The following is a 144,179-nucleotide window of genomic DNA, read 5'->3' on the forward strand; positions in this document are numbered from 1 at the left end:
AAGGAGACAACAGGTGGATGGTAGGAGATGAAAAACAATAGTTTTTACTAAATATAAGTAAAAATAGTTGTATTTACAAGTAAATCAAAATAATTATATTTATAATAATATAAGTAAATATAAATTTATAAACATAAACTGATAAATAATTGGTGCTCAATAAATGTTACATTTTCTTCTTAAAACTTTTTTTAATTCACATACCATTTTCTTAAAAATCTCTAAACATTAAAATAAAAATACTATATTATACTTTTGATATATTAACTGAACCCAATGTTTAAGGAATATCACTCGACAGAAAGAAACTAAGATAATTTAGAAAAAAAAAAACAAACTAGTTTTAAAGATAGAAATACTTGTTCACAAATGTGATTGAATCATTTTAACTTATAGTCAGAAAGTATTTTTCACATCTTATGCACTGGTTATGTCTGGTAGATTTTAATATGTTTATCTCAGATTTCTGGGGCAGGAAAAGGGAAATAAATCTAATAATCTAACAACTAAGTCCCTTTGAATGCAACTTTTTTTTGAAACAGTGTATCCTTCTGCAGCCCAGGCTAGAGTGCAGTGGCATGTTCACAGCTCAATGCGCTCGGCTTCCTGACTTCATGGGCTCAAGTAATCCTCCTCCTTCAGCCTCCTGAGTAGCTGAGACCACAGGCACACACCACCACAACTGGTAAATTTTAAAAAAAATTTTTGTAGAGACAGGGTCTTGCTACCTTGCCAGGCTGGTCACAAACTCCTGGGCTCAAGCAATTCACCCTTCTTGGTTTCCCAAAGTTCTAGAAGTACAGGCATGAGACACTGTGCCCAGCTTGTATACATATTTTTGAGAGCTAGGTAAGTCAATATGAGGTATCTTCAAACCCATTGACTTTTTTCTAAATTGTCAGTAAATGCATTTATGATTAGTTGTGTTGAATGGTGATTAATGACTTTCAGATACACATGCTTTATCCTATGTAATGAACCCTACTATTCTCACTATTTCATATACATGATTCAGACTTGCGCACACACACACGTATTTTTGTTTTCACTACTTAATATCATGTACAGAGCAATATTTTATTGCTGATAAAAAATTTCACTCTTCTGGCATTCAGGTATTGACAGGCTAATTCCCCACCACTTCTATAGACATCTGTGCTAATGAAACCAAAGTCAATTTCTACCCAGAGTAGTCCAATCATCTTATTTCATTCATGGGAACAGACTTGCTGCCAAGTGCTATCTCTCATCTATATACCTTTGTCCCAAAACTTTACCAATAAATCATATATTTGTGGAGCAAATTGATCACAACTTATTTCACGGAATGCAAATAAAACTGCATTTTGTAATTCTAAATTTTGGTGTGTGTGTGTGTGTGTACTTGTGTGTATATGTACATGTATGTGTGGGCCAAGAGGAGAGAGGAAATGAGGAAATTGGGATGGTAATATTGTTTTGTGTAAAAAAGGGCAAAAGGGTAGTGTTATAATGACCTTTGGTACACAGCACTATTAAACTTGACATGTATAACATATTTGTTTCTTTAAGTAGGCAATAAATGAATCAGTACTGACTTGAACAATTATTGAATGTAATTTGGTAAGAAATTCACCAGGGATAAAAAGACCCCAAGAGAATTCTCTGAACCTAGAGTAGGCAAAGTAGAAGGATTGAGCTGCCATTGCAGATTAAAAGGTTTTTTTGTGATTCCATTAGCAATATAATTGGAGCAGAGGGAAATGTGTAGAAGTATAAGTATGGATGGTTAACTTTTAGCTTTAGCCGACTTCAGGAAAAAAAAAAAGAAAAGCCATTATTGCTTGGTCATAACTTAAAAGATATCATTGCTGTTGAAAAATGCAAGTACTTTCTATCATACAAAGAAATTTCACAGAAAACATGCATATATTTTCAGTGTATTTTCTATCACTGTTATAGTCACAAAAAGTGCCACAGTTCTTCAAGAAGAGATCAGTTTTGTGATGAGATAGTTAAACTCTGTTCTAAAAGATTTTTTTTTGGTCTAATGCAAATGGAAAGAGAAGACCAAAAAAAAAAAAGTGCACTTAAGAATACTTACACTAGCCCATGTCTTATTTTCCGAAAGGGAAAAATAAAGCTTGCAAATATACACCTAAGCAAAAAGGAAAGGAGGACAACTTTGATTCCTGACATGATGGCAATTACTCTTTCTTCTAGCTACTCTGTCAAAACTTAGCCTAGAGAAAGGAGAGATGGAAGAATGGTATCCAGTGTATCAACAACATCAAAATGAATGAGATCAGTGAGATAGAAGGTGTTTTATTTTTTTTTTAAAGTATGCGTGTGTTGTGGATGTGTGTAGCCTGGATGGAGTCCTAATTAGGCTAGCCATAGTGGAGAGAGTGACAAATAAGGAACATTGTTTGGAGTTTGTTATTTCTGCCCATATTATACCCTTCCTACCACCGCTACCACATTAGAAGAGTCATTAGCTGCTCTCTTCCACTGAGGTCAGTAGTTGACATCAGTACACCACAAGAAACCTCTTGCATGAGGTCAAGAAAAACATAGGCGATAAATCATTGTTTTTCTATATTTTATATATTTTTCTATTGATTTTTCTGACGGATATTCTAAGAATATTGCCTTCTCCTAAAACAGTGCTTGTTCAGGACTTTTTTTTTTTTTTTTTTTTTTTTTTTTTAAGATGGAGTCTTGCTCTGTCGCCCAGGCTGAGTGCAGTGGCATGATCTCTGCTCACTGCAACCTCCGCCTCCCGGGTTCATGCCATTCTCCTGCCTCAGCCTCCCAAGTAGCTGGGACTACAGGTGCCCACCACCACGCCTGGTTAATTTTTTGTATTTTTAGTAGAGATAGGATTTCACCGTGTTAGCCAGGATGGTCTCGATCTCCTGACCTCGTGGTGATCCGCCCACTTCAGCCTTCCAAAGTGCTGGGATTACAGGCACGATTTTTAAGTTGAAGTTCTAAATCTGATTTTGTGGAAATGATAGCAAATACATGTAATTAACTATGGTTTGCTGGGATCTGAGGTTCTCTCCCCTAAGGCTTATCCTCTACAGCCTCCTTGGACTCACTTGAAATGCCACACGCCAGGTGCTAGCTTTCTATCCTTCTAATGCATATTATGAAACAGAGTAGCTGACGAGCCCAGGAATATCAGAGATCATCAACTAAAAAAAAAAAAAAAAAAAATCCACAGAACTATTACCTTCAGAGAAAAAAAGGCTGGGAAATATATACTCTCTGAAGCAGAAATATTTGAATAGTCAGCCAAAAATCTAAAGAAGAAAAATGAGTTATATTAGCAAATTAAAAAAGAATGAGAAACTCTTAAAAGGTCAGATGGAAATATTTTTTGTAAAAATATAATAAAGACAAGATAAAAGGAGTAGTAGTTGAAATTTAGCTGATAATCAAGTTTGTGTTTGGATGACTATATTAAAAAAACTCTTCTAGAACAAAATAAGATAATATAAAACAATACAAAATATACAATTTAAGATATATGGAGATTAAATAGAAGTTCAACATTCAAATAAAATAATTTTGGAGAAAAATAAACGTAGTGAAAAAATTGTTCAAAGAATAAAAATAATTTTAAAGAATTAAAAAGAAACAATCATCTAAATTATGTACAAAGGAGCAAAGTGCCAATAAGAGCAGCTTATTTAAAAAATAATAACAGAGTACTTTATAAGTTATTATAAAACATTATTATTAAGGTGCAGTGGTATTATCGGTGAAGAGATAGACTAATTTGATCAATGGAATACAATATGAGCCTTAATACAGACTCACATTTTTATGGAGACTAAAAGCAAGTAAAAATTAATTACAGATTGTCAAGACAGTAACTAAATAGATTTAAAATAAAAGAGGAAATGATAATTTAAAAATAGTAGTTCTGAAGGACAGGTTTGGGGATGAGATGGAGAGACTTGTATAAATAGATATTAGTAATATGTATAAACTAGATTTGAATCTGAGGCTGGATGGTATGTTCATGGTGATATTAGGTATATAAATGAAATAATATAAAATACATAAACACATATGGTTAGTAGATAGACCAATGATGGCAATGTGCCATGAACAAATAATTGCAATTAATTCAATATATCTGAGTTTTAATTAAGAGAAAGCAAACAAGGAAATTAAATAAAAATAATTTGTGTTTTTAAATTCTTAAAGGTTCTTACTGGGTTTAACATTAAAAAAATGTTTATTCGATCTGAAAATTTAACTATTTTCTCACTCATGAAAACTCATCTTGGGATTTATATACATAACACTTTAAAAACCTTAAGTGGCTTATAATGGCCTATTTGTCTAAACAGAGAACAGAAAATATTTCTAAATGCTATCAAAATCAGAATGAATGGAAAATATGACTAAGAATACAGGAGATATAATTATAATATTTTCAACTTATTAACACCATTGTAGTTGTATAGCTGTCTGCTTAAAATAGAACAAGTACCACAAATTTGATCATTGCAATATTTATATATCTTATAAAAATCTCTGCTAGTTTTCTTCAAATATGTCATCATTAGACAAATAACTGATTACAGTAGGTAAAATTTACTTTATTTTAATTCAGATATAATTCACATTATAGAAAATTTATTCTTAAAGTGTGTACTTCACTTGTTTTTAGTATATTCACATAGTTGTAAAATCAGCACTGCCGTCTAACTCTAGAACATTTTTATCATCTCAAAAATAAAGCAATACCCATTAGAAACACCTCATTCCCCTCTTTTCTGAGCTTCTGGCCACCATTAACTACTTTCTGTCTCTATGGATTTGCCTATTCTAGACATTTTACATAAATAAAATCATATACTACAGGGCCTTTTGTATGGCTTCTTTCTCTTAGTATAATATTTCCAAGTTTCATACATGTCCTTCCATGAATTGGTGAATAATATTCCATTTTATGGATATACCACTTTGTTTATCATCTACTGATGAATGTTTGGGTTTTTTCCACATTTTTGCTATTAGCAATAATGATGCTCTAAATATTTGGTTACAAATATGTGTGTGAGCGAAGATTGATTCTCTTGAATATATACTTAAGAGTGGAATGGCTAGATCATTTTGTAACTCTATGTTTTACTTTCAACTCTGTTTTACCTTCCATTGAAAACAAACTGTTTTCTAAAGCAGTTGTTCTATTTTACAATCCACCAGCAATGCATGAGTTGTTCAACTTCTCCACGATCTCTTCAATACCTGTTCATGTTTTTTCCTTATTATTATAACCACTCTAGTGTGTATGAAGTTTTCATCTGAGCGTGGTTTTGATTTACATTTCTCTATAGACAAAAAAGTTGAGCACATTTTTTTCACATGGTTATTGGCTGTTTGCATATCTTTTTTGAAGAAATGTTTATTCAACTCTCTTGTCTATTTTAAAAATTGGTTTGTCTTTTTATTGCTGAGGCTTAAGTAGTTATTTATGTGTTTTAGATATAAAACCATTCCTAATTATGTGATTTATGAATATTTCTTCTCATTCTTTGAGTTGTTTTTTCACTGTTTTTATAGTGTCCTCTGAAGCAAAATCATAATAATTTTGATGAAGTCCAATGTATCTATTTTTTTCTTTGGTTGATATGCTCTAAATATCATATCTAACAAACCATTGCTTAATCCGAGGCCTATAGTTTTTCGTATAGATTTTTCTTATCCTTGACACCTCTTCTGTGGATAAGAATGTCTTTCCTCTTGCTACAGAGAGAGCAGCTTTCACATAGAAGTTTCCTCTTCTGCTTTAAGTAGAAAAAGGAACCTATTAGTCCCATGCTTTCATCTGCTGTTTTTCCAGTGCTTTTACCTCAAAATAATCACTGTGCCAAAGAGGCATCTGTGGGGTAAGATGCTTTGGATCCTATCACTGTGAATGGCAATTACTGTTTTAACTAGGCAAAATTTCCAAACTCAGTGGACAAGGCCAACATTACCCTGATACCAAAGCCAGACAGGACACTGCAGGACAAGAAAATTACGGACCAATGTCTCTGATGAACATAGATGTCAAAATCCTCAACAATATACTAGCAAACTGAATTAAACAGCACATTAAAATGATCATTCACCATGACTGAGTGGGATTTATCCCTGGGATGAAAGGCTGATCCAACACATACAAATCAGTAAATATGATACACCATATTAACAGAATGAAGAACAAAGCCATACATTCCTATTGATAGATACATTTGATAACATTCAACATCATTTTATGATTAAAAACTCTTAAAAAATTAGGCATAGAAGAAATGTACCTCCACAAATGCCATATATGAAAAGCCCATGGGTAACATCATACTCATTGATGAAAAGTTGAAAGCCTTTTCTCTATGATCAGAAACAAGTCAAGGATATCTACTCTCACCACTTTGTACTGGAAGTTTTAGCCACAAGAAAAAGACACGAAAAGCATCCAAATAGGAAAGAAAGAAGTGAAATTGTCTCTGCTGTTTAAGCCACACTTTTTTTTTTTCTTTCTGTCTCATACTTTCTTTGTGTGTGAAAAACTGGACAATTTAAACAACTAAATACGGCAACTCTGGCAGCCTCTTTCACCTCCTTCATTGGTATGTTGTTATTTACTTGTTTAGTGACTTTCTGAATGAAGTCTGTTTGTATTATTTGTCTTTGCTGATGATCAGACAGATTTCTTTAGACATCTGAAACTAATATATCTCCTAGTGTCTGCCAAGAGGTTCTGTATACATGTTGAGGCATGCCTCCAACACTCAGCCAATTGACAACTACACGTTATCCTTTATACCCTGCTTGTGAAGAGCCTCAACATTAATAAAGGTCGAAAGTTTAAAGGCTTTTTATCTTTTCTGATACTATATACCATTTTGGGCATCTGCTTAGCCCTACACATGAAAATAGCCTTCTACATTTTTTGAGATGTTTTGGAATTCTTAAAGTCCTATATGAACATCTCATTCTCCAGCTTTTCCTTTTAAGCTTTTTGGTTAGCCTATTGTTTTCCCCAACTGTTATGTACTTTCTCAAGCAATTCAACAGTTGTTTAATAATTTAACAATTGCCTCTGATTTTTTTTAATTTTTAATTTTTGTTGGTACACACTAAGTGTGTATATCTATGAAATGTGTGAGATATTTTGATACAGGCATACAATGTGTAAAAATTACATCAGAGTAAATAATATATCCATCATCTCAAGCATTTATCCTTGTTTTGTGTTACAAACAATTCAATCATACTCTTTTAGTTACTTTAAAATAGCCCCTGATTATTTTTGACAAAGTCCCAGTGGGGATGATTGCTTGAACTGGGCGCAATTTCCGTTATGTATGTATGTATGTATGTATGTATGTATGTATGTATCTATCTATCTATCTATCTATCTATCTATCTATCTATCTTTGTGAATGGGGTCTTACTGGGAACCACCAAATAGGTGAAATAATAACATTTTTCAGGGCTTTGAAAGGTGCTCTAATCTCATTCTTTCCCTTTCAATTTCTGCCAAGTTGTGATTTTCACTGCAATTGTGGTTGTTGATTTTCAAGGCTAATGAGAAGTTAGGGAGGGGAGAATTGGAACAGGTCATGTTAAAATGACATTAATCTAAAACTCTTTTTCTTAATGTGATTGATCTCTTTTTTTCTCTTGAATAAACACTCTTGGGATTGGCTAAAGTCTTTGGTTAATTTCCAGAATTCTAAAACATTAATTCTGACATTTTTGCCACTGTTTTTATTGCTTTTATGATGATGATGTATCAAAATGATTTGTGGGCCTAACGTGTCAAAATGGAGTCATTCATGTCAACTAGCTTTGAGACCACAGTGAAGTTATTCTTCCTTTCCTCAAAGAGATAAATATGTAATGACCTGAGGGTATAACATCCACTGTTGCCTGTACCACCAGAGATCTAAAAAGAGCAAATGGAAAGTTAAAGGCAGCTGATTTAATGAGATGAGAACAGAATCATCTGGGAAGATTGTAAAAGCAGCTAGGACTTGACCTTCTTTAAGACACCTTCTCAGGCTCTGTCTGTGAGAACTTGGAGATGTTCTCTGGAATTTGTCAGCTCTGCTGGAGAGAAATCCCTTCACATCTTCCTCTCCACTGACATTGGAAGAACTTCCAGACCAACTGAACTTGGCTATTGGCATGTTGGTGTTCCCGAGCCATCACCATGGTTTTCTACTGCCCTTTTTTATTACTACATGTGTGTTAAGTATTAATGGCATGATTGGTGGCATATGAAGGTCTTGCAATAAACCATAACTTTTAGCATATATAATTGGCTATTGAGTCATTATGAAACCTTATGGCTTTGGTCAGAGTTAGTATATGTATGCAGTGTAGACCTAATTAACATATCAATTGGCATAACCATAGTGGTAACAAGTGGACAGAATTTCGAAGAGTCCTTTGTCCAACCTTTTTACTCATGCCACTCTGGATTTCTTACGGAACAATGCAATACATCTGAATTGGTCTCACTGTATTTTTTACATTTGTATTTGTGTAAAGCGAAATCATAATTTGATTTCTAAAACCATAAATTAAAGGACTATAAAAACAGCTATAACATTTTCAATGGTTAAACTCATTGATCAATCAATTCTCTTTTGTGGGACAGAAATGATAAGCCTTGCAGAAGATGCTTATCCCACAATTATTAAATTCCAATTCAATCTAATTACATACCAATAAAAAGTCTTTCCTGTCGTGTTTTCCTTCTGAACAAACTTAATTATGATTTTTGAGGATGCAGACATCAATTTCTTTTCAAAAGGCAGCTCTAAATATACTAATAAAACATCTTGAAGCTAATAATATACTATTGATTAATCTAGTGGCATTATCTAGTAAACTATATAAAAATCTGTGATGTTTTTCCTTAAATAATGTTAGAGGCACGGTTATTGGCTATATTTAAATTTAGATCTTTCATTGCTAAGTATGAGAGAAGTAAGAAGATAAACTCTGAATGCCTGGATATAATCAAAATAGGAAATAATATAGCTAAATAGTAATAAAATATATTAAATATGTTTATATTTATTTTTTCTAGAAATGTTATCTTTAGTTGTTAAACAAAACCAGGAATCCACTAACAAATAATTTCAAAATGGCAAATAATCCATGAGGATTTTTTTTAAAAAAGCTAAAGCAGACATTCCTTTTTGGTAGTGGACAACATAAATCTACAAGGCAAAATCAAAGACCCATTGAGGATGGGAATTGATGAAGTTTGAAGCTTTCTTATATTCTTTTTAGATCTATCTCTTTTTCATGCTTTGTCTTTCAGACTCACTTGAAGAATAACAAACCACTACTAACTTAACACTCCTTTATAAACAATGGGGACCTAGAGTCTAAAGAACTTTGAAGAAATGATCAAAATTAAGGATTTAAAAGACCCTATGTAATATTATCCAATTGTTGTTTGTTTGTTTGATGGTAGTTGACTTAAAAGTATAAAGACTGGGATACTACCTATTTTTGACCAATTATTCACTGTGTAAATCATTCTGGGTGATGATCAAACTCATAGAAAACATATTTTAAACTCCAAATAAGATAAATTTATCAAAGTCAACAGGCAACATGGCAGCATAGCAGCATAAGTGGATCCTTATTTGAGTTAAATTTGGCTGTGTGCATAGAGGCTACCAATGATTTTTAGGCGCTTTTTAGAGTTCTTTAATTCCACACCCACTTGCTATCTCTCACTGATAAACTTTTGGCTTCTTGATGCTTTATGATTATAATCAGCTGAGTATCATCATATGGAAATTGATGATTCTTGATAATGTGCAAAATACTTGCCTTATACAACAGGGGCCTAGATTAATTGGAGATAAATGGAAGGAAGCAGGTAAGAAGAAAACATAAAGATAACATTTCTCTGTGCTCTGTTTCCCAAACTGTGCTATCCTTACAGAAAATATATTTCCAGTTTCAAGAAAGAAATGCAACCTTTTGGCTAAAATATTGAAAATGTAGATGAGGAAATACTTATCCTGGTAATTCAGCTAAAGCCTATGAGATTTCATTTATTTTATATTCCACACAGAAACCTAAAATTATTGATCACTTTTTCAAAAATAGCTACCTCTTAAAAATCTTTGGTAGTGTTACTTCTGGTACAGCCAGAAAACATAATTACGCTGCCAATAACTGAGGTTCCCTAGTATTACTAGAACATTTCCTTTCCTCTATGATGCCAAAGGCACTCTAAACTTAGCCAGTGGGGAATTTCTGATTTAAAATTTAGGCCAGAATAGAAGAAAATATTTCATGTGTCTAGGTGCACTATGGATGAGTAGAGAAAGTTATAGAATCAAGACTGTGTAGGTTAGAGGAAATTTTTCATGGATCAGAAAACTCCAAAAGGGATTTAATATGGGGCTTAAAATTTTGAACAATATCATCACTGGGGAGATGAATGCAAATTTCTTTGGTCAGTCCCTTGACGCATATACTTATACACACATACATACAAATGCACACACCTCAAAACAGACAACAATAAATTTCCTACTTCTTGCAGTGCTCAATAGAGATTGGAGAGGAAGGAAGGAAGGGAGGGAGGGAGGCAGGGAAGAAGGAAGGAAGGAAGGAAGGAAAGAAGGAAGGAGTCAGCACATTGTATATTGAGCACAAGGCTCTATATAATTGGCAATATGAAGGAAGGCAGTGATCAACAAAAATGGATTCACAAATGTTTGTCATGTTCACTATAAAAGTAATAGGAATTAACTGAGTTGTAGTCACTGGCGAGGATCTTTGACAGAGGCTTCACTACTCCTCTCCCATAGCCATGGCCATCTTCAATACTGAAGATATATTATTTATCATTCAGTAATACTAAATTTTAATCCTTTCACCTTTTTAAATATATTCAAAAATGTTCTGTCTATATCTGCTTAATTTTATTATTGTTGCTATAATAGTATTTGTTTAGTTAGTGCACTAGCAATGTCATGCATAAAATTAACTGGAGGTACTAGGGACACACAGAGATTATACATTTTTGTAATGAAGGTGTTTCTTAATATAAAATTGTTTCTACCTAAACAATATATTTTCTAGAATCATTAGATTCTGGAGAACATTTTGTTTTTGCTTTTATCTAAAAGGTATTAAGTCAATTTGGTTAATTTAAATAGAAAATTAATGATATCTGTAAAATCCTAACATTTATTTTCCTATCTTATTTTGAATTCAACATCTTTTTAATTTTCAAATTACTTCCGGTAGTTTCATTACATCTAATGCTTCATCTACATGCTATGGCTTTAATGTGGGGTTAACTGTAGTGCAGGAATCTATTTATGGGCCATAGATTGTCTTCTATTGCCGGGTATTTTTATGTACACTATACATCTGAAATATAGTTTGGAAGAAAAGATGTGCTTTTTAAAAATATTTATTTAATAGAAAAAATAGGCATTCAGATTGAAATTCTACTTTTAATTTTATCCAGTCCAATTTTACCATCATGATGGAACATACTAACAGAGTTTAATAAATGCTACATAGTCTAAATTGAAGGAATGTCTATAGGAATATATGTGGACCAGTAAGCGAAGTTCTTGTGCTCAGAAATTCAACTGTGATTGGCATAAAAATGTCAAGGTCAGTGAAAATTAGTTCTTTTCATTCATAAACATTGATTACTTTTGATATTCCACACATATTCTTCAAATTTTCTTCTTACCATTTTGAAAAAAGGAAAATGCAGCCCACGAATAGAGTATTCTGCCTTAAAATGATAGCTCTATTCATAGGCTGCATTTTTCTGTTTTCAAAATGGCAGGGCCTGGTGTAGTGGCTCATACCTGGTGCGGTGGCTCACACCTATAATCCCAGCACTTTGGGAGGCTGAGGCAGGCAGATCACCTGAGGTTGGGAGTTCAAGACCACCCTGGCCAACATGGTAAAACCCTGTCTCCACAAAAAATACAAAAATTAGCTGGGCATGGTGACAGGTGCCTGTAATCTCAGCTACTCAGGAGACTGAGGCAGAAGAATTGCTTGAACCCAGGAGTCAGAGGTTGCAGTGAGCGAGATCGAGCCACTGCAATCCAGTCTGGATGACAGAGTGAGAATCTGCCTCAAAAAAAAAAATAAAAAAAAAAAGAGGAAGAAAATTTGAGTGGATGGGAATATGAAACAAAATCATTTGAAATTAATATTAGAAAAAAATTGAATGAAATAAAAACTTCTTTCCTTTTTTTATTGTTGTTTTGTTTTGCTTTTGTTTTTGTTTTTGTTTTGTTTTTCGTTTTTTTGTTTTGTTTTTGTCCTCCAGGCTCCTAGAGTAGGAGGATCCTGGTTTTGTACTTTTTCCTTCTTTTTTCTTCCTCAGCATATAGCACAGTACCTGGCACATCCTGAAGGCTCAATAAATATTTGGTCAGTGAATGAATGTGTGAGTGAAAAAAAATCACAGTTGCAATTAACTACACTCCAAGTCATATCTTGTATGTGCCATTACCCATTCTTGCTTCAATTTTTATGTAAAAAATGACTACTGGAAACATTTTTAGAAATTTCAACCAGAATGACTCACATCTGATTCAAATCAGAAGAACAATCATTTTGGCGCCATTATAAGAGCTCTCAGATGTTAAAGGTGACAAAATGGGCAGAGCTTCTCCTAACAGATTATGAATACCATGTGTGACAGAATTAAGTGAAAAAATGTTCATAAAAATGCTGAAGCGGAAGGCATGTCATGCCCATGTGGCTTGCTGCAGGATAGTATGCATTCACTGACATGATGGCAGAGTTGGGTAGCATATCACATATGGCATACGGCAGGCTTCTGCTTCAGCAAAAATGCATAGCACATGCCAAAAAGTGGTGTAGTTTCTACTGATTACTCTGTGTTTTAGTTTCTTTCAAAGGGTTCAAAATTAATATTAAAGACTTTTAGCAACTTCCCAAAAAACCAAAAATATCCAAACATACACTTTAACTCATTCAACAGCAAATTTCCATATTAATGATTTGCCCACCTAAAAAATGCATAATGCATGCATTATCTCTAGAAACATAAACTAAAAATGACACTAAAAGGAAAAATGTCTCATAATTTAGTAAAAACAGACTCACTTTCAAAATTTAAAGTATGCCTATGTATACTTAGTACATATGCTTTCATATTCTGCTTTATACTCACTTGTTCACTCATTCAAAAAAAACGTTATTGAGTGCATATGCTAACCACTGTGAATCCAAAGGTCAAGTATTGGTCCCTTCTATCAATAATCTTGTATTCTAGATAGTGAAATAAGAATGAAAAGAAAACTAAACTACAGTGGGATAAGTATAATAAAAATTAAGAAATGAAGGTGGGGCTGGTCATGAGGAAGGTAAAAAATATTAATAAATAAATTGGGAAGAATATCTGGGTGGATAACTATTGTGATTTGCCTCTTTTATGAAATTATGTGTTAACCATTTAAGAAGAAGAAAAAATATTACAAGCAAAAGTAAGAGCATTTGAAAAGCAAATAAATGTAAGTTAATAGGTTGATTTTTCAGATGCTGCAAATAATTTAATATTGATAGAGCATAGTGTACAGCTACTATGGCAATAATCTAGAAGATGGAGACCAGAACCCCACTCTATGTTATGTTGAGCTTAGATGATGTACTGAATGGGATGCAAAACCATAAAAGCGTTTTAAGTAGAGAGTAATGATCAGATACTTCTATTAAAGAAATCAATTTGCAGACTCCAAAGAATGGGAAAAATGGTAAGAAGATGACGATATTGAAGGCTGCTGCATTAGTTCAAATGGTAAGAAGAAGGGCCTATCTAGAGTATTATTAATGTAAATGGAAAGGAGAAGGTTGCTGTTACCGTGATATTGACAATGTGCCTGGCAGGACTCAGTTAACTGATTGGAAGGCTTGGGGTAAGCAATGGAAGTAATTTATGATGACTACAAGAGGTGATGCTTGGTAAACTGGCTGATGTGAGAAAAAGAGGATGTGAGAAAGATTTGTTAAAAAGAAAAAAAATCTCATTTTAAAAATTTTCAATTGGTGGGCTTATGAGATTATCTAAGTGGAACTCTGATATAGAGTTTAATGTGTAGACATTATAAAAAAAAAAAAAAGCTTACACCGGAAAAAAATTGTTCTTGAATAGAATGTGAAGTTTCCTATTGCTAGGTATGTTTTACATATGTCCATTAGATCACTACTATGAATTCTATATGAGGAAAAACATATTTGCTTTGCCAACACCTCATTTGGATTTGCACTTAGGTTCTTGAGTAAGATTGCCCCTTATTTTCTCCTTTTTCTGGTATTATCCTTGTCTAATATTATTAAAGTTATGTTTGCCTTATGAAGAGTAAAAGAGTTTTCTTTCTTTTTCTCTCTGCAAGGATTGTGTTGAAATTGGATTATTCTTTGAATGTTACCATTGTAGTCCAGTGTTACTTCATGGGAGAATATTTAATACATTTAATTACACTAATGATTGTAGGACTTCTACTATATCATGTTAAATCAACATTAATACATTGTTTTTAAATAAATGTATATATTTCATCTGAGTTCTCTAATATTTTAATATGCAATTAGTCACAATAATCCTTTATTATCTTTTTGATTTCTGAAACATCTGTAGCGAAGTCCGTCTTTCCATCCATCATATTGTTTGCTTTAATTAAGTAAATACTACAATTTATACGCCAAACTAATATACTTTTGAGAATGAAAGGGGATGCTGTTTCTCACACCATGGTGTAACTTCACAGTGTCATGGCAAGCTGTGACATATGGCCTTCATGTGAATATCTAGTTTGCTTTCTGTCCTTGTGATTCATCAGTGACATTTTTAAAAATGTAGCCATTCTTGCAGTTGTGTCACATAAAATATGTTTTAATAAAAAGAAATTAAATGTATCTTTTAAAATTAAGCAATCAATACAATTAATAAAAAGTCACATTTTATAGACCTCCAGGGCTCATACTAAGTACTTAATGAGATTACATGAAGCTATATGAGATCTTGAACAAGCGAAATCTATTTGTACTACAAATGAATATCTAGTATTCATTGAGGATTTAGTATGTGTAGATCTTGTGAAATCCTTATTAAAGCCTATGTGCCCAATAACAGCCCCACTTGGTAGATAGGAAATTTATTCAAAAATCACAAATAGCTGAGAAGTGGTGAAACCATGATAGAAGTAAGGTCTGAATTTGCCCATCTCTTAGTTACCATTTAGCATACTGAGAATTTCTCATAAGTAAATAATTATTCTCTACTCAAAAAACTTTTCAAAACATAATTATTAACTCTGAACTTTATTTTTTAATAAAAATACTGGCTTTTGTTATCTTATGAGGAATAACTGAATAGCTATTCATTGGAAATTTTAAGTATCTATTTCATACTAATATAACCAAGTGCCTAGAAATCGTTTCATTAATTCCTGAGAATTTTGAATCACTTTCTCAAGCTAAACCTCAGAATGAACTACATTCTGAGTTCAGCAAACTGATAGTTACAGGACTGTTAAGATTGCTAGCCTGAGTATATAGCCAAAGGAATGAAAATTATTCTGTCTTAAAGACGCATGCATATGTTCATTGCAGCACTATTCACAATAACAAACACATAGAATAAACCTAAATACCTATTAATGGCAAATTGGATGAAGAAAATGTGGTGCATATACACAATGAAATATTATGCAGCCATGTAAAAGAACAAGATCATGTCCTTTGTGGGAACACGGATGAAGGTGGAAACCATTATTCTTAGCAAACTAATGAGGGAAGAGAAAACCAAATACCTCATTTCTCACTTTTATAAATGAGAGCATTACATTTTATAAATGGAAACAAAGAGGAGAACAACAGACACTGAAGTCCACTTGTGGGTGGAAGTTGGGAGAAGGGAGAGGTTCAGAAAAAATAACTATTGGGCACTAGACTTAGTACCTGGGTGATGAAATAATCTGTACAGCCAACCCTGTGAATTGAGTGTACCTATATAACAAGCCTACGCAGGTACCCCTGAACCTAAAATAAAAGTTAAAAAAATAAAAAGAAAAGAAAAGCTGGAGGCCATAATTCTAGGCAAATTAATACAGGAACAAAAAAACAAACACTGCATATTCTCACTTATAACTGGAAGCTAAACACTGAGCACACAAGGACATAAACATGGGAATAATAGATCGTGTAGATTATTAGTGAGTCGGGGGTGGGTTCAAAAACTACCTATAGTACTATGCTCACTACTCGGGTGACAGGATCTGTACTCCAAACCTCAGCATCACACAATATCCCTATGTAACAAATTTGCACGTGTACTCCCTGTATCTAAAATAAAAGCTGAAGAGAGAAAGAAAGATTACTAGAAACATACTGTTTAAGAAGAGTCACAGTTTCTTCTTTCAAAAAGTTTTAATTCTAGTGCGAAAGCAGAAAATAAGTAAACAAACTTAAGGTAGTAATTAGTTCCAGGAATAAAAATGAGGTAGAATGAAGGCATGATGAGTGACCAACATGGATATGATAATTGATTGGACTCAACTGAAGCAATAGAGAAACTCCTGTAAAATTTTGCAGGCAGCATCCCAGGCCAGGGGATAAGAATGGGCAAAGCTCTCTCCACCATGTGGAAAACAGACCAGTAAGGCAACCAGAAGGACAACAAGGAAATGGAGTGGTAGATATAAATTTAGAAAGGTAGGATATTGGATTCCACTGGAAATGAAATATTAAATGTTTTCTATCTTGTTACTGTGAACAATGTGCAATATATTTCCCACTATTTACAACCACACATTTTCCTCAAGATTCATGACAACCTTGATATCTCTGCTACTCTGGAAATTGTCAGTAATGGGGTAGAGTAAGGGACAAAGTGAAGATGTGTATTTGCAAAACACAAGTGGTATTAAAAGACTATGAAATATCCTCCTGGATATAGACCTTAAAAGAAATTAAAAGCTGCAGGATAAAAGAGGCACCACCCCAAACTGAGGATCTCTCATGACTAGGTGGTGTGTCAGCTTCTCCAGGATAAACTACTCTAACAAGAATTTCCTTTCTAGGATGTATCAATATTGGGTCAGGGGGATTCAAAAGATATTCTCTTATAAGAGTCTGAAGAAGGAAAGAAAGCAGCAGTCATTGTATAGCACAAACATTTATGCACATACACACACACATGCACACACACCTTTTTCCCAGTTTTTCAGTCAAACAGAAATCTAGGTACTGATGTGAAGGGACTTTGCCAATGTAACTAAAATTCCTATTCAGTGGATTTTAATTTAGATTATCTTGGGTTGTCCTGACTTAATCAGTTGCTAGTCCTTTTAAAAGAGGGCATAGGCCTTGCTTGAGAAAGTGGGCTACAAACTTTGGCCCTTGCTCTTGGGTTTCAATCCACTTGTTCTCTTTCCTTCCTGGCTGTCTGCCTTGTGAATTTAAAACTCACTTAGCCAGTCCCCACAAGTGAATAAGCCAATTCATCAGAGTAATCCATGTATTTCCTACAGGTCCCTTTTCTCTGGGTGGACCTGAACAGACACAGGCGTACTCATTTCAAGTGCTTTGTAGTGGAGACTCTGAAGAACACATGGAAATATTTTTGAGTCAGATTTCAATATTTGCCAGATCCAGAGAACCTGAGGACAGATTTAGACATACCAATACCTATCTTTTTAATATCCTTTTTATTTCCTTAGTTCAAACTTGATGAGCTCAGAAATTTTAACAATAGGAGCTAAATGATGTTAAAACATGAAAACCAAGAGGAAAACCACAGGTATTGAGGTCTACTTGAGGGTGGAAGTTGGGAGGAGGGAGAGAAATTTTGAATGGAAAGCTAGTGGAGCTTTTTTAATGTTTGTAGTTTGTTTCATTTTAAAGGGCAAAGACAATATAAGACCACACCCAAAAGCAAGATACATCATGTATTACTTATGATGGCTCTTGTGATTAATACACAGTGACTTAAAACAATATGACTTTAGTATTTTGTAGTTCTCTAGATTATAATTACTACACAGCTCTTACTGAGCTAAAATTAAGGTATCAACAGAGCTGCATTCCCTTCAGGAGGCTGTAGAAGAGAATTCGTCTTCTGCCTCTAAAGGTTGCCATATTCCTCGACTCAGTCCCTCTTTCTTTATCTTCAAAGCCACAATGGTGAATGCAATCTTTCTCATGTGACATCATTCTTTCTCTTCTGTCTCCCTCTTCCACGTTTAAGGCTCCTGGTAATTATATTGATCCACCTAGCTAATCCAGGATTCCATATTTTAATAGCATCTAATTAGCAATCTTAATTACATCTGTAATGGTAATTTCCCTTTGTCATGAAACATAACATAGTTGCTGGTTTTATGGATTAGGAATTTGACAACTTAGGAGGTAGTGGTGGTATTTATTCTGAATGCTACATCTGAGCATTCCGCCTGTTTGGATCTGGAACAACTATATATTTCTGCACTTCCTTTCATAGTTTGATATAATAGAACTTCACTGAGACAAATGTATTACCATTGACAGGAAATCACTCCTGTAATTAAACTATAGAGGGAAAAACTTGAATGTGTCAACTAACTGGCAATTGGATCTATGTCCAAACATATACTTTTCTTTCCATTGCTATACATCTTGCATAAATAGTCCTTTTCATCTGGCAATTCACTGTTACACATGAAAGGCATTATCATTAAGGGTACAGTTTACTGTAAATATAATTTTTCAATAGATCTTAGTTGTATCCTATGAGTATTTCTTTACATGTGTTTTCCAATATATTGCTAAAAGGTAGCTTTTATTGTGAACAGAATAACAGGCAGTTGGTCTTATGTTCAAAGCCATTTCAAAAAAGCATTTGCTTAAAAATGTTAAAAATGGAGGTCATCATACAAAATTGACTCCAAATGACTTCTTAGTCAAAAAGAGATAATTAGTTGCTTCCCTGAATAAAGTGGTATATTAGGAAATTAATCCCCATGGAATCAGCAGCCTTTCTGAATTTCAGTGGTTTTGTGGTACTCATATTTGATTATGCAATATGGAAACCTCAAAATGTATCACCAAACCTGTAGGCCCTACTGACAGCTGCTTGAACAGCCAAGTGAAGGAAGAGAAAAATAAAGAAGAATTACAGGCCAGGCGTGCTGCCTCACTGCTGTAATCCCAGCATTTTGGGAGGCTGAGGCAAGCAGATCACCTGAGGTCAGGAGTTTGAAACAAGCCCGGCCAACATGGTGAAAGAGACAGGCGTCTCTACTAAAAATGCAAAAATTAGCCGGGCATGGTGGCAGGTGCCTGTAATCCCAGCTACTTAGCAGGGTGAGGCAGGAAAATAGCTTGAACCCAGGAGGCAGAGGTTGCAGTGAGCTGAGATTTTGCCACTGCACTTCAGCCTGAGCAACAGAGCAAGACTTTGTCTAAAAAAAAAAAAAGGAAGAAGAAGAAGAAGAATTACAGCAACAATGAAACTCATTCTTGATTTAGCATCATAATTTCAAGGTATTTTTAAAAGCTTGAGAACTTTCTTGCACATTTCAGCAGTACTAGTCAAAAACTGTGTAATTACAAAGGAAGTAAGTTGAAGTAGGACAAGGTAGAGATGAAGGAGATGTGAGGATGGGCAGTGCATTAGTACCACATGTGCAAAGTTAGTTCAGTAAAGAAAGGGATTAATTAGCTTAAAAGGTTTGAAACCATTTGGGCATAGTTTTAAAGACAAAAGAAAAATCATCCTGCAGGAATGCAGTTCATTATTGAGAGAAGATGAGCAATGAACAATGAATTCCATCAGTTTTATAGGCAACCCTCCGTCTCCTTCATACAGTACTATCCATTATTAATGAGCACTATTTCTGAGTGTGAAAGAACTGTTTGAAAAACATTAACATAGTCTATTGGATGTGATTGACATTGTCATTTCTTTTATTTTGCTGTTGGCAAGTGGCTTCCCTGTAGACGTATGTGCATCTGGACATTACTAATATTCTTCTTGTTATGCACTCTGGGCAGCTGTGATATGGAAATTTTCAGCATTGTATTTTATGGCTTATTTTTGAGCTTTTACATTGTGTTCTGTTGCAAGATGCATAAGTCAAGCCTTTTTGTATGCAATGATCAATCAGAAAACAATTATCTTTTTTCTAATCTGACTCTTCCCCAAAATGTAAAAGAAATTTATCCGAATTCTGGAGATATGCAATGACCGTCTGCTAGCGAAGCAGTTATTTAGATCCATGTCTATTCATGGTATTTCTTTTTTACCCTCCAGTTTTCAAAGTTGATTACATTTTTAATTGTCCTGCACCAAAAAAAAAAAAAAAAAGAACTGTAGCTCCTGTGTACCTGCTGTTCAGTAACATCAAGCACTGACTAACCCGCCCACATAATACCTTTTAATCAACAAAATTAAAAGTAACAGAGTCAAGGATTAGAGGAGTAATGAACCCAAGAAAAAAAGAAATTAAACACCACATCCTCTTGACTTTTAAATATGTATGTAACTAAGCTGCTTTTTTCCTCTCAGCTGCCCCGCTTCTCCCTCCTCACAGCCCATATGCGCACCCACACAGAGATGTGTGCTCCTAAGTGTTACTGACTCACTTCACATCAGCATACCACAAGTCAATCTGTTTCTCTGTACATTAATAGCCTATCAATAAAGTGAAGTAGGGACTAAAGGTGATAGTCATTAATAGATGGAGGTGCAACTTAACTGCTTCTATTCCCTTTGTTGGTATTTCACTGCCAGATTTGCCAAATTACTTGAGTACACTAACAATTCATCTTAACAGAGCTCCCCAAAGTGTGTGTTTGTCTCATGGGATGTCAATATATGTAATCCAAAAAAAAAAAAAAAGAGAGAGAGAGAAATTGTTCTGTGGTAAAAGTAACATGGCGGTGTTCTGTTTCAGTACTTTGGAGTGCTAGAGAGCCAGATGAACTCTCATAAGGCTGACATGAAACAGGTTTCCTAGGAAAGTGAGTATAATTATATGGTTTTCTTAAACTGATATTACTTTAGCATATTTTCACCTCATAGACTGTCTGGAGCTATTAGTGTTTTATGGAACACATTTTGGGAAATTCTGATTTAATTGCAGCTCCCTATTAAGCATATTATTATACTAATAGGAGTTATTCTAGGGAAAAAACGTTTTTACTTCCTACTCTTTCCATACACCACATAGTATGGTGATTAAAAGTGGGCTTCGGAGTTCTACTTCCTGAGGTCAAATACTAGCTCCACTAATTACTAGTTGCATGACCTTAGGCAAGTCTCTACCATTTATTTGACTCAATTTTCTCTACAGCCAAATGAGGAAAAATAATAGTACCTTAGACACAAAATAATGTGAATAAACTAGTAGCTATAATAATTGTTACTCACACTCCCAAAACCTATGCATATGAAGCACATCAGCCCTCTTATATCAGAAAGGCATGTTATGTTACAGATTTCTTTATCCAGTATTCTAGATATTGAAGAACTTTCTAGGAAAGATTCTAAGTCCCAAAATTGATCACAAAACTTCATACACTCTGTTTTTTCAGTTATCCAGTGGTTTGACTTATGAATTACAACTCTAATGAAATAGTGCAGCAAGGCTGCATGCTACACAAGCAAGTATATTTTCAGGTTGGTCTCCAGGATGTAATATTCTTCTTCCTTTACTGTTAGGAGGCCATGTGTTACTCTAATGTTATAAATTTCAAGCCTATCAGTAATTATATGCAGAAGTTCCTTTAAAACCTACCCAAATCATATTATGGTGGAATTCATTCATTTTTTTTTTTTTACCCAACACATTTGCATTGCATACCTATTGCCCTCATGCTATGGTTTTATGTGTCCTGTCCAAAATTCAGGTGTTACCAATGTGATAGTATTAAGATATGGAGACTTCAAGGGGTGACTAGGCCTATAGGGGCTTCTTCCTCATAAATAGGAATAAAGCTCTTATAAAAGAGGTTTCATGTAGCATTAGGCTCCCTTACCTTTCCACCTTCTACTATGTTAGGATGCAGCAATAAAGCCCTCACCAGAATAAATATTGGTGCCTTGATCTTAGATGTAGCCCCTAGAACTGTGAGAAATGCATCTGTCCTCTTTATACATCACCCAGTCTCAGTATTTTGTGACAAAACTACGAATGGACTAAGACATCTGTCATCCATCAGTCAGTTTTATAGCTAAAATTCAGAAAATCAGTATGTAAACACATAAATGACCAAGAACATTTTAGAGAGCAATGGGTGATTTAAAAAAAAAGATAATTAAAGGGAGTATCTAATAGGGAATTACAAAGGTAAGAAGAACTTTACCTTAGGAAGTCAGGTGAGGAAACTCTGTGAAAAGAAGTGTCACTTGAGCTGAAATATGGGTGAAAAGAAGGAGCCAAGCATGCAAAAAGTTATCGAGAATGAAGGTACAAAAACAGGAATGTACCCCTGGTGTCTGAGGAAAAAAAGTGAAAGCTACTGAGACTAGATCATGTTAAGATAAGGCAAGACATATGGAAAATGAGATCAGAAAGAAATTATTGGATTACCACTTAAAGCAATCTGTCAGACCAAGACATTGGTCTGAAAGATTTTGGCGGGTCAGACCTCAAAAATGCAGGCCGCAAAAGCAAAAATAAACAAATGGGATTATACTAGGGTAAAAAGTTTTGCAGAGCAAAAGAAACAATCAACAGAGTAGAGAGACAACCTACACAATAGCAATAAGAATTTGCAAACTATTCATCAGAGATTAATAACCAAAATATATAAGGAACTCAAATAACTTAACAGCAAAACAATAATAATAATCAGATTTAAAATGGGTAAAGGATTTGAGTAGACATTTCTGAAAAGTAGCCATACAAATGGTAAACAGGTATATTTTAAAATGCTCAACATCATGAATCATTAGGGAAACGCAAATCAAAGTCAAAATGAAATATCATATTATCCCACTTAAAACAACTGATATCAAAATGACCAAAAAAAAATGATGGTAAGTATGCCAGAGAGGAGAACACTCATACTGCTGATAGAAATGTAAATTAGCATAGCCACCACTGAAAATCCTATGAAACTTTCTCAAATAAATAAATAAATAAATAAACCTAGAAATAGAGCTACTATATGATTCAACAATCCCACTGCTGGGCATATATCCAGAGGATTGAAATCAGTATGTTGAAGAGATATCTGTACTCCTGTGATCATTGAATTTTTCCCAATAGCCAAGATATGGAACCAATTTAAGCGTCTAGCAATAGATGAGTAGATAAAGAAAATGTTGTATATATACACAATGGCATATTAATCAACAATGAAAAGGAAAGCAATTCTGTCACTTGCAGCAATATGAATGAAACCAGAGGAAATTATGTAAAGTGAAACAAGCCAGGCACAGAAAGACAAATATTACATATTCTCACTCAGAGAATGTGTTAGCCAAAAATGTTCATCTCAAGGAGGTAGAGAGAGATTAGTAATTACTAGAGACCAGGAGGGGCAGAAGATTAGGAGGAATAAAGATAGGTTGGTTAATGGGTACAAAAATACAGTCAGATTGAAGAAATAATTTCTAGTGTTCAATCACATGGTAGGGTGACTAAATTAATAATAATTTATTGTATATTTCAAAGTAGCTAGAAGAAAGATCTGTAATATTCTCAACACAAAGAAATGATAAATGTTTGAAGTGGTGAATATCTCAATTACCCTGATTTGATCACTACATATTTTATGTATCTGTTAAAATATCACATGTACCACAGAAGCATATATAATCATCATATGTCCATTAAAAATAACATAAATAAATAAAAAACAATTTTCCCAGATAACAGATTGAAAGAAGGTGTCAGGGCAGATCCTGGAAACAGGGAAACCACTTTACCAGTTGTAGCAGTTATACAGGCCAGAGACAAAGGGTGTTGGACTTGGATGAAAGCAAGGGAAAAATAAAGAGTTATCAGATTTAGCATGTATTTTGAAAGTAAGATTGACAAGATTTGTGGAGGGATTGACTATGGGATGAAAATGGAAAAGAGGAACCAGGGATGATGCCCAGATTTTGGCCTGAGAGGCAGTTGAATTGCAATACAATACAATTTCCCGGAATTGGTGAGACTTGAGGAGTGGTAGGCATAAATTCTGCATTCTGTTTTTGTCACTATAATTTTTGTTGGCTACTAGGAATCTAAATGGAGAAGTAAAGTTGGCAGATGGTCATACAAGCAGTAGCCCAGAAAACAGATATAAGATGAAATTAAGAAACTATCATAGAATATTGTATTAAGAACTTATTGTAGGCCAGGCACTGTCCTGATTACTGGAAATAAAATGGTGAAGAAAATATATATGTGATAGGCAGAATTCTAAAATGGCTACTAAGGTCCCTGCTCCCTGATGTTTAACATCCTTTTCTTGAGTATGGGTGGGACCTGTGTATATGGTGAATATAACTCCCATAATTAGGATATGCTATGGAGCAGTGGTCCCCAACCTTTTTGGCACCAGAGACTGGTTTCACGGAAGAAAATTTTTCCATGGATTGGGGGTGGGGGATGGTTTAGGGATGGAACCGTTCCACTTCAAATCATCATAAGGAGCATGCAACCTAGATCCCTCATCTGCGCAGTTCACAATAGGGTTCATGTGCTCCTATGAGACTCTAATGCCACCGCTGATTTGACAGGAAGTGAAGCTCAGGAGGTAGGTAATGTTCCCTCCACCACTGCTCAACTCTTGCTGCATGGCCGATTCCGGGTCTATGGCCAGGGGTTGGGGACCCCTGCTATATAGCACAGTTTGCTTTAAGAACAGAAGTTATCTTGGGTAAGCCTGATCTAATTAGAGTAGCCTTTAAAAAGGTCTGGACCGCTTCTGAAGATAAGTAACCTATGAGCTTATTAATGATTGAGTGATTGGAAATGTGATTGGAAGAGTGATTGGATTGGAAGAGTGATTGGAAATGTGAGAGGACCAAGTGTAGAAGGAGCCACATCTCTGGGACCTGCCGGTATCAGCAAGAAAACAGAGACTTCATTCACTCAGCCACAAATAAATAAATGTTGTCAATAACCTAATGGAGTCGCCAGATGAAGATGTGTCCAGCTAATACTCTGATTTCAACCTTGTAAGAACCCAGCCATGCTGCACTGAACTCCTGACCCAAGGAAACTCTGAGATAATATATTTGTGTTTTATTAACCCACTACAGTTGTGGTAATTTCTTACACAGTAATAGAAAACTAATTATATGTATTTCATCTGTTTTGTGGAGAATTCAGTTTGCTAAAAAAAAGGAAAAGGAAGTAGAGCAGAAAACTACCATCCATTTTCATTTCAAAAAAAGGCTGTGCATCATTTTGAAGATTGGAGTTGAATGGTATGCAGATTGAGGTCCTTTATGACAGAATAGATGGATGGACTTGGTGGTTGGCTACTGAGGTACAAGCAACAGACCTCATATTAGGATGGTGGTAGCAGATATTGTGTAGAAAGGACAGATGTTAGAGCCATTTTTAGGGAACGTTGAAGAACTGGAATAATGGACATGAATGGAGAAGATAGGCATCCATATTGGACCAGCCCCTGTCCACAGTATTGAAGATATCCTTATGTGTAAGTCACTTTGGGACATCAGATATTAGATATAACAGTAGAGAAATTGAGAAGGAGACCATTCAGTATATTTCCCACTTTTGTTTATGTAGTTGCATTATTTATGATGCAATCAAACCTCATATTGTCACCATTATTTTATATTTTTGTTTGATGTTTTATAGCCCATGTTAAGTCATTATAGATATAAGAGTAACAAAGCCCAGGCACTCCTGTCAGTAATTTAAATATACTGCTTTATTACTGCCAGAATATAATGATGCTCAACCAGCTAAATGATCTGCTCATTTTATGACACAATGGATGTCAATTTTTGAAATCAAATTTCTCAATATCCATACCATAGATTAGCAATTTTGAATGTATGTCTTGTTTAATACATTGAACTGCTAGATTATGTATTCCAGCAATTTAAAAAGATTACATAAATTATTTAAGATCTTGGTTGTTTTATATATGAGGTTATTTTTCTTGGGTTCTCAAATGTGAAAATAAAATCAGTTATCTAAAAATTGTGACATAATCTTTTCTCTCATAGATTTATAAATGTTATTTATTGTCTTCTGACATTAATTGTGGCAGAGAAACCTGTGGGCAGGAAAATTTTAGTTTCACTGGAGACCATTTGCTATTTTGCCTCTTTTTTTACTAAACGGAGAAAAATTTTCTCACTGTTTATATTTATTTCCTTGTTGTTTATAAATTGGTGTTGTTGCATTTACTACTTGTGTTGATTTTTCCCATGCTATGGTATTTATTTAATCTGTATATTTAAGGCTTATTCAGCTTTCATTTTTGTCTTTCTTGTTCTCATTTTGATCATTATGTCAGCTGATTTTTATTCTTTCCTCTATTTCCTTTTCATTCTTGAAATATTGCTTTCAGGATTTTTCATCAAAATAATATTTTTGTTGTTAATTCTGTTCTTCATTAACTTGAAAACACGTTTTAACTTATACTTTTTTTAGTTTACTTAAATTTTTGCTTGTTTCACACATTTACTTTTGTATTCTTTCTATTTCTTTCCATACAAACTTATGTTTCAATTTCTCATATGCAATTTTTCTATTATACATTGGACACCAAGGAATCTTTAAATTTTTTTCTTATTTTGCAATAAATTGTTTATGATATCTGTTTATTTTTTAGATATAAAAACAATATTGCCTTCCACTTGATCTATTTTATTTTTTAATTTGGCACTCATAAATAAGAAAATGATTGTACTAATGTTTTCATAGAAAAAGTGATGTTGGTTAAAAAAATACTTTAAATAAACTCTTAGAGCTAGCTTATGATACTGACGATGCAAAAGATACATGTTGGGAATTGCTGCAAATTTAGAAAAAAAATTTAATTTACCAAGGTGTAGAAAAGATTCTAATTCCATGTCATAATTTATAAGATGATGATGAAGATGAACTATATGAGAATAGTTTCTGTTCAGAAACTATAGGAGGAGAGAGTCAAGCTGGCAGACTAGAGGCAGCTAGTGTGCAACACTCCTACAGAGAGAAAACAAAGTGGCTGCTAAACAGCGCCTAGCGGCCCTGCAAGCCAATCATCTAATAAACCATGTGGAGATCCAGCAAGGCGGTGAGGGAACACAGAGAACAGAAAAGAGTGAAGCTAAGCAGAAGCCCATCTGGGATTAGTACACAGGCAGGAGAAGCGCCCCAAAATGGGGAAAGGGTGAATGAGTGAGTGAGAGCCACTGGGGGATCCACCGGGAGCTGTACAAGCCTTAGAAGGAGAAAATCCCCTTCACCCCCCAGGCTGCTAGACTGATACAGACAGCCACCTGCAGCTTTTGCAGAGGCAGCACTCAAGTCTATGGCGACCACCAAAAGCACTGGACTTCAGAGAAACATAGCACCAGCTGTCATAGCCCCAAATGAGAACACAATTGGAGTGTCCAAGAACAGTAAGATTGCTCCACTCCACCTCAGAAGACTAGGCTTGGTGCCAGCTTCCAGTGCAGTGGCCTTGCTTCTGCCTCAACTCTGCCAGGGGGAACAGCTCCAGGTTCCTCGGGAAGCACTTTGACGGCAGGATGGGCAACCCATCCATCACCACTGCTCATAGCCAGGTGGTCCATACCTCTTGTGGCTTTCAGCACAGTGGAAATGCTTCTGCCTAAACTCTGTGGGTGGGTGTAATCCCATGTTCCCACAAGAAGCACCCAGATAGTAGATTGGGTAAGCACCTCTGCTGCTTCTAGCTGAGTGGGACCCACTGGCTGAGTTAGTGACCAAAGAAGGGAGAGCGCTTACTCTCAGAACATGGAGAGGTGTTAGGTGCCTGGTTTTGTGAGTGAGTGGAAGAGTAAGCAGGGTGTGCCTCCCTCCGCAGGACCTGTCCAGCACGTCCTATAGGAGGAGGGACTCAAGATGACAGACTAGAGGCAGCTAGTGTGGTCTGCCAACCATGATCCCTGCCTGAGGGAGCCCTATGGACAAGAACACCTAACAAAGGCAACACAATCATGGAACCAGTGATTGGAGGAGGCTCCTCCAAAATGCAGGAACCGGCCAGGTGAGGCAGTCATTTCTCTCCCACATCTCCTCAAACACAGAGCACTGCTGCCAACTGTGCCAAAGTACCAAAGAGACATATGGCTAAGAGTCTATCTGCCAGCCAGTACTTGTAAATGCCACATACTAGATTACAGCCCAAAATGCAACACCAAAATATTTTGCTAGTATACAGCACCTGTGAAAACTAAGGCAAAAATCCAGCCACAAATATAGATTTAGTACAGAGTTCTGCCCCTCTGAAAATATCCAGAAATAAAGCCAACTGACTATACTTAACTCACATCACAGTTAAAGGAACATTAGCCCTCACACATAAGAAAGAGTCAATCCAAGAACTCAAAACTCAAAAAGCCAGTGTGTTCCCTTAACTGCAAAGGAACCCACTAGAACCCTAGAAATGGTGCTTGGTCAGACTGAGATGACTGAAATGATGGACATAAAATTCAGATCTGGGTGGCAAGAAAGCTCATCAGGATTAAGGAGAAAGTTGAAACCAAATCCAAGGAATGCAATAAATTTTTAAAAAATGATCTAGGAGCTAAAAGATGAAATAGCCGTTTTAAGAAAGAACCAAACTAAACTTCTATAACTGAAGAATTTACGCCAAGAATTTCACAATACAGTTAGAAGCATCGACATTAGACTAGATCAAGCTGAAGAAATAATTTCAGAGCTTGAAGGCTGGTTTTACAAATCAACTCAGTCAGACAAAAATAAACAAAAAAGGATTCAGAAACCTAAACAAAACCTCTGAGAAATATGCGATTAAATAAAGAGACCAAATCTATGACTCACTGGCATTTCTGAGAGAGAAGAAGAGAGAGTAGGCAACTTGGAAAACACATTTGAGGACACCGTTTATGAAAATTTTCTAATCTTGCTAGAAAGGAGGATGTACAAATTCATGAAACACAGAGAACCTCTGCAAGATACTACACAAGATAGCCATACTCAAGGCATAGAGTCATCAGATTCACCAGTGTAAACACAAACACAAAAAACTTAAAGGTAGCTAGAAAAAAGGTCAGGTCACCTAAAAAAAGAACCTCATCAGGCTAGCAGCAGACCTCTCAACAGAAACCTTACAAACGATAAGAGATTGGGAGCCTATTTTCAGCATTCTTAAAGAAAAGAAATTCCAGCCAAGAACATCACATCTTGCCAAACTAAACTTCATAAGCGAAGTAAAAATAAAATTCTCAAGCACTAAGGGTACTCATTACCAGCAAACCACCCTTAAAATATGTCCTTAATGGAGTGTTAAACATGGAAAGCAAAGAACAAAACCTACTACCACAAAAACACACTCAAGCACATAGCCCACATACGATATTACACAATTACACAATCAAGTCTATAAAATAAGCAGCAAGAGCACGATGACAGAATCAAAATCTCATATGTCAATACTAACCCTGAATGTAAATGGTCTCCATGCCTCAATAAACCCCTTTCCCATTTAGATAAAAAAAAGTACAGCTCTTTGGCAGCGTTCATTTAAACACACTCTTTGAAATTGAAAATTTGACTGATTTTAAATGTGAAAATAAAATATAAAAACTACTCTCTGAGTTATTTCTGGACAGAATTAACATCAGAATCATCAGAATTATCTATTTTGTAAAAATTAGATTCATCAAATGAATTTTTGGCCAACAACTATTAGAGAATGATGTTAACATTATGCATAGTAGTGCCACATTTTCTAGGATTTGATATTTTTAGCAATTGAGAATCACTGTAGTTTGTAAATGAGAATATCACTACTAAAATCAGAATACTATATATTGAACAGTGTCTTTTGTTTCCAAAGTTGATAAACTAGAGTGATGCAAAAATAATATTAAAAGCAGTATTTTGTGGCAAAGTCATTTTCAGGTAAACACTGCAGCCACAAGTGCCACTAGTGAGTATTCTCAGAGCAAACCGAAAAAGGATTAACAGTCATAGAGAAGCAAGCTGGATAAAAAAGACAAAATCCAACTGTCTGTTGTCTTCAAGAGACATATCTCACATATAATAATGCTCCAGGCTCAAAGTAAAGGTATAGAGAAAGACTTACCAGGCAAACAGAAACCAGAAAAGAGCAGAAGTTGCTATTCTTGTATCAGATATTACAGACTTTAAACCAATAACAATCAGGAAGGACAAATAAAGCATTACATGATGATAAAGGGTTTAATTAACAAAAAGACTTAACAATCCTAAATACATAGGTATCCAATATTGGAGCACCCACATTTACAAAACAAGCTCTTCTTGACCTACAAAAAGACTTTGAGAGTCACACAATAATAGTGAGGGACTTCAACACCCCACTGACAGTGTTAGACCATCAAGGCAGAAAGCTAACAAAAATATTCTGTATTTAAATTCTACCCTTGACCAACTGAACTTGATAGACATCTACAGAAGACTTCACTTGGCAACCACAGAATATACATTCTTCTCATCTACACATGGAATGTATTCTAATATCAACCACATGCTTGACCACGAAGCAAGTCTCAATAAATTTAAAATAATCAAAATTATATCAAGCATATTCTTAAAAAGTAATGCAATAAAAACAGAAACCAATATCAAGAGATCTTTCAAAACTACACAAAACAAAAAGATGTTACAATCTTAAAATTATATGCACCAAACACCAGAGCTCCCAGATTTCCAGATTTATAAGACAATTACTATTAGACCTAAGAAATGAGATAGATAGCAACCCAATAATAGCAGGGAACTTCAATACCCCACTGATAGCACTAGACAGATCATCAAGACAGAAAGCCAACAAAGAAATAATGGGCTTAAACTATACCCTGGAACAAATGGATTTAACATATATTTACAGAACATTCTCCCCAACAACTATAGAATACACATTCTTCTCATCAGCACATGGGACATTATCAAAGATAGACTATATGATAGGCCACAAAACAAGTCTCAATAAATTTAAGAAAATCAAAATTATATCAAATACTCTCTCAGACCACAGTGAAGTATAATTGAAAATCACTCCAAAAGGAACCCTAAAAACCATTCAAATATATGGAAATTAAATAACCTGCTCCTGAATGATCATTGCATCAACTATGAAATCAGAATGGAAATAAGAAAATTATTTGAAATTAATGATAATACTGACACAACTTATCAAAACCTCTGTGATACAGCAAAGGCAGCACTAAGACGAAAGTTCACCACATGTTCCTACTCATAAGTGGGAGTTGAACAATGAGAACACATGGACACAGGGAGGGGGGCAATACACACCGGGGCCTGTTGAGTGTTGGCAGTGATAGGAGTGAACTTAGAGGACGGGTCAATAGGTGCAGCAAACCACCATGGCATACATATACGTATACCCATGTAACAAACCTGCATGTTCTGCACATGTATCATGGAACTTAAAGTTTAAAAAAAAAAATCCAAGACTAGATGAATTCACAGCTGAATTCTACCAGACATTCAAAGACGTATTGGTGCCAATCCTACTGAAAAAATTCTGAAAGATAGAGAAAGAGAGTGTATTAGTCCATTTTAATACTGGTATAAAGAACTACCTGAGATTGGGTAATTTATAAAGGAAAGAGGTTTAATTGACTCACAGCTAAGCATGGCTGGGAAAGAGAAAACACAATTATGGCAGAAGGCAAAGGGGATGCAAGGCACCTTCTTCACAAGGAAGCAGGAAGGAAATGTGCTGAGGAAAGGGGGAAGAGCCCCTTATAAAACCATCAGATCTCATGAGAACTTTCTCACTATCACGAGACCAGCCTGGGGGAACCACCCCCATTATTCAATTACCTCCACCTGGTCTCTCCCTTGACACGTGGGGATTATAGGGATTAAAATTTAAGATGAGATTTGGGTGGGGACACAAAGCCTAACCATATCAGAGGGAATCCTCCCTAAATTATTCTATGAAGTAAGTATTACCCTAGTACCTAAACCAGGAAAAGACATTTAAAAAGATAACTACAGATGAATATCACTGATTAACATAGATGCAAAAATCCTGAACAAAATACTAGCCAACTGAATCCAACAGCACATCAAAAAGATAATAATACATCACGATCATGTGAATTTCATCTTGGGGATACAGGGATGGTTTAACATATGCAAGTCAATAACTGTGATCCAGTACACAAACAGAATTAAAAACAAAAACCATATGACCATCTCAATAGACACAGAAAAAACAATGGATAAAATCCAGCTTCCCTTTATGATAAAAGCCCTCAACAAAATAGGCCTAGAAGGAACATACTTCAAAGTAATAAAAGTCATGTATGACAAACCCACAGCTAATATCAGACTGAATGGGGAGAAGTTGAAAGTATTCCCCTTGAGAACTGGAACAAGACAAGTATGTCTACTTTTACTACTTATATTCAACATAATACTTGAAGACAGATCAGACAAGAGAAAGAAATAACGAGCAACCAAATTGAAAACAAAGAACTCAAACTGTTGCTGTTTGTTCATGATGTGATTGTATACCTTGGAAACCCTAAAGATTCATCTAAAAAGCTTCTAGATCTAATAAACAAATTCAGATCTCAGCATGCAAAATCAATGTACATAAATTAGTAGCACTTCAATACACTTACAACGACCATGTAGAGAATAAATTCAAGAACTCAATCCCTTTTACAACAGCTGCACAAAAAGGTGAAAGATCTCTACAGGAAAACTAAAAAACACTGCTGAAAAAAATTTTAGATGACATAAACAAATGGAATCACTTTCCATGCTTATGGATGGGAAGAAAATGACCATATGGCCCATATTAATCTATAGATTCAATGCAATTCTCATTAAAATACTATCATCATTCTTCACAGAACTAGAAAAACCATCCTAAAATTCATTATGGAATGAAAAAAGAGCCCACATAGTCAAAGCAATACTAAGAAAAAGGAAAAATCTGAAGGCATCACATTACCCAACTTTGAACCATACTATAAGGCTATAGGCACCAAAACAGCATGATACTCGTATAAAAATAGGGGCATAGACAAATAGAACAGAATAGAGAACCTAGAAAGTATTTACAGCCAACTGATCTTCAACAAAGCATACCAAAACATAAACTGGGGAAAGGGCACACTATTCAATAAATGGTGCCAGGAAAACTGGCAAACCACATGTATAAGAATGAAACTGGATTCCCATCTCTCACCACATACAAAAATCAACTCAAAATGGATAAGACTTAAATTTAAATGTGAAACCATAAAAATTCTAGAAGAGTACATCGGAAAAACTCTTCTGGACATTGGTTTAGGCAAAGAATTCATGATTAAGACCCCAAAAGCAATAAATAAATAAATAAATAAATAGGACCTAATTAAACTAAAAAGCCTCAGCACAGCAAAAGTAATAGTCAGCCAAGTAAACAGACAACACACAGAGTGGGAGAAGATATTTGCAAACTATGCATTCGACAAAAGACTAGTGTCTAGAATCTACACTAACTCAAACAAATCAGCAAGAAAAAAAATAATCCCATCAAAAATGGGCAAAGGATTTGAATAGATGTTTCTCAAAAGAAGATATACAAACAGCCAACAAACATATGAAAAAGTGCTCAACAGCACTAATCATTAGAGAGGGAAATGCAAATTAAAACCACAATGAGGAAATCGTCTACTGCTGCAAGAACAACCATAATTAAAAAATCAAAAACAATAGATGTTGGTATGGATGTGGTGAAAGGGAACATTTTCAAACTACTAGTGTGAATGCAAATTAGTACAACCACTATGGAAAACTGTATGGCGATTTCTTTTTGAGTCTCTGTCTGTTGTCCAGACTGGAGTGCAGTGGCACGATCTCTGCTCACTGCAACCTCCACCTCCCGGGTTCAAGCAGTTTTCCTGACTCAGCCTCCAGAGTAGCTGGGATTACAGGTGCCCACCACCATGTCTTACTAATTTTTGTAGTTTTTAGTAGAGACAGGGTTTCACCATGTTGGCCAGGCTGGTCTTGAACTCCTGACCTCAGGAGATCCACTCAACTCAGCCTCCCAAAATGCTGAGATTACAGGCATGAGTCACTGTGCCCAGCTGGAGATTTCTTAAAGAACTGAAAGTACAACTACCATTCGATCCAGTAATTCCATTACTGGGTATGTGCCCAAAGGAAATAATTCATTCTATCAATAAAACACATGCAGTCGTAGGTTCATTGCAGCACTATTCACAATAACAAAGACATAGATTCAACCTAGATGCCCACCAACAGTCAATTGGCTAAAGAAAATGCTGTGTTATAAACATACCATGTATCACTACAGCTGAGAGGTGAACCCAGGTGGACTTCTGGGTTGGGTGGGGACTTGGAGAACTTTTCTGTCTTATAAGAGGATTCTAAAATGCACCAATCAGCACTCTGTAGCTAGGATTGTAAAATGCACCAATCAGCGCTCTGTGGCTAGCTAGAGGTTTGTAAAATGCGCCAGTGCTCAGTAAAGATGCACCAATCGGTGCTCTGTGGCTAGCTAGAGGTTCGTAAAATGGACCAATCAGCGTTCTGCAAAATGGACTAATCAGCACTCTGTATAATGGACCAATCAGCAGGACATAGGTGGGGGGATAAATAAGGTAATAAAAGCTGGCCCCCTCAGCCCACAGCGGTAACCTGCTCAGTTGCCCTCACCCTGTGAAAGCTTTGTTCTTTCTCTCTTCACAATAAATCTTGCTGCTGCTCACTCTTTGGGTCCGTGCCATCTTTAAGAGCTGTAAAGCTCACCACAAAGGTCCGTGGCTCCCTTCTTGAAGTCAGCAAGACCAGGAACCCACTGAAAGGAACCAACTCTGGACACACAGCCAGAAAAAGGAATAAAATCATGACTTTTACAGCAACGTGAATGGAGCTGGAAGCCATTATTCTAAGCTAAGTAACATAAAAACAGAAAACCAAATACTGCATATTCTCACTCATAAATGAGAGCTAAACACAGCACACATGAACATAAATATAGGAACAGTAGACACTGAGGACTACTAGAAGGAGAGGAGTGGGTGCAGGCTGTAGAACCACCTGTTGGAAGCTATGCCTACTGCCTAGGTGATGGGATTGTTGGGACCCCAAACCTCAGCATAACATGTACCCATGTTTCAAACCTGCACGTGTACCTTTTAATCTATAACAAATGTTGAAATTATTTTCATAAAAATAAAATAATAATGCTTTTTACCAACAAATAGAGCACTTTAATTCTCAATGTCTCTAATGTTTTAATTACAGTACACTATGTAAATATTCATTTTTATAGTTCTTGAATTGCTTTATACATTTATAATTTACAGTGAAAATAATTTTTAATAACAAAAATTGCCAAAAATGTTTGGAGGTCACAGCAAAATCATTATTATTGATTGTTATGATTACTTTGAAGTTTCACCTTATATGGTCATTATTGCTATCCTGTATTTCCACACAAAGTGAAAGCTTCCTGTATTAGGTGTGTGTAATCATATTTATAAAAACATATATACTTTCATATATATTCACTTAGAACATAAATTCTTGAGAATGGGAAAAATATTGATGAGAAGCAGAGAACACTATTATTTTAAAACATAAAAAAATTCTTACTAAATTGGTGCTTGCCTACAATTTCTGTATTTTAAAAACATAAATAAAAATATGCTATTTACACTTTTATTTGTATGTATTGGAGGAGACAGGATGTTGTTCTTCACATAACACATCATTCTGTTTCTTTAGGCGTAAAAAACTAAAATCCAGGGTTGGGCGTGGTGGCTCACACCTGTAATCCCAGCACTTTGGGAGACGGAGGAGGGTGGATCGCGAGGTCAGGAGACCAAGAACATCTTGGCCAACATATTGAAACCCTGGCTCTACTAAAAATACAAAAATTAGCTGGGCATGGTGATATGCGCCTGTAGTCCCAGGTACTCAGGAGGCTGAGGCAGGAGAATTGCTTGAACCCAGGGGATGGAGGTTGCAGTGAGAGGAGATCATGCCACTGCAATCCAGCCCGGGCAGAGCGAGACTCTGTTAAAAAAAAAAAAAAATCCAAAAATCACAATGAAGTGACCTGTATTTATGACCTAGGTCATAAAATACTATTGTAATTTCACACCTTAAATTTGTTAGAGGTAGAAGTACCACAAAATTCCCATCTTTCCTGAGGGTAAAAAGGATAAAAATGATTTTTTTTCTTTTCTCTTAACTGATTAAAAGGAAATAGCAACTAGCCTAATCAAGTCTTAATCTTTTCTTCCTATTAATAAGTGGATATGCAGTTCTACTTGCTGCATTCAATGAGGATACGTTTGAAAAAAGAAAATTGAACTTTCCAAGTAGCTCACCTTCTGTTAAGAGCTGCTCTCACCTTTTTAAATTTTATTTATTTATTTTTTTAATTTATTTTTTGAGGTGGAGTCTTGCTCTGCCGCCCAGGTTGGAGTGCAGTGGCGCTTTCTTGGCTCACTGCAACCTCAGCCTCCCCGGTTTAAGTGATTCTCCTGCCTCAGCCTCCCAAGTAGCTGAGACTACAGGCACGCACCACCACGCTGGGCTAATTTTTGTATTTTTCGTAGAGACGGGGTTTCACCATGTTGGCCAGGCTGGTCTCGAACTCCTGACCTCAAGTGATCTGTCCGCCTAGGCCTCTCAAAGTGCTGGGATTACAGGTGTGAGCAACTGCGCCGGCCTGCTCTCACCCTTTAAACTCCATTCATTAGATTCCTATCTCCTCACCTTATAATATTGGGTGGGAGGGTTTTTTTAACTGGCAAAGAGGTGGCAGTTTTGAAAGAAATGTTTATTATGTCGACTTATCGACACCATGTTAAAAGAGATGTGGAATAAATATGGGCATTAGCTAGCATCATATCACCCAAAAAGGGATGCAATTATTTGCAATCACACAACTGAGGCTCATGGGGTGGGAAGGTTTTCTCAGAGCCTTTATGTGAAAGGATAAAATAATACTCTTGTTTCAATATGATGTCTTCCTTCAGGAGCAGTTGTCATCTAGGAAATTTACCTAAATCATAGCAACAACAAAGTCTGTCATTTCTTTCATTATTCTATTCCTGGCCTGGCTAGATAAGAGCAGAAAGATAATTAAGTCAGTGATGAGTTGCAGGCACGATGCCATTTCAGCTATTAAGAAATATACTGAGGAGCACATATATAGACACACGGTGGCAGACCTGTGAGGGGCATCATTTTAGCTTTTTTTAATGCCCTGTCTGTCCCACTGATAAACATCCATCTTTCAGTACTGCAGCTGAGGTAATTAAATGATAAATAGATGGTAGGTAGATAGATAGATTTTATAGATTTGTTTTAAAACCAAAATATTGTTTAAACATAACCTGCTTTTTATAGTAATTTTTTTTCTGAAAATAGTTCAGATGAACATGGTTATCTTTTAAGAATGAAAACATCATCATTGAAGATAAAATGTTATATCACTATTATTAAAAACACTTTTATTTTTTAACTTTTAAGTTCAGGGGTACTGGTGCAGGTTTGTTATATAGGTAAGTTTTCCTCATGAGAGTTTGCTGTACAGATTATTTCATCACTTAGGTATCAAGCTTAGTACCCATTGGTTACTTTTCCTGATCCCCTTTCTCCTCCCACCCTCCACCCTCCAATATGCACCAATGTGTGTTGTCCCCCTCTATGCATCGCTGTGTTCTCATTATTTAGCTCCCATTTATAAGTGAGAAAATGTGGAAAAACACATTTTATAATCGACCTTACTGATATCATAGAAATTATGACCATACACTGAATATTGCCAGTATTATAAGACATTAAACATGTTTGTATATTATATACAATATTATAAAAGTTAAACAGAAATGTAGCTAAATACCCCAAAAATGCAAATAAACTAACGACCCACATAAGATAAAAAATTCATATTAGGGTATTGTTATATGTAAAAATGTTTGCATAAATGGGCGTTTTCTCCAAAGGGCCGTAGTCCTGCCTTTCCCATCTTGATTAACATTATATGTAGAAAGGCTATAGTGTTCTAAAGTTTTTTAAAAAAGCAATAGATTAGGCCTTGCTTATTTTTTCTTTATATTTTTCTAACTTTACACAAAACGAAAATAATTTTTATCATTCTATTTTTCATGAATTTTTTTGAAGTGTATACTTTTATCATAAATGAGCTCAGCAATTCGTCTTTCCTTATCCGTTTCTTCCTTCCATGTCTCCTGTGTGCCCGGGACTATACTATAAAATTACATATGTGAGTCATGACATAAAGATTATGTTCATATATATGAACAAATTTTATGCATATAAATACACACTAATATTTTAACAACATTGGATTATACTACTTATTACCACTTTTAAATTTATATTTAAGTTAATATAATGTTGTTCATGTTGTAAAATAATTTAAAACAATCGAATTCTTATAGAGAAATCTATATCTCTATTTCTAAGTTATTAGGCCAAAATGATGATTCCTTTGATTAACTACTTCTATACAGTCACTTAAACTTATTAGTATTAAATCATTAATAGTGTGGAAAATATCAACATTATACTAACTCTGGTAAATAAAACTGAGTAGATAGCATCATGAAAATTTCTCACTATTTTCTGCAAATAATTTCCTAGAAGGTTACTTAGTAGAAAAGCATAAACGTTTTAAACATAAAAATTTCTGGTTTTTACTTCTAGTTAAGACAGAGTAATTCATGTCTGACTATAAGAATAGACAAGATCCTGAATAAGCACCAGTATCTTGCTGCTTTTTGCCTGATTTCATTTTAGTTTGGTTGACAACAGAAGCTTAAAAAAATCAAGCAAAAACCGTCAGAACCAACTTTGTCAAAAGTCTGGAAAACAGTCAAAGGTTGTCAACAAGAAAGCAAATGCTGAATCAAGGAAAAGGCAACTTAAAAACAGTAGGAAAGCTTTATGATGCTTTATTTGCTCTTACGCCACCCCCTCCCCAGCACTGCAGCTATTCTGAATCTGGTAGAGGTTCCCAGCCTGGGCCCCTGGGCCCTGGTTTTGGAGAGGAGAGAGAACACTTCATCGATATAGAATTGTTTGTCTCTTCTTATCTGTCTGGGGCATAAGCTGATGCATGGTCGGTCATTGTTTTCCCTAACTAGGAACCTACTTGGGGAGAAAAAGCTGCAGGCATTCCTCAAAAACATTACAAGGTGACGGACTAACTCACAGCAGCTTGAGTAGGTCCTCAGGGCATATAAAAGACTGGAAGTCTGTAAGGAAAAGCAGAGGAGAGAGTTTCTTTTGGAACTTAGGGCACTAAAAAGTGCCAGGGTTTATTGGAATGTTTAGAAAGCCACATTCATGCCCAGGACAGGAAGCTTACTCAGAGAAGAGCTGAGAAGACCCAGAATTTCACCTCTGAGTGATCTCTAAGAGCGGTCCAGGCAAAAAGTGAGGGTGAAGACAGAGTTGTGAATGGCCTGACTAAGTGCTGAAGGGAAGCCTCAGCACAGAGCCAATGTACAAAGAGTGGGAGATGAGTTTTGGGTTTTTTTCTTCTTTTTTTTTTCTTTTCCTCTTCTCCCCACCTCATCTTAAATACTTGGCAACCATAAAGACCTATGACTGAATACTGTTTAAGGATATTCTTCATCATATAGGCAAAGCTGCTGATGGATTAAAAATTAAACTGTCTTGAATAAGTACTACTTTTGAAAAATACAGAGTTTAAAACAACTGCTTAATTTGACTAAACTTAGAAATAATCACTATGGAGGAAATTTTTTAGAGAATAAATTTTTTCATATGAGGAGAGAAAAACAGGATACAATGGATGCCACAGGTTTGAACACACTGCCTTACTTACATCTGCCCTCTTCACTTTCAGGGAAATTTTTATGTTTGCAAGGGGACTTCAGGGGCATCTGTTCTAGGGAGATATTAATACTTTCAATTCATGATAGGGCTAATATCCAGAATCTACAATGAACTCCAACAAATTTACAAGAAAAAAACAAACAACCCCATCAAAAAGTGGGCGAAGGACATGAACAGACACTTCTCAAAAGAAGACATTTATGCAGCCAAAAAACACATGAAAAAATGCTCACCATCACTGGCCATCAGAGAAATGCAAATCAAAACCACAATGAGATACCATCTCACACCAGTTAGAATGGCAATCATTAAAAAGTCAGGAAACAACAGGTGCTGGAGAGGATGTGGAGAAACAGGAACACTTTTACACTGTTGGTGGGACTGTAAACTAGTTCAACCATTGTGGAAGTCAGTGTGGCGATTCCTCAGGGATCTAGAACTAGAAATTCCATTCGACCCAGCCATCCCATTACTGGGTATATACCCAAAGGACTATAAATCATGCTGCTATAAAGACACATGCACACGTATGTTTATTGCGGCATTATTCACAATAGCAAAGACTTGGAACCAACCCAAATGTCCAACAATGATAGACTGGATTAAGAAAATGTGGCACATATACACCATGGAATACTATGCAGCCATAAAAAATGATGAGTTCACGTCCTTTGTAGGGACATGGATGAAATTGGAAATCATCATTCTCAGTAAACTATCGCAAGAACAAAAAACCAAACACCGCATATTCTCACTCATAGGTGGGAATTGAACAATGAGAACACATGGACACAGGAAGGGGAACATCACACTCTGGGGACTGTTGTGGGGTGGGGGGAGGGGGGAGGGATAGCATTGGGAGATATACCTAATGCGAGATGACGAGTTGGTGGGTGCAGCGCACCAGCATGGCACATGTATACATATGTAACTTACCTGCACATTGGGCACATGTACCATAAAACCTAAAGTATAATAATAATAATAATAATAATAATAATAATAATAAAAGAAAAAAAAAAGAAAAGAAAAAGCAGAAAAAAAAAAAGAAATTTGGAAATGAGAAAGAAAAATAAACATATGTCAGGGGAAAATGTTGTGTTTTGTGAGTTGAAAGGGGTCGTTAACAATGTAGTCTAAAGAATGACTGTAAAGCTCTCATAACTATATCCACATTGCTACCATATAAAATATGTCTAAAAATGTTCCTTCCTCTTAAATTAAAAGTTAACTGCATACAGAATATCCAGTGAAAATGAAATGCAAGACAAAGCACTGACTTCATAAGAAATTAGGTCAAACTAAAAAAAATGGATGATTGAAATTTTCTGCTAATCATCTCTAGATATGATTAAACTACGCTGAATGTAAAACACCACATATATTTGAGTCTTCTGAGTTAAATGCAAAAGTATGAGGTCCAACTGAAAGCAACAGGAAAAAAGACACATGTTATTTAGTATATTAGATTTCCATAGCAGGTGTATGCAATGAAGACAATGAAAAAAATCAGCCCTTAGTTGAGTATATTAAGAGAAAGATAATTTTGTTAGAATTCACTTTCTGCAATATTGGAATTCACTTCGTGCAATAGTAAGAAATGTAAGGCTCTCTCATTGCAGTAAAGGAAGCATTGATTCCTCTGTTCACTGGGTTTGTCATAATTAGAGGATGGATTAGTCACATTTTCTGGCTCACTTAATAAAATTCACAATAATTCATTTCATTTTTGAACTACAGATAGCATGCTAATTTCAAATTGTTTTGAAGCTTTCTTTCTCTGTCAACTTAATAGTCAATTCCTTATCAAATAAGTATATAAACTGTCATTAAAAATTCATCAGTGAATAAACTAGAGATAAATCTGAACCATCTGTTAACTGCTTGACTGTAGTAACCCTAATGGGACATTTACAAATACATAGGCACACAAACAGCTTCTACTTTCCTTATACTATTTCTTTGTCTTCTGATCACCTTTCTTCCATTCAAATAAACATGGTCTTGCTGCTACTGGAAAAAGGCTTTGAGAAAATCTGTGAATTCCAAAATAAAAAGAAAGGACAAATTGTAAAATTGTGGAGAGCTATAAAAGCAGAGTGCAGGGCAAGACTCTTACGCTGTGCTAGACTGTTTACAGGTAGCTCCTTCTCCCAAAATAGTATTTCCTTTCATTACATGGAAAATTATCTCTCACATTGAAGACCTCTCATGTATTTTACAAACAGAGAAAATTTTGAATTAAAAAGTCATTTTTGAATAATCAAATTGATCTCCTAAAAACTGTAGGGGTCAAGGAACGATCATTGCATATTTGCACACATTAGGTTGATGAAATTTCTAAATTTCTAATGCCTAAATAGCTCAACTGAAATTATACTTGACTTAAAATTTAAATAATTGCAATTAAACAAATTTTTGAAATCTAGAATAGAAATGAATTTATGAAATTTCTGAATATATGAGTACTTTTTAACTTAATAGTAATTTTAGAAAAAGAAGTAAAATTTGATTGTATACTTCAAATGTAAAATAACCTGTATGCCAGTGCACATAATTAAATGCAAACAGCACACTGGAAAATAATAAAACAAATATGACAAAGTTTGATACCCTTACAATTAAAGACATCATTCAAACTTACTGCAAAGTTAAGCATTGCCACATAAAAGGACAAAGAATAACAGCTGGCCTGAAAAGTAAAACAAAAGTACTGGTGAATATAGAAACTATTGCAGTTTTAGAAGTAATTGCTGAAACACTGATTGAAAGATTATGAGATACTAATTTAACCATCAGATTAGTATTTATAGAATGAGTAGTATTTACAGAAACTCTCACAAAGCTGGTGAGAGTTTTATACATGACATTTTCATAAGGGGATTATGAGAATAGAAACAGCTATAAACATTGTGAAAGCAGTTCAATAATATGTTTCAAGATATTTTCCCCTCTGTGTCTTTTTACTCAGTGATTCTAAATCTTGCTGTCTGTGTTAAGAACATAACTAAAACATGAAGGATATGTCCATTATGATAAATAGTAAAACATTGAATGTAATTAAATATCTACCAATAAGGAAATATTGAATTATAATACATCCATAAATGAATTATAATGTAATCATTAAAATTATGTTCATCAAGCATTGCTAGGAAGAATGAATGTTTAGTCTATAATATTAAGTGATAATAAGATATTAAAATATATGCAGTAAATACAGAAATAATGAAATGAAAACCTAAAATATTAACCAAGATAATTTCTTTTTAAAAAAAGTTATTGGTACATAGTAGGTGTATATATTTATAGAGTGTATGAGATATTTTGACACAAACAAACAATGCATAATAATTACATCAGGGTAAATGGGATATCCATCATCTCAAGCATTTATCATATGTTTGTGTTACAAACATTCCATTATTTTTAAACATACAATAAATTATTGTTGACCGCAATCACCCTATTGTAATAGAATGTATATGCTTTTAAAAAATTACCCTTCATACTTTTCAGTATTTTCCAAATTTCATTTTTCAGTATGTGTTAGTTTTATACCATGTATTAGCATTCTTTGACAGAATATTAAATAAATATTGTTTAATTTTGCTTAAAACAGTCTTGGTAAAAAAAAAGAAAAAAGAAAAAAAAAACAGTCTTGGTGCATGCATGAACTCATGGATTCAATTGACAAATACTGCAAGTACTTACCGTGGGCTTGGCACCCTCCACACCTTGAATTTGAATTGTAAACAAGATATATATAAGTCCTGCCTTTACAGAGCTTATATTCAAGTGTGGCCAGAAAATATACAGAGTTTTATTGGAGTAAAAAATGGAAAATAAGAATGAAAAAATAAGTAAATGAGAAAATGGAGATACGGACTTTAGTCACTTTTTAAAAGAGGAGAGCAGAGAATATCAGTGTTCGTTTTAAGACCTTAATGGATTTAAGTATTTTTTGTTGTTTTTATATCAGCAATAGTGGAAGAATTTTAAAGGAGTGGGAGAACTGGACAATGTAGAAGAAAACATTCCAGAGTAGATTATACAGGATGAAATTTAGAGTGCAAATCAAGGGGCTTAACTCTGATGCAAGACCAGAAATTTGTTTTATTGAAATAGTTAGAAACACAGAAAATATAGGTGTAAACAGTATAGGATTTATAGAGGTAGTCTTGGGAAAATAAGAAAATTGGACCAATTACTTCTAATTTTTTCAATAAGGTATATGATTCAATCATATGAGCTGACCATGTCAAGTTTGGTGTTTGAGTTTAAACAAAATTAATACGGTGACATTTGGAGAGAGTAAAGAAGTTGTGAGTTGTCTGGAGAAGTAGAAAGTGAATTTATACCAGGAAATGTAATAACATTGCTGGAAACGATTTATGATGTAAAAGTACAGGTATATTCTTACTGTCTAATCAGGAGACTCTAGTCAAAGACAGTTTAGCTGCTCTTGTTCAGATGCGGATAATTGTGTTCAAGATCACTAGGATTCAGCCAATTAATGGGATGATTCATAAATAAGAGCATCACTTACTAAACAAATGCTTACCAAACGTGCTTACCAAAGAAGCACATGAGGACAGGAGAAAGACAGTAAATGATATAGTTGATAAACTAGAATACTTTCTTCAAAATTTATGCCCTTTCAACAATTTTTAAGATAATGTTGGTTGTTAAGGATATTTGAGAAAGATATGAGCAGAAGCTGTGGTAGGGCAAGACCAGGATAAAACCACTAGAGGTCTTCTGAAACTAGCATCTTTCTAAATGTCTGATCTTCCCCAATTCTCCCTTGACATAATTTCTCCCTAAGTCGTGCATGCTAGAATTTTTCTCTACCCATGCAAGTTTAGGGTAGAGTTTAGGGTAGTAAAATAGATGAGATATTATTTTATTTCTTACACAGTCCACAAAAGACAAAGAGAGGCATAAATCTAACTGATCACATTTGACACTGCAAGATAACTGTCCAAATTCATGTGAAAATAAAGTGTACAGAGCGGTAGAATAATTGAATCTGTCTCATAGCAGTATAGAAGATTAAATTAATTTTTATGCTTTTAAGTTTTCTTGATTTAAAAACCACATCATCTTATTAATGAAAAAACAAAACACAGTGGAAAGAAAATACCATATGAAATGTATCCTTGAATCGTGTCAAATAAGATTGGCACGAAGAATTTATCATTTTATCAGAGCAAGCAAACCTAGTCATGGAATTAAATGAATAAAAAACTTGTGTTAAATTATTTGATAAACGCTCAGGGTTTTGTACTTATAATTTGGGTTAGTGGACCTTTAACAGACACTCCTATCTCTCATTCAATCCCTATCCATCCCTAACTAATTTTATGAAACTCATTCACAAATCTCTCCCTTCTTTATCTGTGTCAGTTTTTCCTATGTTGCCCTAGTCCTGAAAGTAGAAGGAGGGCTGGAGCCTTCAGCGTCTATCCAACTTGAAAACAAGTAAACTTAAAATGTACTGAACTACTCAGCTATCCCATGAAACACAGATTCAAAATCAAAATATCTGTACTAAAAAGAGAAGTAAAGAACATTTCTCAACCGATTAGTCATGTAGAAACATATTAACATGTGACCTGTACAGATTTTTTTTTCTTCTGAAAATATACTGCTATTGATTACAACACTACTCACTGCAGTATGGCAACACCTGGCCATGTAAGATCCTCACCACCTGGGCACTGTTTGAAATACTTTCCTTTGGTTTTATCTCATCCATCTATTTGTTCATTCGATGTGTTAGAAACAAGTGTTGGTGATCCAAAGAATAGTAAGTATTCACTCACTGCAGAGTCTGCAGATTATAATATATTTGAATTGTTTCAATCCACACTGGCAAAGAGAGTTAGGAACAGGAAATTCCAAGCACGGAAAATAACAAAAAACAAACAAGTAATTAAATAAAAATAAACAACTAGAAAAAAAGATGAGATAAAATAACCTGTTGTATGTGCACTTCTAGTGTTTCCATAGAGCTGAGTTGTCAATGTAGGAGGAAAATAGGCCAGATTAAAAAAAAAATTTGAAGATGTAAGAAGCTAATGAATGAAATTTAAATAGAAGCAATTTGGTCATATTTGTACTTTAGAGATGCAACTATGGAAGAACTGTAGAAGACAGATTGGAGTAGAAGGCTAGAGGTAGAGATTGTGTGGATGGGTATTATAATAGTTTCATGAGATATTATGACCATATGAAATAAAGCACTGTTAGTGTGTGAAAAAGAGAAGGGGAAACACAAGACATCATTAGGATGGAGAATCAATGGGACTTGATAACAGCTGCATATGATCGTGAAGATGAAGTGTCAAAAAAGTCCAATTATGTTGTATTAGTTCATTCTCAAAGTGCTATAAAAAATAGGTGAGACTGGGTTATTTAAAAGAATAGGTTAATTGGCTCATGATTCTGCAGGCTATACAGGAAGCATGGTAGCATCTTTTTCTGGGGAGGCCTCAAGAAGATTCCAATCATGGCAGAAGGCAAAGGGGAACCAAGGTGTCTCACAAGGCAGCAACAGGGGCAAGAAAGAGAGCAAGGGGGAAAGTGCTGCACAATTTTTTTTTTTTTTTTGAGACAGAGTCTCACTCTGTCACCCAGGCTGGAGTGCAGTGGCGCAATCTTGGCTCACTGCAAGCTCCGCCTCCCAGGTTCATGCCATTCTCCTGCCTCAGCATCCTGAGTAGCTGGGACTACAGACACTGGCCACCACGCCTGGCTAATTTTTTTGTATTTTTGGTAGAGATGGGGTCTCACAAGCACCATATGTCACAAGAACTCACTCACCATCATGAGAACAGCTCCAAAGGAATGATGCTAAACCATTTATGAGAAATCTACCCCCATGATCCAACCACCTCCCATCAGGTCCCACTTCCAACATTGGGGACTACAGTTTGACATGAGCTTTGGTGTGAACACAGATCCAAATTATATTATTCTACCCTTGGCTCCCCCAAATCTCATGTCCTTCTTACATTTCAAAATAAAATAATGCTTTCCCACTTATTCCCAAAGTCTTAACTCATTGTAGCATTAACTCAAAAGTCTGAAGTTCAAAGTCTCATTAGAGACAAGGCAAGTCCCTTCCACCTACAAGCCTGTAAATTAAAAAAAAAAAATCAAGTTAGTTACTTCCAATATACAGTTGGGATACTGGCAATGGGTAAGTACTATTATTCTGAAAGGGGAAAATAAACTGGCCAAAAGAAAGCAGCCACAGGCCCAATGTAAATCCAAAATGCAGCAGGACAGTCATTAAATCCTAAAGCTCCAAAATAATCTCCTTTAACTCCATGCCCCACATCAACCAGGGCACACTGATATGGCAGGTGGGTTCCCTAGGGCTTGGGCAGCTCCACCCTGTGACTTTGGTGGGTTGGGCCACCATGGCTGCTCTCACAGGCTGGCATTGAGTGCCTGTGGCTTTTCCAGCTGTCAGTGCATCTACCATTCTGGGGTCTGGAGGATGGTGGCCCTCTTCTCATAGATCTACTAGGCAGTGCCCCAGTGGGTACTCTATATGGGGGCACCAACCCCACATGTCCACTCTGCACTGCCCTAATAGAATTTCTCCATGAGGGCAACACACCTGAAGCAGCCTTCTGAAATTTTGGCAGAGGCTTCCAAACCTCAGTTCTTGTACTCTGTGCACTAACAGGTTTAACACCACATGGAAGCTGCCAAGGCTTAAAGCTCACACCTTATAAAGCAGTGGTGTGAGCTGTACCTGGGCCCCTTTGACCCAGAGCTGGAGCTGGAGTGACTGGGATGAAAGGAGCAGTATCCTGGGGCTGTGCAGGGCTGCAGGGCTCTGGGCCTGGCTCATGAAACCATTTTTTCTCCTAGACCTCTGGGCCTGTGATGGGAGGGGCTGCCATGAAGGTCTTTGAATTGCCTCTTAGGCCTTTTCCCCCATTGTCTTGGCTGTCAGCACTTGGCTTATTTTTACTTAGGCAAATTTCTGCATGCTTTTTGAATTCCTCCTTTGAAAGTGGGCTTTTCTTTTCCACAACATTGCCAGGCTGCAAATTTTCCAAACTTTTGTGCTCTGGCTCCACTTTAAATATCAGTTACAACTTTAGGTCATTTCTTTGCTCATGCATATGAGATAGGTTGTTAGAAGCAGTCAAGCAACATCTTGAAAGCTTTGCTGCTTAGATATTTCTTCTGCCAGATACCCTAAATTATCACTCTTTAGTTTAATATTCCACAGATCCCTAGGGCAGGGCACAATGCACCCCAGTTCTTTGCTAAGGCATTAAAAAAATGTGACCTTCACTAAAGTTCCCAAAAATTTCCTCATTTCCATCTGAGACCTCATTAGCCTGGCCTTCACTATTCATATCACTACCAGCATTTTGTTCATAATTATTTAATTGTTCTCTAGGAAGTTCCAAATTTTCCTGATCTTTCTCTCTTCTTTTGAGCCCTCAAGACTCTTCCAACCACTGCCCAGTACCCAGTTCCAAAGGCACTTCCATATTTTCAGGTCTCCTTATAGCAATGCCCCACTCCTTGGTTCCAATATTCTGCATTAGTCCATTCTCACATTACTATAAATAAATACCTGATATTGGGTAATTTATAAGAAAATAGGTTTAATTGGCACATGGCTCTGCTGTCTGTACAGGGAGTATAAATACTGAATACCTGAGACAGGTCTCAGTCAATTTAGGAAGTTTATTTTGCCAAAGTTAAGGATGCACACCCATGACACAGCCTCACGAGGTCCTGAGGACATCTATCCAAGGTGCTCCAAACACAGTCTGGTTTTATACATTTTAGGGAGACATGAGACATCAATCAAAATATGTTAGTTGAACATTCATTTGGTCCAGAGAGGAGGGACAGCTCAAAGCAAAGGCAGAACAACTCAAATTTGGGACGGGGGCTTCCAGGTCATAGATAGATAAGACACAAATTGTTGCTCTTTTGAGTTTCTGATTAGTCTCTCCAAAGGGGGCAATTAGATATGCATTTATCTCTGTGAGCAGAGGGATGAGTTTGATTGGAATGGGAGGCAGGTTTGCCCTAAACAGTTCCCAGCCTGACTATTCCCTTTAGCTGAGTGATTTTGGAGTCCCCAGATTTATTTTCCTTTCACAGAAGCATGGCAGCATCTGCTTTTTAGGAGGTCTCAGGAAGATTCCAATCATGGCAGAAGGCAAAGAGGGAGCAAGACATCTCACATGGTGGGACTAGGAGGAAGAGCACAAGTGAGGAGGGAGGTGCTACACGCTTTCAAAAACCAGATCTCCTGAGAACTTACTACCATGAGGACAGCACCAAAGGAATGGTGCTAAACCATTCATGAGAAATCCACCCCCATGATCCAACCACCTCCCACCAGGCACCACCTACAACCTTGGGGACTACAGTTTGACATGAGATTTGGTGGGGACATAGATTCACATTATGTCACATATACTGGGCGATTGAGTGGGAAGTGATGCTATTTGCCAATACACACAAAAAATCATCAAATATTTTGCCTTGTTAGTTTTTTATAAAAGTACTGGGACTATTGGGTGAGATAGCATCTTAAGCCCTTATTATTTTGTACCTTACATATTGGTTCCACAGATATTAAGACTAGAATGCTGCACAGGATCCAGAACAAGTGCCAACTTCAGGATTTTGCCTATGGCCAGCCCTGGGTACAAAAGAACTTGTGTAATTTCCGTAATAGGATTTTAATTGGTAAAACTCCCTAGCTTTTTTTTCTTAAAAAAAATTCCATTATCTCATGTAATAGCAGTATACAAATATTAACAGCATGTATTAGGAGAAGAGCCTAAGGCTGTTTTTACACATGGAATACCAGGGGTGATTGCAGTATCATTTCTCTTACAACTTGGTCAGACATAGCTCCTCTATGCAGGGTTGGTTAGCAGGCTTGAAGGAAGCCACAGCTGACTGTATTTGAAGAAAATAGAAAAAAATCCTGTGACTATTTCTACCAGAGAGAATATTAATGGCAGTCTCAATATTTTTTAACCCAAAAACTGAAATACTTTAAAGCAATTCAGGTGAGAGATTGTTTGCAAAGCAAGGTGAAAGACATATTATTTGCGTTTTCTAAATGGAATTCTCTTAACAATGTTAACAAGTTAAATGTATACAAGTAACAAGAGGAGTGCTTATTTATTATTACATAGATTTTCTACAGATATTTATCACCAAAAATATTGATGTACACCCAAATAATATATATAATTGTAGATGACACAAAAAGAAAAAGAAAACAAAAAACAAAAAAAGAAAAATAATCAACTGATGAGTCTACTTCTCAATGTTCAATGTGTTCTCTTTCAATAATGGCACATTTAACAAATTCAGTTCTTGCCTATTGAGTTTTCATATATAATGAATTACATTTAAATGTAATCCTACTAACCTTGTTCTTATTTGATTATGGGAATGATTGCATAATTACTAATTATAATTACCCCATACATGTATAAAATACCATCTGATTTTAATAAATAATGTTAATAGTTTCATCTTTAGATACTGTAAGATAGGAATCCTTTTCAAACCACAGTGTGAAAGAGTCAAATCCCATCGGCTGACTTAGAGGATGAAGAAAAATTTATGCTCAATTATGATAAGGATTACAAACAAATTGAATTATAAAGTTATTTGATTCAAAATCCCATTTTACTTTGAAAATTTTCAAGCACCAATTATACTTAAATATTTATGTATTATAGCTGGAAATAACAATTTACATGAGCTATTATCACTCTATGATAAATATATACTTAGAGCTTACATTAAAAAGAAAAACACAGAAGAAAGCAAACCAAAAGTAACATTGACCAGACAGGAAAACATAAGCAGATATTAAATTGTAGAATTAATAAATATATTCAATATATTATATATTTTATATATTCAGTGTATAGTATTTAATATATTGAATACAATAAATAAATGGTTACATTTCATTTTACTAAAACATTTATCAGTTGATATTCCTAATAGAACTCTATAAATTTTGGGCCAATTATTGCTCATGTAGTTACACAGTGCCAAACACCTAGAAATCCACACTAAATTCTAACTAGAAGTCTCACCTACTACTGTATACTTTTGAAGCTTCTAGACCAAACATATTTAAATTGTTTTCTATATTTCCTTTGATATTCAACCTTGATCAATTTTTATTTGAAGAAGTAAGTGTAAAATCCCCAGAGTCCTCTAAACAATATGGTTAGATATTCAAGCACTAATTCAAACAAACTAAATTCCCATTTACCAAAGAAAATGATGTGAACATCTTCCTTTTGTGTAAATACATTGATCATTTTAGTTATAAATTATGAGAAAAGTGAAATGAATCATAGACGTTAGTATATAATGTGTGTATGGTGTGTGTATATTCACGATTTAAAATGACGCAGGTAACTATCAACAGAATTATAATAAAGTTGACTTTAAAATACTGACTATACATTTGAAAATGCATTTTTCATGTTAATATACTCTTTAAAACACTGGGCCAGACTCAGCAGCTCATGCCTGCAATACCAGCACTTTAGGAAATCAAAGCTGGAGGATTGCTTGAGGCCAGGAGTTTGAAATAAGGCTGGGCAATATGGCAAGATCTTATTTCTAATAATTTTTTTAAATTGTCCAAGTGGTGCATGCCTGTAGTCCCAACTATTAGGGAGGTTGAGGTAGGAGAGTCACTTAAGCCCAGGAGTTTGAGGTTATAATAAGCTATAACGGCACCACTGCACTCTAGACTGGATGACAGAGTAGGAACCTATCTCTTAAAAAAAAAAAAAAGTGCATGTGTATCAGGGAGACCGAGGTATACTGCAGGGAAATAACTGCTGTAGTTTTGATGATAAGAGTGGGACATAAATTAGTTGACTAATTGCCATGTGGTGGTTATAAGAGATGCTTGGAGCAGCAATCCACAGAAGTGATAATCCATGTGAGGAAGAAGAATTCTCTTGGGATTTTCAGCAATAGTCAATAGATGTTCCTGTGCAACAACATCGTGAAGAAGATGGAAGGAGAGGAGAAGGGAGGGGGAGGAGAGGGGAGGGGAGGAGAGGAAAAGACAAGGCACAGGAGGGGAGGGAAGAGGAGAGGAGAGGAAAAATGGGTGAAAAAAAGCATGGACTCCCTGCATACAGGTAGGAAGGAGACTTAGTGGGTGAACCTCTGCTGGACAAGTATTAGAGAGGGGAGTGGCACTCAGAAGTCTGGGAGCTTGAGGCTACTTGATGTACATATATTTCAACACCTACATTTTACTACAGTCAAGGAAACTTCCCTTTATTAAGCAAAAATAAAATAACTGTGCTTATGAGATTGCATTCAGATATTCTAATTTTGAATTCAATTTTTTTTTCAAAATTGGATTAAATAATGTGCAGGCATCATTTGCCATAATAATAAAAGAATGATCTATGGAATCATAGCATTCAGAAGAGTGCACAAATGAGAGAGGAAAGAAGAGGTGTGAGTGGGTGGACAAGAACAGATGGACAAAAATATCTTTGAATCTTCTTTAACAATAACCATCCTGTTATTGAGAAGGGTATTTCCTTTGACCTATGCATTTATCTAAGAGCATATAGACAGGATTCATCAATGTCTGACATTTTTGTTCTTCACACTGACACATATAAATGTCCTGTCTGTTATTGGATAATTTGAGGTAATGGATCATCCATGTTGATGATTTTGTGAAATTTGCTACATTCTTGAAAATAATTTTCACATTTCAAAACAAAGAAATTGAGCAAATTATTGATGGGTTGAAATGCAACTGTTTAATGTTACTGCTATATTTCATATGGGAGCTAGTAATGATCCTTTTTCTTATGTAAGAAATAAGAAACTATGTAACAACCTTCACTACTGTCAAATCCCTAAGCACTCTGATGTTTGGTTGACACAAACCTGATCAGAATAACCTTGAAAGACTGATTTTTTAATGTATTTGCTATAAAAGGAGAAATATTACACTTACCTCAAGATGACCACAAATCTGCAAACATAGTGGGAAGCCAGATGGCCGAGTCACTACACCTGGGATGCCATTGGTCTGTCTCAGCATGCTACAGCCTTCCAGCAGCTGCTCATCATACACACTGGAGGACACTGTTCACACATCTAAAATGCACACTGCAAAGAGTAAGGGAGGCTTTACAACCATCCTACCCAGGCCATGCAAAGTTAGACGTGGAAGTTGAGGCATTTACTCTCTCCCTGGCTTTTTCTAGTATATACTTATGTGATGGCCAATACTGAGTGTCAACTTGATAGGATTGAAGGATACAAAGTATTGATCCTGGGTGTGTCCCTGAGGGTGTTGCTAAAGGAGATTAACATTTGAATCAATGGGCTGGGAAAGGCAGACCCACCCTTAATCTGAGCGGACACAATCTAATCACCTGTCAGCAAGGCTAAACTACAAGCAGGCAGAAAAATGTGAGAGACTGGCCTAGCCTCCCAGCCTACATCTTTCTCCTGCACTGGATGCTTCCTGCCCTCAAACATCAGACTCAAAGTTCTTCACTTTTGGAACTCAGACTGGCTCTCCTTGCTCCTCAACCTGCAGATGGTCTATTGTGGGACCTTGTGATCTTGTTAGATAACACTAAATAAATTCCGCTTTATAGATGGATAGATATAGATAGATAGATAGATAGATAGATAGATAGATAGATAGATAAATGCATCTATTCCATTAGTTCTGTCCCTCTAGAGAACCCTGACTAATACAACCTGTAAGTATAGGATTTCATCTAATCTGTTATAGTTTGAATAGTTGCACCTTTAATAATTTTACTTGTATATATTTTAGATTAGAAGTTGAAATATGTAGTATTTCTGTACTACTTTTAGGGGTTTTTAATTTATTCTATGTTAGCAGAGAATTTTTAAATATTACATAAATTACCTTTTTAAAAATATCTCTTGTAGTATCAACTTGGAAATATTTGCATGCTGTTAGATAAACAAAAAATTTACATATTTAAAATATCAAATTGAACAATGTCTACCTCTCTTTATCTCCTCTATCCTGACGCTTTAGTTAATAGTTAGCTATCTCTTATAGATTGATTACTAGGGAAAATGCAGGAACTATAAATAGTTACCAAGAAATTGATATCTAGGCAATTTGATTTGCAGGAATTTGATCTAATATTGTGGGAAAAAGTCTTTTGAAATGTTTTGCCTTGATACATGTAACTTTTTCCCTTTATTTCATTAGAGTCCCTCCAAGTAAAAGACATTTTAAAAACATTGTTTGTGTTACCTAGGAAAGATAAAATACTAATCACATTGCTTGATTCATTCAAAATATTCATACTTCATTGAAAGAATAGAAATCCTGTGATGTGTTCTTAACTCCACTTGCAGTGGGAATGCAAATGTTAGTAAAATGCATGTGTCATCATGGTGCTCATAGGCTACTTGAAGTGTAGGGTATGTAGACACTATATTACAAGCTGTTAAAGGCACATGGTACTGGCTGGGCACAGTGGCTCATGCCTGTAATCTTAGCAATTTTGGAGGCCAAGGCAGGCGGATCACGAGGTCAGGAGATTGAGACCGTTCTGGCCAACATGGTGAAACCCCATCTCTACTAAAAATCAAAAATTAGCTGAGTGTGGTGGCACATGCCTGTAGTCCCAGCTACTCAGGAGGCTGAGGCAGGAGAATCGCTTGAGCCTGGGAGGCAGAGATTGCAGTGAGCTGAGATCATGCCACTGCACTCCAGCCTGGGTGACAGAGCGAGACTCTGCCTCCCGGAAAAAAAAAAAAAAAAAAAAGGCACATGGTACCAAGAGGTAATGGAGAGGGCTTTCTTACTTAAGAATGGAGTAGCTGACACAGTGCAGAAGTGTAGTAGGAGATGGTCCGAGAGCCAAGGAGAGGTAAGGAAAAAGAGGGATTGCACGAATTACCACTTTCTTTACCTTGTCATTATCTGTAAGAGGGAGAATCATTTCTAAATGAAATAAAAACATAAATATTGATGTAATATTTAAATATGTTACATTAAATTTTCTGTTTTGACTCTCAGGTCAATGGAGTAAAATTACTATATACAAAAATACCTTGATATAGCCTAGGTTAAATTTTTAGTTGACCCTTGAGGAGTAACGTATTTTCAGGTATTTGATTAAAAAAAAAAACAAAAACAACTTTGAAGTAAGTGCATTGTTGACAAAAGAATTTTTGAGAATGCAGAGCAGTTAGTTTATGTATATTATATATATATATGTTTTATTTTTGAGACAGGGTCTCACTCTGTCACTGAGGCTAGAGTGCAGTGGCTCAGTCTCGGCTCTCTGAAGCCTCTGCATCCTTGGCTCAAGCTATCCTCCCATGTTAGCCTCCTGAGTACCTGGCACACCATCATAACCAGCTAAGTTTTTGTATTTTTTGTAAAGGCAGGGTTTCACCATGTTGCCAAGACTGGTTTCAAACTCCTTGACTCAAGCAGTTTGTCTTGGCGTCCTGAAGTGCTGAGATTACAGGTGGGAACTACTGCACCAGGCCTAGTTTATTTGTAGAGATAAGGGAGAAAGTCAGTGAAAACTGAATGTCAGCTATATTTAAGTTAACTTATCTTATATCCTATCAGCTCCATGAAGACATATTTCTTTCTCCATTAATTTACTCAGAGGAGCAAAAGGCTTGCTATACAACACTGAGGTTTTCTTCTATGGTTATATAATGAAGTATGTTTCTGTGCAAAATTGAAGATACATACTGTTAGTAAAACTGTGCTTGTTAAAATATAGTTGTAGGTATTTTTGTTAAAGATGTAGCTACAATAGGTAAGTTTCTCTGCAAATTTGTGTTCATTTACTGCTGACTCTTACCTTATTGTGCTTCTTATAATTACTCAAGCTGGTATATAAAGATGTACATCCTCGGTCAGGCGTGCTGGCTCACGCCTGTAATCCCAGCACTTTGGGAGGCCGAGGCGGGCAGATCACGAGGTCAGGAGATTGAGACCATCCTGGCTAACACGGTGAAACCCCGTCTTTACTAAAAATACAAAAAAATAGCCAGACGTGGTAGTGGGCACCTGTAATCCTAGCTACTCGGGAGGCTGAGGAAGGAGAATGGTGAGACCCTAGGATGTGGAGCTTGCAGTGAGCCAAGATAGCGCCACTGCACTCCAGCCTGGGCGACAGAGCGAGACTCCATCTCAAACAAAAAACAAAAAACACACACAAAAAAGATGGCCATCCACTTGTTAATTTAGGATCAAATCTAAAAGCATTCCTTCATGCAAAAGTTATTTTCAAAAGTGAATCATGTATTATTCTAATATATTTACTTAAATTTGTATTGAAAAAGAGAGCATATCTAATTATGTTTCACATCTATAATAGTCAATATTTAGTCATCCTTCCATTTAAAAATATATTTACTTTATATGCACTAAACTTCTCTTGCTATTCAAAATTCAAGTCAATTTTCTTTCACTTTTTTTTCTCAAAGAAATAGATTTTGGTTAGCCACCTATTTAATAAAATAATTTTAGAAGTGCTTACAGAGTATAATTAAGCTTTTTTCCTTTTCAGATTAAGTAGTACAATCAGCAGCATGAGTTCAGATCCTGAGCCGCAAGCAAAAGTTTGAGAGAGAACTCTTTTATTAACTATAAAATAATTAGAGATTGAGGAAAATGGCAACCAGGGGTCATGAGGGCAAATGGTGTAAGGAGTTTTTCTTTTCATTTTGTTAATGCAAGACTGATCTTTGAACTAAGGAAACTACTATGGATCAATATAACACTAAATTATAAAATATTATTAAACTCTAATGACACTTTTTTTTAACCGAAGAAATTCTGCTCTGCTCTTTCAGGCATAGACCTTGCTGGTTCAGTGGCAGTGTCTAGATCATGAGTGAGCATCTCTTTTGGAGCAAGTCTACACAGAGGGAGTGGTTGGTATGTCAATAACTCTCCAGATTGTGTTGCAAACATCATCTTCAACTCTGCCATTTTTCTCTTGGTTTTGAAAAAACCAGAGAATAAACAAGAGGAGGACAAAGAAAATCACTTAGTGACACTGTCCAACAATCCTGAGAGCATTTCTGGGTAGGAGCAGCCTGCTTTTTTTTTTTTTTCTTAATTAACTATCTTCTTCAGTTAATTACGTTACTGATTACTTCAAGATTCAACCTATTTTATCAGGTTCCTGCCTCCTTCTCAATCTTCCTATATTGTCTGAAGTGCTCTATAACCTGATGCCTACAAAGGTGAACTGAATAGAACAACAAAGTCTTGCTGAAATTTTAAACATGAACAGTAACTCTTCTGTATTCAATGCACAACAATTCTAGAATAATATTTCTTGCACTATTGTGCCTTAAAAAACAAACAAAAAAAAACAACAAAGAAAAAACCTTATCTTTCTAGAGAAATAGTCTTTGGCCATTGTATATATATATATATATATATTCCAAGTGATTCATATATTACCAAGACAGCTTTACTTTTGTAACACCACAATTTATTGTTGTATTTCTCACTCAAAAATTCCAAATACCATAGTGTTCATAGAAATGATGTTTTTTTTTCATAATTTGTCATATATAAAAATGACAGAATGAAGTAGTCAAATGTCTGTCTATTGTCCTCTTTGTTGCCCACTTCACTGCATTAATATGCTTGATGATTATGGACCGTAATTTTGAACTTCAGTGATCATATTCCATTGCAATAGCCTGTAATTTATTTTTTATTCACTTTTTGCCTTTAATATTCCTGTCTCACAATGACTACTGTCATTTAAAAAAATATATTACCATTGCATCTCTACTTAATAATTCCCCAAACTCTGGCTCTTGTCTAAAAGCATCACATATTTTTTCTCTTATCTGTTTATAAAATCCAATATGATAGAACTGTGAAAAGGTCAATAATCTCTAAGTATGAACCTGATACTTTTTAATTCATTATATGCACTAACTACTTAATTAATTATTGTTGAGCTCTTTCTATGCAGTAGATAATTATTTTGGCAAATATAAATACTTTTTTTCTGACCATTAATGCTTGTACTTTAGTATAATTAAAAAGAAATACATATTGAAGATAAAAGGTATAATAGATGAGAAATGGCAAGGCAGAGGAGGGAGCAACTCAGTTTGCTTCTGTGAGTCAGAGAAGCACTTTTGTTGAGTTCTAAAAGGAGAAAAATTAATCTCCAAGCAGAGAGAATATTTTGGGGAGGAATGGGTGAGCACAAAGGTGAAAGTATTTGCAAAAGACTACACAATCTTTAGTGTGGAGACTTTATTATGGTCTCCACACATCATTACCAATAAACATTAGATTTTCAATATACTCATATAAGAAAAAAAGTATTTCTACAAAATAGATTATTTTTTTATATTTGCAAGTTGAATAATATTTTTGTTATGAGTAAATGACCTTCTAAATGTCAATATCCTTATGCCTGTCATAGTTTCTGCCAATTGCTCATGTGCTGATAAGGCAGTAGTATGGGTGCTGTGACATCAGCCTTGTTTTTGAGATATCTCTGTTCTCTGCATTGTTGAGCCTCTTTTTTATAGCTTACCTTTTATATTTCACAAGCTGCCCACATGTTGTAAGCAGTTTATCCACTGGTTGTGATGGAAATAAAAGCTAGCTAGTTTCAAAGGTTCCCTTGAATAATCATTCTATGCTCAAGTTTCTCTCAATTTTAGGGTGATAGAAATGTATACTTTTCTTATTTCCCCCATGTAAGTTTCTTGTCTCTAATCCTTAATGTAAGGATGTGCCAAACATTTGTGTTTTAAAGGAATAAAAGCTGGCATTGAATAAGATGCAATGGACAACACTGCCATAAAATAAAGTATTTAAATTTAAAAATAAAGCCCATCTGGTAACTGCCAGTATCAACAAAAAGGAACCACAACAAGGAGAACAGGAGACACTCCTCAAAAGAGGAAAAAAAAATGTGGCAATTGAATTTGGGGGCTTGTGTTTTCATCCTCATTATATTTCTCTTTGGAGTAGGGTAGCTCTAGGCAAGGATTTAAATGTTGGATTGAGCAGTATTTTTTTCCTGTGGAATATCTCCAGGGAATCTCTGAGTGTGTTCCAAATTCAAGCCATTGTAATCTCCTTGCACAACGCGACATATGGAGTGGCAGATTTGTGCAGGATGGTGTTGTGCAGATGTAGGATGGTGATGATGCTACATCGTGGAGCTGAAGATAGCATCTAGGGGTGTTCAAAACTATCAGTTTCACTCCTTGGTTAGAAAAAAGTAGAAAGAAATGCAACTTGAGAAAATGATGATGCCTAGAGGAAAATAGCATAACATTGAAACACTTAATGGTCAAATGGAAACTGAAACCAAGTTAGGCAAAAAAGACCTGGATTGATAACAGAAATCATACTTGGTATGTGTCTGAAATGAGGTGTGGCATTTGAAAATGTGATTCTTTGCAATATCTTATCTCACTGATATCTTACTCAGATTGCATACCTAAGTGGTGGTGGGGGGAAAATGTTGATGAGTTAGGGGACAGAGAGGGAGAAAAAACAAAACAAAAGAAAAATAACTAAACATGAAAGAAGAATGGATTTAAAAAATCTTTTTAAAAAACGAGGAGACATTTATTGACAAGTTCTGTAAGTGTAAGAGGAACTTATATGAAACTCTCTAATATTATGTTATTAAGGCTAATGAGAAGATTTTACATAAAAAATAGACATATATAGGCCATTAGGTCAACATGACACTAAGGAGACTGCATTAGAAGAGTCTCTGAAATTCTAAAGGGAAAGTTTAAAATTTGCTATTTAAGACAGTTTTTAGAACTCTGTCTAACTGCTCAAGTTACTTCAACAAAATTCAAGTTGGCAGGAAAGAAAGGGTCGGCAATTGGACCACTCACAAGGCAAAAGACTAAAAATCTTTACTTTCCAACTCATTTATTCATGCATCCTACAACTATTGTGTACAAACCATGGACCAGTTATCAATATAGTAATAATGCCTGTTTTAATACCCTAAAGATTAAGGTTAATATAAAGCAAACAGCTTTATTTTTCTTAAGCTTTAGATTTAAACATTCAAAATAGTATTGTTTTTCCTATTGAGAATGTCAAATTATAAGCTATAAATTCAAGGGATAATTTTGCGTTGTTAATGTCAGAGAAATGCTTTTTGATTTGAGTTTGTTTAGTCTCAGTATGAGTTACTTTTGGGATACTTTAATATAATAATTGTGGCACAGAATCTTCTACAGATTTCAGTGTTCTCTATTTTCATTTCACTAAATGTATTAAACACAGATTAATTGAGGCCAAATTGCATGTAGTCTAAGATGCCAAATACTTGCATAGAAAGAATTCATATTGAGAATGAAAAGTAATTCTGCTAAAAAAAGAATTGTTAAAACAACGAGGAGTAATTACATACATTTTTTACTTTAAAATACAGAAAAAAATATGTGCCAAAAAGTTCTGTAACCATATTTTTTCAATTATAAAACCAATATAAACAAAAATACATGTCTGAATAGTATTGTGGCTCTTTATCCTTATGAAAGTGTTTAAACCATCAAGTGATAAAATTTAGGTGAAAAGACATTATAAGTTAAAATTCTGTATAAATTAAGAATAGCTTTACTAGTAAATTTTAATATTGTACATATGTTGTCAGAAGTGATTAAGGTAATTACATACTCCAATTATGTGGCTTTTTTTGCAAATATATCCAGTATGTTTTTTGAATGAATCTATTTTTATTGTAATTATGTCATATGTAAATAGGCTATAATATTTAAATTTTCCTTTTAATCATTACTGCACATATATATTGAAATTTACTGCAATTGTATGCAAGTCTCATTTTTAGGCATAGATAATAAAGACAAGAATAAGGTAAAATTTTGCCCTGAGTATACTTACATTTTAATGGGGAAAAGAACAGACATAAATGCATCTAATTTCAGGTATTGATAAATATGTGAAACTAAGTGAAACAGGGTGAAGCATGAAGTATGATAATCCGAGGCAAAGAAAAGTATCCAATTTCAGATAAGGAGTTCTTGGGGAGGTTTGCTGAGAAAGTGAATTTTGAGCAGATATTGGAATGAAATATGATGGGAATTCAACAAATGAAGCTGAAAGAAATAGGAGATGGCGATGAAGGGTCAGAAAGGACTCAGATCATGTACACAGTTTGGAATTTACTATACTTGCGATGGAAAGACATTGGCATCTCTTGAGCATGGGAATGGCAAGATGTGATTTATATCTTGAAACTCTCATTTTGCAGCCTATTGTGGTTTGTTCAACAAGAATTGACAGTGACTGGAAGTAGGATGATAGCAGCTGAAATGGGGAAAATATCCGGTTTTAGGATGCATATTGCTGTTAAAGTGAAGAGAACATGCAAGTACAAAGGAAAGAGTAGAATTGGGATCACTCTCACCTTTAAAGGCTGAGCAATTTGGTGAGTGTTGGCATCATTTGAAGATAAGGAAAATGCTAGAAGACCAGCAGGTGGGAAAAATAAATAGTTTGTTGTTAATCAGGGTATGTTATGTCTGAGATAATTATTAGCCTATTAAAATTACAGGTGCAAATGTTGGCAGGGCTAAAAATATAGACTTGGAACTCTGGCAGACACATCTTCTCTGCCTGCCATGATTTCAGCTGCAGCTGCTGTGGACAGCACACTGCAAGCTCAGACACACCTGAATTTTTATAAAGTTTATACAGGAACTTCTCCAATGCCATAGAAAGGCATTGAGTCCAGTGTGAAAATACAGCTGGGAAGTACAGGTTGTCTAGTGCCCCTGAGGGTAAACTTCAACCAATGGGGTGAGGATGTGGCTAATGAGTGAATGCCCTAGCTTCCTATCCCTTCAGGTAGGTAATTCTGAAAGCCTTCTGAGGATATTTCTCTGGAGGCCCATCACAACTGAGCTTTGCTCTCTGTGATGCTTAATTTTACGTGTCAGCTTGGCTAGGTCACAGAACTCAGATATTTGGACAAACACTGGCTTAAAGTTGCTGTGAAGGTATTTGTTAAATGAAATTAACATTTAGATCGTAGCTTTGAAGTAAAGCCATTTATACTCCAGAATGTGGTGGGTGCCATCCAATAAGTTGAATGTTTTCAGAGAAAAAAAGACAGAGGTTCCTGATGAAAGTGGAATTATACCTCCAGATTGCCTTGGAAGTTGAGCTGCAACATCAACTCTTCCCTGAAGCTCCAGCCTGCTAGCCTACCAGCACATGCTGCAGATTTTGGACTTGCCAGCCCCCACAATTATGTGAGCCCATTCCTTAAAAACAAATTCAGTTCAATCTCTCTCTCTCTCTCTCTCTCTCTCTCTCTCTGTCTCTCCATACATACATCCTATTGGTTCTGTTTCTTTGGAGAACCCTGACTGATACAGATTTTGGTACCAAAAGCGGTTCTTAGGCTGCTCATTCATCCTGACAACCAAAAGTGGTTCTTAAAGAACAAAATCTTAAAAACCCATTTTCTAAATTGACTCTGGGGTTTCTGCAATTGGTTCCCTAGTCTAATTAGATGTAAAAGCATTAATGTTGCATTACCAAGAGTAAAAGGAACACTGATAATCCATGGCATGATATGATGATAATAGAGATACTCAGAATATTACCATTGGATTCTTCTAATCAAATACTTAAAAGAGACAAGGTTCTGGGTGACCTATGTAATACCTTCAAACATCTCTGTCAACCTAATCTTACAGCTTTCATTTCACACGTGAACTGGGAATAATTACTTTTACCCCAAAAAGAGTTGTATTGAAGAAAAAAATGAGCTAACCCTTTTGGAATATCTGGCACATAGTATGCACTTACTAAACTGTCATATTATCAAGGTTGTCACTATGGCTTTGTTATTGATTATAAATGTTTATTTATTGTTATCAATTAAGTAACATTTGTTGAATGTTATTTATTAAATTAAATAAATTAAATATTGAAGTGTTCCAAGAACTATTCTTGTTATGGCAGTTTAGTAGTGAGATGTACCTGTAATATTCACCTACTCTGTTCTCTTAGAGCTTACCTTCTGTGTTGGAAGAAAGATTGAACAAAACTTAAAAGCACTGTATATATATTAACGTAGAGCAATATCAAAGGTATTTCTGGTGAGAGAAAATAATAGACCTGTCCTAGTTGGAATGGAGGAAATCTATTAGGATGTGATGGATAGGAAAATAGTAGAGGAGTGGTTGAATATTCACTAAAGCCAGAAGAGTGAAATCCTGAGTTTATCAGAATGTTAGTTCTTGAGAGAGATTTAGGTAAGTGATTAACTTGTCACCTGTAAGACTTTACAGGATGCCAAGGTTTTGTGACCATCTCTCAGGATCTTCAAATCTGGAAATATTTTGACTAAGTCTATTCAGTTCTCAGAATACAGACTCATGTTTCTTTGTTTCTTAAAATAGAAACTCAGTGTAGTACATCTTGAAAACAGCAAAAAATATATATATATAACATATATCTATATACATAGCTATATATATTATATTATATATATTGTATATTATATATCTAAATATATATATTTATCTAAATATATATCTATATATATTTAGATGGAGTTTCACTCTGTTGCCTAGGCTGGAGTGTAGTCGCGCGATCTCGGCTCACTGCAACCTCCTCCGCTTCCCGGGTTCAAGCGATTCTGCTGCCTCAGCCTTCCGAGTAGCTGAGATTACAGGCATGCACCACCAAGCCTGGCTAACTTTTGTATTTTTAATAGAAACAAGGTTTCACCGTGTTGACCATGTTAGTCTCCAACTCTTGACCTCAGGTGATCCACCCGCTTCGGCCTCCCAAAGTGCTGGGATTACAGTTGTGAGCCACTGTGCCTAGCCAGCAGTGATTTTATTCATCTACAATTTGTCCTTCAAATTAAGGACATGCAACTATTATCCAAACCTCTTTATGAAAATTATATTTTTCCTTTATTCATTTATGTAATAATTTTTAATGTTTCTAGCATTTAATACTAGGTTTGAATAATTATGAGTTAGCACCATTTCAATAATTTTACATATTGTATAGTTCACTATGCTTAAATATGACATTACATCAATTCAGGTTAACACACAAAAAAATTCAATAATCTAATAGAAATGAACCAATAGCACCAAGTCTTTGCACGAGATTTTAGGTTTATTCGCTCAACCCCAATATTTTAATCTATTACTTTTATGACAAAATAAATAAAAAGAAAAGAACCATCATATAATCATTTAAATTAAAGAAAGAGAAAGAAATCTAAAATTAAAACATTTATTTTAACCATACGGCATTCTAAATAAAATGACATTGAATGAATTGAAAACCCTCTTCAAAAACGTGAGGAAAAGAAAGAAAAATAAAAGTAGGAGTGAGCGTTGGGTAATGGGACAGATCACTTTATTGAACTTGAAGCGAAAGGGTAACTGATTACTGTATCAAATAATTTTAATCTTTGTCACAAACTGTAACATGAGGAACCAAAGCAATCTCCAGCGTCAGCCGTCATATGCACTTGACTTTCCAGTCACTACATTAGCATATTTTACATTTACTTGATAGAAAATTTTGCATTTCTTTTATCAAGGGACCTTTGCATTTTTTCAATAAGGCAGAAATTACTATGAAAATTGAATTTCACTACTCTCTTGTGAACTGGACTTTTTATTTGCATCAGAGGAAAATTTTTGATTACCAGGCAATATTGGGATCCTTCTTTCTTCATTTAATATTTTGTCCTAGGAAGTGCATCAGCCTACTTTTTTTACTGCATTCTTATTTGAAATTTGTAACATCAAAGCAACAAACGTTCTCTTAGAGTTTAGTTTCTCTGTAATCCAGCAACTCTCCGTCACCTCGGGCATTCAGAGTATACAGAGCATGGGGCACCAGGAGCTGCACTGTGAAGCTATTAAATACACTGTCAAATCTTCACATTTGAGTCCACGTGAGCAGCCCCAGTTGTGGCCTTCTTAAGCAATAATGGGAAAAATTACTAGTATTGTTCCCAAATACTCAGCAATTTACTAAGCACTGCTTTCATTCATGTAAAATTGTCAAGTCTAGTGACTGACATTACTTTGCTACTAGAATTTTCATGTTATTACACATTCATTGACTATATGGATTACAAAATAAAAATAAATCAATAAAATTTTTAAATATAGTCAGCCTATTTCAAAAAATAAAAATCAATTCTTTGGTAGAGAGTGGCAATGAAGCAGGCTTGTTTTCAACAGTAAGCTAGATATTAATATTAGAGCAATTGATTTTTTAAAGTAAATACACTGTCAAAAATTTAGAATAAGCAATAATTATTTGTTATTTTGAAAATTCACAAAAAAATCACAGAAAATATTCATTTGTTCATAATGTAACTGAAGTAAATAATAAAGCACTAAAAAGACTGCCAACCTACTTTTAGTAGGAATTATATTTGAAAATAAATATCAAATAGTTCTCTGAATGAACACATTCGTAACTCTTTACAGTATTTCTAATAAACTCATGCCATTTAATTGTAAAACTTTCTATTTAAAAAAATCTGTTTACTAACGTGATAATGTGTTTCATAATTTAAAAAACACATAATCTTAAACATATTTCCATTTAAGAAGTGGAAAATTCATAAGTACATATACTATTATTTCTACAGAAATATATACTTTTATTTTTAAAATTAATTAATTAATTACCTTTTTTTTTTTTTGAGGTGAAGTTTCACTCTGTCTCCCAGGCTGAAGTGCAGTGGCGCCATCTTGGCTCACTGCAACCTTTGCCTCTGGGGTTCAAGTGATTCTCCTGCCTCAGCATCCCAAGTAGCTGGAATTATAGGTTCCCGCCACCACACCCGGCTAGCTTTTGTATTTTTAGTAGAGATGGGGTTTCACTGTGTTGGCCAGGCTGGTCTCGGACTCCTGACCTCAGGTGTTCCACTCACCTCAGCTTCCCAAAGTGCTGAGATTAGAGGCATCAGCCACTGTATCCGGCCGGAAAGATATATTTTTATAGGTGAGGGATATCACCATAATGCAAAAACTGCATTTTGCTTTCATACTAACAATGGTAAAAACTTATTTATAACTTAAAATATTCATGGCAACAAGTGCTAAAGCATTAAGTAGAAAAATAATTTACCATAAAAAAAAAATCCAATTTATAAAATATTGAGAATATAGTTAAAATAAGCAGAATATTAGAATAGTTTAAAGAAACATTCCAGCCAGGTGCAGTAGCTCACACCTGTAATCCCAGCACTTTGGGAGAGTGAGGTGGCTGGATAGCTTCAGCCTAGAAGTTTAAAACCAACCTGAGCAACATGGTAAAACCTCGTCTCTCAGTCTCTCAAAAAAAAAAAAAAAAAAAATTAACTGGGACTGTGCCTGTAGTCCCAGTTACTTGGGAGGCTGAGGTGAGAGGACTGCTTGAGTCTGGACTGGTTGAGGCTACAGTGAGCCATGATCACACAACTGCACTCCAGCCTGGGAGACAGAGTGAGATCCTGTCTTAAAAAAAAAATAAAATAAATAAAATAAAATAAAGAAAAAGAAACAGAAAAGAAAAAAAAAGAAAAATTCTAATTATTTGTAGCTCATGTTCCAGTATTCTCTCTTCTTCAAGACTAACACATTTGAAAAGAGCTCAACATTAAAAATAAAAGTATCATAAGAAAAGGCTCAGAAATTACCCCTATGATTTAGGAAAGATGTCAGAAACATTTTACATAATAAAGTATTCAAAAAATATTAATAAAAATAACTCAATGCTCCTATCATTGATCTCAGTATTAACTGAGCCAGGATATATGTGTCTAATGGAAGTCAATCAAATCACTACTTGTCATTACAAAATAGGTCAATTATTCAAAATTAGTAGTATATGAATTATGTTTTTATATAAATTCCCTTGAGTTGACATTTAGTCTCAATGATGTGCAAATATACACACAAATACACATGCACACATGAACATACATGCACAAATTTATTAACTTAACCAAAGACAGCATATATGTGTATGGGCATGTGTGTGTGTCTTTGTGTATACATAAATATATTGCACTTTCACTTTTTAATTAATTTTGGCACATCAAAGAAGCTCATGACCAAGAAAGACCCATAAATAAAATGAAGAAATTAGGGGTGATTTCCTCAAATCTCACTGAAGAGTGGCAGAATATGCCACTTTGGCATAAAGATTATTTTGAGCTAAAGGCACTTGAAAAACAGCAGGTATAAGAATGGCATTCTAATTACCCCTTTCTCTTGAAAAGAAGAGATACAAAATCCCACGTGAAAGATGCCTTACCTATACCAAGGAAAAGAGAAATATTCTTCAAGGAGGAGTCTTAGCCAAGATAATTCCATAAAAACAGGCTGTTAAAATAATTCCTATGCTCATTTAGCCTCCTCTATAGGTTATACTTTAGTAAGTGTACTTACTTTTCCATAGTTGCCTCTCTTTGTTTAAACTAATATAAAAGCATTTAGGTTTTACCACTTTTGGGGGGCATTTCCTTTTCAGAGCTCCATGTCATATAAAACTGTATTAAATACAGTTACTTGCGTGTTTTTCTCCTGTTAATCTACCTTGTGCCAAATTACTTCACAGGCCCAGTCAGAGATCCTAAGAGAGTTAGAAGTAAATTTTCACTTCCTCTAAACCATAATATATTGTTTTTGATGAAAACAGCAAGAGAAAGAGGATAGTAACACATGGAGATACTTTCATCTGCATGTAAAACTCTCTACCCTTCTCTTGTAACTCCCTCAAGAAATGTAACTTTTGCACCACTTTCTTGAAGCACAACTTTAATTGTAATGGTGTCTTTCAAGAGTGTATCTTTTGTTCCTGAAAAGATCTCCACACAAGTTAAACTTAACTCAATATTGCACACACTTACAAACACATACACATATGAATACGCATTTGTTGTGAGAAAGCTGAAAAATGTTATGCACGATATAATTTTCCCAACATCCTGTTTGTCATCCTCCAAATCTAACTTTGAATAGACTTGGTTGAACAAATGCATGTTTTACTACATAGGGAGCTAAACATAGAAAAAGAAATTTATGGTATCCAGGTATGGTGGAAATTGGATGATTAATGTTTTGAAGGTGTAAAGCTTATGCAATTAGGGGATATTTTCTTTACGAAAAATAATTCAAAATTACTAATTCAAACCCACATACAAGGCCTTGAAAAGAGCCTGTATAATCAGGGGCTGTAAAGCCAGATCTTCAGTAGATTCATAACCAAGCTACCTGGATGGTATCTTATACTATACTCAGTATCTGATACAGTATTATCATTTGCCATATCCTTATGTTGACTATCCATAGCTATTGCCTTCATGATGTATCACAATAATATTAATAATCAGAGATTAATCCTGATCTTCCTGTTTCAGTGCCTCAATTGAGCACATGCACCCATCCCTCCACAATGAAGGAATCTGGAGGTGTTTATAGTGATACAGAGTAGCCACTCAATATTTGGAACTCTTTAGACAAAACCTAGGTTCATTAAGAGATTTGGCACATTTTTACTACTATAAGATACTTCTGAACTGTGACCCAAAGAATATTTTATAAATATAATTAAGTTAGAACAGTAGGGTTTTGTTTTGCTTTTTCAATCTCCAAGTATATGTCCTAGTCTGTTCTCAGTACTCTTTAAATTGCTCTTGATTTTCACCATGCTTTATATTTACTGTTCTTAGAAATTTTACTAAAAATATAATCTCTTAATGTTCATTCTTATTGATTTTTGAGGTCAAAAATGGAAATAGTGGTTTTCAGTATTTTTAAGGTTGTCAAATCTTCACACAGCCATTCACCAAATGATTCTAAGTTTGAAATACACTGAAACAAATGCCTTCTACTATGTAAGAATAGGTCTATGGGATATATTTATTAAAGTTTGAATGCAGATTAAATTCTGCAAGGTTAAATGACAAGGTTAAGTGTCTAATTTTGCAGTCTTTTTATACCTGGCGAGTGCAAAGGCTTCCTAATGATAGGATTAAATATGGTTTGTAGCTACAAACAGTTGCTTGTCGTTCCCTATAGGTTAGCCTCTATATTCTGTGCTTATCACAAACAGAGAGGAAATAACTTTCTTGGTCTTTTGTGAGTCTTTTTAAAATGCACAGACTTTAGGGAAATCATATTTTCTTGAAGGAAATGAGGCATGACCAATCACACAAAACGTGAGAAAATCCCTTGATAGATGACCTTTGCCACATGTAAAAGAAACTGTTCAGTGGCTGAGGTTTCATGGATTTCATGCATGGAAATCAGATTTTCTGGCCACCAGTGCTGTTCAGTAAATAAATAATCCATCATTGTGTCAAACAGTTGAAACATGGAGATACTGCCCTTGCTATCTGAATAGACGTTTCGAGTTAGTAAGTTATGTAAACTGTTTGCATGTCAGCAGTTGTGTGAGCACTGTTCTACTTTTCACTATGTAAAATAAGACCACCTCACTTTGGTCATGTTAACCTAATGGTGAGAGCATTCATTTGATTCTGCCTCCACTGATGAACTTTCTGGTGCGTGAAGGAATTAAGATGAGAGTTCCCACATGGATTCTGTGGTATGTCAGGGCATTGTGCTAAATCATTAGTAGTCAGTTCCAATGATAATTTTAAATACACCTACATTTTATTTCCTTAAAACCAATAATAGCAGCTTTCTTAAAATATGTTGTCATGATTTTCTCTAAATTCTGTCTTAATATTTACATTTTAGTACATTTTTGGTGTTATTAGAATAAATCTGATTAAAATGATAGTCCTTGACATCTAGTGATTATTTTTATCTTCATTTAGCAAGTCACATGTACTTGAGGTTATATGTTCCATTTATTTTAAAAGATTTAACTAGCTTTCATCCTTATTATATTTTAATTCTATGTTATTTTAGAATTTATCCATCATTATCAGCAAAATGTCAGACATGCACACACACATGCACACACAACTGACTTAGTTTAGCTCTGCTTCCCACTAATGGGTCCATTTTAGGTTTCCATTTGGGCTCTGTTTCCCCTAAATAAGAAGGAATATTCAAGTATTTCAACTACGTTTCTGGCATTAAAAGCAGAAACATAGTTGAAACATGGTTATGTTGCTTTCCAGCTAACTCCTACATGCACTTTTGATATTTAAAATACTTTCTTGCTGAAATGTCAGGTTCCTCCTGCCACAACAAAGAGCTTCTCTTATCTCCTAGGTTTTGCAAATAGCACCTCACTTACAATAGACCTTTTTGCTCTTCCAGAATACAGTGGACACTATTTTGCTTTAGAGCACAAGAAGTATTCATTTCATTTCATTCTGCCTAGCATGTAGAGAAAACCCTTCTGAAATTAGTCTGCAAAGTGGGTATAAAATATATATAAAATTCTAAAAAAGGGGAAAATGGGAAAAAATTAGGAAGGCATGTTTTCATTTCAAGTGATTTAGTCAACAGTTACGATGTTTTACCAAAAATGGTTATACTATAATTATGCCATAATTTAATTTGATTTTTAAAGAAATTTATCTTTAGAAATATTTTCAGATTCATCTTTTAAATGTTAGTCAAAATAACACCTTAACTTTATTTTGTTATGACAGAGATTGTTTTGTTTTTATTAGATACCTACTGAAACCCTATAGTCCTTAGAGATTTTTGGTTTCAGGGCTGATTTACTAAAAAAAGCAAGGACCAAAGGAGTATGAGATTATTTAATTTATTAAGTAAATTAATAGAAAAACCAAAGTTGATTTTCAATAATTTATAAGCAAGGAAAAAGAAGGAAACTGAAAAAGTCTGTATCCATGTTCTTGCTTACATTTCAAAACAAATTAGTCATAAGATAATTGTTTCCAAATTTGTAAAGTAAAACAACAACCAAGGAAAAATCAAAATTTTCAAGAGTTTGTAAGAAAATTGGTAGTTCAGGACAGATAGTCATCTCTAACCTCAGTTTTGTTCAGCATTGAAAAGAAACATGTTTGTGAAATCACTTTATTGGAATTATGATTTACTTTTATTTATCATCAATTTGCCACAGAAAGAGTTTATGTCCACGAATCAGAAATAAATTGATAATACGCAAGGATTTGCTTCAATGAGCATCTATTACTACCAGGCTAATACAGGCTGAGTATTCCACTTTGGCACATTCCTCAATTTACTTCTCTAAATTAAAACAATATTGTTTATATTTATAGTAAACTAGATCTTAGAACTTTTAATGAATTTTTTTCTTTCATTTTTATTGAACAATTATTCCATGTTAAGTGTTCAAAAATGAAAAAAAATCTAAAAGGAAAAGAAAAATGTAACTACTGTTAACAACATTGTCAATGTGGCACATACGCTTTGATGTTTCAATGCTTATAATTAAAAATTTATAAAAAGAGAATAAGAAAGCAGTATCAGTTTATGCATACTATTCTATCTCATTTTTTTCCACTTAATAATATATTGTGAACATCTTACCATGTTTGCAGATATAAATGTATGATGTAACTATATGAAACATTCAGAATGCCATTAAGGAAATAGAAGTCTCACTAGGATATTGGAATAGAAAAGGATATATTATAGGGATTTATAAGCTTAAGGGCTGCTTAAAGCACTGGGAGAGTGAAGACTAGAAGGCCACTTTCAGGCAATCTGGAAGTGCAGCAATTGCAAAGAGGCTTCCATCAGTGATTACAGCCATACGGCAGCATCAGGGATGGAGAATCTGAAGGGAATGCCTAGAGCCACCTGCAAGCTGCCAAAGATCTTTGCTGCCTCAGTACGTAAGTGGGTGATCCTCAGGTGGAGCATTCAGTGCTACGGGATGCTTGTGTATATCTGCCTCTAGAAAATGAGGGCTCTCCTCTTTTGCCTTCAGAATCCAACCTGGAACTGTAGTGAAAAGAGATTATGAGATCTAAACTTTTGGCTTCCTCCCAGAGATGGTGGAAGGGGCAAAGATGAAGCTGAATTGACAAAGGACATAAAAATGGTCAATGCCTTTTTAATAGTTTCATACTATATTGTACTGTAAATTTTTAAAACTTCATATTTTTTCTTTCTTTTTTTCTTGCCTCCTCAACATCCCCACAGACAAGCTGTGAGTACCCTGCCCAAGTGATCAAGTTCACCAGTGAATAGAGTGGTCTGTGACACAAGTTCCTCTTCTTGCCCTCCCCTGACAGTGACCTAGAAACATCCAAAAGGACCAGTGAAATCCCTTCAAGCCTTTTCTGATGTACTCTATTCTGACGTATAAGAAAAACCTTGCCTGAAGGTTTCTTGGCGCTTTTCACTGGCTTGGTTGAACCTGCTCCTGTGGTGCTCCCCCTCTGGGGCCCCTCTCAGCATATAGTACTCTTTCTAGAACCTGTGAGCATAATAAACATTGTTTCCCTGAGTCTCTCCCGTGTCCCGTCTTGGGGACACATCTGACTGACCACTACCAAAAAAAAAAAAAAAATACACGCACACATAAAACATACATCATAATCCATATGAATTCATAAAGCTTTCTTAATTAATGCCATTTTTGGAAATATTTCTAATTTTTGCAAATTTTAAGTATTGAAATGAGTATTTATTCTTTAAGTGTTATATATAAATGGCAAATATATATATGTATTTATATGCCTGCTAAGGCTATTTCTTAACATTCAGAAAAGTAATATAAAGTGCTTGATTTTGGAAATTAAAAATCAAAAATTTAAAAAGAAATGCATAATGAACTTAATTTTCAATTTGGGTTTGAGGTCAACAATGTGAATCTCACAATAATTGTCAAAATTCAATAATTCATACATTATTTCGTATGCTGATTTATCCAAAACAGCCTTAAAATTAATCTATTTTGTGGGAAACATTGTGAAAGTTACCCAAAGAGAAGAAAATGTGTTTATGATGAAGTTGCTGTCATCCAGAAACTTATAATCAAGTTGGTAAGATATGACATAATTTGTTATTTAAAGCACATGTACACACACACACACACACACACACACACACAAATTCAAGGCTGGATATGTACCTAAGTATATCAATTTTTTAAGTTGCTATTTTGATTTTTTTCAAATATACAGATGTATCTGAATGCAGCGATTATAGCTGAGCACAATATCAGGCCACTGTATAGATCTGATTACATAGTAATTAAACATTTTGATGGGCGATTCTCACTATCTTAAGGAGAAAAGTACCCAGAGGGGGGAATAATTGATAAAGTAAGTCAAATTTCTTTTTTTAAAATATAAATAAAATTTTAAAATAGTTACGTATCATTTCTCGGCTATTCAGGGTCTTTTTTTTGTTCATACTCCTTAAATTGCCTAATATTAAAAATGCATATTGAAATAATTACATAGAAAAACAGCTTAGTCAATGATTAAAAAATGTTTACCTTGTGCATTCTGCTAACTTAGAAAACTAGATTATTTCTGAAGATGTTAAATGAGAGGGGAAGAATGTATATTTAGCATTTTAATTTCAAATGTCATATTGATACAGCCCTTATAATCACACATCAGTTTTATGCTATTGTTCACCTATATTTTTAGGAGTTTTGTGCCTTAAAATGCAGTTTTACTACTATTGTTACAGGCATTTATTTTTTAAGAAAACAGCCCATTTTTTGCTCTTTGGGTATAACAAAAAACACAGATATCTTCAGTCTTTGACTATATAATCCTCAGCATGAGGAGCAATCCTTTCATTAAAAATAAATAAATAAATAAGGAAGAGCCTGTATTCTGTACCCTGGAGAAATCCTGACTGCTGTTTGATACCCAAGAAGAAAAGCCTTTGAAATGAATCTAATGTCACATTATTGAAAATGTAGCCGCACAGATTAACTTTTTTCACTCTGCAATGGCTTACAAAGCTTCAAATGCCCAGAAATCTCCTAAACCAGACCATTTAAGGAATCTAAATAAGCTTGCACGGTTTTAAGCTTTCCGACTTTGAATGTTAGCTTTGAAGTTTTGCCAGAACCTGACTGTAGAAGAGTTGCTTTTAAACGGAATTCATGACACTAGAATTAGTGTTGGAGGTTCAATATGCTTAATAATGATCTTGACCATGCAAACCATAGACAGCCATCACATATGGTACCTCTGAGTTAATAATTCTCCAAAGATAAGATGTGTAACATCCTGGCTCCAGTATTTATTTATTTTCCATCTTTATACATTGGGGCTTTGGATAATGTCCAACTTAAAGAGCCAATTTTCTTAATGGCATATGGCATTTGTCCATGGGTAAGAGAGCATAGAAAGGAGAAAGGAAAGAAGTTTATAATGGTTGAATTATAAATGTCCCAATATCATATTTCTTCTCTTTTTTTTTTCCTTTTTCATTTAATTAGCTGAAAATACTATAGCAAATTTCTGGGCAAAACTCTACTGTCAAGTGTTTTTCTGCCAACTACCAACCAAGACCAATTCTACTTCCATAAACTTTTCTGGACCTTTATATAAATAAATTTATCCTCAAAGAATGGAGTTAATTACAAAACCTTTTTAGTATTGAGGTATGCACTTCATTTTAATTTGAAGACTTGTATTTTGCCACTTAAAAATATAAAAAATTATCATATGGGTCTTCCCTCCTATCCTAAATTGGACTTAAATTTCCACCCAAGAGGAAAAAAACATCCCCAAGTCTATACGATTGGATGGCAAAGAGAATCACGTATGGGGAGATTTATTATTGCCCTCAGTTCTCCATACTTTCCAAGAAATCCACAATGCCATTTTTAGTGTATAGGTCTGGCATCTGCCACAAAATTAAAGAGTAAGAATGTGGCCCGATAGGGTTTATGATTCTGCCAACTAAAATATTTAGTAATTTTAATAAAAAGAGGCAGTAGATATATTTGAAAAGTACATACAAATAAATTTTAATTTTACCTACCTATTATTTTATGAGATATTCTTCTAATATGTGGTTCTAGGTAACAAAAATGCTTTAGCATTTTAAATAATATTTCTAATTAATTATGAGTTTGTACAGCAGGTTAAAAATCTTTTATGAGTTTGATCTGAAAACATAGGTAACAAATAAAGAAGAAAACTTACATTAATTTTCTATACAGTTAGTATCTAAGTAATCACATTTATACAATCTGTCTATAATAGTAAAGCTTATTTTTTGTGATTAGCATATAAACATAAAACTGAAAGAAAATACGTAATTTTTACAATATTTGCTAATCCCATTTCTATATCCTTAATTGTTTCAGCAATTATAATGGAGATTAGAAAACAATTCTGGTATGTATACTGACTTGCTGTAATCACTTTCCTAAATTTTTTAAAAGCTAGAATTGATAAATAATAAATTGACAAGCTGTTAAAAATGTGTATCATGACTTCTTTTAAAAACACTTTCAATGTGTAAAATCAAATGAGTTAGTTTACAATGCTTGGGGCCAATGAAATTATGCTGTTCATAAGAAATGTAAAAATTATATTTAAAGGAATGGAACATCTAAAAGTTTACCAACTGATTTTGTTTAATAATCAGCCAATATGAATATTTTGCATCTGCCAATGCAGAAACTCACACGCAGACATATAAACACATGCAGACGTATAAACACATGCAGACATATAAACACATATTCATACAAGCATACACATTTTCTTTATATTTTTCTATACATTATTTGATTATGAGACTGACTTCCTTCCTTCCTACCTTCCTTCTTTTTCTCTTATGAAGAATGTAAGATAATTTCAAGCAATTATATTGCTTAATGGTATGCTTATACTTGCTTTTTAAGTAATTCAGCAATTACTGAGCACTTATGCTGTCTCAGCATTGGTTTTCAGTTTTGGTGATATTTACATGAAAAATGCCTCATCTTTGGGAATGACACAGGGCTATTTTTAGATAGATACAGTGACATAAAACAAGTGCCATAACTACAGCACAGTGTGTTTATGTTGTAGGTAAATTTGAATTATTCAAATGTGGAACAGTATGATGTAAATTATTAATAAACTATTACTTTATATAAAATATTTTAAGTAGAGTACATCAATCACAAATTAAGTTGATCAAATGTACATAATTTTAAAATGTATAGGTAGGATGAACAATGAACTTGGCTTAGTCTCTTGACTAATGGTTGTTTCAATTTGATTGTTAAAAATTTACCCACCATACTTTTCCAGATTTGGGTTTGAATTATTTGAGTTTTTCCAAATGAAACTTCCCAATAAAGCTCTCAAAACAAACAAAATGAGACCTTTATAATAAAAGGTATTGTTAAGGAAGTAAGAATCTAAGCCAACAGAAGGTTGCCATAGAATGCTTATGAGATGAAATAATTTTTTAATTAAACATTGGAGTTTTTGGTCCAGTTTTCCTATTCAATTAGGTAGAAGAGATTTTATCATGCTGAGAAATAAGCATATACAGACACAGCATGTTGAAAAATAAGTAGTCCAAATAACTACTCTCAAGAATGAGAAGAGTGATGGGCAATTAGACTACTCAGATAAGTGTTAATAAAAGACTCACACAAATGAATTTGAATATATGATATTGATGATGTTGATGTTATAATTGAGAGATTAAGTTCTTATCACTATTTCTCAACACAAAACCTTATAAACATTTTAAAATTCTTCACAGACTCAAAATGGTATATGAGATCTCTCCCTCTATAATTGAATTTTTTAGGAACAAAAGTAAAATGCATTCATGTGAAATGTAAGGGTAAAAATGACTCTATTCATATTAATAATAAATACTGGTAGAGACTGTGAATTAATCTGCATTCCCCTTACCAGTGTTTAGTAGAGTAATTTGCAAAAGTAAGCATTTAATGATTTTTGAACTGAATCACATTTTACTTTAACTAAATCAGTTGTAATTTTTTTAGTCCTTTTTTCCAGTTTGACTATTTCCTTTCTTGTTTCTATTTATAATTAATAATTCTGTAGCTCTGTAAAATAACTCAGTCTCAAGTTTCAAATCTATAAAATTCTAGCTTTACCTATTTCCAACTCTCTTTTGAATATAAAAGAAATTACGTGTAAACTTACCTTTGTAATTTTAAAATGTTTAATATAATTTTTCTGGCTAATAGTAAGTATTCGATGAGTATTTTAATACATCAACAGAAATAAATCCTTTATGATTTGCTTTCAAATTTTAAATCCTTTCTTACAGATTGCTATTAAATTATAACATATCTTAAGAATACATTAAGTACCAACAGAAGAAAATATTACTGAATTTAAATTGAATTTGTCATAGCAACAGACAATCTAACATGAAACACAGAGATAGAAAAGAACTTTAAAAAAGTGTAAAGAGCATCATTGACCTGTAGAACACTTCCAGTGGCCTAATATAGTGTAGTTGACATCCCTGAAGGAGAAGAATGTGGGCTGAAAAAATATTTTAAGAAATAATGCTTGAAACATTTTGGAATTCTATAAAACTACAACCCTAAGAAGTTCTAAGAATTTCAAGAAACCCCAAGCACAGGAAATGAAAACAAAACTATGCCAAGGAACATCATCATCAAATTGCTCAAAACCAGAAATGTAGAAGAAAAATCTTAAAAAACTAGAGAAAAATACATTATATCTATAGAAAACACAGATAGGATTGACAGCAGCTTTTTCATTGAAAAAATGCAACAAAAGCAGACAGTGGAGAAATACTCTTAAATTATTGAAAAAATGTCAACACAGAATTCTATACACAGTATAATTTTATAATTGATGGCAAAACAAATACCTTTTTAGACATATAAAATCTGCAATTATTTATATCTAGCAGATCCACACTATGACAAATATTAAAGGAAATCCTTCAGGCAGAAAAAAAGTGCACAGAGCTGTGTTTCTACAAGAAACAAAAGGCACTAGAAATGCTAACTACATAGACAAGTATGTATAATTTTTTTACTATATAATATTTTTTTATTATTATTTTTTTCTTTTATTATTATTATTATTATTATACTTTAGGTTTTATGGTACATGTGCGCAATGTGCAGGTAAGTTACATATGTATACATGTGCCATGCTGGTGCGCTGCACCCACCAACTCGTCATCTAGCATTAGGTATATCTCCCAATGCTATCCCTCCCCCCTCCCCCCACCCCACAACAGTCCCCAGAGTGTGATGTTCCCCTTCCTGTGTCCATGTGTTCTCATTGTTCAATTTACTATATAATATTTTTAAACAAAACAGTCTATTTAAATAATAATATAGATACAGTGTGGTATTCATAATATTAAATGCACAATGTATGGAAATGATAACATATAGGCTGGAGCTCTTATTCTATATATGAAATGTCATAATATCAACTGAAAGTAAGCTATGATAATATAAATCCCAAACCAACCTCTAAAATAACAAAATAAAAGTTAAAACTATTAAGCCAAGAAGGGGAAACTTTAGAAGACAACCAATTAAAATGGAAGCAACAAAAATAGAAAACAGAACAAAAACTGTATGAGGCAAATAGAAAATCAATGACATAATAAAAGACTTAAATATCACCATCTTAATAATTTAATGGAAAAGAAATGCTCTAAACAACCCCAGTACAAAGTCAAAGGTAAAACTGAGAAAAGAGAAAAATCCAATTATTTCTTGCCTACAAGAAAAACACTTTAAGAATAGAGACACAAATAAGTTACAGGTAAAAAGGTGAATTAAGAAATACTATGGTAATGCAAGTTTAAAAAATAAAGCTGAATAAGCTGTATTATTTTGAGAGAAAGTAGATTTTAGACCAAATAATTTTACGAAGAATACAAACCATTTTTTAAAATCTTTCCTTTTTTAAAACTTTTATTTTAGGTTCAAAGATACATGTGCAGGTTTGTTACATTGGTAAACTCATGTCACAAGGGTTTGTCGTACAGATTATTTAATCACCCAGGTACTAAGCCTAGTACCCAATAGTTACTTTTTCTGATCCTCTTCCTCCCCCAACACTTCACCCTCAAGCAGGCCCCAGTGACTGTTGTTCCCCTTTTTGTGTCCACGTTTTCTCAAAATTGAGTTGAGGACATGATCTCCTTCTTTTTATGGCTGCATAGTGTTCCATGTTATATAGATACCAAGTTTTCTTTATTCAATCTGCCATTGATGGGCATTTTGGTTGACTTCACGTCTTTGCTATTGTGAATACTGCTGCAATGAACATACATGTGCATGTGTCCTTATGGTAGAAGGATTTATATTCTTCTGGGTATATACCAGTAACGGTATGGCTGGGTATAATGGTAGCTCGGTTTTTAGCTCTTTGAGGAATTACCATCTTAATTACCACTTACCAGCCTTCCAAAATAGCTGAACTAATTTCCACTTCCACCAACAGTGTGTAAGTGTTCCTTTTCTCTACAACTTAGACAGCATTCTGTTATTTTCTGACTTTCAATAATAGGCATTCTGACTGTTATGAGATGGTATCGCATTATGGTTTTGATTTTCATTTTTCTATTGATCAGTGATGTTGAGATTTTTTTAATATGATTGTTGGCCACATATATGTCTTTTTTTCAAAAGTGTCTGTTCATGTTCTTTGCCCACTTTTTAATGGGGTTGTTTATTTTGTTCTTGTAAATTTGTTTAAGTTCCTTATAGATGCTGGATATTAGATCTTTATCATATGCATAGTTTGTAGATATTTTCTCCCATTCTGTAGGTTGTCTATTGACTCTGTTGGTAGTTTCTTTTGCTGTGCAGAAGCTCTTAAGTTTAATTAGATACCATTTGTCAATTTTTGTTTTTGTTGTGATTGCTTCTGGCATCTTTGTCATGAAATTTTTGCCCATTCATATGTCCAGAATGGTACTGCCTAGGTTGTCTTCCAGGGTTTTTATTGTTTTGGGTTTTACATTTCAGTTTTAATCCATCTTAAGTTGATTTTTGCCTATGGTGTAAGGAAGGAGTCCAGATTCAATTTTCTGCATGTGGCTGGCCAGTTATCCCAGCACCATTTTATTGAATAAGAAATCATTTCCTCATTGTTTGTTTTTGTCAGCTGTGTCAAAGATTAGATGGTTGTAGGTGTGTGTCCTTATTTCTAGGCTCTCTATTCTGTTCCATTGGTCTGTGTGTGTGTTTTTGTAGCAGTGCCATGCTGTTTTGTTTACTGTAGTCCTGTAGTGTAGTTTCAAGTTGGGTAACATAATGCCTCCCGCATTGTTCTTTTTGCTTAGAATTGCCTTGGCTATTCCAAAAAAAAATTGAGGAGGGACTCCTCCCCAACTCATTCTATGAGGCCAGCATCATTGTGATAGCAAAACCTGGCAGAAACACAACAATAATAATAAATAAATAAATAAATAAAAACCTTCAGGCCAATATCTTTGATGAACATTGATCTAAAAATTCTTAACAAAATACCTGCACACCAAATTCAGCAGCACATCAAAAAGGAAATCCACAATGATCGAGTAGGCTTTAACCCTGGGATACAAGGTTAGTTCAACATACATAAATAAATATATGTGATTCATCACATAAATAGGACTAAAGACAAAACCCAGATGATTATCTCAGTATATACAGAAAAGGCTTTTGATAAAATTCAACATCCCTTCATGTTAAAAACTCTTAATAAACTAGGTATTGAAATAGCATACCTCAAAATAATAAGAGCCATCTATGACAAACAAACAGCCAACATTTTACTAAATGGGTAAAAGCTGGAAACATTTTCCTTGAAAAACTGGCACAAGACAAGGATGCCCTCTCTCACAACTCCTATTCAACATAGTATTGAAAGTCTTGGCCAGAGCAATCAGGCAAGAGAAAGAAATGAAGGGCATTGCAATAGGAAGAGAGGAAGTCAAAGTATCCCTGCAGACATGATTCTATGTCTGAAAACCTCCATAGTCTGGACCCCAAAGCTCCTTCACCTGATAAACAACTTCAACAAAGTTTCAGGATACAAAATCAACGTACAAAACCATTAGCGTTCCTATACATTAATAACAGCCAGGCTGAGAGCCAAATAAGGAATGCAATCCCATTCACAATCGCCACAAAAAGAATAAAAGACCTAGGAATACAGCTAACCAGGGAGGTGAAAGATCTTTACAATGAGAATTTAAAAACACTGCTCAAAGAAATCAGAGATGACATAAACAAATGGGAAAACATTCCATGCTCATGAGGAAGGAAGAATCAATATCTTTAAAATGGCCATACTGCCCAAAGCAATTTACGCATTTCATGCTATTCCTATCAAACTACCAATGGCATTCTTCACAGAACTAGAAAAAATATTTTAAAATGTATATGGAACCAGACAATCCTTTCATGTGATTAAAAACGACTGACATTATTGAACACTCCAGATGAAAACATCAGAATGCATATTCTTTTCAAGTGTACATAACACATGTACCAAGATAAACAAAATTATTTGTAATGAAGCAAGCTTCAATATATTAAAAATGAAATTAAATTAGAAACCAATGAAAGGAAGAGCTCTGGAAAATTCTCAAATATTTGAAAATTTATTAGTATACTTCCGAATTATTCATGGGATCAAAAAAATAATCATTTATGGTAGCTGAGAAAACTACTCCAAATATAAGCATGGACATACAGATAATTATAAGGGTCCAAAGGAAAAACTGTTGATAAATACAAAAGTTACACTGCAAAACAACAATAATTATATGTTGTGGAATAAAAACATTTAAAAATTAAAGTATAAATGAATAACTTTAATTTTCTAATTACTGATTTAACCTAGTAAAATTAACTTTATGTTTCAAAGCTATGCTAGATGTGCTAATGAAATTAAGATGTTCTATGAAATTAAGAAATGGCAGTGAACAAGATGCAGACTCTTGTATTCAGGGAAATCACAATTTAATGAAAAAATTGAATACATAAAAATCCATTAAAATATTAGCCAATAGCACAGAGGATATACTATTTGCCCTTCACAGCATCTCCAGTAGAATATTTTTTATCTCACAAAATGTGTTATGTTGTCTCTTCACACTATCCCCAACATAATTTCATGAAAGTAGCATCTGCTGGTCTTCAGTGTGTACAAACAGGAACACACAAATCTGTAAGGTTTTAGAAAGCTGCATCAATAAATTTTCTGGAAGCCAATCCCTATTCTCAAACTCTTCCTTCTTTCCCAGAGCTTTTCAATTACATTCATACCCTGCCTCCACCCCACATTGAATCTATCCAGCCCTGTTATTTTCTAAAATCTTAATTTAGCACTTAGAAAAAAAAGAAACTATACCTTTTTTGAGGACCAGAACATATCCACCTTTCTGTGGCTAAGAGTACATATAAAAAGAAGAAAAACATAATATTTTCATTATATCAAGTAAACAATTGCTCTTTCATTGTCATTTCCAAGGAAATAAATGTCAAAGTATGGTATTATAGTGATACACTGCTATTCCCTATAAATTTACCAATGAAAGCAGCTCTATAGGGTGGATTTCTGATGATATGAAATGAAAAAAGCAGGATTAGGCAACAGTTAACTGATATTAAAATGTCAAGCACAAGGTGAAAATAATCCTTTGATTGAAGATAGTCGTTTGTGGAATTCACATATTTCATGAATTATACAATGATGAACAACTATTCTATTGAAGATATTTTCTTTCATTTATTTGACATGATACTATTCTGTTAAATGAGTTAAGGAAAGAAGGGAAGGAATAGCAATACCCAGTTCCTGTATAAATCAGAATAGATTAATTTATGCTATAATGACAGACTAACTCCAAACTCTAGCAGCTTAAAGGAACAAAAAGTTACTTCTTGCTTTTGCTGCAGGTTTAATGCAGGTCAATAATAGAATCTGCTCATCATAGCCTCTGAGGCTGATGGAAGCTCTATTTTAACACTTGCTTCCACATCAACAAGGCACACGAAGGGGACTCAGTAAATTATATACTGATATTAAAGCTTTTGCCTGAAAGTGACAGGCACACTTTCACTCATTCCTGAACATTCTGCTGAACAAAGAAAGTCGCACGGCAATTTCTAACGAAAGCAAGAAGATTCAACCCTACTAGCTACCTGGAAAGACAATTAGAATATTGGCTCTTCATGCCTACAATTTAATAAAGAGAATTAGACATTTACTCCAATGGCAATACAAGAAGAGATATGATAAGACCCTAGGAGTATAATGATGAAAATATAATGGTAATGCCAATGCAAAGATTAGTAATATCTAAATTGTATTGATTTATTATTTATTATTTTATTATTTTTACCAGGCATCATTCTAAGTGCTCTACACGGCATATGGCATTAATGCAATTAATTCTCAAAGCAGCTCTATGAGATAGGTAGTATTGTTATAACTTCATTCTATATATAAAACATGAGGCACAAAGAAGTTAAATTACTTGTTCATAGTTGTTTATGGACTGGATAGATAGGTAGAGGGGTGTGTGTGTGTGTGTGTGTGTGTGTGTATGTGTGTAGTGTTTTGATTGAGCCAATATTTGAACCTAAGGAATTTGGTTCCTGAGCCTGAGCCCTAAATTCTGTATGACATAATAGCCCATTTGCTTTAGTACATTTACTTTCAACTTTTGTTTTTAAAATATAGAACATTTACTTACATTAAAGCTTATTAAGAAGCTTATTATAAAAATGGATCTAATTGGAGCATCTTTGGTTAAAGCAGCAAGAAGAAGCCAAAGCTCTACCCATTTGGGACAGCATGTGTCTCCCAGCTACTGATTTAGAAGGCTGTCATTAACATCAAAAAAGGCTTGAAATTTGTTTATTTGCTAAAAATATAACCACTTAATATGACTCTTCAGGCTCTCATACCTTAGCTAAATTATCTAATTATAACAGTTGTTTCTCTCTCTCTCACAGAAAAAATAAAGTATCCTGAGACACAAAGTCAGGACAAGCTGAAATTGAAGATACGAAGCTTTTGATTTCTAGAGAGAGCTTAATTTTAGAAAAACTTTTCTCAACTACAAGTATGCAAACAAACCCAGGATTAAGAGAGCTGTAAAGAGCTGTTAGAAATGGACAACACCTCATAAAAATGATGAAAAGCAGTATCCTACCAGCTAGTTGTTAGACAACTGGGTAATTTTGTGTAAATCTATAAAGAGGCTGAAAAGCACAGCTCTCTGGCAGCCACCTACAGAGAGTCTGAATACTCTGTGTACTCCATGAAATCTACGCACCTTGTCGAAAGTGTTTGTTTTTCTGATCTTAAATGGGTTCTCCTTTTCTCTTTCTTCATTAACCCTGAACTGAGAAAATATTGATATTATGTATTTTTAGCTTCTCCACCAATAATTGCTTTCTCTAAACTTGTCTGGATAAAATAAAGAAACAAAAACTCAGTTTTAATGATATGTTTTCCCACGGTTCAACAATTAACTTCAGTATTTACCACTAAATACTATTTTAAGAAAATAAATACTTGAGAACAAACAACCTTAATTTCAACTCATCAATAACATATTAATAAATATTTAACACCCTAACCTGCCCTTAAAATAGAGTAGTTAGGTAGTAAGTTTAGATGTGAGAGCTAGTTTAAATAAATACAAAATAAATAAGCAAATACACAATAAATACATACATTTTCTAGACAGCCTTCCATCCCATACACAGAGCTACATTCATTCACCAAATACTTTCATTTTGTATTGTTCTCCTTTAATTAACCTCATGAAGATATTAATGTACTTCAGCCTTGCCATGTAAGACTTTTTTTAACCTTTATAATTATAACTAGGCATCACTATACTTAAGAGAATAAGGTTAAAATATTGTATTACTTATAATTATTTTCAACTCTATTATTATATTTAATTGGTAAGTAAAAATTTGAAAAAGAATTCTGAATATTTTGCAATTATTATTTAGACAAAAAAATTGGTAATTTCAAATACAAACAGTCTGAATTTAAAAAATAAATTAGAAAACATAATTTTACTGGTGAAAAATATATTAGTAATATTAGTATAACATAAAGTATTTAATGTGTGTTTACGTTTTTGGAAACTTTCTAATATAAAAATATATATCCGATAGCTCTCTTCATTGTTTGGATTTTGTATTACAGTGTGCCTACTGGACACAACATTTAAAGCCTCTACGAATTTTCAAAGAAAACATCAATGATTAGGGGGATATAAGCAAATGTTTTTATGGTCCTTGAAGAAGTTTTACATCAAACATGTAACACAGCAAATGATCCTGAAAACAAACAAACAAATTAAAAACAAACCTCACCTTAGACATTGACAGTTTTTCAAGTCTTGTCTTGAACTTGTCGACCATGGGACTTTTATCTCTGAAATTTTCCCTATTAAATGCATCTATCTCAACCTCTAAGGCACTTAAAATTTCTCATTCCTCTTTTATTCAGAATAGTTTGCTCTTCCATGGAAATCTGGGCACTGGATATTATCATTTATGTTGGACAAAAATTTTTCCGACAAAGTAGTTACATATGATTCATCAGATTTTTTTTTTTTTTTTTTTGAGACAGCATCGCCTTGCTCTGTCACCCAGGCTGGAGTGCAGTGGTGCAGTCTCAGCTCACTGCCACCTCCACTTCCTGGGTTCAAGCGATTCTCCTGCCTCAGCCTCCTGAGTAGCTGGGACTACAGGCATGCACCACTATGCCTGGCTAATTTTTGTATTTTTAGTAGAGACAGGGTTTCACCATATTGGTGAGGCTGGTCTTGAACTCCTGACCTTGTGATCCACCCACCTCAGCCTCCCAAAGTGCTGGGATTACAGGCATGAGCCACCGTGCCCGGCCGCTGTATCAGATTATTTAATTCCCAAGAACTCTGTTGATGTTCTCAGTGCTATGGCTATGACATTTGACATTAGATCTATTTTTTTAGATTCCACAAGGATCTCCATATATTTATTCCTGCAGAGTTATGGGAAGTTTATATAAAACATTGTAGGCAATGATATTATTGTCGTTGTCCCAATATGCGACAAAGTTTCATAACTGTCATTGAGGATTTACGTGACAAGTTATTTAAAAAATGCCTTTATACCATCTAAATGGTCACAGCTGCTATAGTGACAAATGTCATCTGTCCTTAATATATATTTTTCTAAATCTCCAAAGAGTAACATCTGAACAATAAAGAAAAGGAGTAAAATCTCATAGAGATATTATATTCTTGGAATAAGCTCTATTTTTCTTACTGAAGAGTTTACAATGGAATTGAGAAATTCAAAATATTTTATTAACAGATTTTTTCCCCTTTTTATGAGTATTAGTGTGTTTAATTTCTGGAGTTTTCATCCCTGAGTCAGTAAGTCACCATAAACAAAAGCAATTGAATTTGGATTTAAGAAATACCACTATCCATCTTAAGCAAACTAGAAATTTAGCAAAACTTTTAAACTCTACTGTGATTTATTATGTAACCTTGGAGATTTTTAATATGACTTTAATTTTTTTTTTTGCAACCTGACCCTTCTCTCAGTTGTATTGTACTATGTGTTTCCTGATCTCTCAAAGGGAGGTGATCTAGATTAATGAGTTTGAACTCCACAGATTAATATTCTATAACAGCAATCATTTTTTCAATTGGTATTATTTCACTATTTCAATTTTCTGCAAACACTTGGGACACATACTAACCTAGAGGGATGACAAAAAATAAGATTAAGCTAGAGCAGCGATGATGTAAATTTTCACACAACCTTCAGAAATATGAGTATCAATTTCTTTAGGATTAGACCAAAGACAAGCTGACCGTTGCCAAGGAAAAAAGACAATTTATTCTTTAAAGGATCTTTCAAAGTTCTTTCCCTAAAGCCTGCCCACTAACGAAAATCATGCCCATGAGATAAAGGAAGCCAGTAAGATACATTCCACAGAAGTACAGAATGTTTACCAAAGTTTGATCAAAGAAAATAGTACTATTTTTTTAACACAGCGTTGGTAATGCAAATTAGTTGAGGAGAGTGGTGTGATAACTGTTAACAGTCTTTCATAGAATGAGGATTTGCTAAACTTGAACATGTGTTCTAGAAATGTAGGTAGATTGTTGTTGTTAAAAAGAAAATGAACAATTTCAGCAGTTATAATACATGGTGAAACAACATTATATTGATTAATAATACCCATTATTGAAGATATAATAAAGACTCTTTATAATAATACATGTATCTTTAGGGAAAAAAACCTGAAAATTGGGGCTTTCGTCATCTGTCTTCAAAGTTTCAGGTGCTATAACCATGTCCTAGAATAGTAGCAGTAGAAACAATAATTATGCTCTGAAATAGCAGGTAATATTCTACCAAATAATTTTAATCATTTGTACATAGTAACTTGTAAATGGAATAAAATACTCATCTTTAGAGAAACAACATTAACAAGTAATATTTATCATATGTCTACCAGTTTATAAGCATATACCAAGTGCTTATAAATAGGAAGTTTATTTCTTACTTCATACATTCCCTTTTTTCGTCCTCACAGTAGTGAAGCACAGAAAGATAAATTTCTCAAAAGTACAATTTATTTACTGAAATTTGATCAAAGAGAAATTTGATGACTTTCTTCAACACAACATGGTACAATATAATTTTATTGTTTTATAATAAAACAATGTTACCATCTTCATTGCAAATACATATTAGAAAGGTTAAACAATTTACTCACAATCATGGAGTAATAAGAATGGTTTAGCAAACATTTGAATGGAGACCATCTGACCAGAGAGTTAAGTTCTTAACTATCATATGATCTGACCATATGAATATTCATCACAATAAAAACACTCTGAACAGTTGTTTGGCCAATATTCTCAATGCAAAAATAGAAAAAAATGATATTGCTAGAGGCTTTTGAAGACAACCTTTTGGTCTCTATTGACCATTTACTGAGCTCTTCGGGTATAAATATCATTTAAGTCATTTCATTAGCATGCATTTGTAATCTACTGTATACTGTATATTTCCAGGAATGCACAAGAGAATGAAAAAGCAAAGTATAGAAAAATAAGTTTAAAAATTGTGATTTAATGTTTAAGTAATGGTTAAATGGCAGTAAAAGCACTGTCAAGAGGAATCGTAGACTTAATTCCCCATTAAATGATACAACAAATTTAATATCATCCACAGACTGAAGAGAGTTCATCAGATATGTTGGAGAAGAAAATAATTTACATAAGAGACAGTCTAAAGAATGCATAACGCTTGAAAAGAGATAGAGAACTGGAATACTATTACTTGTAAGAGAAGTTGCATATGGCAATATGTAATCTACAATAAAAATTTAACACAGCATTTTAATTTCTGTTAGGCCTATCAGTTAATTTTTACATGCTGATTAAAAAAAATGACAAATATATCTTTTGAAAGGTACTTTTGAATTAAAAAAGGTACAAAGTGGCAGGTTGCTGTGGCTCACGTCTGTAATCTCAGCACTTTGGGAGGCTGAGGCAGGCGGATCATGTGGTCAAGAGATCGAGACCATCCTGGCCAACATGGTGAAACTCTGTCTCTATTAAAACTACAAAAATTATCTGGGCTGTGGTGGCACATGCCTGTAGTCCCAGCTTTTGGGAGGCTGAGGCAGGAGAATCACTTGAACCCGGGAGACGGATGTTGCAGTGAGCCGAGACCGCGCCACTGCAATCCAGCCTGGTGACAGAGCAAGACTCTGTCTCAAAAAAAAAAAAAAACAAAAACAAACAAACCAAAAAAAGCCACAAAGTATCCAATTTAAAGAAAATACCGCTTGGTTTAGCTTGAAAAGCCAAACTTTATTCATAGTTTACTTCTTGCTTAGGGATAAGAGAAAAATAAATGCTTCAGAATGGCTTGTAATCTTTGACTTTACATAGAACAGAAAGAAAAAAAATGCAATGGCTTTTGTTCCTAGGTCTCATGTAAATGTCCGACTTGTTAACAAAAATTCATAAATACAAATTAATAGGAAGCATGGTATTCCTATCAAAGCCTACACACACACACAAAGACTAAGATAAGTTTAATGCTGTTGTAGAATTAACAGTGAAAAAACGGAGGCATTTTCTAAACTATAAAGTTAATATATAGAAGAATATCATCATGGAAGAAAGTAAAATAAATAAAATTTTTAAATAGTTTCACTATTTTGAATAATGAATTGTGCATTGGAAAACAAACTTTGAGAATGTGATGCAACCTGATAAATTTAAAATATTAATACAATTCATTAAATAAAGGCTTATTGATAGCTTCTCTTGCACACCAACATGCTAGATCCCAGAAACATATGGATGGACATTGAAGAAACTTTTTCCCTTAAGTAGTTTATAATTTGATGAGGAAAATAGTCATAAATCCCCTTTAAAAAATCAAATCAGATATTAACACTGTTCTTATAGTCATAACAATAGATGATAATGAAATTTAAATGATTTGGAAGTGACCTTTGAACTTTATGGTTTAGAAAGATGTCAAAAGGCACAAAGCAGGAACGAAGGAGAAAGTGCCATGAGACAAAAGTGAGGAGTACGCAAAAGAGCAAGTATGTAGAATGCACTTAACTTCTGAAAACCCAGATTTAATCATCTTTGTAAGGAGTGTTCAGTGGAACTGTTGAAAACATAATTTGGGAATAAAGTTAATGTAAACATAAAAATATAGGGTAGTTTAAAAATACAGTTACGTGAGTGAAATTATTGTATCTTTATTTTAGAAAAATAACCCTAGAAACCTCATGGAGGACAGATCATATTAGAGGAAGGCTTAAGTTTGGAACATCAGTGAGGAACTTTTGCTTTATCCAGGAGGTAAATGTGCATAGTCTGAACTATTGATACAGACAGGAGACAGGGAAATACTGGGTAGAAAAGAGTGGTTCCTGGGCAAAGGCCCCACCCTCAAGCCTGGAAACTTGTGGCCCTAAATGAGAACAGGCATTCCTGTTTTCATGCCCAAAAGTTGCCTTTTGGCCCACCAACCCCTGCATCCTGTACCCATATAAACTCCAAGCCCCCAGCTTCACAAGCAGACGAGGAGATGAACAGAAGAGCAGAAGAAAAGCAGCAGAGTGCAGCAGAGGGAAGGAATCGAGCATTTGAACATCCGGAAGAGTTCAGCTGGGAACGGTTGGAGAGGAGATCAGCTGCTGGATGGCCAAACTCCAGGGGAATATCATCTTCTCATGGTCAGATGCCAGGGGAAGATCATGTTCTCACTCCATCCCCCTTCCTGCTCCCCATCCATCCTGCTGAGAACCACCTCTACCACTCACTAAAAACCCTGCATTGATCCTTCAAGTCCGTATGTGACCCAATTCCTTCTGGACTCTGGACAAGGACCTGGATACCAGGAGGGCACTGAGCTGGTTAACACCAAAGCCACCCAGGACAGCAAGGCTAAAAAAGCATGCTGTAACACACATCCACTTGGGCTTTGGGAGTTGCAGACACCCACCACCGGACACTGCCATGGAGCCGAAGCTCAGGGATGCTTGTCCGTGCTCCTGCACCTGCCAGTCTGTGTGCTTCCCTTCCCAAAAGCGGTTTAAGTGTGCACTGCAGTTTCCACTGAGAACAGATGAGCTACACCCTGTCACACGTCCTTGGAGGAGGATCAAGGAACTCTCCTGTTTCACTATGACACCAGAAGTCACAAAGTAAAGAAGACAGAGATAAAATGAGAATTCTTGTAAGATGTAATTTTAAAGTAATGCCAATTAATTGAGTGGGTAGGCAAAAAAAATATGTAATTAAAAATAAAGTCCTTGGTGAGCTGATTTTCGTCTGCAAATGGATGGAGTAGATGCAGTTTTCCCTGTCCTTCCCGCTAAGTACAACCAAAATCCCTAAACATTATAGGTAAAATGATAATGAGATTACTAATAAAGCTGATACAAATATTTATGCATACGTTTTTGCATGAACACTCTTATTAAACATAGAGCTAGAATTTCTAGCAGGTGCAAGAAAGAAACTAAAAGTCATAGAGATTCAAAGGGAAAAGATAAAACAATTCCTATTTGTAGGTGACATAATTGTTTTCATAGAAAATCCTAAAGAATCTATTAAAAAAATCTAGAAGTAATACATGAGTCCCTCGAGGCTTCAGGATACATGATAAAGATGAAAAAATAATTGTCTCTTTTATAATTGCAATGAATAGGTGGACACAGAAATTATAATACAGTTTACAATATTTCTCCAACAAAATGAAATACTTAGGTGTAAATCAAACAAAACATATATAGTATTTATATGCTGAAAACGACACAACATTATGAGAAAAAAATAAACAAATAAATGGAGAGACATACCATGTTCAAGGATTGAAAGACTAACATAGCAAAGATGTTAACTGTGTTAAAATTGATTTATAGGCTTAATGCAATTTCTATAAAATTCCAGCAACAGTTTTTGTAGATATGGACAATATTATCCTAAAGTTTACATGGAAAGACAGAACTAGTGAAACTGAAGTAATTTTGAAAAAGAAAATAAAGTGTGAGAAATCAGTCTACTTGATTTCAAGTAAATATGTACCTACAGTAATCAAGACAGTGTTGTATTGGTGGAATAATATACACATAGATGAATGAAACAGAATAGGAAATCTAGAAATAGGCTGACATAAATATGCCCAACTGATTTTTGACAAAGGTACAAAAGCAGTTCAATGATGGCAATACACACTTTTCAACAAATCATGTGGAAACAATAGGACATCAATAAACAATAATTAATCTGACCTAAATTACACACCTCATACAAAAGTTAACTAAAAATGGATTACAAACATAAATATGCAATTTAAGAGAGTAAAATTGTTAGAAAAACACATAGGAGAATGTCTTCATTATCTAGGGCTTGGCAAAAATGTTCTTAGACTTGACACCAAAATTATGATCTATAAAAGAAAAAATCAGGTAAATTTGATTCCATCAAAATTAAAAATATTTACTCTGTGATAACTCCTGTCAAGTGGGATAAAAGACAAGCAAAAGAATGGGATACAATATTTTCAAATTATCTATCAAAAAACTAGTATCTAGAATATATAAGGAACTCTCTTAGGCAAAACACATAAAAGGACATTTATCTAAAGAAGATAAGTCGCACATAACAACATGAAAAGTTGTTCAACTTCAATACTTCTCAGGAAATTGCAAATTAAACTTCAATGGGATACCATTATATACTTATCAGAATGGAAAAAGTGAAAAACAAATAATGACAACCCTAAATCTTGGCCAGGATAGAAAGAAACAATCACTCATACAATGCTATTGGGAATAGAAAATGTTACAGCCACTATAGAAAACAGTTTGGCAGTTTAAAATATAACTATCACACAACCTAGCAATTGGACTCCTGGAAATGTACCCAAAGAAACAAAGACTTATGTTCATGCGAATTTCTGTACACAAATGTTTATACCAGCTTTAATCATAATAGCACCAAATAACTCGTGTCCTTCAGCAAGTGAATGGTCAAACAAAACATGGACCACTACTCAGCAATACCCTAGGATATTTTTCATTGGTAAAAGGAAGTGCATTGTCGAGCTGGATGAATCTCCAGACAAATATACGGTGTGAAAAATCCCATTCCAAAAGGTGAAATACTGTAGGATTCCATTTTTTGTAACATTCTTTAAATGACATAATTAGAGAAATGGATAACAGATTATTGATTTCTAGAAATGAATGGGGGATTGGGAGCAGGAGGGAAGCAAGTATGGCTATAAAAGGGCAACAGAAATGATCCTTTTGATAATAGAAATGTTTTGTATATTGACTGTATTACTGTCAATATCCTAATTGTGATAAGGTGCTGTAGTTTTGTAAGTTATTACCATTGGGGCATACTAGGTAATAAGTTAATAGTATTTCTCTATTTTTTCACTGCATATTTCATACTACATATAAACCTATAATTGTTTTCAAATAAAAGACTAATTTAAAAATATAAATAAACTTTTTTTTTTTTAATTCCGGGGGTGAGCTGGGGGAGGGGTGTATGTAAAAGAAAATCCAGGAGAGAAACCAGTTTGAGGGAAATATGCAAGTTTTAAAAATATTGATTTTTAGCTTTCCAAGAGATTTTTTGCAGGTTGCATTCTTCTACAAGTGGATTCCAAAATGAATTAGTGATCAGGACAGTTATTTTTTAGTCACCTTGGGATTACCAACTGTGACAGGAACAACAACAACAAAAAAGCTTATTAAAGTTGTTTCATGTTGGGTGGAAATGGATGGCCAGGCCTGTATGACATTGATTCAATTCTTCGTTGGATACAGGCTGCCTCAGGAAAGGGATACACACGGGTGAGGAAAGGGATACACATGGGTGAGGTGGCTATCTACAGCTGACCACATCACCCCAGCTAAGACAACAGGTGCTTCCTTCAAGCGGAATCCTGCTAGGACATCTTCAGTTGTAACACAACAGTCTTTTATCTAAATCTGAAATTCAGGACTGAGAGTCAAGGCAGAATTTGACCTTTATTTTGGAATCTGTTCTGTTATTCTCAGGAAACTACCTATGAGCTCATCAAGAAAGACAATGTGGAGCCATATGGGGAGAGGAAACGTTCAGTATAGAAATATTGTATGTGTAAACAAGAAAAAGGAGTTGTATGTCATGATAATTTAGCACAGATAAACAATTTTTCAAAGAGGTCGCCCACAGAAACCAGTTTGGTGAGAAGTAAAAGCCTTTCTTCTAGAAGTTTAGAAGTGAGAAAAAATAATAATGAGAATAAACAAAAAGGGCCCTTTTCCCCCAAAATGCCAACTATACTTGTAATAAGTGTATTTAATTTGATAGTCCCTGTGATAACAAGCCTAAATATGCGGTTTAATTCCTGTTCTTTAGAGAAGAGTGTGGTGACTCTTAGGTAAGTTAAATAAATCTTATAGCCCAGACCACTAATAGCTGGCATAGCACTGCTGGGATTTGAACCATATCTAGTTATTCCAAATTAATAATCTTCTGGCTCTGCAGCATCAATTATCCTTATTCAAGCTGACAACAAATAACACATTTTACTTACATACTTTCCAATGGAAAGGAATCATATTCTACTTTACTCTTAAAAAGTCAATCATCCTTTCATTTACTTACTCAGAGCAGCAGAGTGTGAAAAAAACATCAGAGAGATTTTAACAGTAGCATGCATAGTATAATAAACAGGTCTGTGCTAGGCTCATTAGCACTATCATCTCCAATATTCTCAATCACGAAGATGCAGAGTTAATATTATCCTTATATTATAGATGACATAAAAGGCTTAAAAAGGACATCCTGGTTGATGATATCATATCTTTAGATAAGCAGATGAAGGCAGACTCAAAGAAGAGGAAATTAAAGAGATAAAACATGCAAAAAAATTCAACATTTTATTTTCTGTCAGTAACATTATATATACTTACATGGCAGTTTTAGTGTGGTCATGAGTTGATTTTTAAGTGGATCAATATTATATTTCTGAGACCCCATTTAACAATTATGTTAATTATGTTTATTTTCTTCAAACCTGGAGTAACTTCTTTACAATGAAAATAAACTAGTCGGGCTGTCAAGGTGGCCAAATAGGAACAGCTCCGGTCTGCAGCTCCCAGTGAGATCAATGAAGAAGGTGGGTGATTTCTGCATTTCCAACTGAGGTACCCAGCTCATCTCACTGGGACTGGTTAGACAGTGGGTGCAGCCCACAGAGGACGAGCCGAAACAGGGCGGGGTGTCGCCTCACTGTGGGAGTGCGAGGGGTTGGGGAACTCCCTTCCCTAGCCAAGGGAAGCCATGAGGGACTGCTGTGAGGAATGGTGCACTCTGGTCAAGATACTATGCTTTTCCCATGGTCTTTGCAACCTGCAGAGCAGGAGATTCCCTCAGGTGCCTACGCCACCAGGGCCCTAGGTTTCAAGCACAAAACTGGGCAGTCATTTGGGCAGACACCGAGTTAGCTGCAGGAGTTTTTTTATGCCCCAGTGGCACCTGGAATGCCAGTGAGACAGAACCATTCACTCCCCTGGAAAGGGGGCTGAAGCCAGGGAGCCAAGTGGTCTAGTTCAGCAGATCCCACCCCCAGGGAACCCAGCAAGCTAAGATCCACTGGCTTGAAATTCTCACTGCCAGCAAAGCGGTCTGAAGTCAACCTGGGATACTGGAGCTTGCTGAAGGGAGGGGCATCCACCATTACTGAGGCTTGAGTAGGTGGTTTTCCCCTCACAGTGTAAACAAAGCTGAGGGGAAGTTTGAATGGTGCAGAGCCCACTGAAGCTGGGCAAAGCCACTGTAGTCAGACTGCCTCTCTAGATTCCTCCTCTCAGGGCAGGGCATCTCTGAAAAAAAGGTAGCAGCCCCAGTCAGGAGCTTATAGATAAAACTCCCATCTCCCGGGGACAAAGCACCTGGGGGAAGGGGTGCCTATGGGCCCAGCTTCAGCAGACTTAAACATTCCTGCCTGATGGCTCTGAAGAGAGCAGCGGATCTTCAAGCAGAGTGCTTGAGCTCTGCTAAGGGACAAACTGCCTCCTCAAGTGGGTCCCTGACCCCCATGCCTCCTGACTGGGAGACACCCCCTAGCAGGGATCGACAGACATCTTATACAGGAGAGCTCCGGATGGCATCTGTCAGGTGCCCCTCTGGGACGAAGCTTCCAGAGGAAGGAACAGGAAGCAATCTTTGCTGTTCTGCAGCCTCAGCTGGTGATATCCAGGCAAACAGGGTCTGAAGTGGACACCCAGCAAACTCCAGCATACCTGCAGCAGAAGGGCCTGTAAGAAGGAAAACTAACAAACAGAAAGTAATAGCATCAACATCAACAAAAAAGGATGTCCACACAGAAACACCATCCAAACGTCACCAACATCAAAGACCTAAGGTAGATATATCCATAAAGATGAGGAAAAACCACTGCAAAAAGGCTGAAAATTCCAAAAAGAAGAATGCCTCTTCTTCTCCAAAAGATCACAACTCCTCGTTAGCAAGGGAGAAAAAAAACTAGACAGAGAATGAGTTTGAAAAATTGACAGAAGAGGATTCAGAAAGTAGGTAATAACAAACTCTTCCAAGCTAAAGCAGCAAGGAAGCTAAGAACCTTGTAAAAAGGTTAGAGGAATTGCTAACTAGAATAACCAATTTAGAGAAGAGCATAAATGACCTCATGGAGCTGAAAAACACAGCGCAAAATCTTCGTGAAGCATACGCAAGTATCAATAGCCTTATCAATCAAGCAGAAGAAAGGATATCAGAGACTGAAGATCAACTTAATGAAATAAACAGTGAAGACAAGATTAGAGAAAAAAGAATGAAAAGGAATGAACAAAGCCTCCAAGAAATATAGGACTATGTGAAAAGACCAAACCTATGTTGGATTGGTGTACCTGAAAGTGACAGGGAGAATGGAACCAAGTTGGAAAACACTCTTCAGGATATTATTCATGAGAACCTCACCAACCTAGCAAGACAGGCTAACACTCAAATACACTAAAGCAGTATTTAGAGGGAAATTTATAGCACTAAATGCTCACAGTAGAAAGCGGGAAAGATTTAAAATTGACACCCTAACATCACAATTAAAAGAACTAGAGAAAAAGAGCACACAAATTTAAAAGCTAGCAGAAGACAAGAAGTAACTAAGATCAGAGCAGAACTGAAGGAGATAGAGACATGAAAAACCCTTCAAATAATCAATGAATCCAGGAGCTGGTTTTTTGAAAAGATTAACAAAATAGACTGCTAGCCAGACTAATAAAGAAGAAAACAGAGAAGAATAAAATAGACACAATAAAAAATAATAAAGGGGATAATACCACCACTGATCCCACAGACATACAAACTACCATCAGAGAACATTATAAACACCTCTATGCAAATAAACTGGAAAATCTAGAAACAAATCGATAAATTCCTGGACACATACACACTCCCAAGACTAAACCAGGGAGAAGTCGAGTCTCTAAATAGACCAAAAAGAAGTTCTAAAATGGAGGCAGTAATTAATAGCCTACCAACAACAACAAAAAAAACCCAAGACCAGACGGATTCAAAGCTGAATTCTACCAGAGGTAGGAAGAGAAGCTGGTAACATTCCTTCTGAAATGATTCTAAAAAATAGAAAAAGAGGGACTCCTCCCTAACTCATTTTATGAGGCCACCATTATCCTGATACCAAAACCTGGCAGAGATCCAATAAAAAAGAAAATTTCAGGAAAATATCTCTGATGAACATCGATGTGAAAATCCTCAATAAAATTTTGGCAAAACAAATCCAGCAGCACATCAAAAAGTGTATCCATCACAATCAAGTCAGCTTCATCCCTAGAATCCAAGGCTGGTTCAACATACAGAAACCAATAAACGTAATCCATCACATAAACAGAACCAATGACAAAAGCCACATGATTATCTCAATAGATGCAGAAAAAGCCTTCAATAAAATTCAACATCCCTTCATGCTAAAAACTTTCAATATACTAGGTATTGATAGAATGTATCTCAAAATGATAAGAGCTACTTATGATAAACCCAAAGCCAATATCATACTGAATGAGCAAAACTGGAAACGTTCCCTTTGAAAACCGGCACAAGACAAGGATGCCCTCTGTCAACACTCTCATTCGGCATAGTATTGAATGTTCTGACCAGGGCAATCAAGCAAGAGAAAGAAATAAATGGTATTCAGATAGGAAGAGAGGAAATCAAATTGTCTCTGTTTGCAGATGACATGATTGTATATTTAGAAAACCCCATCATGTCAGCCCAAAATCTCCTTAAGCTGATAAGCAACTTCAGCAAAATCTCCAGGATAAAAAAATCAATGTTCAAAAATCAAAAGCATTCCTGTACACCAATAATAGACAAACAGAGAGTCAAATCATGAGTGAACTCCCATTCAGAATTGCTACTAAGAGAATAAAATACCTAGGAAGACAACTTACAAGTAATGTGAATGACGTCTTCAAGAGAAACTACAAACCACTGCTCAAGGAAATGAGCGAGGACACAAACAAATGGAAAAACATTGCATGCTCATACACAGGAATAATCAATATCATGAAAATGGCCATACTGCCCAATGTGATTTATAGATTCAATGCTATCCCCATAAGCTACCGTTGACTTTCTTCACAGAATTAGAAAAAAACTATTTTAAGTTTCATATGAAACCACAAAAGAGCCTGTACAGCCAAGACAATTCTAAGCCAAAGGAACGAAGCTGGAGACATCACGCTACCTGACTTCAAACTATACTACAAGCATACAGTAACCAAAACAGTATGGTACTGGTACAAAAATAGATATATAGACCAATGGAACAGAACAGAGGCCTCAGAAATAATGCCACATATCTACAACGATCTGATCTTTGACAAACCTGACAAAAACAAGCAATGGGTAAAGAGTTCCCTACTTAATAAACGGTATTGGGAAAATTGACTAGCCATATGCAGAAAACTGAAACTGGACCCCTTCCTTACACCTTATACAAAAATTAACTCAAGATGGATTAAAGAGTTAAAATTAAACATAAGACCTACAACCATAAAAACCCTAGAAGAAAACCTAGACAATACCACTCAGGACATAGGCGTGGACAAAGACCATGACTAAAACACCAAAAGCAATGGCAACAAAAGCCAAAATTGACAAATGGGATCTAATCAAACTAAAGAGTTTCTGCACAGCAAAAGAAACTGTCATCAGAGTGAACAGGCAGCCTACAGAATGGGAGAAAATTTTTGCAATCTATCCATCTGACAAAGGGCTAATATCCAGAATCTACAAGGAACTTAAACAAATTTACAAGAGAAAAACAAACAACTCCATCAGAAAGTGGGCGAAGGATATGAAAAAACACTTCTCAAAAGAAGACATTTATGAGGGCAACAAACGAAAAAAAGCTCATCATCACTTGTCATTAGAGAAACACAAATCAAAACTACAATGAGATACCATCTCATACCAGTTAGGATGGTGTTCATTAAAAAGTCAGAAAACAACAGACGCTAGAGAAATAGGAATGTTTTTACACTGTTCTTGGGAGTGTAAATTAGTTCAACCGTTGGGGAAGACAGTGTGGCAATTCCTCAAGGATCTAGAACTAGAAATACCATTTGACCCAGCCGTCCCATTACTGAGTATATACCCAAAGCATTATAAATCATTCTACTATAAAGACACATGCACATGTATGTTTATGGCAGCATGGTTCACAATAGCAAAGACTTGGAACCAACCCAAGTGCCCATCAGTGATAGACTGGATAAAGAAAATGTGGCATAGATACACCATGGAATACCATGCAGCCACAAAAAAAGAATGATTTCATGTCCTTTGCAGGGACATGGATGAAGCCGGAAACCATCATTCTCAGCAAACTAAAACAAGAACAGAAAACCAAACACCATATGTTCTCACTCATAAGTGGGAGTTGAACAATGAGAACACATGGACTCAGGGAGGGGAACATCACACACCAGGGCCTGTTGGGGGGTGGGAGTTAGGGGAGGGATAGCATTAACAGAAATACCTAATGTAGATGACAGGTTGATGGGTGCAGGGAACCACCATGGCATGTGTATACCTATTTAACAAACCTGCACATTCTGCACATATATCCCCAAGCTTAAAGTATAAGAAGAAGAAAAGAAAAGAAGCTAGTTGAATAAAATTACACAAATTATAAATTTCATAATTTTATGTTTGCAAAAGCTAGTGTTCAAAAAATAGACTAACAACATTTTCTAAGGATTAACTCTTAAGGGATATTTGCTTCTGTTTCTCCTCACCCCCTCCTTTATTTATCTTCTTAACATTAGGCAGGCTACTGGTAACCCAAGTTGGTCCTCTCCTACTACAGTCTTAACTGCTAGCATGGCAAGGATTAGAGTAAATTCTTGTGGGAGATAGCTTTTTCGAAGAGGCAACTTCTTTCCTTTTATACTGCCATAAAGTAGAAAATTTTTTCCTCTATTTCACAGTAGGCCTGGGTCTCACCCCCTACACACACACACATCAGAGCCTTCCACATGGACTTGTGTGCATGAGGATTGAATCCTCCCATTAGGTTCCTTTCACCCTGAATACCTGGACAAATTGTTGAGAATATATTTCTTGTTACCAATGGTTAGTCAAAATAAAACTGCAATAAAGCCAGATGAGTGAATGAATAAAACAAACAAACAAAATAGTTGGTAATATTTCTCATAGAATGTTATAAGATATTTACATATGTAGACACATTTTACTTTCAGGAAGTGTAAATTAATAAAGTCAGGCCGGTCACAATTAATGTTTTTTTTTCAGTTATATAAATCACTCATTAAGTCATATCGCTTGAATCTTCATCATTGGGGTGATATAATTTATTTAAAACTTATTTGATTATACTCCAAATGTACAATAATTGTTTGAAAACACTTGGATAATATCTTTATTTATACCCCAAACCTTAAAATTTAATTAAACTTGATTATGTTAATTTACCATTAAAATTATAAAATCATCAGTAAAATTTCATAAACCATCTACATTCACACTAAATATTAATCTACACTTTGGGCTTTCTGTGACACTGTTGAGTTAAAAAATGTCCTACAACCCAAGCCAAAATATTAATTGTTTTCAAATTATTTAAAGAATCATTTTTAAAATGGGACAGATACTTTACATTTCAAAATGAAGCTTTTTAAAAAATTCTAGAATAAAAGAAAATAGTATGACCAAATACATTCACATATAGACAGTGAATACTATAAGGGTAAGGAGATCAGAACTTTCAGCACGTTTGTTTTACATTCTCTCTTTTTTAAATAATTTATTTTTAGAGAAGTTTTAGGTCCACAAGCAATATGAAAAGATAGGTTCAGAGATTCCATTTGCTCCCATCCCCACACATACACAGCCTCTCCTAGTATTCACATATCCTACTTGAACGAGATGTTTGTTACAACTAATGAAACCTAGAATGAAGCATCATAATCACCCAAAGTCCATAGCTCACATTAGAGTCCACTCTTAAGGTTATATATTCTCTGGGTTTAAAATGACATATATCCATCATTATAGTATCATAGAGAATAGTTTTACTACCTTAAAAATCCTGTTTTCTACCTATTTATCTCCCACCTCTATCCCCAGACATTAACTGATCTTTTAAATATCTTCATAGTTTTGCCTTTTCCAGAATGTGATGTAGTTAGAATCATACTGTATGTAGCTTTTTCAGATTGGCTTCTTTCACTTAGTAACATGCATTTAAGTTTCCTCCATGTCTTTTTATAGCTTGATAGCATATTTATTTTTAACACTAAATAATATTCCATTTTCCAGATGTAGCACAGCTTATTTATTCATTCACCTACTGAAAGATATTTTGGTTGATTTCAAGTTTTGGCAAGTATGCATAAAGCTGCTTTAAACATTGGTATACAGGGTTTTGTGTGAATGTGTAATTTCAATACATTTTGGTAAATACCAAGGAGTGAAACTGCTAGATTGTATGGTAAGATAATATCCTAGGTAGGATCCTAATGTCATCATATTGGGGATTAGGTTTTGTCTCAGTCCATTTGTTCTGCTATAACAAAACACCAAAGCCTGGGTAATTTGTAAAGAACAGAAATTTATTTTCTCATAGTTTTAGAGGCAAATAAGTCAAAGATGAAAGTGTTAGCAGGTTTGGTTGTCTGGAAAGGACTGCTTTCTGCTTCCAAATGGTGCTTTGAAGCTACATCCTCTGAAGGAGAGAACTGCTGGATCCTCATGTGGCAGGAGGTAGAAGGGCAAGCAAGTAGAATACCGTGTGAAGCCTCTTTTATAAGGGCCTTAATCCTATTCAAAAGGGAGGGGTCCTTATGGCCTAATCAGCTTTTAAAGGCCCTATTTCTCAATACCATCACATTTACCATTTAGTTTCAAAACCTAAGTTTTGGAAGGGACACGTTCGAACCACAGCCGGTTTAGACATATAAATTTGGAGGAGCACAAACGTTCAGACTATACCATGGTCCTTTTGTTTTCAAACCATATTTACAGTGTATGGTAATTATATAAAACTTATTTGAATGTGAAAAATTGTCAGAGATTATTTTTCTAAACACTTGTACCACATCTAATCTTTCCCTCAGATTTTGAAACATTTTGTTAAACACACTGGAAGCCAATGATTAATGTATAAATATCCTCCATATTATTTGTTATCAACTAAAAAAAGTCCTAAGAAATAGCAAAAGAAATTACAAAAGTGCCATTCAGAAGCTTGTTCAGAGTTCACCAATAGAAATCATTGTTTCTTTAACTTCTTAGTGCAATACATGTCATTTCCTGAAGTTTAAGAACCAATTATTTGCTATCAAGTATCCTTCCATTTGTTATTCCCAATCCCTTTTTTAAACAGAAAACAGGTTTATACTTTAAGAAAAACATGATGTTAAATGTGTGTAAATCATCTACATATAAGGATGGAATAAGAGGTCATAAGCAAAGTATTCTGATAAACCCTTCAATCTATAATAGAAATGGATTAACATTAAATATAATGACAAAATGCCACCTCTTCTGAGCTTACAATGGTTAAAAAAATGAAACAGGAAAAATCTTTTTATAAAAGCATGAACACAGTTTTAAAAAACCTTCCCACTTTCAACTGCAGAAAACATAAATTATATACTTTGCAACCAGCTGTAATGGTAGGCATAGGCAGCTGGTCCAATTTACTGTATAGTACTATTGTACATATTGTTTGATGCACAAATTACTTATAATTTCTAGAAGTGCATCTTTGCAGTTTGATATTTTTAAGCAGCACTCCAACTACTTGAAAAGTTGTAAACTTTTGGAGAGGCTAATTCTGAAAAGGCTTTGCCATTGCTGAGTGTGTTTTTCCACATCATAGTTTACAATAGCCTATTTTATATGTTCAAAAAGTAAACAGAAATGCATGATGTTTTCCATAGTTTCAGGAAATAACTTAGTGAAATTTTGATGATTTCTATGTTCTGATTCTTGAAATTAAATCTTTTACTATGTTCATTGCAAAAGTATATATATGCACCTCAAAAATCTGCCATCACCACGAAGGAATACGAAGGAAAAGGAATTCAAATCATTGGAGACCACTGAATTGGGGTCAAATATATCGGAAAATAATTCATGAATTTGAGCGCAGAGTTATTAAAACTTTTTATCTTCTCAAGCCAAAGGGGGAAAAGCAAGCACCTAGATTAAAATCAAAAGTCACTTTACCAACTATGAAATTATAGGATTCAAAATCACAAAAGCATACATTTTTCTGTGTGTCTGAATTTGTCTTTTTACATGTGTTAATGTGTAGAATCAAGGGGAATGAATGTTAAAAAATTCCTGTTCTCTCTTTTAGTCCATTGTCCCTGCCAGTCAGGTGCTGTAGAACTGTTTCTTATGACACCAGAGCAAATCTGTTTATTATTTATTTTTGTTCCTGACTTCTACCCTTCCTTGGTAAGCCTACACACTGCTGCTGCCACAATGTAGTACCCAGACTTACTTGCTCTTGAAGATGTGTGTTCCACTGCTGACATCCTGCTCCTCTGGCTGAATCCCTTCTGCAATGGTAGTCACAGATGCTCTGTCAAAAGTGGAATTGTAAAACTACTATAAATGGATATTAAGTGGACTCTAAATGATTATCAGTGTTTTTTCTCTAAATGTTTCCCTTCGTTTTTAGGGTTTACTGTTTTTCATTGAAAATCTGGATATGCTTAAATGAGGATTAACTCATTACACCTGTAGGTCACCTTCACTGACTCTGGCCTTGGGTTTTAAGCGTTTTGTCTTAACCTCAAAGTATATTTTCTGCATTCATGATGCACGTTTCTTAAGCACTGACACTAGCTTTATCTTTACTCCTTTGTAGGAAGCTCCAAACAGCACTGCACAGGAATACATCTCTAGAACCATAAGTCTACGTAGCAGCATCCATGGTCTATAGATACTGCGAATGATTTCACTTTTTATATAAGGTTTAAAAATATTTTACATACTACTTCACAACTTGTAGATTGCTATCTCTGGTATAAACATTTTTCTGAGCCCCAGATCCATATGTTGTGTTGTCTACATCGCTTCTCAATTTGGGTGCACAATGATATCTCAATCTCAATGGAACCCAAAATCTGTTTCCCATTTCCCAGATCATTTTTATTCCTAACTTTCACATATAAGGGAATAAAACTACCAAACATGCAGTTTTCTAATTAAAGAAAAGAAAATAGACATCACTTTGTATTACTAATAATTTGCTATGATTACCATAACAAAGTGCCACAGATTGGGTAGTTTAAACACCAGAAGTTTATTTTCTCACAGTTCTGGAGATGAGAAGTCAAAGATCAAAATATTCACTTGGTTAGTTTCATCTGAGGTCTCTTTCCTTGGCTCATACCTGGCTGTCTTCTTCCTGTGTCTTCATATTGTCTTCTATTTATACTTGTCTGTATCCAAATTTCCTCTTCATATAAGGGTACCAGTCATTTGGGATTAGGGACTCCATTAATGATCACATTTTACTTTAATTACCTTATGAAAGGCCTGTCTCCAAATACAGTCCTGTTCTGAGGTACTGGGTATAAAGGCTTCAGTATGTAAGTTTCAGGGGAACAAAATTCAGCCTCTAGTATACCTTTAATCTGTCATCCTCACTCTCCTATCTACAATCATCACACCCTGTTGGTGCTACCTATTAAATATATCTCTAATATGTCTACTTTTCTCCATTATACTCCACTAACCTAGTCTATGACAGCAACAGGTTTTCACCTAAATGTTTGCAAAGACTACTAGTCTCACCCTCTGAAACTTACATCTGATTATACGATAAGAGTGACTGTAGAAAGTAGTATCCATAGTTCAGCTGAGTTGTAAGAAAGAGAGGAGCTGCCAGGTTTCACAGGAGCCCAGTAAATAACAAGCCAAAATTGAAAGCTAAGCCTTTAACCACTTATACCAAGGTATAAACAAGAGTCTAAACTGAAGAAAGCACCAAACTAGCCTGTCTCATTTTCTACTATGGAATGGTGTCCCATTTTCTACTATGGAATGGAATAGTTAGGTGGGTCAGTACAGATGTGGGAGGAGTCTTAGTTGTTGAGGGAGCCCTGAACAAATGGACTTTGTAATCAGGTGGGTGGGGAAGGTGGTTGGAGGATGAGGAGGAAGGTCTAGAAGTGACAAAGTACTAGATACTGAGTCAGAGTGTAGAAAAGTTTCCCCCCTTCTCCCCTGTTTATCATCATAAGGAGGCTTGAAAAAGACTTCTATCCATGGCCTCATGTAAAGAGACTAGGAATACACATAACTGTGGTAGAAATGCAAACACATTTAAGAGCAAGATTGGCCAGGAGACTCTGAATCTTTAACTGCAGTACATTGGCTGCACACAAACACTGGTGTATGTGTCAGGGATGAGCGGCAGCTTTCTCCAGTGAGACCTGCCGGTAAATCTTTTGTAATTGCATAGGGTAGGCCCGAAAAATCACACAAAAGATTTTAACCAGGAACTGAACGCCTTGAGTAGTACAGTCAGGAGATTTAAGTTACAGACATTGGGATTAGACTTCATATGTTCAAATCCTGACTCTGATACTTGTAAATTTTGTGACCTTGGGAAAGTATTTTAAACTTTCTGTATTTTACTTCTCCCAATTAAATTTGATATAGAAATAGTATGTATATTTTAGGGATTTTTGTGTGTCTTAAATAAATTGATAAATGTAAAAATTTTAGAACATTACCAGGCACATGATTGATCAATACATATTAACAATCATTGTTATACTCATTATTATTATGAAGATATTTCAAGGGGAACACAACTAAAAATGTAATTTAAAATTAATTTAATCACCTTATTTCAGATTTAGAAATAAAACTATATTTCCATAGGAAAATTAGAAGAATAACAAAAGAATATATGGTCATAATGTAGTGCAAATTATCCTTAAGTCATTACTAAGATGAAGTAACTTAGGTAAACATTTCTATATGTAAAAATGGAGTGCCTGTAAGAATATTATATACTAAACAGTAAATTGACATAAGTAGGCATATTTTCCTGCCTCAAAAATGAAATATATCAAGGTCTTATCTTTTCTCTAAAAAAATCCAGAGGGTCGTTTATCACTATTCTTGTGCCTCGAATCAAAATATATTAGTATGCTGAATGCAATCCTAGAATTACCTTAACAAACACACTTCCTGTCTCTGAGTTAAAATGTTCTGGACAATAAATGAGAAAGCAATATAATGCTCTTTATTCATAGGAGAAAGATCAGTTCAATACTTGGTTGTATTACTGCATTGCCTGAGTTTTAATCATCTTTCCTTTATTCTAAAGCTCTAGTTCTCTCAATGCTTTGTTGACTTTCCATGAGAGCAATTTTAAAGATTTATTTTTAAAAAATCTGAGGAATAAATTTATGAATTTTACTATGTTAAAAACGAACAATTCAATACATACATACAGTATAATAATAATATGCCCCCTTGAAATTTCTTAATTTCAGAAAAAAAAATCAGAATGGTATCAGTATCTCCAGTGTAGACCAATATTTATTTAATTAGAGCGATGAGAGAGCTAAGGTTGTTTCTAAATGCAAGGCAGTGGATCTGAAGAGAATTGTGGTAACCCTAAGGTTTGATACAACCCAGTAAACCTGTATGTTAAATGCTTATGCCAGTGGTAATGCCTCAGTTTTTTAAACCTAGAATCATTATAAAGACTTTCAATCATAAGTCTCTCTAATCCTTACATGGAACTATTTGATGTTCTTTAATGGCGAACGTTAGAATATTTTGTTCTAGTCATAACTTGAACCAAGAGGAAGTTTAACCTTACTCCTAGAACTAAATTTCAAGAGCCAGCTACATTTCACTATTGATCAACTTCAAAATTAGGTGGCGTAATCACTTTCATGAAGCATATTAGAGAATCTTACTCTGCCAGCATGAATGCCTTCCCTATTGCCTATTATATAGTATCGCCATCACTTAAAAATTTCACCATCTTTATTCCACTTTTTCACGTGAAAATTTTTGTATGGAGGCTCTTACATTACACTGTTGCTTTGCCCGTGAATGTGGTGCTCTCACTCAATTGCAAGGCTAAGCAGTGTGTCAAAATCTTGGTTAAAAGTATAAGCAGATAGCGACAGACCAGAAGATAAAATATTGAATACTGAGACTTGATTTGTAATGAATCTATGTCCCAGATGCCAAAATCATTTGGCTACCCATAGTTTAAGAGATCCAAGAGAACACTTCAAAGAAATAGATACAAGGGAGGATGAGTCTTTGAACTAAGAGGTTCTTTTAGGAATGGAAACACAAATTGCCAAAAAACCACAGATGTTCACCACATGAACAGGTGAAAAAATACTACTATTTCAAATATATTTATCAAAGTCTTTTCTGCCTTTCTGTAATTTCATTTTAAATGGGCCTTCCTTTTCAGCTATTCTCTACTTAAACTACCTAATAAGTAAGGACAGATTGTATGACTACATTAACAATGGTGAGCCAGAAACTCAAGGCCTTTTCTGGGCCTCTTTTCTTTGCATGTGTAATTTTCTAATTGGTGTTCTCAAAAGCAAGAACTGCAATTAGAAAAAATGTTATCTGAGGACAAGAACTAAACTGAACATTATTTGGCACTTCAAATTGTTTTCTAGCATTGAATCATTGTAATGGAAATTCTACTTAAAAACTTTGTTTGTCATAATCACCTGCAATTGAGCTTATGGTTTATTTACATATATGGATTTCCTTGCTATAATTATCATTAGATGACAGGCATACTCATTAGTATCCATACAGAGTTCATTGGAAATGTCCTTAATAACAATTAGTGCAAGAAGGGAGATCAGTAAAATATATTTTTTGATGTATTCATTTATTAGTACCATTGTACACATATTAAGATGGGCTGTAGTAGATTAAAGATAACCACACTTTATTTGCTACTTCTCCCAAGAGGTGGAGTCTAATTCCCTTCTCTTTGAATCTGGGCTGGATTCAGTAACTTATTTGGGTAATAGAAAATTCCAAGAATGTTTTGGGACTTCTTAGGCTAAGTCCTAAGCCTTGGTACTTTCTTTCAGGCCTCTTAGAACACTTGCATATTGAAATAAACTGCCAATTTGTGAGGAAGCACACAAAGGCTCATGAAGAGGAACTGAGGCACCCAGCTGACACACTAACAGAGCTCCCAGATGACAATCAACACCAACCTGCTATGTGAGTGACTATGTGAGTGAGCCATCTTGAAAGTGAAGCTTTCATATTTCATCATTCAGCTGATGCTACATAAAGATAAAAAAGCCATTCCTATCAAACCCTGCACAAATTGAAGATCTGTGAGCAAAATTAATGATTGTTTTCATTAAGATGCTGAATTTTGAGATTATTAGTAATGTAACAATAGACAGTTAGAACAAGGACCATGGCTTAGATTATTCAAGGAAGAACAGGAAAGAGGTTTTTCTTTAACTTGTTTTAGTTTTATTGTTATTGTCTTTGTGTTTGTTCTCTTTAGAGTTATTTATCCAAGTGTTTGTGTACCAACTGAAACACATGTGTGAGGAACACCCCAATAGTTTCCCAACAGAAGATTTTTTTATGATGATGATGATGATGATTATTATTATTATTATTATACTTTAAGTTTTAGGGTACATGTGCACAATGTGCAGGTTAGTCACGTATGTATACATGTGCCATGCTGGTGTGCTGCACCCATTAACTCGTCATTTAGCATTAGGTATATCTCCTAAAGCTATCCCTCCCCGCTCCCCCCACCCCACAACAGTCCCCAGAGTGTGATGTTCCCCTTCCTGTGTCCATGTGTTCTCACTGTTCAATTCCCACCTATGAGTGAGAATATGCGGTGTTTGGTTTTTTGTTCTTGCGATAGTTTACTGAGAATGATGATTTCCAATTTCATCCATGTCCCTACAAAGGACATGAACTCATTATTTTTGATGGCTGCATAGTATTCCATGGTGTATATGTGCCACATTTTCTTAATCCAGTCTATCATTGTTGGACATTTGGGTTGATTCCAAGTCTTTGCTATTGTGAATAATGCTTCAATAAACATACGTGTGCATGTGTCTTTATAGCAGCATGATTTATAGTCCTTTGGGTATATACCCAGGAATGGGATGGCTGGGTCAAATGGTATTAATAGAACTTCCTTTATCCAGATAATTCTCAGTACTTGGGAACTAGGAACATATATTAATGTAGTCAAATCAGCATCGCTCTACATAGGCTAGAAAATAAAAGTGAAATGAGGAATGTGATGATAAAGGAACACCAGTGATATACAGTGAGAGAACACTAATTCCCCTCAGCCGTTCCTCCCTGCCTCAGTAACTGACAGTATCATCCAGTCTGTTGTCCAGAAACAAAAGATAGGAGTCGTGTTTATTTCCTCTATATCCCTCAGATTTTGATATTCAGTTCACCTTGGATAATATCTACATTATCTCTTATTACTTGTCCACTTTTCTTCATCTGCATTTCGGCCTCCATGATATAAGTCAAGATTCTTTCTTACCTATGTGATCACAATGATGAAATTCTCTTTTTCTTCAGTATAATCCATTCTCAAATAAAAAGTTAGAATGATCTTTTTAAAGGGAAACTTTCCAGACCTGAGCAAGATCTGATCTCCAACTACTTTGTCTGGGTATCTAGGTTTTGGCCACATTATCTTCTTTTTGTTACTCTGACACTACAAATATAGTCTACTTTTTCTTCCCCAGAGCTTTTTCTACTGCAGAGACTCTCCTTTAGGTCCTGAATAGTTTAATCTGGATCTCCAAGTAGCAGGTTCATTTAGTTTCTCAGATCTAAGGTCTCAATCTGAGTATTTCCCTCCTTCAATCTCATTCAATGTTAGTTTCTCCATAAAACTAACCACTATCTGAGACTACTTTGCTGATTTATTTATTTGTTATTTATTGAACATTCCCTCACCTCAGCCAGCACACAAGAACAGATAAAATATTTTTCATTGCTGTCCCAGAGCTGTGAAATGTCTTGTTTCATGGTAGGTTCTGAATAAATCTTTGTTATATATGGAAATAAATAATTCTTATATTTGTTTCTAATAATATGTTTCTCAAAGACTTTGAACCATGTAATAGGCATAATGCCATAAATGCTCATTCAACTTCTTCAGAAAGGTAATTATAGGAAATCTTTACTTATTTTTTACAGACAGTGCAGATATGCTAAGTGATATTTCACGAAGTGCATTCGAGGCAAAGGCAAGAGCAAAAAAAAAAAAAAAATGAGCCAGCCCTTACACTTTATTCTAATAATTTTGAAATTCTATTAGAAGTTATACTCATTCTCATTTTCTGTTGTTATTTTTCTTCTCCGCTCAAATGAATTCATTCAAATGTTTAAAAAGTTTCTAATGGTTTTTCAAAAAGTGCCTCAGTAATAGTAAACATGGATAAACACTATAACCAAGAAGAAGATAAAAAGAAATTCTATAGTTGAGAAACAATGTCAGTCTTTTCTTATAGCAGCCATATGGATTTGGGAGGTGAAATAATTTTGAAATTTTTAAAAACTTTTAACTATTGATAAATCTGTTTCACAAAGCAACACATGATGTTCGTCCAATTCTCTTTACTTAATGCAGGTAAGAGATTTTGTAACATTAAACAAAATATTTTGGAAATTAAAATATCAAATTTGATTCATGATGCAATAAAAGATTATACTCTTAAAAGCAGTGGTGAAAGTTTCAGTGCCAAATCTCGAAGTCACTCATTAATACAAGTTTTCTACTAATGTGTAACTTTATACTAAATATTACTCTTTTAAATTTTCAATACTCTTTGTAGGGTGTTAACTGAGTTTATTTGTGTCCAAACATTTTCTTTTACTCTTCTGATCAGAAGTATCTCTGTTAGCAATATATATTTATCTTTTTTATATAATTCTGAAGTAGAGAATTTATTAAACGAATGTTCTCACCATCTGGCATCCTTTAAATTTGCAGCAATAAAATTAGGAATTGACCAAATTTATAAAGATTTAATAAGCTTGCACACCACTTTATCTCTCTAAAAAGCATGAATAAATACAGCAAGAAACTATATCATTTTTTTGAGGAAATGATTTCAGTAGGACTTTATACCTACTGCTGAAATAATTTAGTTACTGATAGAAAATTACTTCAGTAAATGTGTTCATTGAATCTCCTGTCTGTAGATGAAATCATAACATGATTTATTAAATAAATCAGTATGTTACATATCTGAAAGTGAATATTTAAAAATAAGATCTAAACAAAATCAGAGCTATAGCTAATACTTGTAAGCACTATTTGCCATGCACTACTAAATTTTTCTCATTAGTTAATTTTAGTAACTACCTTCATTAATTTACTCCACTTAATATGCTGGCAAGGTATAAACTATTTTTATACCCAGACAGTAGTGCTTAGAGATATTAAATAAGTTTATCTCCCCAAGCTATATAGCTGGTAAATTTTGAAATTAGCATTCAGACCAAGGCAGTCAGGCTCTTTAGAGCACAAGGTCCTGACTATTATGCTGTACTGCCTCCCAATGGAAGTTCTATGTTTTCAGCACATGTGTATTTATCCATTATAGCATATTAGAAGATCATGATCTTTGGAACTAGCCATAAATTCTCAAATAGCAGTTCAGTTCTGCTGTTAACTAGTTTTCATAATTTTAAAGGTCTCTAATCTTTCTGAACTTTATTTTTTTGGTCTGTAGTAAAAAAAAAAAATCTTTCCCACCTCTCAAGCATTATCATGAGAATGAAAGATTTTTACATAATAAGTGTCCAGCACTGTATTTGACAGAAGCCTGGTGATTAATAAATGTTAATTTTTATTCCTTACTTCTTAATTTGACAAAGAATACGTATAGATGTCAGAGTGTGTGCCATAGTAATCACATATAATTTTAAGGACTAGAAAAGTCAATAAATGTCATCCATTATACAGGGCTGACTTCCTAAAAAATCTGAATGTTCCTTTGACTGAGAGTAAGAAACTATCACCAACAACAGGAATGTACCCAGGCTTGTCTCACAGGTTTTACTCTGACATATCCTTCACAGAGAGTTGAAACATGTTTAATCTATATTTAGAAGTAACTTCAAGGTTATAAGTTCTAATGGATAGCAGTTCTGGGTTTGTGTCAGTGGCAGCTTTTCAGAACATCAGGAGAAAACCATGGAGCAGACCTGCATGGCATTAAGAAATAATCAGCCTACTGAAAATGGCTGTGCAGCTTTTACTCAGCAGAAGAACACTGCATGTATGGGGTGAGTGGGGACTGAAAATTAACCCATATTTCATGTGCTAAAGCCTCCAATTATGCTCTGGAAATAGACAACCATCGCATGAAAAGTAAGATCAGTGAATGCTCTAATACATCCTCATCATCCCTTACACACACAAAAATCACTAGGTAGTCAGGCACTCAGGAATTCAGAACCATGTGTGTTTTTGCACTTAGCCCTAGTTGTACAAATATGCGTTTTAGTTAAAAATATTTTTGGTGTGATACACTCATAATTAATACTTAATATGGAAAATTACTCAGAGATAGCGATAATTATGGTGAAGTTATTTTTGGTATGGTATTTGCATATATGCATAAACATTATTCACCCCAAAATAAGATTTATCTCATCTATTCCATCTTATAAATTATTGGGTCAATTAATATGTATTTTTCTTGATTTTTCCAGTGCTATAAAATGTTATTTTCAACATGTTTTTAATGTTTGATAAGCACGCACCCATATTGTTATATCATAATTTATTGTTATGGTTTATCATTGGATTTTTTTCTTACATGTTGATAAAAAGCAGAATTTGGGTTAAGAATATGGTCATTTTAAGTTTTCTTTACTTGTCTGATTTAAATAAATAGCCAAATGGCACTTTACAAATGCTGTACTCTTTTACAAAGTCGACAGTAATCTATCAGAAAGTCATTCCACCACAGTCGCATAAAACCTTGATATGGTATTCTTTTATGTCTTCAAAAATCAACAAATGTTGTCTTATTATAATATTAATTCTACACTATTACATTAATTTTTCTTCAGAAGAAATCATTTGCTTATCTTTATTTGCAAATTATCGAGTCATATATTTCCTTCTTTTGGGATGTTCACCTTTTTAAAAAGTTTGGAAAGCACTCTTAATTTGTTTTGGGGAAAACATTGAAATAAATAACGGAATGAAATGACAAAAATAATAACAATCTTAGCTAGAGAGCTAGAAGTATTTTTATGAGTTAAACCATCTGTATCTCTGCAACTCAGACGATCATATAGAACATTTCCAGCATCCCACAAGCCACACTTTCTCACCTTTTGTTCACTAGTGTCACCAAAAGTAATCACCATTTTGACTTCTACCACCACAGAAAGATTTTGTCAATTTAAAAATTTTAAATAAAATAAATCATAGTGTTTGGCTTTTTTGCTCCATATTTTCTATGCAATTGATCTAAGAATTTGCTAGAAGTAATAATTCATTCTTTTCTAAAATTACTATGTATAGAAGGATTATTTTACTACTCTTTTTATTATTATTATACTTTAAGTTTTAGGGTATATGTGCGCAATGTGCAGGTTAGTTACATATGTATACATGTGCATGCTGGTGTGCTGCACCCATTAACTCGTCATTTAGCATTAGGTATATCTCCTAATGCTATCCCTCCTCCCTACCCCCACGCCACAACAGTCCCCAGAGTGTGATGTTCCCCTTCCTGTGTCCATGTGTTCTCATTGTTCAATTCCCATCTATGAGTGAGAACATGCGGTGTTTGGTTTTTTGTTCTTGCGATAGTTTGCTGAGAATGATGATTTCCAATTTCATCCATGTCCCTACAAAGGACATGAACTCATCATTTTTGATGGCTGCATAGTATTCCATGGTGTATATGTGCCACATTTTCTTAATCCAGTCTATCATTGTTGGACATTTGGGTTGATTCCAAGTCTTTGCTATTGTGAATAGTGCCGCAATAAACATACGTGTGCATGTGTCTTTATAGCAGCATGATTTATAGTCCTTTGGGTATATACCCAGTAATGGGATGGCTGGGTCAAGTGGTATTTCTAGTTCTAGATCCCTGAGGAATTGTCACACTGAATTCCACAATGGTTGAACTAGTTTACATTCCCACCAACAGTGTAAAAGTGTTCCTATTTCTGCACATCCTCTCCAGCACCTGTTGTTTCCTGACTTTTTAATGATTGCCATTCTAACTGGTGTGAGATGGTATCTCATTGTGGTTTTGATTTGCATTCCTCTGATGGCCAGTGATGGTGAGCATTTTTTCATGTGTTTTTTGGCTACATAAATGTCTTCTTTTGAGAAGTGTCTGTTCATGCCCTTCACCCACTTTTTGATGGGGTTGTTTGTTTTTTTCTTGTAAATTTGTTTGAATTCATTTTAGATTCCGGATATTAGCCCTTTGTCAGATGAGTAGGTTGCAAAAATTTTCTCCCATTTTGTAGGTTGCCTGTTCGCTCTGATGGTAGTTTCTTTTGCTGTGCAGAAGCTCTTTAGTTTAATTAGATCCCATGTGTCTTTTTTGGCTTTTGTTGCCGTTGCTTTTGGTGTTTTAGACATGAAGTCCTTGCCCATGCCTATGTCCTGAATGGTAATGCCTAGGTTTTCTTCTAGGGTTTTTATGGTTTTAGGTCTAAAGTTTAAGTCTTTAATCCATCTTGAATTAATTTCTGTATAAGGTGTAAGGAAGGGATCCAGTTTCAGCTTTCTACATATGGCTAGCCAGTTTTCCCAGCACCATTTATTAAATAGGGAATCCTTTCCCCATTGCTTGTCTTTCTCAGGTTTGTCAAAGACCAGATAGTTGTAGATATGCGGTGCTATTTCTGAGGGCTCTGTTCTGTTCCATTGATCTATATCTGTTTTGGTACCAGTACCATGCTGTTTTGGTTACTGTAGCCTTGCAGTATAGTTTGAAGTCAGGCAGCATGATGCCTCCAGCTTTGTTCTTTTGGCTTAGGATTGACTTGGCGATGAGGGCTCTTTCTTGGTTCCATATGAACTTGAAAGTAGTTTTTTCCAATTCTGTGAAGAAAGTCATTTGTAGCTTGATGGGGATGGCATTGAATCTATAAATTACCTTGGGCAGTATGGTCATTTTCATGATATTGATTCTTTGTACCCATGAGCATGGAATGTTCTTCCATTTGTTTGTATCCTCTTTTATTTCATTGAGCAGTGGTTTGTAGTTCTCCTTGAAGAAGTCCTTCACATCCCTTGTAAGTTGGATTCCTAGGTATTTTATTCTCTTTGAAGCAATTGTGAATGGGAGTTCACTCATGATTTGGCTCTCTGTTTGTCTGTTATTGGTGTATAAGAATGCTTGTGATTTTTGTACATGGATTTTGTATCCTGAGACTTTGCTGAAGTTGCTTATCAGCTTAAGGAGGTTTTGGGCTGAGACAATGGGGTTTTCTAGATATATAATCATGTCATCTGCAAACAGGGACAATTTGACTTCCTATTTTCCTAATTGAATATCCTTTATTTCCTTCTCCTGCCTAATTGCCCTGGCCAGAACTTCCAACACTATGTTGAATAGGAGTGGTGAGAGAGGGCTTCCCTGTCTTGTGCCAGTTTTCAAAGGGAATGCTTTCAGTTTTTGCCCATTCAGTATGATATTGGCTGTGGTTTTGTCATAGATAGCGCTTCTTATTTTGAGATATGTCCCATGAATACCTAATTTGTTGAGAGTTTTTAGCATGAAGGGTTGCTGAGTTTTGTCAAAGGCCTTTTCTGCATCTATTGAGATAATCATGTTGTTTTTGTCTTTGGTTCTGTTTATATGCTGGATTACATTTATTGATTTGCATATATTGAACCAGCCTTGCATCCGAGGGATGAAGCCCACTTGATCATGGTGGATAAGCTTTTTGATGTGCTGCTGGATTCTGTTTGCCAGTATTTTATTGAGGATTTTTGCATCAATGTTCATCAAGGATATTGGTCTAAAGTTCTCTTTTTTTGTTGTGTCTCTGCCAGGCTTTGGTATCAGGATGATGCTGGCCTCATAAAATGAGTTAGGGAGGATTCCCTCTTTTTCTATTGATTGGAATAGTTTCAGAAGGAATGGTACCAGTTCCTCCTTGTACCTCTGGTAGAATTCGGCTGTGAATCCATTTGGTCCTGGACTCTTTTTGGTTGGTAAGCTATTGATTATTGCCACAATTTCAGAGCCTGTTATTGGTCTATTCAGAGATTCAACTTCTTCCTGGTTTAGTCTTGGGAGGGTGTATGTGTTGAGGAATTTATCCGTTTCTTCTAGATTTTCTAGTTTATTTGCGTAGAGGTGTTTGTAGTATTCTATGACAGTAGTTTGTATTTCTGTGGGATCGGTGGTGATATCCCCTTTATCATTTTTTATTGCATCTATTTGATTCTTCTCTCTTTTCTTCTTTATTAGTCTTGCTAGCAGTTTATCAATTTTGTTGATTCTTTCAAAAAATCAGCTCCTGGATTCATTAATTTTTTGAAGGGTTTTTTGTGTCTGTATTTCCTTCAGTTCTGCTCTGATTTTAGTTGTTTCTTGCCTTCTGCTAGCTTTTGCATGTGTTTGCTCTTGCTTTTCTAGTTCTTTTAATTGTGATGTTAGGGTGTCAATTTTGGATCTTTCCTGCTTTCTCTTGTGGCATTTAGTGCTATAAATTTCCTTCTACACACTGCTTTGAATGTGTCCCAGAGATTCTGGTATGTTGTGTCTTTTCTCTCATTGGTTTCAAAGAACATCTTTATTTTGCCTTCATTTCCTTATGTACCCAGTAGTCATTCAGGAGCAAGTTGTTCAGTTTCCATGTAGTTGAGTGGTTTTGAGTGAGTTTCTTAATCCTGAGTACTAGTTTGATTGCACTGTGGTCTGAGAGACAGTTTGTTATAATTTCTGTTCTTTTACATTTATTGAGGAGAGCTTTATTTCCAACTATGTGGTCAATTTTGGAATAGGTGTGGTGTGGTGCTGAAAAAAATGTATATTCTGTTGATTTGGAGTGGAGAGTTCTGTAGATGTCTATTAGGTCTGCTTGGTGCAGAGCTGAGTTCAATTCCTGGGTATCCTTGTTAACTTTCTGTCTCATTGATCTGTCTAATGTTGACAGTGGGGTGTTAAAGTCTCCCATTATTATTGTGTGGGAGTCTAACTCTCTTTGTAGGTCACTCAGGACTTGCTTTACGAATCTGGGTGCTCCTGTATTGGGTGCATATATATTTAGGATAGTTAGCTCTTCTTGTTGAATTAATCCCTTTACCATTATGTAATGGCCTTCTTTGTCTCTTTTGATCTTTGTTGGTTTAAAGTCTGTTTTATCAGAGACTAGGATTGCAACCCCTGCCTTTTTTTGTTTTCCATTTGCTTGGTAGATCTTCCTCCATCCTTTTATTTTGAGCCTATGTGTGTCTCTGCATGTGAGATGGGTTTCCTGAATACAGCACACTGATGGGTCTTGAGTCTTTATCCAATTTGCCAGTCTGTGTCTTTTAATTGGAGCATTTAGTCCATTTACATTTAAAGTTAATATAGTTATGTGTGAATTTGATCCTGTCATTATGATGTTAGCTGGTTATTTTGCTCGTTAGTTGATGCAGTCTCTTCCTAGCCTCGATGGTCTTTACAATTTGGCATGATTTTGCCGTGGCTGGTACCAGTTGTGCCTTTCCATGTTTAGCGCTTCCTTCAGGAGCTCTTTTAGGGCAGGCCTGGTGGTGACAAAATCTCTCAGCATTTGCTTGTCCGTAAAGGATTTTATTTCTCCTTCACTTATGAAGCTTAGTTTGGCTGGATAGGATATTCTGGGTTGAAAATTCTTTTCTTTAAGAATGTTGAATATTGGCCCCCACTCTCTTCTGGCTTGTAGAGTTTCTGACGAGAGATCTGCTGTTAGTCTGATGGGCTTCCCTTTGTGGGTAACCCGACCTTTCTCTCTGGCTGCCCTTAACATTTTTTCCTCCATTTCAACTTTGGTGAATCTGACAATTATGTGTCTTGGAGTTGCTCTTCTCGAGGAGTATCTTTGTGGCGTTCTCTGTATTTCCTGAATCTGAATGTTGGCCTGCCTTGCTAGATTGGGGAAGTTCTCCTGGATAATATCCTGCAGAGTGTTTTCCAACTTGGTTCCATTCTCCCTGTCACTTTCAGATACACCAATCAGACGCAGATTTTGTCTTTTCACATAGTCCCATATTTCTTGGAGGCTTTGTTCGTTTCTTTTTATTCTTTTTTCTCTAAACTTCCCTTCTCGCTTCATTTCATTCATTTCGTCTTCCGTCACTGATACCCTTTCTTCCAGTTGGTCGCATCGGCTCCTGAGGCTTCTGCATTCTTCACGTAGTTCTCGAGCCTTGGTTTTCAGCTCCATCAGCTCCTTTAAGCGCTTCTCTGTATTGGTTATTCTAGTTACACATTCGTCTAAATTTTTTTTCAAAGTTTTTAACTTCTTTGCCTTTGGTTTGAATTTCCTCCTGTAGCTCGGAGTAGTTTGATCGTCTGAAGCCTTCTTCTCTGAACTCGTCAAAGTCATTCTCCATCCAGCTTTGTTCCATTGCTGGTGAGGAACTGCATTCCTTTGGAGAAGGAGAGGTGCTCTGCTTTTTAGAGTTTCCAGTTTTTCTGCTCTGTTTTTTCCCCATCTTTGTGGTTTTATCTACTTTTGGTCTTTGATGATGGTGATGTACAGAAGGGTTTTTGGTGTGGATGTCCTTTCTGTTTGTTAGTTTTCCTTCTAACAGACAGGACCCTCACCTGCAAGTCTGATGGAGTTTGCTAAGGTCCACTCCAGACCCTGTTTCCCTGGGTATCAGCAGTCGTGGCCGCAGAACAGCAGATTTTCGTGAACCATGAATGCTGCTGTCTGATCGTTCCTCTGGAAGTTTTGTCTGAGAGGAGTACCCAGCCATATGAGGTGTCAGTCTGCCCCTACTGGGGGGTGCCTCCCAGTTAGGCTGCTCAGGGGTCAGGGGTCAGGGACCCACTTGAGGAGGCAGTCTGCCCGTTCTCAGATCTCCAGCTGTGTGCTGGGAGAACTACTGCTCTCTTCAAAGCTGTCAGACAGGGACATTTAAGTCTGCAGAGGTTACTGCTGTCTTTTTGTTTGTCTGGGCCCTGCCCCCAGAGGTGGAGCCTACAGAGGCAGGCAGGCCCTCTTGAGCTGTGGTGGGCTCCACCCAGTTCGAGCTTCCTGGCTGCTTTGTTTACCTAAGCAAGCCCGGGCAATGGCGGGCGCCCCTCCCCAAGCCTCGCTGCCGCCTTGCAGTTTGATCTCAGACTGCTGTGGTAGCAATCAGCGAGACTCCGTGGGCATAGGACCCTCCGAGTCATGTGCGGGATATAATCTCCTGGTGTGCCGTTTTTTAAGCCCATCGGGAAAGCACAGTATTAGGGTGGGAGTGACCCGATTTTCCAGGTGCCTTCTGTCACCCCTTTCTTTGAGTAGGAAAGGGAACTCCCTGACCCCTTGCGCTTCCGAGTAAGGCAATGCCTCACCCTGCTTCGGCTCGTGCATGTTGCGCTGCACCCACTGTCCTGTGCCCACTGTCTGGCACTCCCTAGTGAGATGAACCCGGTACCTCAGATGGAAATGCAGAAATCACCCGTCTTCTGGGTCGCTCACGCTGGGAGCTGTAGACAGAGCTGTTCCTATTTGGCCATCTTGGCTGCCCGACCTCTATTTTACTACTCTTAATTACTTTATTTTATTTTATGAACTGACTATAATATATATATTCTACTCTTTATAGACATTTCTATTTATTCCATTTATTATACAAATGTTTTTATACTTTACATTTTCTCTAGGTGTTATAACTTCAGTGTTATATTTTAAAAGTTGTTTATTATGTGTTGAAATAGATTTTTGTTTTCATATAACCAAAGTATTGATTTTTATATCTTAATTTCACAAAAAGACAAGTAATTGTCTTCTTTTTTATTTCTAACAGTTTTTCAGTCATTATTCTGGATTTTCAAACATGAAATATATTTCTTGAGAACAATTTTGACTTCGTCTTACTAAATTTCTACATTTTTCTCTAGTATCATTTTCGTGACTTGAAACATTTAATATTGCTTTAACTTCAATAAGAATTTTTCTGGCATTAATTTGCTATGCACGATGATCATGTTGGATTTGAAATATAGTCATTTTTTCAAAGAAAGGTACACACCTATTGTTTGAGTTATTAATTTAAAAATCTGGAATGAATATAGTTTATTATAAGATTTTTCAGCGCTGTGAAAGTGTTATTATAGTTTTTACAGATGGATAAATAAATCCAATAGTTTCTAATATTATATCATACTTACATTTCTAGAATGATCCCTATTTGCTCTAAATGAATTAATGCTATGCAGCTATATTACATCTGCAATACTTGTGTTTAGCATTTTATATTGTCTTTCAAAAGCAAAATTGGTCTTGTTTCACCTCCATTCTTAGAATTTTTTGACCTTAAATTTTGGAGACTCAGAATAATGAATGTAAGATATTTCCTCCCTCTTCAGGCTTTAGAATTTTTAACCCTAATTATGTGGTTATCTGTTTTGACAATTTAGTAAAATTTATTCGCCAAACTGCTTGCCATTTATGCTAATAGGAAGAAAAGAACCCTCACATAATGTTCTATTCTTTCCATGATCACTGGCCAATTTGTTTTCTGGCTCTTCTATAGAAAATTATAGACATATATATTTTCTCAGAATATTGTTTTTTTCAACCAAGATTTTCAAATTTATTTGAGCATTATTTAACAAATTCCAATGTCCTTTTATTCTGTTGACTTTGTCATTTTTATTTTTCTGTTATTTATTAATACAAGATTTCCAGCTGTATGGAAATGTTACCATAATTTTTTACAGGTGGGTAAATCAATCTAGATGTATAGATAATTTATAACTTTGTATCATACTTACATTTCTAGAATGATCCCTACTTGGGATTTTCAAATTTATTTGAACATTATTTAACAAATTTCAATATGCTTTTATTCTGATTACTTAGTCATTTTTATTTTTAATTGTATGCTTTTATAATTACTTATCTTTTTCTTTATTAATTTTGTTATATATTTAATATTCTATTATTTGTATGTATTATATATTTTTTGTTAACTTATTTCTGTTTTCATTTTTATTAATTTTTTGTCTTTCCTTACATTTATTTTGGCCTTCTCCATCATTCTTAGTTGAATGTCTAAGTCATTTTTTAAAATATATATAAATGAAAGTGTTATGAGCATAAATTTTCTTTTAACTTCCTCAATTATGAAAACACCGTGTTGTCATTATATATTTTTCCAGTTAATATGCAAATTTAGGTATTGATTTTCACTCTGCCAACATGAATTTTTAAAAAGAGAAATCTACGTCTTTGGGGTTTTTTTGTGGTAAATTTAAGGTTATTGAAATGTTTATTAATATTTTTATTAACTGGTAACCTCACTATATTATGGCCAGAAAACATGGTGTATATTATACTATTTCTAGTCTTATAGACTTCCTTAAAGTATGAAGAATAGTCATGGTCTCTTTTCATGTTTCATGGTTTACATTATTAATCAGTATTCTACAAAGAAACAGAACAAATAAGGTAGAGGTATAGATATAGATATAGAGAAAGAGACATTATATGGAAATGGCTCTTGGAATTCTGGAGGCTGAGAAGTCCCAAGATCTGCAGTTAGTGTGCTGGAGACCCAACAGTGCTGATGGGGTAGTTTCAGTTAGAATCTGAAGGCCTGGCAGCCAGGGGAGTTTGTGTAAATGCCAGTCTTAGGGCAGGAAAACACTGAGGTCCAGCTCAAGCAATCAGGCAGGAGATGTTTCCTCTTACTCAGCCTTTTTCTTCTATTTGGAATGCAATTAATTTGATCAAATCCATGCATTAGGGAGAGCAATCTGCTTTACAGTGCTTACCAATTCAAATGTTAATCTAATCCTAAATTAACCTCAAAGCTACATCCAGAATAATGTTTGACCAAATATCTGGGCATCCTGTAGCCCAATCAAGTTGACATGTAAAATTAACCATTATAATGGGCATAGGAAAAGAAAGTGCATTATTGATGTTCAGGGCATAAAATACATTTAAATGTATGTGTGTGTTGAAGGGTGTGAAAAGAGGGAGAGAGAGAGATAAAAAGAATTGTATCTTTATTAGTGTACAGTATTCTAAATGTTATTAATGTCTCCAATATATTTACTCATTTGTGTCTACATAATCAGGAATAGACAGAATTTCAGTTTACTACAACTGTTTTGTTTAATCCTTTGTACTTAAGTTTTGTTTATTCCTTTTTATTTTTGAAAAGTTTGCTATATAAATTCTAGTCTCACACATAAAATTTTATAATGATTATTATTGTAGATTTTTACTGCTTATTATAAAACTATCTTTGTTTCATTTTATGCTCTTATTAAATTTGACCTCATTTCTCATTAATAATAGCATTATTGATTTCTTTTGATTTGTACTTTCCAAGTAGTTAGGTTTTTTCTTTTGCTTTAACTTCCAATTAGTCATATACATATACACAGACAAAGAGAGACACACACACACACACACACAAACACACACACACATGATAGAGTATATGGGTTTGGGTGTTCTTTTTTAACAAATAATAGAATATTCATTTTAAAAAATGAATCCCATATCATTAAATGTTTCATTAGTCTTATTGTTGTTTGCTTCCAGAGATTGATTGATTGATTGATTGATTGATTGATTGATTGATTTCTCTTTATCTCTCTCTTTCTATCTCCCCACTTCTTTCCTTTGAACTCTCTTTCTTTCTCTCTCTTTGTCTTCCTCTTTTTCTTTTTCTACTTTGGCCAGTAACTTCTAGGTTCCCATTCCTACTTTGATATGTGAATATTTGGTTTGATTAGTATAATTTCACTTTACAATCATTATTTGTGATTATTTCACACTTCATTGAAGATGACTATTTTTGTCATGGAATTCCCTTTTTATTGCTTTATTTATTTGTTTTCCATAGGGTTAAATCTAAGAATTAGGATGGACATACTTTTACAGGTAATACTTTAAATGGAAATTACATTGCTCATTTTAACAAATTGTTGTAGTGAGGCTGTTGTCTTGGTTCCACTGTCTTGTAGTGAGTGTAGAATGCAACTCTATGGTTCCACTGTCTTGTAGTGAGTGTAGAATGCAACTCTACTCATTAGGTGGCTATATCCAATGATTACTATGGAAACTAGGGAAAAAAAAAACAATGAAAACACAGCCTTTTAATTGTGAACTGATAAACACATATGTTAACTAACTAAATCATTAATATGATAGATATGCAAGAAGGGTAAATAAGGGCTATGGCATTCAGGAGAGACAACAAAAATCACAGATCATTTGTAATTAATGCCAATGATCTGTGTCTCTAATTCTATTGCCTATGGGTCAGTGTATGTAGAACGATGGGTTTATTTCAAGAGACTGAATTCTAGTCCAAATTCTCCCGTTTGTTGGCTTTGTAATTTTGACTGAAATACTCCTTATGCCTTGGCTGCCTTATTTGTGAAACTGAATATTGATGACCTTCTTATAAGTTTGTGTGGATAATTTTGGAAAGTTTCATAAAATTTTATTCAAACAATTTTGGAATTATTATTTGAATTAATATAAACACAAGAAAACTGCTTGAAAGGAATAAAAGACAATATTCAGCATGGAAAGAAACCAAGCGAGTTTACTTTTAGTTAATAATACAGCAAAGGTTATAAAAATACCTATGACATATCATTCAAGTGGGTGTGTTACAGTACACAGTCCATAGTCATTCTTAACTTAGCATTTCATGACCTCATTCCCACCTACTAGTATGCTTTTTCAGTCCACCTGCTAAACTCATGTGCAAATTTGTTCTCATTAATCAGTTTAATCAATCTATAGAGAAGATGAGAAATGTTTAATGATGATTAACATTACTCCTCAGTAGATATTATCAAGGACATTATGCCCAGTATCATTATTCATAAAATTCTTATTTTTAATGTATTATTAATCCTCTTTCCTCCAGATGACAAAAACAAAACTGGGTGATTATTTAACAACCAAGTACCACCAGCTGGTGCTCCAGGCTGGTAGAAGTTACCATGTGTACAACTTCATCCTACCATAAATTTGTGTAAATGAGAATGTAAAAGGCAAATTAAGTTCATAAATGCCTTTGGATATGAAGCATGGAGAAATATCAACATTTTAATGCTATAACCAACCATCAAGGAGATGGAGTGAGAAATGAAGGATATCAAGAAAAATTGCTAAACATTAATTACTTTAGCTAACTGATGTGACTTTCATGATGTGTCTCCTTAAAGTGCCAAGATGCCATGCTTAGAATTTAAATGCCAACAATGCATACTAATTGTTTAAAAAAAATTAGTCTAATGATCAAGATATAGGAACAATGAAAAAAATTACACAACAGAGATGAAGCAATGTACATTAAAAAGCTTATTTTGTTCATTTACATTTTATTTTATGTCTATATCAGTGTTTTATTGCTCATCTTAGGACAATTCTACTTTATATGGATCAGTGAGTAATTTTTGTTCTTTCATTAATTCTAAAATGAGGTCTCTATTATTAACTCATAAACTACTCCATTTACTCACTTCTCTTCACGTACTCAGTGAAAAATTTGGTTAAGTCTAGGTTTGGCACTTTAAATCATTAAGGGCTTCACTTATAGAATGAAAAAAATCCTATAATATAAAACAATAATGTAATAAAATATGGTTAAATAAGTTTTAATTTTGGAAAACAATAAAAACAGACTCTTTATTTGCATTATTCAATATATTTTATTGAACCTGAGGAAAACTAACAGAAAGGACAACCACACCAAAAACCCTCTGTACATCACCATCATCAAAGACCAAAAGTAGATAAAACCACAAAGATGGGGAAAAAACAGAGCAGAAAACCTGGAAGCTCTAAAAAGTAGAGTACCTCTCCTCCTCCAAAGGAACGCAGTTCCTCACCAGCAACGGAACAAAGCTGGACGGAGAATGACTTTGATGAGCTGAGAGAAGAAGGCTTCAGACGATCAAATTACTCCGAGCTACGGGAGGATATTCAAACCAAAGGCAAAGAAGTTGAAAACTTTGAAAAAAATTTAGAAGAATGTATAACTAGAATAACCAATACAGAGAAGTGCTTAAAGGAGCTGATGGAGCTGAAAACCAAGGCTCGAGAACTACGTGAAGAATGCAGAAGCCTCAGGAGCCGATGCGACCAACTGGAAGAAAGGGTATCAGCCCTGGAAGATGAAATGAATGAAATGAAGAGAGAAGGGAAGTTTAGAGAAAAAAGAATAGAAAGAAACAAGCAAAGCCTCCAAGAAATGTGGGACTATGTGAAAAGACCAAATCTACGTCTGATTGGTGTACCTGAAAGTGACAGGGAGAATGGAAACAAGTTGGAAAACACTCTGCAGGATATTATCCAGGAGAACTTCCCCAATCTAGCAAGGCAGGCCGACATTCAGTTTCAGGAAATACAGAGAACGCCACAAAGATACTCCTCGAGAAGAGCAACTCCAAGACACATAATTGTCAGATTCACCAAAGTTGAAATGAAGGAAAAAATGTTAAGGGCAGCCAGAGAGAAAGGTCGGGTTACCCTCAAACTGAAGCCCATCAGACTAACAGCAGATCTCTCGTCAGAAACTCTACAAGCCAGAAGAGAGTGGGGGCCAATATTCAACATTCTTAAAGAAAAGAATTTTCAACCCAGAATATCCTATCCAGCCAAACTAAGCTTCATAAGTGAAGGAGAAATAAAATACTTTACAGACAAGCAAATGCTGAGAGATTTTGTCACCACCAGGCCTGCCCTAAAAGAGCTCCTGAAGGAAGCGCTAAACATGGAAAGGCACAACCGGTACCAGCCACGGCAAAATCATGCCAAATTGTAAAGACCATCGAGACTAGGAAGAGACTGCATCAACTAACGAGCAAAATAACCAGCTAACATCATAATGACAGGATCAAATTCACACATAACTATATTAACTTTAAATGTAAATGGACTAAATGCTCCAATTAAAAGACACAGACTGGCAAATTGGATAAAGACTCAAGACCCATCAGTGTGCTGTATTCAGGAAACCCATCTCACATGCAGAGACACACATAGGCTCAAAATAAAAGGATAGAGGAAGATCTACCAAGCAAATGGAAAACAAAAAAAGGCAGGGGTTGCAATCCTAGTCTCTGATAAAACAGACTTTAAACCAACAAAGATCAAAAGAGACAAAGAAGGCCATTACATAATGGTAAAGGGATTAATTCAACAAGAAGAGCTAACTATCCTAAATATATATGCACCCAATACAGGAGCACCCAGATTCATAAAGCAAGTCCTGAGTGACCTACAAAGAGACTTAGACTCCCACACATTAATAATAGGAGACTTTAACACCCCACTGTCAACATTAGACAGATCAACGAGACAGAAAGTCAACAAGGATACCCAGGAATTGAACTCACCTCTGCACCAAGTGGACCTAATAGACATCTACAGAACTCTCCACTCCAAATCAACAGAATATACATTTTTTTCAGCACCACACCGCACCTATTCCAAAATTGACCACATACTTGGAAATAAAGCTCTCCTCAATAAATGTAAAAGAACAGAAATTATAACAAACTATCTCTCAGATCACAGTGCAATCAAGCTAGAACTCAGGATTAAGAATCTCACTCAAAACCGCTCAACTACATGGAAACTGAACAACCTGCTCCTGAATGACTACTGCGTACATAACGAAATGAAGGCAGAAATAAAGATGTTCTTTGAAACCAACGAGAACCAAGACACAACATACCAGAATCTCTGGGATGCATTCAAAGCAGTGTGTAGAGGGAAATTTATAGCACTAAATGCCCACAAGAGAAAGCAGGAAAGATCTAAAATTGACACCCTAACATCACAATTAAAAGAACTAGAAAAGCAAGAGCAAACACATTCAAAAGCTAGCAGAAGGCAAGAAATAACTAAAATCAGAGCAGAACTGAAGGAAATAGAGACACAAAAAACCCTTCAAAAAATTAATGAATCCAGGAGCTGGTTTTTTGAAAGGATCAACAAAATTGACAGACCGCTAGCAAGATTAATAAAGAAAAAAAGAGAGAAGAATCAAATAGATGCAATAAAAAATGATAAAAGGGATGTCACCACCGATCCCACAGAAATACATACTACCATCAGAGAATACTACAAACACCTCTATGCAAATAAACTAGAAAATGTAGAAGAAATGGATAAATTCCTCAACACATACACCCTCCCAAGACTAAACCAGGAAGAAGTTGAATCTCTGAATAGACCAATAACAGGAGCTGAAATTGTGGCAATAATCAATAGCTTACCAACCAAAAAGAGTCCGGGACCAGATGGATTCACAGCCGAATTCTACCAGAGGTACAAGGAGGAACTGGCACCATTCCTTCTGAAACTATTCCAATCAATAGAAAAAGAGGGAATCCTCCCTAACTCATTTTATGAGGCCAGCATCATCCTGATACCAAAGCCTGGCAGAGACACAACAAAAAAAGAGAATTTTAGACCAATATCCCTGATGAACATTGACGCAAAAATCCTCAATAAAATACTGGCAAACAGAATCCAGCAGCACATCAAAAAGCTTATCCACCATGATCAAGTGGGCTTCATCCCTGGGATGCAAGGCTGGTTCAATATATGCAAATCAATAAATGTAATCCAGCGTATAAACAGAACCAAAGACAAAAACCACATGATTATCTCAATAGATGCAGAAAAGGCCTTTGACAAAACTCAACAACCCTTCATGCTAAAAACTCTCAATAAATTAGGTATTGATGGGACGTATCTCAAAATAATAAGAGCTATCTATGACAAACCCACAGCCAATATCATACTGAATGGGCAAAAACTGGAAGCATTCCCTTTGAAAACTGGCACAAGACAGGGATGCCCTCTCTCACCACTTCTATTCAACATAGTGTTGGAAGTTCTGGCCAGGGCAATTAGGCAAGAGAAGGGAATAAAGGGTATTCAATTAGGAAAAGAGGAAGTCAAATTGTCCCTGTTTGCAGATGACATGATAGTATATCTAGAAAACCCCATTGTCTCAGCCCAAAATCTCCTTAAGCTGATAAGCAACTTCAGAAAAGTCTCAGGATACAGAATCTGAGGAAAAAAACAGTTAATTTGGGTATAGATGCCTACCCTTTGCTGGGAAGATTGAATGAAGTAAAGTCTGAGACAAGTGTCACGTCTTGTTAATAAAATAGAAGTTAATCTTCCTACTTTTTGGTTTCCCTAGTTCTCCTTCCTCCAGTAAACGTGATATGTACTCTTAGCTCGACTTAAAGAACTGATCACTACTATGATTCTCTCTTTTGGTTTCATGTTACCTCTGTACTGCTCTGAGCAGTAAGAAAAAGGAGATAGCCACTCTATGTGTGGCCACTCTCATTCTCTCATTTTCCATCTTCTGCTTTGCTCCTCCAATCCTATGTAAATGTGGGTGACAATAGCCAAAGCATAAATAGGTATTCCCTTCATTCTTCGTGCCCTTTGGAGTAAGGTCATACTCCCTTTGAGAGCTCTCTGACAGGTTTGTAGGCAAACATGCATAGGTTCAACACTCAGCTGGCCCCTTGCACATAACTTTATATTAAAATATTTTATTTTGATGGTAATAATTAGAAAGAAATAAGCAATATTCTATTATGGTGTGATAGCCCCTAACTGAGAGAGAAGGTGAGAGGGCAAAAGTTGATCTGGAATCGTGTCATAAAGGAACAGAAAACTGAAGGCTTCTATGGCCAGTTTGACCTCACAGATGCTCTAAGTGGTATGAAACACTGACTATCATGAATGAATAATTTAAATTTTCAGTGTTCTTTAGCAATTTAAATTATCATCTGAATATTTCAAGTGTGCAGAAACTTATTTCTAGAATACAAAATCATAAAGTAGATAATTTTATCATGCTAAGTGAGATATAATAGACAACTTTAAGACTTTTTTTAAACATTCACTTACACATTTTTGTTTGAAATTCAGGGCATCATATTTTCCTATGTAAATAAGCTTATAAAGTCATATTATATTTCCAAGTAAACTCTAAGGGCCTTTTTTAGTGCTGTGTCATTTCATCGCTCATAAAACTTACAAACATGGCTGAAGGGGAAGCAAACATGTCCTTCTTCACATGGTTGCATCAAGGAGAAGTGAAGGTTTCCTGAGAACTCGCTCATCATCATGAGAACAGCATGGAGGTAACTGCCCCCCATGATTCAATTACTTCCCACTGGATCCCTCCCATAACATGTGGAAATAATGGGAACTACAGTTCAAGATGAGATTTGGGTGGGGACACAGTTAAACCATATCATTCTACTCTTGGCCCCTCCCAAATCTCATGTCCTAACAATTCAAGACACAATCATGCCCTTCCAGCAGTCCCCCAAACTCTTAACTCATTCCAGCATTAACCCAAAAGTCCAAGTGCAAAGTCTCATTTGAGACAAGGCAAGTACGTTTCACTTATGAGCCTGTAAAATCAAAAGCAATTTAGTTACTTCCTGGATATAATGGGAGTATAGGATCTGGGTAAATAAACCCGTTCCAAATGGGAGAAATTGGCCAAAATAAAAGATCTACCCCATGCAAGTCCAAAATCCAATAGTGCCATCATTAAACCTTAAAGTTCCAAAATGATCTCCTTTGACTCCATAATCCACATCCAGGTCATGCTGATGCAAGAGGTTGGCTCCCACAGCCTTGGGTAGCTCTGCCCCTGTGGCTTTGCAGGGTTCAGCCCCCCTTCTGCCTGATTTCATGAGCTGGCATTGAGTGTCTGTGGCTTTTCCAGGTGCACAATGCAAGCTGTCGGTAGATCTACCATTCTGGGGTCTGGAGGACAGTGGCCCTCTTCTCATAGCTCCACTAGGCAGTGCCCCAGTGGGGACTCTGTTTGGGGTCTCCAACCCCAAATTTCCCTTTTGCACTGCTCTAGTAGAGGTTCTCTATGAGGGCCCTGCCCCTGCAATAAACTTCTTCTTGGATATCCATGTGTTTTCATACATCCTCTAAAATCTAGGTGGAGGTCCACTGAAGTCATGGCCTTAGCTGTATTTTGACCTCTTTTAGCCAAGGCTGGAGCAGCTGGGACACAGGGCAACAAGTACATAGGCTACATACAGCAAGGGCACCTTGGTCCCGGCCCATGAAACCATTTTTTTTCTCTTAGGCCTCCGGGCCTGGGATGTGAGGGGCTGCCATGAATGTCTCTGACATGCCCTGGAGATGCTTTCCCCATTGTCTTGGTGATTAACATCATTTGGTTCCACATTACTTAAGCAAATTTCTGCTGCTAGCTTAAATTTCTCCCCAGAAAATGGGTTTTTTCTTTTCTACTGCATCTTCAATCTGCAAATTTTCCAAACTTTTTTTTTTTTTTTTTGAGATGGAGTCTTGCTCTGTCGCTCAGGCTGGAGTCCAGTGGCCTGATCTCAGCTCACTGCAAGCTCTGCCTCCCGGGTTCTCACCATTCTTCTGCCTCAGCCTCCTGAGTAGCTGGGACTACAGGTGCCCACCACCATGCCCGGCTGATTTTTTTTTTTTTTTTTTTTTTTTTTTTTAGGAAAGACGGGGTTTCACCGTGTCAGCCAGGATGATCTCGATCTCCTGACCTCGTGATCCGCCCATCTCGGCTTCCCAAAGTGTTGGGATTACAGGCATGAGCCACTGCACCCTGCCAAATTTTCCAAACTTTTGTGTTCTGTCACCTCTTGAACACTTTACTGCTTAGAAATTTCTTCTGCCAGATACCCTAAATCATCTCTCTCAAATTCAAAGTTCCATTGATCTCTAGGCATGGACAAAATTCCGCCAGTCCCTTTGCTAAAGCATAACAAGAGTCACCTTTTTTCCAGTTCCCAACAAGTTTCTCATCTCCATCTGAGACCACCTCAGTTTGGACTTATTTTCTATATCATTATCAGAATATTGGTCAAAGTCATTCAACAAGTCTCTAGGAAGTTTCAAACTTTAACACATCTCCCTGTCTTCTGAGCCCTCCAAGTCCATAGGAAGTTCCAAACTTTTCCACATTTTCCTATCTTCTTTTACGCCTTCCAAATGGTTCCAAACTCTGCCTTTTACTCAGTTCCAAAGTTACTTCCGCATTTTTGGGTATCTTTACAGCAATGCCTCACTACCTGGTAGTTTTGTGAGCAAAACAATTTACTGTGTTTGTGCATTCTCACACTACTAATAAAGACATACCCAAAACTGGATAATTTAAAAAGGAAAGAGTTTTAATTGAGTCATAGTTCAGCATTGCTGGGGAGGTCTTGGGAAACTTATAATTATGGAAGAAGGGGAAGCAAACTTGTTCTTCTTCACATGGTGGAAGGAAAGAGAAGTGCAGAGTGAAGTAGGGGGAAAGCCCCTTACAAAACCAGCATATCTCATGAGAATTCACTCACTATTCCGAGAACAACATGGAGGTAACCAACCCCACGATTCAATTACTTCCCACTGGGTCTCTCCCAGGACACACAGGGAATATGGGAACTACAGTTCCAGATGTGATTTGGGTGGAGATACAGCCAAACCATATTACCTCCTAAGTCAATACACATTTTCCTAAAACAGAGAATATATTGTAGCCTCAGCTGAAATGAGCCAAGATTAGAGGAGGTAATGATGGGTCTAAAGAATTAGACAGGTGTCAGATTATGGAGTGAAAAGAATATATTATGCAGTCAGAATGGCTATTATCAAAAAGTCAAAAAATAACAGATGCTGGCGAGGTTGCAGAGAAAAGGGAACACTTATACGCTGTTGGTAGGAGTGTAAATTAATTCAACCATTTTTGAAAGCAGTATGGAGATTCTTTAAAGAGCTAAAAGCAGAACTACCATTCGACTAAGCAATCCCATTACTGGGTATATACCCAGAAAAATATAAATCATTCTACCATAAAGACTCATGCACACAAATGTTCATTGCAGCACGATTCACAATAGCAAAGACATAGAAGCAAACTAAATACCTATCAATGACAGAATGGATAAAGAAAATGTGCTACCTCTATACCATGAAATACTATGCAGCCATAAAAAATAAGATCATGTCTTTTTGTGGGATCATGGATGCAACCGGAGGCCATTACCCTTCAGCAAACTAATTCTGGAACAGAAGACCAAATACTCCAAATATTCTCATTTGATGAGAACTTATGAACACAAAGAAGGAAACAACAGACACTGGGGTCTACTTGAGGGTGAAGGTTGGAAGGAGGGAGAGGTGCAGGAAAGATAGCTATTGGTTATTGGGCTTAATACCTAAATGATGAAATAATCTATACAACAAACTCCCATGACATGAGTTTGCCTATGTAACAAAACTTCATATGTACCCCCGAACCTGAAATAAAACTGAAAAAAAACCACAAAAGTCACAACTCGACCAGTTGTATAAAGATAGATTGGAGGAAATACAGATAGTTACTAGTATGTTGAAATAACCCAACAAGAGCAATGGTGGCTCAACACCTGGGGTGGAAGTGAAGAGAGGAATATGTGTTTGAAAGCAAAATCCACAGGATTTAACGATCAATACTTACTGGCAATTTTAATTCTCTAATTTGAGCAGAGTTGTTTGGGTGTTGAAGTGGAAATGTTGTAGGGATTAGATAATGAGTTTAGTTTAGAACCCATCTAACTAGAGGAGACATGTTTAGAGCAATAGTGTAAGCACTAGAGAGGCAGAAACAGAGTCAAGCTGAGCTCGAGATATTAACATTTCATGATACTTCTTGATTTTTTGCTACTGAGCCTGTTTACCCACACCCGTTCCACGAAGGCTGATTCACGTAGTGACTAGGAAGGTATATGGACTTTCTATTCTGACCTTACCGCTGGCTAACCTGCTATTCTTCCTATTCCAACAGACAAAACCAACATAAGCAAAACATTTTTAATACTTGAGCTACAAAACAATGGAACTATGTGATGCAACGACCTTGTTTTATCTTTTTTCTATGGAGATAAAGAATAACAGTTATTTTCTGAGCACTTACCATGTTCAGAGTATTGCTAAATTCTAATATATTATCTCATTGACTCCTCACAAGTCTCCATAGGATAGAAAATAAAAGTATTATTATTCTTACTTTGCAAATAAGAAGTTAAAGCCTAAAGAATTTAAACGAATTACCCTAAACAACTCATGAGTGATAGAGTCAGGCCTCAAATATAGCTCTGTATGACTTCAAAGCCCAAATGTTTAAACATTAATCTAAACTGCCTTCCCTCAGGTTAGATTCTCAGCTGGATAATCATAAATCACATCTCAATCCCTTACATCATGATAAAATTCAAACTTTGAGGAGTTTGATTTCCAGATTTTTTATGTGTGGCCTGTGCAGGAAACAGCATAGCTTTATTTCTTCTCATTTCCTGAGATAGAGCAATGCTCTTCTTGAGCCAAATCCTACCAATGCCTGCCTCTTGAATACTCCATGCTCTTTCTCATATTAATGTCTTTACTCAAGCAACACGTGGAGGTCTCCACATCCAATACTACTGAAATTATATATCATCTCTTTGGTGAAGCTTTCCTACACTCTCACCACCAAAATATTATTTCATTCTAGCTCTTTGCAACTATAAAACTTTGTATATGCATTTATTATTATGTTTATCTCATTAATATTTTATTTCCATGTCTGATTCTCCCCTAAGACTATGTACATCTCAAAATATTCTGTTTTACTCATTTATGTTAATAAATATTAGTGTCAGTCATTGTACTGATATTTCATCACCTTTATAGAGTCAAAGATAAAGATGCTGTTTTGCGAGAAAGTGTGGAATTCCTTTCTATGTTCCCTCTCTTCTTTCTAGTTATTTCGGAAATGACAGTTAGGATCACCCAGTGGAGGAGATCAATTCTCTGGTGGTAGTACTTCTAGGGCAGGTTGAGACAGTGCTCTGGAGACAGTACAGATGAAAGGAAAGAAGAGATTCTTATTACTGGGCTGTTTTTATCAGTAAGTCAATATAAGTCATTTTACATGTAGTAAATTATCTCCTTTCTGGAAAGAATTTTCTAATGGAGGAGAAAAATGACTTAAAGATATTAAAATATTTTGAGGGAAAATATTATTATATGGATAAATAAACAGGAGTGTAAATAAGAGAGGCCAGAAGTACAGTGAGACAATGTTTTCCTTCTTCTCTGAAAATAATGCAATCACTGTCTATAACAGAGAATAACAACTTCAAAAATGTTACAAGGTTCTTCCTGGTTTTGACACATTTTGACAAACACTATGTTCTTAATTATTTGCCCTAAGAAGAAATCATTAGATGCTGTATTTGGGATCAAATATTGAAGATAATAAACAGAAATGTAGAAGAAAATTAATGTTTGAAATGCTTTTAAATTGCATATAAATTATTTTCTTTAGTGGGAAAACATTATATGAGATATATACTCTCAATATTTTAAAGTATTAAAAAATTCAAGACAACAATGCTGTATAGTGTAAATTATAGAAAGCAATGAGTGTAGATAAAGTATTCAGTCATAATGCCATTAAAGAGGAAATAAGATTAAGAGAGATTGAGAAAAGATGAGTTTTAAATAGCAATGCTAAAAGATGGGACATAAGTTACAAAATATTAACTAGATTTGCCATATTTGGTTTATCTGATCAGACCCAAAGAATGTTAATGGCTAAAATTAGATATATTTTTCACAACTTAATATGGGAAGGCAAGGAAGAGAGGCACCCTGGAGCAAAATTCGTTCTACAAGGTGGTAGATTAGATTAAGCTAGATTGAAGCCTGCAGAGAATGACTGGAGTAGCACTAATAGGTTAGACTACCTAAAATGTATTTACTTTTTCTTTTTTAAAAAATTGTATAGGTTAAAATGATCAGCCTGCACACACATTACTTGGAAGTTATCCTGTAACTCTCATCTCTGAATATATAACAGTTTCAAATTTATTGGTCAGATTAGTCAGTTGACCCCTTACAGCTAAATCAAAAGAAATAAAATAAAGGAAATGAGATTTCCTTTGAAAAAAATTAAGAAAGAAATTATAGAATTAGGAAACTGTGTAAGTCCAGTGGAATGCAGGTCTGGAATTAGGCAGCGGGGAACTGAAGTTTGCTTATAATCAATGATGTTATTATGAACTAAATGCTTGTCCCACCACCCCCTACTACTCCAAATTCATATATTAAGGCCCTCACTCCCAATGTGATGGGGTTAAGAGATGCGGCCGTTTTGGGGGTAATTAGGTTTAGATGAGGTTGTGAGAGTAGAGCTTCCATGATTGGACTAGTGGCCTTAGAAGAGGAAGAGACAGCAGAGCTCTCTGTTTCTCTGCCGTGTGAGGATACAGTAAGAAAACAGCCTTCTGATAGCCGGGAAGACAGCCTTTACCAGAAACCAGCCACAGACACCCAGATCTTAGAATTTCCATGCTCCAGAATGTCTGGGGTTTAAGCCTCTCAGTCTATGATATTTTGTTGTAGCAGTGTAAGACATGTAGAATTAGAGGAGTGACTAACACAAATGTCAGTAAAGATTGTTTTCTTAAAGAGAAGAGACAGCCGTAAAAGGTGATGTCACCCCCTACAGCAAGCATAATGAGTCATGGTCTTGGTGAAAGCCAACCTGCTCTTAAGATGGTGATGGAATCCATGTCAATTCTCAGTCTAGGCAGCTTCCTTAATGCCTTCCAGGTGATTCTAAAAGAGCCACCAGGGATATATGCTTGTGCATTCATTAACAAAGTAGACTCCCCATGAAGATGAGATAAATTCTTTTAATCTCATATCTTATGTTAAGGCAACCATTAAGTGTTTGATGAATGAGAAGAAGGTCACAGGAAAAAAAAACATGGATAATTATTATTATATTATTTTATGATTACAAATATTCTCTGAACGCTAAAAAAAAATTTGAATAATTCTAAGAATACAACTGCAGATCTATTGCACTCCCTAGAGAAACTAGGATAGTTCTACATGGACATGAAAATATATCTTTTCCTCTAGTTTTGAGCAGTGTTAAACATTTTCCCTAAGGAATTTTAGCAACAGTAGAACATTATTTTTAAATTAACTTTTTCATTAAATGCTTGTTTCCCTTGAAAAGGGAGCAGCTGTTTAGTGCTGGCCGATATTTTTCCCCTCAATCTATGAGTGTGAATCAAAAACAATTTGTTTTGTGAATAATCTACAGTATGACAATTTGTCTACAAATATGTCACTGCCTGTTTACTTCAGTGTGTGTCAATTGGATTTAGCCCCTTATTTGCAGAGAAGAGAGGAAGGCAATGTTGACAGCATGCCTGCCTGCCAGGCTGGCACTGCAGCCTCTCCCCCAGGTTCCTGTTGCCACTGAGAACCACGGGGAGTGCGGGGAGTGAGAAGCCACACACTGTGCAGAGTGTGGGCTTAGCAGGACTAGGCCAGCAACAAAATTAGAGACCTGGGCTCTCACTGAGAGAGTAGAGAGCTGTTCACACAGAGGCAGATCTTTCTGTACAGCACTTTGATTAAGTCTAGGAAGAACCTTAATAGACTGCCATTTACTAGAAAGGAACCTTTTAGAGACAAGTGTTGGGAGATGGAGTTGGATTTTTTTCCCCTCTGTCAGCTCCCTCTATACGGAACAGCTGATGCTTGCATTAAAGGAAGATCAAATAAAAAGCTTATTCAGCACTTACTAGATTTCCAGGAAGGAAAAAAAATGTTGTCAGCTTTAGCTTACTTATATATAAGTATATCCTTCTATATGTCTGCTTATATCACCCGGTGTGATGTATGATTCACTCCATGTATTTAGTATTATAATGAGTGAATCTCTTTCCCATAGCCGGGCACAGTACTCTCCTTTCACATCGGCACTTGCAGGGTTTGCATATTCACAAGATTGACCTGAGCTAGTGAACTCAAGAACCACACTAAGTTATTTCTATGGCTTGTGGATTACTCAGACAGATCTTAATATTGTTATTTTGTGACAAATGATAAATGTTCCCTTCCATTGGACTCAGCAGCAGCATTAGTGTTATGGTAACTGAATTACTAATCTCTATTCCTTTTCTAAATATTTGTTCTTTTTTGTATGTATATATATGTATATATATTTATATGTGTGTGTATATATATATATTTCAAAACTGAGATGTAGGCAGGAAATGGCAAATTCAATAGAAAAGTGATTTAAAGGGCAAAACTTAGTACAGGTCATGTATCCACTTGCTACATGGACACTTATTACAGATGGTTATTAATTAAAATCTTTAGGAGTGTTTTGAAAGAGTGTTTTGAAAACAAATTTCAAAACCAAGAGCAATCTAAAAATATTTATCTCAAGCTTCAAGTATGCGAGAAGGTTAAATTCTGAGCAAAAATACAAATGCCATTTATTTTACACGAAGACCTTTAAATATAAATTATGATTCTTCCTAGGGACAGGGAATGGAGGAAGTCAATACTACCTCCTCCTTTAAAATGGACTGGAAAACTCCAAGTTGGACACAATACATAGAATTCATTTTGAGAGATAAATCCTAACTACTTACTCTGAATAGTTTTTGTTCAGATCCCAGTAGTTGGAAAATGATAATTTAGAGAGACCCAAATTGGAAAGAAGTATATCCCTCTGTCACAGCTACCTTAAAACATCTTAAAATAGAATGCATCTGGATGGACAAGGTGAAAGCATATTCTTTTCTTTTCTTTCTTTTTTGAGACAGAGTCTCGCTCTGTTGCCCAGGCTGGCATGCAATGGCATGATCTCAGCTCACTGTAACCTCTGCCTCCTGGGTTCAAGTGATTCTCCTGCCTCAGCCTCCTGAGTAGCTGGGATTAGAGGTGTGTGCCACCACTCTTGGCTAATTTTTTTTTGTATTTTTAGTACAAATGGGGTATCATCATGTTGGCTAGGCTGGTCTTGAACTCCTGACCTCAAGTGATCCACCCGCCTCGGCCTCCCAAAGTGCTTCTTTTCTAATATTTAGAGAAATACTTATTGAAGCTATTAGAGATTATTAAATATTTGTGCTTAGAAAAATTCCAAACTTAGAGATGACATTTAAAAAATAATTTCCTCTTAATTCCTGTATATACAGGGAAAGAGAATTGTGCAAGTTTCTAAATTCCTAAAATGCATAGTAAACTTTTGAAAAAATTAAACAAAAAGTGAAACAGAGGGAAGCACATAATTTTGCATATTGATGGTGAAGCCAGGGTGTATGTATAAAGATGAAGTTTAGACACATTCATGTTTTTGCTTTCCACTAAAATAAGAGCTAAAGATTCAAAGACTCATAAGCCCACAAGGATAAAGAAAACAGGAAAAGATAAAACAGCAACTAACTTTTTGGAATCTAGAGTGACAGATGCATGGAACTGACACAGCCTAATAGAGCTAAATTCTAAACTGGCATTGGGGAAGGCTGAGAACCACGTTTACACCATAGAACCCTAAATATGTACAGATGGGCAACATTGGATGTTTCTTGAATTGAGGGTAAAGGCAGAGAGGATTGTTTGAAAGATGGCTGAAGAAGCAGTTAGGATCCATCCCCCCACAGACATGCTTCCCACCCCTGCATGTAGCTCTATGAATCCCTGTGCCACCAGACACTGTAATGCCAGGGTGGGTTTTTCTTCAAAGAAGGACTTGTTTACCCAGTGCTGTGAGTACTGCCTCTGACAGACATCAGGTGTCAGCATCCTCAGGGATTGTCTCAGCTACAGAAAGCAATCTCAGCTTTCTGTGGCCTACATCTAATGGCTAATAAATGCAGTAGGGTAAGGTCTAACTATCTAAGTCCAACGGGGAACAACTCTGAAGGACTGTTCTAGTTCCAGAGCTCTCTGTGGGGTCAGCCAATCTATCTTTGGGCCAGTATCACAGCTGGATTTCTCCCTCTGCCCAAACATAATTTCTTCCTCTCCCATCTACAGGGCTTGAACCCAAAGAAGCACCTCAATAAATATCCTGTACATCAACTTGGTGTCAGAACCTCCATCTAGATTCTGCAACAATAATTCTTCCTAATCTCTAAAGAAAACTGTTGACTTATTCTTAGCATTCCATAAAGCAGAGGGTGTCTCTACAAAGGGGAACACTAGGGAATGTGAAGAGCAGATATTTCATACTTAATACAAGTCAAATAATTGAACATTTGTACACCAAAGCGGAGATACAAGCCTTCTACTTCCTACAGTTTTCTATAGGGTATTCAGGAAAAGTGCTTTCTGAAGTATCTGAAAAGCCTAAAAAGAGAATTAGAATACATTCATATTAAGATAAAATGGTCCAACCAGAAAACCTTACAGAGAAGCCCACAGGTAGTAAACTTTATACCAGCAAAGAGCTTACAATAATTTCTTTTGAAGCCTGAGAAGAAAGTCTGAGATAAATAAGTATACATAGAAACCTTGTAACATGAAAGACAAACACCAAAATAGGCAAACAAACAAACAAATAGCAACTTGGAGGTACTAAAGACTAGGAAGTGATTATGAAATTAAAACTACTGATATCCTCAGAAAGATAAGAGTAGGTATTATATTCATGAAACAAGAAAAAGGTGCTATAAAAGAAGAGAATAGAGTTCCTGAAAATTAAAAAGACATCAGTCCAAAACAAAACCTTATTAGAAGACTAGGAAGATCGAATGTTGCTACCTTTCTGAAATACATCAAAAAGGCAAAGATATGAAAAAAAGATAGAATTCACAAGAAATATGAAGAATCACTCTAGAAGTCCCAATATAAAAATTTATGAAATTCAAAAAAAGAACTGAGAAAGCAGAAGTGAAATCATCAATATTAAAGAAAATATATAATTTCCAAGTGGAAAGAGTCCACAGAATGACTGACAAAGTAGATGAAAATAACGCCAAATTAATGTATCCCATTTTATTTTACTTTATAATTATTTTTTAGAAACAACGTCTTGCTTAATATATGCCATTTTAAAGGAGCAAAATAAATATTCTACAATGTCATTGGAAGCAGATGAAAGAGAATATATGAGATGTTCTTTGAACTTCTCAGAGCAACCCTAGAAGCTAGAAGATCAGGGAGCAATAGAACATGTTAAGGTCAGTAAGATAGAATTGGCAAAACTCTGCTAGACAAATGATGATTTTCTTCAATAAATTAATCCTGGGTTATAGAGTCAACAGAAAAATTTGTGGATATCAAAAGAAACTTAAGAGATATGAACAAAATGGAATATGCAGATCATAGGGTCCTTGTGTTTTTTTTTTAACTTTATTCATATCAGCCAACTTAAAACAATAGAAACAGGGAAAACTGAGCATGACCTGGTTATTAAATAATATTAAAGTGCTATTTAATTTTTTGGTTGTACTATTGCCACTGTGTTCTCATTTTTTTAAAGTAGCTTTTATAAGAGATACATGCATTCTGAAATATTTACAATTGACATCATATGATTTCAGGCATTTTTTAAAAAAAAAATCAGTCCTTTCCCTTCTTCCCTGCGAAAAAAAGTATGAAGGGGTATGAGTAGATTAAACAGTATAGCAGGAAGTTGATTGGTGTAAGGCTTCGTGATGAGCATTGGAAGATGAGTGCGTTATCTTTTCTCCCTTTGTATGTGTTTGAAAATATCAATAGCAAAAAGATTTTTTAAAGCTCTGAATGTCCAGATAAAATTCAATTTCATATATCTTTTCTCTGAAAGCCACTGCAGGAGATAGTATTCCAAAATTAGGGAATAAAACAAACAAACAAAAAAATAGAATCTGTGAGAAACAGGACATAGGAAAAACACACAGAAGGGAGATGAAGAATATCCCTTAGAATTATTATAGCTTTATATTACCTGTGTCTACACAGACCAACAGAAAAGACACACACAAACTCACAGACACACACACACATATGCACACACGAACACACGCAAACATATTTTTCCATTAGGCTCACAATCATGTGACCCAAGATTTTACTTGATTCTTATGGCCCTAATTACATTAAGACAGAATTATGGGATGGACTCAGCAACTCTCATTAGTGGTCTATGTAAAGCAAATTCTTAGGAAATCACAAAGCCGAGATGTTTCTTCCAGGCACAGACTGCACTGTTTCTTATATTCAAGAAGCAGAGTTAGGATCTTCCTTTAAAAGGTTAAGAAAAGGAGCCTCTACACTGCCCCCGGGTGAGCCTCTTGAGAACAGTAATCAGGTAATCAGCTATGGTTTGCCCAGCCTCCCTACATTAAGGAACAAACAATCAACATTGGAGTAAGCCCTGTTAGACAAATGAATTGTCAAAGTCTCCTAGTGACTTTTAGTAATTTCCATCTGATAATTATTTTCCTAATTCTCAACTAAATTGTGGTTTGCTCAATTTAAGGCCAGGTTTTTCCCCCTCTTTATTTTAGTTTTTACTTAAGAACTTTTAACAGTGCTTTGCATTTTTATTGGGCATTATATTTTTCAAAGCTCTTATTGGCAAGAAGCAGATATCATCTCTGATTTATGCAGAATGTACATTTATTGAAGGAAATCGTGGGGAGTCACTGAATTGCCACAAGCCCAGAGTACCAAACTTAGGAAAATGGACAGGGATATAGAAAACTCTTTGTCCAGAACTGGTGTCCAAATCACATCACAGATTCTAAGCAGGAAGTACTTTGCTTCCAGGGCCACTGGACACCAGCATTTGCAGGTGCCCCTCCAGCATAGCTGGTAATGATACCTACCAGGAATCCCCACTAAATTTGCTGCCTTGAGATCCCAGATATCACAATGTGGTCCCTGAAGCCAAGAGAGTTCTCTACAGACCTTGCTTCTTTCATATTAGCTCACAATTCAAGGTGAGAGTGACCGATGGGCCACGCATGGGTCACATACCTATACCCTGGCTGCAAAAATGTTTGATAAACACTTCCACAAAGATTATTATGAAAAACATGCTACAAATTCAGAGGACTTGGCAAAACTCTCCTAGACAAATGATTAGTTTCTTCAACAGATCAATGCTGGGGGATAGAGACAGCAGAAAACTTATTGGATATCAAAAGAAACTTAAGGGATATCAATAAAATACAATATACAGGTCATGGGGGTCTTGTTTTTGTTTTTGATCTTCAAATGTTGAGCAACCAGAAATATACAGATTTGTACTATAAACATTTTGCAACTAATGTGTATAAGTATGTATTTCATTTTAATTTTAAAATTCAAGATCTTGTGAATGATTTAGATCTGTCAATGCAAACTTTTGCATTAAAGGGATTAATGTTTTGAAAAACTTGTATTCTGAGGGCCACTGTGTATATTTTATATTAAGTAGTGTTAAGTGTGCATCAGGAGTAGAGGGAGTAAAATAATCAAGATGCTACTTTCTAGTAACATCCTCATCCTTACTCAGCACAGTGAATCTTCTCTTCCTCACTGGTAAGATCACTTGCTTCACATCTGGAAGCTAACTAGTGAACAAGAGGCCAAAGCAAATGTATAATATAGCATGTTTGTACAGTTAAACACTAAATCAACTATCTGAGAGCTATACATTGCATCAAATTCTACAGGCTGGCCTGTAGTCAAGAAATCTAAAGTGTGATTCCAGCTTGCCCCCTACAGAACTATAGTACTTTATGTAAGAAACAGGTACCTTTGAATTTCAGCTTGCATAACTCCCCCAAATATTAGACTTTTTAAAAAGCTGTTATAATAACTAATCAGAAATTTAAGTTCATAAAGTTTAAAGAAATTTGATGAAAATTTTATACAGCAAAGTTCCAGAGCTACTGCACAGTGTAACCTCCAATTTATCCATTCAATGCAACTGAATCCTGAATATAAAATTTGTATATATATACACATATATACATATATAGACAAAATTTTTGTATACATATATATACAAAAATATATGTATATATATTTGCAGGTGGAACCATAAAGAAATTTTCAAATTTTATTTCTCTTTCAGGCTGTGGCTAAGTCACAACTTCTGGTCATAGTACCTAACTTATGCATTGATCTGCTTAAGCTTAAACAAACAATATGTTCACAATATAAGCATTTATTAGTACTTCATATAGAAAGAAGTGTTATAATGCAGATTAGAGTGATGTAGATAGCAACATATAAAGACAAATATTATTTTCTCTGATTCTAAAAAGGAATTGAAAAATATTTGAAATATCAATTGGCATGAAAAATAAAGCTCAATGCTTGAAGTAAGCAATTATTTTAGAAATTCTTAAAATAATAGAAAAAATATATTGAATTCTGTAAAAGTCACGTTAGTGCTTTTAGTATTTCATATGTTATGTTTAACCTACTTATTTTAGGTGACTATATCATTAGAAAGTTGTAGTTCAGTTTTCAGTTTCTGATTTCTATTAGTTTGTAAAAGGATTTTACATTTGCATTTAAATAGGAAGAAAATGTGATAAAGATTTCAATTAAAAGGCTGTCTGGGTTAATTCATTTTTAATAGGAACAGTAAATATTTTCCATTTGATATAGTTCTTACTGCAAGATCAGTCCATAGTTCTTTTTTATCTAGTTATGTCAGGTGGTGCTCAATAATGAACACTGTAATGTCAGCCTTTGCTCTTTAAGGAACATTCCCCATTTCTTCATTGATTTTTGAGAAAACAAAGCAAATTGCTGAATAGTGCTTGAGAAAACTAATGACAGCAGGTTGCTGCATAAGTACAAAAGATTACTTACACACATATAAACTATGTATAACAATATGTTTGTTCAAACAAGTATGTACATAGACACATATGGAATAGATTTTCATTCTAAAGTTATCGATGCTAGATTTGATGGAAAGAAAATGAAAAACTGTCTTAT

The sequence above is a fragment of the Pongo abelii genome, chromosome 5 (assembly GCF_028885655.2).
Source record: "Pongo abelii isolate AG06213 chromosome 5, NHGRI_mPonAbe1-v2.0_pri, whole genome shotgun sequence".
Lineage (NCBI taxonomy): Eukaryota > Metazoa > Chordata > Mammalia > Primates > Hominidae > Pongo > Pongo abelii.